Below are 144179 nucleotides of genomic sequence, written 5' to 3'. Positions count from 1 at the left end.
AGAAAAATAAGAAAAACGTTAATAAAAAGTAGACAAGACATGAAAAGAAATCTAAATTAATGGAAAGCTTATGAGTCAATCTAATGACCTCATTTATTCAACATTAGCACCCAGTGAAGAATCAACTATTTTAAGCCCCCTAATTGTCTTGGAGACTCGGAAACACAGGTTGGAGCGAAGCTGATTTTTGTCTGTAAGAATTACATGAACTCAGTGTAGCTGTTCTCTTTTCGCTCAGTGAACTTGAATGCCAGTTGTTTTAGCGCTTTTTAGGCTGATAACCAAGCTCCAGCAGTGCGTGAAAAGACCAGCGGACATAACGTTAAGTTTTCGACGCCGATAATTAAGTGATCGTATTTCTTTTTTTAAATGGATTCGTGATACGTATAGGCATCGCTGCAGCTTTCTCGGCAACTTTCAACTTGCGTGTTGAACATATCTACATAAAACTTGACTTCTGGAAACTAGATTCCAAAATCTGTTGTCCCGTTGTATCATTACCAGTTGTTGTTTATGTAAGTGCAAAAATTTTCCCATGCAGCGGTTGGAGATTGGGTTCGATCTCAACAGAAATTACTTACTAATTCGCAAAGAGGTCAAACTCGTTTAATTCTCGTGAATTAAATTTTGTATCAACACTTTTATGACAAAAAAAGGAAAGCGCCAGAGTACAATTGAGTTTTTGTTCTTTTGCTTGCACTTATTGATGCCATCTTTACTCGATCCCATCTATAACGAAGCGCAATGCCATTAATAAACTCGCTCTGCGTTAGGTGAAAAAGATTTTGCTTCATTGACATATTTTTCAACCAGATTGACGGTCATTTTTATCTAGATAAGTAAATTGAGTGGATCTTGTTCTTGTTCAGTTTGCTGTTTATTGTCTTCTTTGATTTGAGATAATTTTTTTTCTTTTTTATTTATATTGAAGTTGCTGTTGCTTTAGTGGTGCTGCAAAAATGGATAGGAACAAAAAAATGAGGAATTTCAAATGATCGTTCTTATCAGTTAATTCAGTCTTTAGGCTTAATGATGTCAACGAAAATTGGCATCAGAACTGCGTTTCGATTTTCTGTAGGTGGAATTTTTACTAGATTTGTTAAATGTTCATCTTTAATTGCTTTTTCACTTTCTTATTATTTATTTAACTTTTAATTTGAAATGATGCAGTGATTAATTTTTGAACATTTTGAGCTGAGACAATGGATTGAAAAACAGGATTTTTAAACATAGGATTGCTGTTTTAGGGTTTCTCCATTTATTTATTTTTCACACTGCTTTAAAATTTTTTGGCGGTCAAGTATTGTTATATCGTCTTGGCTAAAAAAATTTTATGCGTTTTAAAAGGATTTTCTTTCGTAATAAAATTGTTCTTTGGCACTTAGTAGGATGTTAAACAAAAGAAACAATGTCATTGCTAGTCAAAAATTTTCTTGGTTTATCATAGAGCTATCAGCGCTGCCATCCCTTGCATGCCACTGGTGGAGAAATCGTCAAGAAGTTCATTGAAGGGGAATAAGTAGTACAACAAAATTCAACAATTCCCTACAACAAAATTTCAAGAGCGTCACTTTGTGTTGTAAATTTCTGATATACTTTTGTTTCTTTTCTAGAAAACAGTTCTGAGCGTTCACAATATGAATTATGTTAGAAGATAGAGAGAAAGGCGTAAATTCGCGCCATTTTTTAAGGCAAAGAGTGGTAGGTAGGATTACAGCAATTTCTGAGTCAATCAGTTGAATTGCGTACACATCTCTTATTGAAACTAGGTCTCAACGAATGAATTTGATATTCTATTCCTCCCCTTTGAATCATACATTTTAGTTGATCACTATCTATTAATAAAGGATCGAGTTTCACCCACTTTACAAAACTTCTTCCAATCATTCGCCTTAGAAGTTTCTTAGTTAGTTTTGGTCGTTCACCAGGGCATTTCTTGAGAATTATGAGCCAAAACGAAGGAAAAAGGATCGTCCAGTGAGAAGTTTCTATGCGTGTAGCAGGTTACGCTATGGTTTTTGTTCGATTAGTTGAGGACGCCCTGAATAAGGTCAGAAGCTATTCGTTGGAATAACAGCCGGAAAAGCGACTGCCTCCATGCGTTTTCCTGACAAGTTTTCTAAATATTGTGGCATCTTAAAAAATTAATTGCAGGTTATCCAATGGTGTTGCATAGACCAGTCTAGGGTGCATTGTATGAAGTCAAAAACTTTTACCATTTGTTCGCATCACGGTCGGAAGAACGCTGATTTGCATGCGTTTTCAAAAATGAGTTGTAACTAGGTTGTTTATTGTTTATATAAACATTTTTTTGTTTACTTTTTAAGTTAGTTTCTAGAACTTTTTAACGTGTGGTCTCAAACCAATGTAAATATATCTTCATTCTACTCTTTAGCAATTTGTGCAACAGTTTTAACCTGACGGCGAACTTAATGTTTGAAAACGTTTGTTTTAATTATCAGAAATAATTTAGCAGATAAGTTTTTTTCTACATGTAGTACTATTTTGCCGTTCTATCGCAGAAAATTTTATTCGTTTTTGTAACTGGTTTGTCTTCTTTCCAGTGGCTAGTTTTGAGTGACTTCTTGTTTTTTGGGGGGCAGCTTGTTGGAATCAAACCTGCGGGTTGCATTTACAACCGACTCTCCGAAGAGTAGGTCCTAGAGTTCGAAATACATCGACTGGAAGAACATTCATCTTGATCAATCGAGTTTTGTAGTCGAGTTCTTTACAGCTTATTCCTTGAGTTTTTTCAATGAACGCTTGAAAAAAAATCGATCGCGTAAAAAAATTCTTATGGAAAGCCTTCAGACCGAGCAACGACACATAATAGAAATGGCTTCAAAAAAAGGATCCTCGAACTGGCTCACAGCTCTACCGCCTAAATGTTACGATTTCACACTAAGGAAGTCCGAGTTTAGAGACGGGTTCTGCATTGAATATTACTTCGGGGCCAAAAATACGCCCATTAATTGTCCCTGTCGCCGACTCTTCAAAGGTCTTAAGGCGAGTACTTCATACGCAAAACTACTAGCTTTGATGAAACCACGCGACATGACATTAGAAAGAATCGCCAAGGGCGGCCTAGGTTCAGTTGTTATTTCTCGGAAGTGAAGATCATTAACCCAATCTCCTAGTCATGCCCGAAAAACTTCGTAGAAGCGTACAAATATCATGATTCGTTAAAATGCCTCAAGTATGAGCAACGAAAACTTAACGTCGAGAAAAGTAACTTCGACCCGCTCGTGTTTTCATGCATGGGAGAGCGGGAACTTCCGCAACGCGCACTATAATACAAGTGGCTGGCAAAATTGCTGAAAAGAAAGACGAATCATATTCGGACGCAATAACGTACATACGCATGAGAATAAATGTTGCTCTTCTGCGCAGCGCTATCATATGCGTCAGAGGATGCAGTGATTCCAAACCGCCGACGGACATTGATCGATCTTGAAGTGCCATAGTGCGGTAGGGGCGACTAGATTCATAACAAATTATCTTATATAGATATTCAATTCGAATGAGTTATAGTGCTTTGTCTTTAAAATCATAAACGATGCAGTGAGGTCTAAGTTTACATAGAAACTTAATTCTCATGACGCAGCTCTAAAATACTTTTAATGCCTTGTCTTTAAAACTATATACGATACAGTGATGTCTCATAGTAGGGGATCACTACTCATCGATTGGATTGTCCTACGCGGTTTAAGATCAAGCCGCTTTATATTTTTGAAAGAAGAGAAAAAAATGCACTTGATGTCAGTTTTAGATGGGTACCAAACTGATTTCTAATCTAGTACAGGTACTACATACCCGATGTAACTATTAAGCTTAGATGAGAAACTGTCTTTGTGTGAAAAATTTCAAACAGGATGTACATTCATCTCCCAGCGATCGATATCCTGTGGGAGCAGTTTCCTTTTAATGATTGATTGGGGCTCACTATGACTCCAGTGTCTTTTTTGGCTTGTTTTGTAGTAGCCGCCCGTGCGCAATACTCAATGTCTTTGGCTAATTGAGCATGGTAGTTGGTTAATATGAAAAGTTAGAAGTTAAATTGGTAACTAAATTAAGCTGAAGAAAAGTTGGTTTAAATAGATTAACAATTAATAGAATGGTTAGCTCTGATGGAAAGTCTGGTGTTCAATGCATGAACATAATCCTCGCTATGGTTGGTACCCAATATCGGTTCTATCATTGCGGTAAATTACCCAAGTCAACAAAGATATGTCAGTTTCGTTGATTTCACTCGAAGCCCGAGCTTTGTCTAACCACAGGTCTATTTTCTTTTCTGACACCTATTAGCCTTGTGTCAGCCATAAATTAGGTAATAAATCAAGTTTTAAACTAAATCCTTCACCTTGAAACCCACGGTTTTTAGTACATCTCTTTTATATACGTGTGACACTCAAATTGCCCCCTCTTAACAAGAATAGAGTACACCACTCACTCAAACTCAAACAATATCTTCATTCACAGATCTTGTTATATGAACGTCTTACTATACAAAAAATTTATAGATTCATATGGACAGTTTTATTATCATTTTCGTTTGTTCATAACTTTTTCTGCCTAAGTCCAATCATGTTGTACGCTTCCTGTGCCTCATCGTTTGTCAAATATTGATACTCACGGTTGATGGTCTTGAAGAATTCTTCGTCTCCACCAGTATCATGGTGCGTCAACAGGCTCATTTTGTGGTAATGTTTCTTCATCTGATCTTTTGAGCAGAATCCTTTACCAACAAAATCTCGCATAGCGTTGCAGGCCGGTTAATAATGATTTGCTCCGAATCTCGGATAAACTTTTCTCCGTGATCTTTGTTTTGGCTCTTTCGTTTCTAAGAGTACTCTTTTGTCGATCAAAGAAAGAATCTTTTTTCGGCATTCGGTGGCCAAATACTTTGTGTAGTGTTCCAGCTGCTCAAGCTCTGACTTCAATTGGTCATTCATTTTCTCCATATTTTCGATGGCTTTGCCATTCTTAGCAGCTTTGACTTTCAAATAGGCCAACTATTGCTACAATACTTCAATGGATTGCGCCTGTACAGCATTTCCGGCTGCTGCTATCTTTAAATTATCTCGTAACGCCTCACACTTGGCACTCCATTTGCCCAAAACCTCTTTTAATGCCTCTTTGGTCCTGTTGCAATGGTTATCCAGCTCCTGTCGAAGTTCGACGAGGTCTTTTTGTAGTGAAGAGTTAGTACTATTCAAGTTCTCTAACTGCAAGCTTTGGTTTTTCAGTTGCTTTTCAGTCTGCAGAGCACGCAATCGAATATTGGCTGGCGCCACATGCTCTAGCGTAGATACTTTCCGAGTCCGCGACAGACAGGATTCCACTTGGTACTCTCCAGGTGAAATCTTGGAAATAACTTTGCACAATTCTGGCATGTAGTACACATAATCACCAATCTATGGATTCTCGTTACCCGCTATGTTGGATAAAAAAAACTTTTTTTTTGCGTCTAAAATTTCTCGCTATTTTCAATCTTGAACTCAAGATTTTTCCTTTTTTTCTTTATTTTTTTTGCTCTTGAACTCATGACAATTGTTTTTGGTCTCGAACTCGAGACGTTGCCCTTTCTTTTCTTTGGTCTTGAACTCAAGAAAACTTTTTTTGGTCTCAAACTAGAGACGTTCCTTCCTTTTTGGTATTGAACTCAAGACAACTTATTTTTCCTTTTCTTTCTTTTTTTCTTTCTTTTCTTTTTTCGTCTCGAACTTCAGAAGTTTCTTTTTTTTAAACAACTGACTTTTTTAAGGAATCTTTTTCTTCAATCATTTTCTTTTGTTCTCGGCGTTCATCTATTAATTTGAGTAATTGATTATACATACGTGTTCCTTTATGGAGTCAAGATTCCGCAATAGTTGCTGTTAAGACGCTCCATTAATAACTAAACTTAAATAGGTGAACAATTTGGGAAAATTTTTCACAATTTGAAAAAAGAGGTAGACTGTTGAGACTTACAAAGCAATGTCCTTCGCTTTTAACCAAATTTATGAGCTTTCGGTTCATAAATTCCGAAAAATTGTTATTTCATTTGTTAGAAAAATCTTGGAATGCTTCACTACTGATAGTTCCTTGACTATTATGGCGAATTGTTCAAGCAATTTGACTCTGTTTTACGTCTGATGTGGAGAAAAAACTGCGATGCAGGTTTTCATCACTTACAATTAAGTTACTTTTCATCGACCGCTGATATATCTGACGATAAAATTTCTTCAGCGTTTCTCCATATTGTTGAAAACTGCGGTCTTCTAATTTGACAACATTTGGGTACAGCAAGTTGCATGCAGCGATTGTATAATTATGATACAAAATTTTTGTAATTGGGTCCATATATCTAACAGAAGAAAAGTTCTGACCTTCACTAACTCAGGAACTGCTTCTGTGCAAAAAGGAAGATTAGTTATTGTTGTTATTATCTTGGGACATTTATGAACATATAACACAGATCCTGCTCTATCAAAGTGAGTTCCTATCTTGAAGAGCGTTACTGATGGACTAACAATGTTTTTTGATATTTCAATCATTGTTTGAATTTTCAGTCGTTAAATCTCTCATTGGAGCGTTCTTATTTTAATTAAAAAAGTTTTCCTCTCTTTTAAAAGTTCGAAATTAAAGGTGTCAACCCACGCTTGACAAAAAAAAATTTTCTATGGTTATTTTAAGATTACCAATTTTCAGTTCTAAACTTTCCTCGGACTAAAAAACACCTGGTACTCCAGTTGTTTTCACTTGCTGTCCACACAAATTAAGTGCTTCTCCTCTAAGATTTCTAATGCAAAATCTTCATATTTGTTTTTGTGTAAAATTTTTCCGCTGATAAAAGTGGTCTTGTTGTTACCAAAAATTTTTTGCAGGGTCCTCCTTATTAAAGTGTTTGATCGTTTGACATGTTTGCTCACCTTGATTTTCGAAAAAAACAGTTTTCTAAGTTGTCTTCAAATTATGTGATTTTGGTGAAAACAGTTTTCGAGAAACCTAGGGGATCCTTAAAAATTGACAGAATTATTTGAAGCACTTTCCCCCAAATTGTTCCGATGTAATTTTTGAATTGAGTACCACATTTCCAATAATTTTTTCTCCTGTAGGTGAAACCCACTCTACAGGCTCAGCATACGTAACGCCTTTGCCCACATTTTTTTTTACCATGAAGCTTTGACTATGCTCTGCGACAGAAGTGGTTTCGCTGGCCTGTCGTAAGAAGGTTTCGGTTAACGACGTGTTGACTTTAAAGGTCCTATCTCCAAAACCTGGTTTGGCAAAAATTTTATTCTGCCAATTGTTCCTACAAACTCCCTTATTTAAGGTGTATATTGATTTTAGTAGTCTTGAGTCGTCTGTGAGAAAAACGACATCGTCATATACGTTGCTTTTTTTAAGTGCCGACACTGTATACGCCGTTTCATACATGCAAAATTTTAGTTTTATCTCAGACTGAACCTCGACATATATCAAATTACCTTCTTCTTTTGTTTTCAATACTCAAAATTTGTTATCGCAGTTTGTGCTGTGATCTAGAGAAGAGATCTTTGCTGATACGATTTTGTCAAAATTATAACCGTATATTTTGATAGAAGGTGATGGAGAAGCAAAAATGGCTAGTAATGCTAACATAGTGATACTCCACCACGAGATGCTCTGGACGAACTCGCCTTCCTTTTGGATTCTATTATTTCCTTCCGGTTTTTCCTGAACCAAAATATCATCAGTTTTCTGACTGCTAAAGTACTCTTCATCCTGCTCAGTAAAGTAATTCTTTAATTTCTCAGGCACCGATTTTAATCTGTTGCTAGATCTTATAGCCGTTTTTGGTTCCTTGGGATTACGAAATCTTTATTTCAGAACTTTCTGCTTTTCTTCTAGAATCTTGTGGTTTTTTTTGTTTTGGATTTTTTGTTTCTGTTGTTTTTTTCCAGTGTAATCTGTAGGTTTTGAAGAAGTTGCACCTCCTTCTCGGCAACATTTTTGGCATCCTCTTGCCGTTTAGAGGTTTATTGCTCTGATTCTTTATATTCATTCTCAAACGTGTCATTTGTAACTTTTAGTTTATTGTTAGAATCTTCAGCTTCGGAATGATTTTCTGTGCAGACTGCTTTCACTGTCTGTAGATGAATCTATTTCAAATATATCATTATCCTCTGAGCTGTTCAAATCGGTTTTCTTCTGCTCCTTAACTGTTGTTTTTCGTTTTGCGTGAGGCTCAGGCGTGAATGGCTTTTACTGTGTTTTATATTTTTTCAGTCGTTCATATTGGACCTTAATAGCTTTCCTAGTGTTTTCTTTCTTCTACCTTGAAATTCAAATTGTTTATAATTTCAACTATTATGTATGGTCCTCTATAAAAAGAAGTAAATTTTCTTGTTTCTTCTTTTTTAACCGTTGGGTTGAAAACAAACAGTTCTTCTCCAAATTTATAGCTCGGTCCAAACCTACTGTGGTCATATTAGGTCTTCTGGCGTTTTTGTTCGACATCCTTGTATTCTCGCATCAACTGATGCGTTTCTTGTTGTTTCTGTTTTATTGTGAAAACATAGTCCCTTGGTTTTGCATATATTGCGGTCTGTGGTGTGCTATAGATGCAGTCTATAGGAAGTGACAGTGGAAAACCCGGTACCACATACGATGGGCTATATTTTGTTACACTATGGATTGATGATCCATAGCACATCATCGCTAAAGGTAGAAATTTGGTCCACTCATGTTGATATTGGCCTACGTAATTGGAGAGACATTCTTCTATTGTCCGATTTGTTCTTTAAATCATCGTGTGCCCTTGTGGGTGTAGGACGTTGCTGATGTCCTCTGAGTTCCTAGTTCACTGCAAAGACTACAAAATCATTTTGACATAAATTTCGACCCTTAGTCACTGTGTAGGTTGACTGGACAGCCGAATCTCACTATCCAGTGTTCAACAAACGCTCCTGACACGGTTTTTGCCTCTCGATTGGGTAAAGCTACGGCTTCTTACCACTTACTGAATTGATCACCGATAAGCAAAATGTACTTGTTTCTCTGAAACTCTGGAAGTGGACCCACGATATCAAGAGATAATTGCCAAAATGGATAACTATGTTTCCATTTTGTGAGTGAATGCCGATGTTTCTGCTTAGTGCCTTTCCCTTTTAAGCACACGTAACAGCTTTCTATCCAGTTTCTTTCGTCTCGTCTCATGCACGGCCGATAAAATCTTTCACAAGCCATTTGGTATGTTTTCTCAATCCCAAAGTGACCTGCGCTAGAAGAGTCATGCAACAGATCAATCACGTTGGGCAGTCCCTCCCATGGTACAAGCATTTGGTAAACAGTCTCAAAGTTTGGTTCTATTTGTTGTTTACGATACAAAATCCCGTCTATGAGACAGATTTGTATACAGAAACCAGTATTTCCATAACTCTTTTGATGCTCCATTTTTCATTTGCCGAGGTTCCGGTCTCTTTTTTGTTTAGTACCCAGTAGTATACTTCTTTGAGGAGTTTGTCACTTTGCTTCGAATCATGCAGTTTTACTCTCTGCTGTTTGTCTATCTGCCAACTTTGACTACCATAATTGCCATTGTCTTAGCATTGTTCTTTAAAACTATAGGTCCAGAAAAGCGCCCGGTGGTCCGTGATAATTAAAAAGTGTTGACCAAGTAAATAGTCTTTAATATGTTGATTAAAATGAACGATTGCAAATAATTCCCGCTTGGTGGCTGAATAATTTCGCTAATTTTTACTCAGGGTTTTGCTAGCATATGCAATAACTCTATCCTCTGTTCCTTGCGCTTGGGTACGAATTGCTCCAATTCCTGTCAACGAAGCATCCGTACTTAATGTATACGGATCCCTATCGTTTGGATAATCTAAAACTGGGGCGCCCAAAGGCCAATTTTTTAACTCGGTTACCGCATTTTTGCGCTCTGTACTCCATTCAACTTTATTTGGCTTATTCAGTAAACTGTAAAGAGGTTCTGCTGTTTTTCCGTGCACCGGACTAAATTTTTGATAATGGCTCACAAGGCCTAGAAAGGCCCTGACGTCATTCAAAGATGATAGTTCTCTCATTCTTTCTACCGCTCCTACTTTCTCGACCTCGACTCCACTCTCGGATATAATGTGCCCCGAGACACTGACCCCTTTTTTTGAAAAAAAATTGCATTTTGATCCCTTAATCTTTAATCTATTCTCCGCTGAACGTTGGAAAACCAGTTCTAATTGTTTCAGATGTTCGTCGAAATTTCTTCCAAAAATGAAAACGTCATCTAGATACACTAGAGCCAGTTCGTAAGAGAGGCCAGCAAAAACTAACTCAATTAAGTTTTGAAATGCACCCGGAGCAGACGCTGGTCCCATAGGGAGTCTTTTTCACCTATACAAGCCTAGTGACGTTATAAAAGCTGTTAAATTCTGACTCTCTTCTTCGATGGCATCTGATAGTATTCCGACAAGAGATATATGTTCTAGAAGTACATACTTCTCTCCAGTGAGTCAATAACCTCATTAATTTGTTGTAAAGGCGACTTTACTTTTTCTATTTGTTTGTTCAGACCTTGATAGTCTACAACCAAGCGATAGCTTCCATCCTTTTTTGGTACAGGTAATGATGGTGCTGCCCAGTCAGAATGCTTTGGTTCGACTAAGTTGTCTCGTTCCACGTCTTCAACAATTTTTTTTCGTGGCTTTAGTATTCTCAAAGCTCATGCTGCTGTATGTACGTCTGAACGGCACAGCATCCTTTTTTAATTTTATGTTATTATATATTCGGTCACAAAATCCCATATCATTTGAGATGTTTCGCGAAAATATTACTTCATATTTTGTGCAAAGTGACCTCACTTTTGTTTTTTCCTCTCAAGACAAACTCATTGAATTTGCGTTCACCTGCTTCTCAAAATCAAATCAATCTCTGTGTTTTGTTTCATTGTCGGGGTTATTTTGTTGTAATCTTGAATGTTTTTCAATGTTTTCCGCACATGCGATTCTTGCCTTTTTGTAAACTTTTTTTGGTTTTAATTTAGGGTTCAAAACTCAAACCCATACGACATCACCAACCATGTCATTCAGCAATCTCGCTATTATTAAATTTGATTTGTCTTTGAAATTATTTAATTGGTTTGACTGTAATTTCTGTTTTCTGTGTTATGTTACCTTGTTCATCGAAAATTCTGCATTTAATGAAACCTTCGCTGCGTCGAAGTAAATCTTGATCCTCAGCAGCAATTAAAAACGGATTCTTTATGCTTCCTTGTGATGGGGACAATAGTTATATTTTCCCAATTGTTCCGCAAAAGAGTTCGTTTTTTCTGGGGTTTAAATTATAGTCAAAATTTTTTAAGGATTCAATGCCCAATAAATAAGGCGTTATCTCGATTTTGGTCACTAGAAACTCAACTGTTATCTCAGATGTAAATTTTTGAAGTTGGGCCTGAATAGCTGTTGACCCCTTTACAGGCATTTTTCCATTGTTGGCAGCTATTATATTTTAATGCACACTCTGATCTGGCCCGGTTCTCCCAGTTGCTGGAAAAAGAGTGTGTCGTTTAAAAGATTAGTACTACTTCCACTATCAATTAAGGCAACTATCAGTTTGTCTTTCATCATTATTTTGGCAAGCAAGGCCTCCACTGGGCTGTTTCCTCCACCCAAACTTTTTACGTATTTAGCTGAAAATGAAGACCTGCCATCTTTAGCTAGTTCTCGTTTAAAAACGGGCAATTTTGTTCGAAAGGATTTGGACTTCCACATTCAAAACTGCATTCTTGCATTCCTTAGATGCATGATTTCGCCGACCGCAACGGCGATATTTTTCTCTCTCAAAACTCATCGCTGTCTTTGACTGCTCAACACAACTCTCGTGCGACCGATCTCGGCTTCTGTTCTCGCCTCCTAGTGTTGGTGGTTGTTCTCTATTGTCGTAATTGGTTCGTCTTTTATCAGCGCTGCTTCTGTTATAGCTATTATAGTCTCTATTTCTATCTCCGGTTTCACTTGAACTACGTTAACTTCCCCACAAAAATTTTTGGCCTCGCTCCTTGCGGTGAAAATTTTTCATCATCTTGCCTGTTAGATAGGTTAGTCTGCAGTGTTCGCACTAAATCGTTAATCGATTTAACTAATTGGGTTTTTTCATTCGATTGGATGGCAGAAACCCGCGGCTCATTATCCTCTTCAATTCTCTGGCTGCTTCAATATGTAGTGCTCTTTCTAAAGCTTTGTCTAAAGGTCATATCCGCGTCAGCCAAGTCCTTCCTCGGATTGAGTCGCACCTGACTATTTTTATGCCTTCGAGGAATCCCCTCAAAATGAGATGTTCTCTTATCTCAATAGACACTTGAGGGTGCGCTTTCAAGGCTGAAGTTTGCAAATCGGCGCGAAAATCTATTGATTTTCCCCCCGGCTGCTCGACTCTCCTAGCTAGCATCCTTCGGAAAACTACAGTCTTCTCTTTATATTGTTGTCTGAAAGCTTTTACGGTCTCATCATAGCTCTTCCTAGTGTCCTCCAAAAGTGTACCTTAGAAATTTGTAGTCTGAACGCCAAAAACTTGCTGCTGTTCATCAATTTGGTTTCGGCGCTGTTTACTGTTTCTTCTCTTTGCCATTTCTGATGTTGTGACAAGAGCTCAAAGTGTGTAACATATCTTCCAAAATTGTTCGAATCCGTAAAAGGCCCCAGTAACAGCGTTTTTGAGGAGTGCCGCGACATCAGTGTTTTATATAAAAGCTGCTGTTTTTCAAGTTATTCCAATAATTTTGCTTGAGACTAAATCAGCAGCTTTTGAATCTTTTTGACACCCTATATTTTGCGTGAAAAAAATTCAAAAAAACTCGAGGTTCAATAGTGTATTTTTGTATTGTCAAATTTGTGTAAATCAAATTTTGTCGAATTCAAATACGCTTAATTTTGAATGCTAATTTATCGAAAAAACTTTTACGAACCGATTTACGATATTCGAAATTTTAAGGAGTACTCACTTGAACGTTCGAAGATGGCAGTGTTCCTTGTCGAATCCTGACACCAGTTCGAAATTCCTCTTTCGGGTCGTGATGTTAAGACGTCAGACTTGTGTCGAAAGTTGATTTTCAAACAAAAAAAAACAGATTTTTTTAGAAATCAGCACAACGCTCAATATTGTAGGGTGATGGTTTTCTATTTACTCTAAATCTCTGTCACCACTATAGTAGCCGCCCGTGCGCAATACTCTATGTCTTTGGCTAATTGAGCGTGGTACTTGGTTAATATGCAAAGTTAAGTTAAATTGTTAAGTAGGTTAAGGTGAAGAAAAGTTGGTTTAAATAGATTAAGATTCAATAGAGTGGTTAGCCCTGATGGTAAGTTTGGTGTTCAATGCATGAATTAAATCCCCGCTTTGGTCGCTACCCAATATCGGTCCTATCATCGTGGTTTAGTTTTTATCGGGTTCAACTTTCACACAGTATTTTGCCGATATAAAGTGACATTTGGTTGCTTTCGCTCCAAGTTTACTGAGAGGCAACATCGAAAAAAATCGGATCTTTTGCGTTTCTGCCCCCAGCTTAGTGGTAGCATATTATTTGCACCCCCAGACGCACGTGCCAAATTTTTACATAATGATTTACTATGTAATGGCACGTGCTGTGTAACTTGGGGGGGGGCACAAACTGAAACGATCCAAAAAATTATTTCCCGATAGCACTCCTATATTCTTTGTTCCTAGTCTCGATGAAGATGATACAATGCGTTGTCCTATACCACTGCAATCTTTTGAGAATTTGGGTTTCTCTAGTCCTAATTTTGAAGCAAAAGAGTATAATGGTGCTTTTTTTGAAATGTTGGCTCTATTCGCCTTCACCCACCTTTGTGGGTATATAAATATTATGTCCCCAGGCGCTCGTGCTATTCTGATTTCTTGTTGTGATTTTACCTCGAATTGTGATCTGCAATAGATGCAATTTTCGTTGCAATTTTTATATTAAAGTAGCACAATTAAATGTTCCGTTCGTAAATTTGTGCACCAAGCCAGAATGATGCTTAAGTTTGTTTGCGTAGACGAAGAAGAATCGTTTATGAAGTTTGTCGGCCGAGACAAAGAAAGTATTTCTGTGTTAGTTTCAAAGTACAGATCGAAGATCAACGAAAAAATAAAGAGGAACGCTAAATTTGAGAAGTTTGACAAAGACTCAAAACAATTCATATCGTGGAGCAGCTTAAGGCACCAAAAACTATTGCCGGAGAAATATAGAGACTGTCCGTTTGTCGATTTGAAACCTTATCAACGTGAAAAGTTAAGCAAAATTGGTCACGTGGACTACAAAAAAGAAATAGAGCGTTTAGAACCCAGCGAATTTCATCCGATTTCCAAGATCGTGAAAGAGTTTGAATTGCTTGTATCTGAAACTATGTCCACATTTTTGAAGAAGGATAAGGACTTAATTTTCAGTTTCAAGAGCAGAGCCAGAGCCCTTGGATCTAGAATTAGCGAAGGACTCAGAGATGAATTTCTATCACGTCACATCCTGTGTCATTTCAACTCGTGTCTTGCTAGCCGACAGTGTGCTGCAACCGAAGGCATCTGCGAAATTCTCAACTCAGGCACCGAACATAATTTTGAGGCACGCTTCAGAAAGTTTCACAGCAACGATCTGCAGCTAAATTATGAGGTCTCCCTGCATCCATGGCCGGAGAAATCCCTGGAGACAAGCTCAGAGAGTGATTTACCAAATATTGGAGATTCTAATGCGAACCATGCTGGAAATTTTGTGTTGAAAGACGGCGAAAGTGTTGAGGCTTTTTATCCGATTGATGATGTAACTGTTTTGATTGTTGTAAATCTCCAGATTGGATCGAAAACCGTAATCTATAACCTGCTATCGCAAAAAGAGAAACTTTGCATTCCCATTGGAAAAACTATTTCTGCGTCAGCGTTCGATCCTGCTGCGCGCGTAGTTGCTCTACATTCGGACGGAGACTTCGGTTCCGTGCAAGTTTACAAAATGGACGAAGATTATCAAACCCGACATACGTATCCTATGATTGACACCTATGCCAGTGATTTCGACAGTGGAACAGACGTCGGGAGTTTTTCATTTTGCTTGCAACCGAGAAGCGATTGCCTCTGGGTCGCCATGGGAACGCGAGTGCAGAAAATTGATTACTCGGATCGAAAATTTCTATTGAATCCCGTAATAGTCGAAAGCGATGTCGAAAGACTATTATGTACGAGTGATGGAAAGTGCGTAGTCGCTTGCACCGTCGACCAGACTCTTTATCCTATAATGACAGAAACTGGGCGCGTACTGACCAGCCTACCTGTAGAAGGAAATTCAGCAGAGATAAAAACTTTTGTACAGGGTAACAGATCACTTATTTTTTTACCCGCAGAATCGAAACTCTTTGTGCATCAGGTGTTGGTGTCCGGAGCCCCCAGTGTTAAGAAGGTAGGCAAGGGTAGCGACAATCTGGAACAGGAAGCTGAATCGAAAGAAAAGCAAAGAGAGCACTGGATCAACTGCTTGTACTGGATGTATTCAAAGTTCCCCTGTGACGATTTGTTAAACCATGATCAGGAGATGTTAGATATTTGGATGCTCGATTGCTGCTGTTCGACAGAGTTGCAGACTAAAATGCGAAAAGAAATGAAAAACATTCTAAAAAAACTGTCTAATTCTAATAAACCAATGAATTTTGTCACCGTACATTTCGAAGAAATGTTCAGCAAAATTGATCAGGTTTCTGGATCCCATAAAACAGAGGTTTTGGGAAGAATGTTGCTCAAATTAATGACGTTCGTGCCGCTGCAGATTGTTAGATGTCAGTCTAACTCTTTTAACATTTTGGCTGCCAATGAGGGATCTCCAAGGGGTCAAGCTGTCAAAAATACGTTTGATCTTGCTAGCACAGTACGCTTTGGTTATTACGACATCGTGTTCAGCTCCTGGACCGGAGACATCAAGGTAATCTCTTCGATGGGAAAACAGAGCTCTGGGAAGAGTTATTTGCTCAATCACCTAGTTGGGACGTCATTCAACATTGCAGGGACCAGATGCACTGACGGTTGTTGGATGACAGTGAAGGTGACCGAAGATTGTCTGTATGTCATATTGGACTTCGAAGGTCTGGGGAGTTTTGAGCGGACAGACCAGGAAGACATGTTACTCTCGTTATTCAACAGCGCCATTTCGACTGCCACCATTTTTAAAACTGAGAAACGATTTGAGCGAGATGTTGACAAACTATTTGACAAAATCAATTTGGGAAGTGATCAACTGAAGGGAACGGACAAAGTGTTCCAAGGAATGTTCATGATTTTCGTCAATGACGTCGCCGAGTCGGATGTTGTCGATGCTCCTGGAGAATTCGAAGAGAAACTGGAGCGGATCATACAAAGAAGTGACAGAAACTTTATCAGAAATCTTTACAGAAGAGGTTTCTCAATTTTGTGTTTTCCAATGTTCGAAACGGAGGCTTATTTCGAGAGTACCGAGGAACTTTTTTTGAACATTCGAGATAACATGCATGCTGTATTTTCGGGTGGTCGGGTGTTTGCGGATACGATGAAGCTGCTGATGGCGAAGTTAGCTATTAACGATTTCACACCTTTAGGTCGTCAACAAATCGAAGAGAGAATCAAGAAATTGAACTTGCACATGACTGATATAATTCGTTTCGGACAACTTGCTGCTGATCAAGCAAATGGAGAAACTGGGAGCGCACTGCTAAGTTACGATGATCCATCTTTCTCTGTTCCAATCAAGAAGAGCATTTCTTTGGGAGCCATAGGAGATGTTAAGCTAGATGACCACAAAACGATCTTGCAAGAATCAGGATTCGACGAAGTTGTCACCCGGTTCGTCGAAATGTCAAAACTGACTTGCGATAATGTTGAAAGTTGGCGTTCTGATTTAGAACTGTACATTGATCAGTGTATGTTGTTTCGATTTGACCGTATTCGAGAATGGATCAAGGAAAATTTCCGTAAATGGAGACATTTGGAGGATTCAGAGTCTAGGGACCTCATTGGTATGCAATTCGAAAAGCTAGATGTCCAGAATTTGAAGTATGCACAGTGGTTTTGCCTATGCAGTGAGAAGTGTTCAAGTTGTTTCCTGAAGTGTACTCATATTGCTAACCATGACTTGGAGCACGAATGTTCAACCAATCATATTTGCAGCGGAGTTTGTTCCTACTGCGCTGACAGCAAAAACAACTGCGCGTTGTCGTTTGGTCACGAAGGTAACCACAATTGTCTACACGCAGATCACCTCTGTACTGAATCGTGTCGCTTTAAAGTGGTCAACGGTTGCTCAGGTCAATGTAATAAAACTATAGATCACTCTGGGGATCATGAATGCGCTCAAAAAAGTCACCCATGCAACCAAATATGTAGCTTGGAGATCTGCACTGGGCGATGCATCATTGACAGCGAGGTCCAACACACGGTTCACAAATGCTCCAAGGATCAATGCATTGCTGCGTGCTGCATTGAAAACTGCTCCAACAAATGCACGTCAACCGACCACTTCCACGGAACCGAACTGAGTGAAAAGTACAGGAAAGAGAACAACTTGAATTGGGAACCGGCGTTTTTCCTACCCGATGGGGTCTCGGTGCTTGATACCAATGATCACTTCTGCGGAAAAGCGCATACCTGTGATAACTACTGTGAACATGAAGGGTTCTGTCAAGTCATCACAGAGAAACACGTTAAAGACGAAGTTTTTGTTGGGAAAAAAGAGACGTTCAACTACAGTCTGAAGTTTGTCGAAACTGGCAAGAAGCATCATTGTAGACAGAAAATTGCCCCATTCTTAAAGGCCCACGACGGATCTCACCTTTGCTCAGTTGGGGCACATATATGCACTGAAAAATGCCCAACGTGTTTAAATATCTGCAACAAACCTGTCGATCACCAAGCTCAGGGCGACAAGTTGCACCACACTAATCATGGAAACATGCGTAATTGCAGTTTCGTTGCAAATGCAGACGAAATAAACATCGGCGAGCACGTATACCAGGTCGGAGAACCGGCTGTCGCTGAGATGTGTCATATTTTCTGTAAAACTCTTGGCCGGGGTCACATTCATGTAGCCAATTGCAGAGCAATCGAGTCGAAACAGTGTACCGGAGACAAGAATCGCAGACATGCCACCGTTAAGTACCAACCGAATGAGGACGAACCCAAAGACGAACTTACCCACAAAGCGTACTGGAATTTCATTGGGTTCGAAGATCCCTGTAGCCATGAACTTGCGAGTGAAGATTTCGAAAAGTGTCCGGCCTATTGTGATGCTAGTTGTCATGATGAAAAGGATAAAAAGTATTGCGCGCTTCCTTTGTGGCATAAAAAGATAACGTCTCTTGAGCAGGTGAAGTCAAAGAAAACGGGAATAATTTCCAAGGACGGACATTTATTTCCGTGCGACCATACAGTCTCGGCTTTTCATTTCGTTCTGTGTCTGGATGATTCTGGCTCTATGTTTGGTAAACCGTGGGAGGAGCTGAAAGCTGCGGTCAATTCCTTCATCAACAAGCGACTGGCACTAAACCCAAATGCCCCTGATAGGGTATCGATTGCTATACACAACGCACAGACCCGCATTGTTGCTAATTTCATTTCTCTGCAAGATTACAAGTCCGATCTTCTGAAATTCGAAGGTGGCGAAAATGATTTTGCTCTGGCGTTGATGAACGCAAGTGTTCTGATCGAAAAAAATCTGCAGAAGAATATGACCCCTGTTCTTGTTTTCATGTCAGATGGAATATGGAATAACGGAGATGAAGAAATGAAAAAGCTGAACGAAAAGTTTTCAATTCAAAACGGTCTGAAAGTGTACACAATTGGTTTCGGGAAAATTAATTTCGATAAGTTGAAAATGTTGGCCGAGATAGGGAAAGGTGAGTATATTGAGGCGATAGACGGAGTTCAGCTTAAGAACTCGTTCCTGGAAATCTCGTCTAAGCATCCTCCTTCTATCGGAATATCAGTTCAACAAGCCAAAGCTAGAGGACAGATTTCTTTCTAAGGAGTTAATAAATTCGCTTTTTAGTTGCTTGACAAAAAAAACGCGCTTAGTATTTTGTAAATTGCTTGATCCAATCAATTTAGTATCGTTACTATTAATGCTATGGTATCTTTCCAATAAAGCTTGATTTGTATGGATATTTTGAAGAAGTATTCAGGTATGTTTCGATTTTAGGAATGCTAATAATACACACGAAGAGTCTGCTAGCGATTGCAGTAATGAGTATACTTTGGAAATCTCCCTTTATCTGCCAAATTATGATCGAATTTTTTAAATCCAGGCGACTTGACATAGTAAAAAATGAATTTACTTAGGATATATTTTATGAACAGTTCTCATCAGTATGTAGATACAACCATTAGCGCCCGAATAAATCTAATAAGTTTTGCATGCGCCAATATAGAGAATTGAGTGAAAATTTATTCGTGCTTGGAAGTCTCGAGGCAGCTTCATTGTTATTATTAGCCTAATTGTTGTGATAAACTGAATAAATAGCAAACTGATTGAAAGTCCGGATTACATTAGATTACCTCTTATTCAGTACAGAGTTTTAGAGGCCGGCACTGTATGTGATGGTATTCGTTATTGGAGCCAGTTCGCTAAGAAATACATTGAACGGACTGTCCTACCACGAAAAGAAACCTTTATTGGGGAGTCATTACCACTGGGTTGTCTGAGTTTCAACGTGAGAACTGAGGAGAGATCAAAGTTACTTCAAAATCGTCTAAACGTTGGTGGTTGTCTTTGCAAGAAAAGTAATTTGGCACGACATAATTAATAACACAATTACACCATTTAAGCAAACAAAAGCCTGTCCTGTTCCCGAGCTAATTGACATTCTTTTTCAATATAAAGACCGCATTGCTGCTATTGTATATATAAAACGATTTGGTGCTCCGCTCTGTCTCGAATACCTTCGACCGACTGGAATTGTTGTCATTGACGCCTTTAAACAGCTTATTTCTCATCGTAACAGGAAAAATCACAATCTGATCAACGAATTTTCAAAACTGCATCCTTGCGTTGTTGCGGAAGCGAGAAGTTTGTTTGCCCTTTGCAGAAAAAGACACAAACTACAGCTTTTAGGTCCACGGAAATTCTTTGCTAAAAGGCTCATCAAGAACAGAAAGCCATCTCAGAAGAAGCGAAAGAAAAAGCAGCAGCAGAAAGCTTAAATGAGTACTTTGGTTTTTCCGAGAGACTTCTAGATCCTTTGTTGGTGGGGAGACTCGAAGTTGTGCCAACTTACTCATTAGTTAGGCTAACTGCGATACTGTTTGAATTTTTTTAAAAAAAAATTATCCGGGACTGAGTATGGACATTGAATTGTCGAGACAGAGACTCTGATCTAGGATGCTTTGAAGTTGACTCTATTGTAAGTAGAGGAAGTGGAAGCCATAGAAGGCGATGATACTGCCTCGACCAAAGATCTACCGAAAAGATGATTGAGCTGATTATAAAACATGGTGAAATTAAACCCTGAAACATCAGCGTAAATTGCAAGACATGGTGGCAGTAAATACAAATGCAATTCATAAACTCGACGAACGGACTGTGGAGCTCGAAAAATACTCGCGGAAATTATGCCTCATATTCCACTACATAGAAAACAAAGATGATGCTTTAACAAGTATACTATACCTTCTCAAAGTCGTGCTATAGATTAATCTAAATCCATCAAGCATTGCAGCATGTCATCCACTCAATCAAAATCTGAATGCTCCGAATATCGTCAAATTCATTTATCATCAAGACAGGGATTTAGTTTGGAGACGAAGATCATGGTTGAAGGGAATATCTAATTCAATGGGACGGGCGGTTCAAATTGAGGAATGATTAGCCCCGAGAGACGGGAGATTAAGAGTGAGGCAAAGCAAATGGGACTACTTGCAAATGCGAGACGGCAAGATGTGTTTTTGTTCAACCAGAATCATCGTAGTGCAGATGCTATACAAGTAAAGAAAAACGCGGAGTTGAAAGGTTATGTTGCGCACAAAAATCCTCTGCATTCCAACGAAGCCTACTCGAGCGCAGTTGACTAACCACATCGAAACGCCGAAACAGCCGCCAGCACTGACAAGAAAACCACCAACCTTGTTGCCTCACAGTGCTAAGCGAAAACGACTTCCAATTTTTGCCAGCTCTTGAATCAGAGGATACAGCGTCCCTAGCGAATGATATTGTTCAATCGCTAGTTCCTGCATTAGTTAGGGCAATAAAAGAAGCGAATAAACCAATTGATAAAAGTTTAACGGAGGTGCTCACTAATGCCAATGGTACAAATTGTAGTTTTCGGAGCTCCCGAAGTGTTTAATTTCTCTGTGATGCATTTAAATGTGAGGTCCTTAAGAAAGAATCTGGACAAATTCAAAGCACTAATACTAGGTCTTAGTTCTCCTCCGTCTGTTCTATGCTAAAGTGAAACATGGTTATCTGAAAATGTTTTTTATTACACAGTAACTCTCAGTCTCTAACAAAATATAGACCTTCAAGGGAGGGAGGTGTGATGATTCAAGTGAGAAACGAATTAAACATAATCAAAGAAACTGAAACCTCATTTGAGGAAGCTCTATTTATTCTCTATCTATAATAAAATTTCTATAATAAACCTCGTAACAACAAAAAACTTTTTGTAGAGCTGCTAGATAAGTTCTTGGAAAAGCATACATCAGTCGAAACTCCTTTTGTCATCTGCGGAGATTTTAACATCGGTATTATGAAAGATAACCAGCTGATTAAGGATTACAAAAATGTGATCCAGTCTAATGGTTTTGAACTCTTTGAAACATTGCCCACTCGAGTAACAATTTCTTCCATGTCATGCATTGATCATATCATACAGAAAAATTGTGTACCGCCGAAATTTTTTGTTCTTGAATATCAAAGTTTTTCTGATCATTACCACCTGACAAATAAATGGAAGACCACACAAAATTGTTCAGAAGTAAATACATTCCGTGATACATCTTTCCTAAAAAGCCCTGCGAAAGTTAAGCATTATATGGTCACATTACATGAACATCTTAAATCTTTCAGAAGTTATATTGTTGAAGCAGTTGATGCTGACTAAGCTTTCAATAACTTCAACTGTTTGTTCTTGGAAATCACTGATGAGTTTGCCCCTCTTAGGATTTTCCCGTCTAAATTAGGAAAAAATCCCAAATGGATATCGAATGAACTTAGAAATTCAAGAAACGGCAAAAAACTCGCTTACTGTAAATGGAAGAAAAGGAAAAATACTCATCTCGAAAAAATTTGCGCTACAAGTTTGAAAACCTAGTGAGAATAAATAAGAAAATGTATTACTCAAATGTTTTCGAATCCTGCATGGAGACTCACGACAAGTCTATAAACTTTTAATTGATATAAGTGGTTAAAGCATGGAAATTAAAAACGTACTCTTTTTACGTAACTGTGGGTTTGATTGTCCTAATGACAGTGAGATTGCAAATGCATTCAATGATTTTTTGCTGATTCTGGGATAAATGTTTCAAGTAAGTTGCCTTATGTTCCTCTCCACACTATACCTTCTCATGACAAGTCAATGTTCCTATATCCAACATCAGATAATGAAGTACAAAAAACTGTTGATGAATTAGACAGTAAGTCTTCTTCCGGGCTTGACAATATCAGCAACGTTCTGGTGAAAATTAGCTCAGAGGTTATTATTCCATACGTAACATATCTTATTAATCTATCCTTCATTAAGGGAAATTTTCCCGGAGCTTTAGCAAAAGTTATTCCTTTGCATAAGGATGGTGATAAGACCGATGAAAACAATTATAGGCCAATATCACTGCTTTTTACTTGGAGTAGTTTTTGAAAGAATTATGAATATTCCATTGTGTATTTTTTTCGACGTAACCTATTGTTTACGATTAAACGATTTGGATTCCGCCGGAAACAGAGTACAATTAATGCGATGGTCGAAATTATTGAAAGGATTCGAACTTGCACAAATAAGTTAATAATAAGTTTTTTCTTGATCTAAAGAATGTTTTTGATACGATTGATCATCAAATTTTGCTGCTTAAGTTAGAATGCTATGGTATTCGCGGTAACTGTCACAAGTGGTTAGCTTCATTTTTATCTAATAGGTACCAAAGAGTTCAAGTCAATGGTTGCTTATCAAACTGGAGAAAGTTAAATTCTGGCGTACCACAAGGATCAATCTTCGGACCTCTTTTATTCATTATTTATATTAATGATATTACCACATGCTGCAAATTCACAAACATGATTGTGTTTGCAGATGACACTAATATATCATTGATTGGATGTAAACCTGAGGATATTGAAAGGGATCTCAATGAAATTGGCAGTTGACTATTAGCAATCAAATTGTCCCTTAATTTGGATAAAACAGCTCAGTTAAATCTAAGTGCTAGTGCTTCCAATCATCAGTCTAGTATGAATAATTGTCCGGTTATTATAAAACAAAGTTGTAAATACCTTGGCTTAAATTTAGATTCTAAACTGACGTTCAAGTTTCATAGTGATTATGTTTAAAAGGAGACTCGGTAAACAGTGTGGTATTATTTGTAAGACATTACGTTCCAAGGCAGTTGCTAATTCGCTACTACAAAAGCAATATAAATCCAATAATACAATACGGTATTTTTTATATGGTTGCACAAAATGTTCAAATTTAGAAAAAAAATTTATCTACAGAAAAAATATTGAAGTTTATTTATTTTCGTAACCGCCGTGATCATTGTGAAGATATATTTTCAAACTATTGTCAGTATTTGAACTACATATCTACGAAATGCTCAAGTTTGTCCTTGGATCTATATACCAATTGCATTCTGAAAAATACCTTAATCATTTATTTAGTTTTGAGAACAAAAGATCTACTAGAAATGATTCTTATAATCTTTTGCATGAACCTCTTTGTAGAAAAAAGCTAGAAAAATGTAAGTGCGATTTCGCGCCGCAAAACTTTATAATCTGTTCGGAAAACAGAATCTTTTTACTACATTTGACAATTGCTTTGTGAATGACATAAGTAATCTTTATCACGAATTGAAAGACTCTTACATACCTAACAACAGAGAGCTTGTAAAACACATATGTTTACTCTGTAAGGTTTAATTTTTTAATTTCATTTACGTGCATGCTCCAGCACTCTCAGAATAAGCCTGGCTTCTTTCGAAGGAAAAAGAAACTTTGAGTCCCTTGATTAAATTTCTCGCACATTTTTTCTTAATGGAACTGGAAATTGGGAAAATGTTTCCTCTTAGTGTATTTTTTCAACGTATGCATTCATTTAAGTTTTTTGTAATCTCATAATTGAAGTTATGAAGAGCAGAGTGTTGAGGACAATTTGTCCCGTTGTCTTTCCCCTCCGAGTCTCTTTATAGATTGATGTTTGTTAAAGTTTGTTTATATTGAGTACTCGGAGAAATTAATTCTTTCTATTGAGTCATAAAAAGCATGCAGAAAAGAACCTACTCAATAAAATTTTGTTTTTACCGCGCATTTGTCCAGATTTTTAGCCCTTCGTGGTTAAACTGCTTCGTCTCAGCGACTTGCCCTACTTAAACAATTTTTCTTGCCCTACCTAATCGCCCTCTGGCACTAACGAAATCTCCAAGACACTTTATCGTAAGCCTTAATTAAAACACCTCTTTTGTCGGGCCTCGTACCCAGCATTGAGACATAGTGCGCACGTGACAGGCCCTAAGTACCTTAGGCGACTAAGATTCCGTTTAATTGTTACATAGCTGTACCACGAAAGAACTTCAATTGATACTAGAGTTTACGTCTACTGCCTAATAAAATTAGATATTATTTATTACTCTTAAATGAAAATTGTAACGAAAATTGTAGCAATCATATTAGTGCGGCGGTCGTTTTTATGCGATTTTTCAACTGACCGATTTGTCATCTGACCATTTTGAATTCGTGATATGAAGGGTGGCTCTTAGAGTTTGACCCCTCCCTTTTAACCCCCAATTCCCCCCACTCAACCTCATTCCACCTGCAACCCCAAGAACTCGCCAACACCTGCACTCACAAATTTTGAGCAATGAATAGAGGCGCAACATCTGTTATGCGAGAAATTATAACTGCAATATGTAACTATGGGCACCATTATCTCTTAAATAATGCTTAAGAGAACTGTTGGCTTTTTTTATTTTAACGACGATTGCGAGGTCTTCTTTCATGTTTGTTTTGTGTCAGTTATCATGAGAGATGGAGGTTTTTGTGAAGACAACTTAGTAAAATTGTTGGAAAAGGTGTTGAAAATTTTGTTGAGCATCACGTTTTAAGAGATAGTTGTTCCGGCATTTACTAATATGACAACATAAACACATCAGGGACAGCTTGACATAGAGGAAATGTTCCTCCAGGTAAAATTTGTACTGTATAACTTGTCGGTCCTCTTTGCGCTTTCTTTGGCGCAAATACGGCACATCAAACGTCGTGGTACATCAATATGCACGTCCCGCTTTTGGGGTCAAACACTCGCCCACATATACGCATTATGCACTGGAGATGATAATGCAAAGAATTACAGCATAAGTTGTCCTTGAGAACCTCTGCTGGACGATTAATTAGATTCAATGGAATCTTCCAAGAGGAACCTATAATAGAGCGAAGGAATGGGTTTGCCGTCATCTGGGTGGTTTCCCACTAACTCTATTCGGGAGCAATGCGCCAGATATTGATGACCAAAATTTTGGGTCTCCTCACTCTACTGCGCCATAGCCCATCTCCTCATCCTACAGCGAATAAAACATGTGCTTGGACCTAAGAGAATTTACAGTACACTCGAACTATACGCTGGGTTACTAAGACTATAAGAACCCTGAAAGTTTAACACAGCGACCGGTACATGTCGGACTCAATTGTTCCTGTGGCTCAATTTACTGCAGGTGCTCATTTTAAAAAAACATTTGCCGATTTTAGTTGACGAGTTACCCAAAGAAACAGTTGATAATAATAAGTTTTTTCTTGATCTAAAGAAGGTTTTTGATACGATTGATCATCAAATTTTGCTGCTTATGTTAGAATGCTATCGTATTCGCGGTAACTGTCACAAGTGGTTAGCTTCATATTTATCTAACAGGTGCCAAAGAGTTCAAGTCAATGGTTGCTTATCAAACTGGAGAAAGTTAAATTCTGGCGTACCACAAGGATCAATCCTCGGACCTCTTTTATTCATTATTTATATTAATGATATTACCACATGCTGCAAATTCACAAACATGATTGTGTTTGCAGATGTCACTAATATATCATTGATTGGATGTAAACCTGAGGATATTGAAAGGGATCTCAATGAAATTGGCAGTTGACTATTAGGAATCAAATTGTCCCTTAATTTGGATAAAGCAGCTCAGTTAAATCTAAGCGCTAGTGCTTCCAATCATCAATATAGTATGAATAATTGTCCGGTTATTATAAAACAAAGGTGTAAATACCTTGGCTTAAATTTAGATTCTAAACTGACGTTCAAGTTTCATAGTGATTGTTTAAAAGGAGACTCGGTAAACAGTGTGGTATTATTTGTAAGTTAAGACAATACGTTCCAAGGCAGTTGCTAATTCGCTACTACAAAAGCAATATAAATCCAATAATACAATACGGTATTTTGTATATGCTTGCACAAAATGTTCAAATTTAGAAAAAAAATTTATCTACAGAAAAAAATATTGAAGTTTATTTTCGTAACCGCCGTGATCATTGTGAAGATATATTTTCAAACTATTGTCAGTATTTGAACTACATATCTACGAAATGCTCAAGTTTGTCCCTGGATCTATATACCAATTGCATTCTGAAAAATACCTTAATCATTTATTTAGTTTTGAGAACAAAAGATCTACTAGAAATGATTCTTATAATCTTTTGCATGGACCTCTTTGTAGAAAAAAAAGCTAGAAAAATGTCAGTGCGATTTCGCGCCGCAAAACTTTATAATCTGTTCGGAAAACAGAATCTTTTTACTACATTTGACAATTGCTTTGTGAATGACATAAGTAATCTTTATCACGAATTGAAAGACTCTTACATACCTAACAACAGAGCTTGTAAAACACATATGTTTACTCTGTAAGGTTTAATTTTTTAATTTCATTTACGTGCATGCTCCAGCACTCTCAGAATAAGCCTGGCTTCTTTCGAAGGAAAAAGAAATTTTGAGTCCCTTAATTAAATTTCTCGCACACATTTTCTTAATGGAACTGGAAATTGGGATAATTTTTCGTCTTAGTGTATTTTTTTTAACGTATGCATTCATTGAAGTTTTTTTTGTAATCTCATAATTGAAGTTCTGAAGAGCAGTGTTGAGGACAATTTGTCCCGTTGTCTTCCCCTCCGAGTCTCTTTATAGATTGATGTTTGTTAAAGTTTGTTTATATTGAGTACTTGGAGAAATTAATTCTTTCTATTGAGTCATAGAAAGCATGCAGAAAAGAACCTACTCAATAAAATTTTGTTTTTACCGCGCATTTGTCCAGATTTTTAGCCCTCCGTGGTTAAACTGCTTCGTCTCAGCGACTTGCCCTACTCAAACAATTTTTCTTGCCCTACCTAATCGCCCTCTGGCACTAACGAAATCTCCAAGACACTTTATCGTAAGCCTTAATTAAAACACCTCTTTTGTCGGGCCTCGTACCCAGCATTGAGACATAGTGCGCACGTGACAGGCCCTAAGTACCTTAGGCGAATAAGATTCCGTTTAATTGTTACATAGCTGTACCACGAAAGAACTTCAATTGATACTAGAGTTTACGTCTACTGCCTAATAAAATTAGATATTCTTTATTACTCTTAAATGAAAATTGTAACGAAAATTGTAGCAATCATATTAGTGCGGCGGTCGTTTTTATGCGATTTTTCAACTGACCGATTTGTCATCTGACCATTTTGAATTCGTGATATGAAGGGTGGCTCTTAGAGTTTGACCCCTTCCTTTTAACCCCCAATTCCCCCCACTCAACCTCATTCCACCTGCAACCCCAAGAACTCGCCAACACCTGCACTCACAAATTTTGAGCAATGAATAGAGGCGCAACATCTGTTATGCGAGAAATTATAACTGCAATATGTAACTATGGGCACCATTATCTCTTAAATAATGCTTAAGAGAACTGTTGGCTTTTTTTATTTTAACGACGATTGCGAGGTCTTCTCTCATGTTTGTTTTGTGTAAGTTATCATGAGAGATGAAGGTTTTTGTGAAGACAACTTAGTAAAATTGTTGGAAAAGGTGTTGAAAATTTTGTTGAGCATCACTTTTTAAGAGATAGTTGTTCCGGCATTTACTAATATGACAACATAAACACATCAGGGACAGCTTGACATAGAGGAAATGTTCCTCCAGGTAAAATTTGTACTGTATAACTTGTCGGTCCTCTTTGCGCTTTCTTTGGCGCAAATACGGCACATCAAACGTCGTGGTACATCAATATGCACGTCCCGCTTTTGGGGTCAAACACTCGCCCACATATACGCATTATGCACTGGAGATGATAATGCAAAGAATTACAGCATAAGTTGTCCTTGAGAACCTCTGCTGGACGATTAATTAGATTCAATGGAATCTTCCAAGAGGAACCTATAATAGAGCGAAGGAATGGGTTTGCCGTCATCTGGGTGGTTTCCCACTAACTCTATTCGGGAGCAATGCGCCAGATATTGATGACCAAAATTTTGGGTCTCCTCACTCTACTGCGCCATAGCCCATCTCCTCATCCTACAGCGAATAAAACATGTGCTTGGACCTAAGAGAATTTACAGTACACTCGAACTATACGCTGGGTTACTAAGACTATAAGAACCCTGAAAGTTTAACACAGCGACCGGTACATGTCGGACTCAATTGTTCCTGTGGCTCAATTTACTGCAGGTGCTCATTTTAAAAAAACATTTGCCGATTTTAGTTGACGAGTTACCCAAAGAAACAGTTGATAATAATAAGTTTTTTCTTGATCTAAAGAAGGTTTTTGATACGATTGATCATCAAATTTTGCTGCTTATGTTAGAATGCTATCGTATTCGCGGTAACTGTCACAAGTGGTTAGCTTCATATTTATCTAACAGGTGCCAAAGAGTTCAAGTCAATGGTTGCTTATCAAACTGGAGAAAGTTAAATTCTGGCGTACCACAAGGATCAATCCTCGGACCTCTTTTATTCATTATTTATATTAATGATATTACCACATGCTGCAAATTCACAAACATGATTGTGTTTGCAGATGTCACTAATATATCATTGATTGGATGTAAACCTGAGGATATTGAAAGGGATCTCAATGAAATTGGCAGTTGACTATTAGGAATCAAATTGTCCCTTAATTTGGATAAAGCAGCTCAGTTAAATCTAAGCGCTAGTGCTTCCAATCATCAATATAGTATGAATAATTGTCCGGTTATTATAAAACAAAGGTGTAAATACCTTGGCTTAAATTTAGATTCTAAACTGACGTTCAAGTTTCATAGTGATTGTTTAAAAGGAGACTCGGTAAACAGTGTGGTATTATTTGTAAGTTAAGACAATACGTTCCAAGGCAGTTGCTAATTCGCTACTACAAAAGCAATATAAATCCAATAATACAATACGGTATTTTGTATATGCTTGCACAAAATGTTCAAATTTAGAAAAAAAATTTATCTACAGAAAAAAATATTGAAGTTTATTTTCGTAACCGCCGTGATCATTGTGAAGATATATTTTCAAACTATTGTCAGTATTTGAACTACATATCTACGAAATGCTCAAGTTTGTCCCTGGATCTATATACCAATTGCATTCTGAAAAATACCTTAATCATTTATTTAGTTTTGAGAACAAAAGATCTACTAGAAATGATTCTTATAATCTTTTGCATGGACCTCTTTGTAGAAAAAAAAGCTAGAAAAATGTCAGTGCGATTTCGCGCCGCAAAACTTTATAATCTGTTCGGAAAACAGAATCTTTTTACTACATTTGACAATTGCTTTGTGAATGACATAAGTAATCTTTATCACGAATTGAAAGACTCTTACATACCTAACAACAGAGCTTGTAAAACACATATGTTTACTCTGTAAGGTTTAATTTTTTAATTTCATTTACGTGCATGCTCCAGCACTCTCAGAATAAGCCTGGCTTCTTTCGAAGGAAAAAGAAATTTTGAGTCCCTTAATTAAATTTCTCGCACACATTTTCTTAATGGAACTGGAAATTGGGATAATTTTTCGTCTTAGTGTATTTTTTTTAACGTATGCATTCATTGAAGTTTTTTTTGTAATCTCATAATTGAAGTTCTGAAGAGCAGTGTTGAGGACAATTTGTCCCGTTGTCTTCCCCTCCGAGTCTCTTTATAGATTGATGTTTGTTAAAGTTTGTTTATATTGAGTACTTGGAGAAATTAATTCTTTCTATTGAGTCATAGAAAGCATGCAGAAAAGAACCTACTCAATAAAATTTTGTTTTTACCGCGCATTTGTCCAGATTTTTAGCCCTCCGTGGTTAAACTGCTTCGTCTCAGCGACTTGCCCTACTCAAACAATTTTTCTTGCCCTACCTAATCGCCCTCTGGCACTAACGAAATCTCCAAGACACTTTATCGTAAGCCTTAATTAAAACACCTCTTTTGTCGGGCCTCGTACCCAGCATTGAGACATAGTGCGCACGTGACAGGCCCTAAGTACCTTAGGCGAATAAGATTCCGTTTAATTGTTACATAGCTGTACCACGAAAGAACTTCAATTGATACTAGAGTTTACGTCTACTGCCTAATAAAATTAGATATTCTTTATTACTCTTAAATGAAAATTGTAACGAAAATTGTAGCAATCATATTAGTGCGGCGGTCGTTTTTATGCGATTTTTCAACTGACCGATTTGTCATCTGACCATTTTGAATTCGTGATATGAAGGGTGGCTCTTAGAGTTTGACCCCTTCCTTTTAACCCCCAATTCCCCCCACTCAACCTCATTCCACCTGCAACCCCAAGAACTCGCCAACACCTGCACTCACAAATTTTGAGCAATGAATAGAGGCGCAACATCTGTTATGCGAGAAATTATAACTGCAATATGTAACTATGGGCACCATTATCTCTTAAATAATGCTTAAGAGAACTGTTGGCTTTTTTTATTTTAACGACGATTGCGAGGTCTTCTCTCATGTTTGTTTTGTGTAAGTTATCATGAGAGATGAAGGTTTTTGTGAAGACAACTTAGTAAAATTGTTGGAAAAGGTGTTGAAAATTTTGTTGAGCATCACTTTTTAAGAGATAGTTGTTCCGGCATTTACTAATATGACAACATAAACACATCAGGGACAGCTTGACATAGAGGAAATGTTCCTCCAGGTAAAATTTGTACTGTATAACTTGTCGGTCCTCTTTGCGCTTTCTTTGGCGCAAATACGGCACATCAAACGTCGTGGTACATCAATATGCACGTCCCGCTTTTGGGGTCAAACACTCGCCCACATATACGCATTATGCACTGGAGATGATAATGCAAAGAATTACAGCATAAGTTGTCCTTGAGAACCTCTGCTGGACGATTAATTAGATTCAATGGAATCTTCCAAGAGGAACCTATAATAGAGCGAAGGAATGGGTTTGCCGTCATCTGGGTGGTTTCCCACTAACTCTATTCGGGAGCAATGCGCCAGATATTGATGACCAAAATTTTGGGTCTCCTCACTCTACTGCGCCATAGCCCATCTCCTCATCCTACAGCGAATAAAACATGTGCTTGGACCTAAGAGAATTTACAGTACACTCGAACTATACGCTGGGTTACTAAGACTATAAGAACCCTGAAAGTTTAACACAGCGACCGGTACATGTCGGACTCAATTGTTCCTGTGGCTCAATTTACTGCAGGTGCTCATTTTAAAAAAACATTTGCCGATTTTAGTTGACGAGTTACCCAAAGAAACAGTTGATAATAATAAGTTTTTTCTTGATCTAAAGAAGGTTTTTGATACGATTGATCATCAAATTTTGCTGCTTAAGTTAGAATGCTATCGTATTCGCGGTAACTGTCACAAGTGGTTAGCTTCATATTTATCTAATAGGTGCCAAAGAGTTCAAGTCAATGGTTGCTTATCAAACTGGAGAAAGTTAAATTCTGGCGTACCACAAGGATCAATCCTCGGACCTCTTTTATTCATTATTTATATTAATGATATTACCACATGCTGCAAATTCACAAACATGATTCTGTTTGCAGATGACACTAATATATCATTGATTGGATGTAAACCTGAGGATATTGAAAGGGATCTCAATGAAATTGGCAGTTGACTATTAGCAATCAAATTGTCCCTTAATTTGGATAAAACAGCTCAATTAAAACTAAGTGCTGGTGCTTCCAATCATCAGTATAGTATGAATAATTGTCCGGTTATTATAAAACAAAGGTGTAAATACCTTGGCTTAAATTTAGATTCTAAACTGACGTTCAAGTTTCATATTGATTACGTTTAAAAGGAGACTCGGTAAACAGTGTGGTATTATTTGTAAGTTAAGACATTACGTTCCAAGGCAGTTGCTAATTCGCTACTACAAGTCAATATAAATCCAATAATACAATACGGTTTTTTTTTATATGGTTGCACAAAATGTTCAAATTTAGAAAAAAATTTATCTACAGAAAAAATTTTTGAAGTTTATTTATTTTCGTAACCTCCGTGATCATTGTGAAGATATATTTTCAAAATATTGTCAGTATTTGAACTACATATCTACAAAATGCTCAAGTTTGTCTTTGTATCTATATACCAATTGCATTCTGAAAAATTCCTTAATCATTTATTTAGTTTTGAGAACAAAAGATCTACTAGAAATGATTCTTATAATCTTTTGCATGAACCTCTTTGTAGAAAAGAAGCTAGAAGAATGTGACAAAGCAGAAAAGCTAGATAAATTTGACAATTGCTTTGTGAATGACATAAGTAATCTTTATCACGAATTGAAAGACTCTTACATACCTAACAACAGAGCTTGTAAAACACATATGTTTACTCTGTAAGGTTTAATTTTTTAATTTCATTTACGTGCATGCTCCAGCACTCTCAGAATAAGCCTGGCTTCTTTCGAAGGAAAAAGAAATTTTGAGTCCCTTAATTAAATTTCTCGCACACATTTTCTTAATGGAACTGGAAATTGGGATAATTTTTCGTCTTAGTGTATTTTTTTTAACGTATGCATTCATTGAAGTTTTTTTTGTAATCTCATAATTGAAGTTCTGAAGAGCAGAGTGTTGAGGACAATTTGTCCCGTTGTCTTCCCCTCCGAGTCTCTTTATAGATTGATGTTTGTTAAAGTTTGTTTATATTGAGTACTTGGAGAAATTAATTCTTTCTATTGAGTCATAGAAAGCATGCAGAAAAGAACCTACTCAATAAAATTTTGTTTTTACCGCGCATTTGTCCAGATTTTTAGCCCTCCGTGGTTAAACTGCTTCGTCTCAGCGACTTGCCCTACTTAAACAATTTTTCTTGCCCTACCTAATCGCCCTCTGGCACTAACGAAATCTCCAAGACACTTTATCGTAAGCCTTAATTAAAACACCTCTTTTGTCGGGCCTCGTACCCAGCATTGAGACATAGTGCGCACGTGACAGGCCCTAAGTACCTCAGGCGACTAAGATTCCGTTTAATTGTTACATAGCTGTACCACGAAAGAACTTCAATTGATACTGGAGTTTACGTCTACTGCCTAATAAAATTAGATATTATTTATTACTCTTAAACGAAAATTGTAGCAATCATATTAGTGCGGCGGTCGTTTTTATGCGATTTTTCAACTGACCGATTTGTCATCTGACCATTTTGAATTCGTGATATGAAGGGTGGCTCTTAGAGTTTGACCCCTCCCTTTTAACCCCCAATTCCCCCCACTCCACCTCATTCCACCTGCAACCCCAAGAACTCGCCAACACCTGCACTCACAAATTTTGAGCAATGAATAGAGGCGCAACATCTATTATGCGAGAAATTATAACTGCAATATGTAATTATGGGCACTATTATCTCTTAAATAATGCTTGAGAGAACTGTTGGCTTTTTTATTTTAACGACGATTGCGAGGTCTTCTTTCATGTTTGTTTTGTGTCAGTTATCATGAGAGATGAAGGTTTTTGTGAAGAAAACTTAGTAAAATTGTTGGAAAAGGTGTTGAAAATTTTGTTGAGCATCACGTTTTAAGAGATAGTTGTTCCGGCATTTACTAATATGACAACATAAACACATCAGGGACAGCTTGACATAGAGGAAATGTTCCTCCAGGTAAAATTTGTACTGTATAACTTGTCGGTCCTCTTTGCGCTTTCTTTGGCGCAAATACGGCACATCAAACGTCGTGGTACATCAATATGCACGTCCCGCTTTTGGGGTCAAACACTCGCCCACATATACGCATTATGCACTGGAGATGATAATGCAAAGAATTACAGCATAAGTTGTCCTTGAGAACCTCTGCTGGACGATTAATTAGATTCAATGGAATCTTCCAAGAGGAACCTATAATAGAGCGAAGGAATGGGTTTGCCGTCATCTGGGTGGTTTCCCACTAACTCTATTCGGGAGCAATGCGCCAGATATTGATGACCAAAATTTTGGGTCTCCTCACTCTACTGCGCCATAGCCCATCTCCTCATCCTACAGCGAATAAAACATGTGCTTGGACCTAAGAGAATTTACAGTACACTCGAACTATACGCTGGGTTACTAGACTATAAGAACCCTGAAAGTTTAACACAGCGACCGGAACATGTCGGACTCAATTGTTCCTGTGGCTCAATTTACTGCAGGTGCTCATTTTAAAAAACATTTACCGAGCTTAGTTGACGAGTTACCCAAAGAAACAGTTGATAGTATTCTTGCATGGTGTGTTGAACTGACACAATTAGCTAAGATCGATATATCAGGAAGCAGTACGATGAACATCAGTTTTGGAAATCTTGGAAATGAACTCGTCGATTGCGTGCAAATTTTTCAGAACTGACTTTTTTGGCATTATCAAAGGGGTTGCCCGCGTCATACAGAACTGCTCTACGCTTTTTTGTGGACCTTGCTTATTGAGAGCTATCTTTACATAAAGAAGCCAATCAACGGGAGAAGGAAGTCAATCAAGGTCTTTCTAAGACAGCAAAAGACTGAATGCATGTTGGAGAAAAAAAGGAGATGCTACTAGAGATAAAAATAATGCCCCGTATTTTTCTTCTTATCTGCGATAGCAAAGCGGGATATTATTAGCCTTCTTGTTTTTGAAACGTAAATTGTTTTGCGGCTGATGATTTTACGCATAAACCTGACCTTTTATTATTCCAGCAATTCTTGGACAACATTACGTGTGTGACGCCATTTTTCATACGAATTGGAGCGAGTTATTTGTTTTATCCATTCTCTTGTATTATTTCGCCACACAATTGATCTCAAATTGACTTTCCTCCTCTCTCTCAATTTGGTTTTTGCTTAGTTTAATAGGATTATTTGAATACAGATTTCATGCCTACTTCTTGAAGTTGTGTTTTTATTCCAAGATATGATGTCTTTGGAACTATGGCAGCTTATACCTAGCAATCTACCAGCTTTTTACTGTTCAAAAATTTTAATGGTATTGGTGTGCTTTTTTTTCATATCGAATCACTCTTTTTTGACTTTTTGTTAACGAGAAGTCAAAACAGAGTGATAAGGTTAGTCAAGCCGGAAAAGAAAATAGAGCGAAAAGCGAGTAGTTGTGGGGCTTTATAGTTGTTAAAACTGATTTTCACATAGCGTGAGAAGAAAGCGTTTGTAGAAGTTTTTGGTTTTCGTTTTTTTTTTACAGGCGCGGCTATTTGAGTTGATTTTACTGTTCTCTCTTGATTTTTTTGGGAGGATTGTTTAGAAAAATGGACAGCCGTGTTCTAAAAGGGCATCTCTTTTCATAAAATAATGAATTTTTTGTTTGTTTTTACATAAAGTAGTGAATTTTTGAGGTCTTGTTTGTTTTCTAATGATGTGTATTCGGAGCTTTTAAGCGTTTTAATTTTTTATCTAACGATTTTAACAACTTAAAACTCTACTTGTTCACATAAACTATCCTTGATTTTTATTAGTTATGCCCGTTTTTGAAGTTCTTTTTGTTCTCATCGCATTTTGGTCATGACGTCTTTTGACTCTCTGATGGAATTCAATTAAATCGATTCAGGTTTTTGAATTCATATGGATCTATTTAAACAATTTTGTTCAAATATATTTAAAATGTCAGTGGTTCGAGTCGAGTTTTGCCTATTTGTGGATTTTTTTGCCTTGTTATTTACTTTCATTGACGGTGGCATAGATTTTCGGATTAAAGAAAGAATTATAGAATTGAAACTGTGTCTTGTTTTATGTTGTAGGTGATTTTTTCGAGAGCAGATGACTTTAAAAATTAATTAATTTCTTCAGTTTTGACCGTGCTTGTTGATCTTTTTGTTCGACAGTCTTTTGGTCACAGCTTTGACAGGTCTCATGGGCCTTGTATTGGCCACCAATTTGCACCTATTTAATTTTTTCAGCTTTTAGCGAATGGTTGTTTTGACAATCTCCTGTGCAAAAGCGAAGAATCATAAAAAAAGCCATACGAAATATTTATTACATAAAAGGTTAGGATTTTCAATACAGCATTGTTGCAAATGTCCAAATTGCTGCTGCTGAGTTAATTTAGCGTATCGTGGACAAAATTGACAATAATTCGGCATAATTGACAGAAAAGCATGAATTTTGCAACTGAAAAACGTTCATGTAAAAACGTAACCCATGTCCACCATTTTGAGCATTCAATTAGACTAAAATATTGCTCTATTTTAATTATTAGTTCCTTAAGACCAAATTCAGAGAATAAATTATTCTTCTGAGCAGTGTATGAGTAGTTACAAAACTGCTAATGGTATTCCTAAAGCACAATTATTTTGCGAGGTACATTCCTAAATTTAGTCACCAATCAGCCTTTTTTCATTTCGTTGTTATTTAACTATCGCGGTCAGAAATTGGAGAAAAAGGTTACGCGTGATTAATTGTGACTAGGAGCGCGGACAAAAGCAACAAAACATTGTCACTGTTGTCCACGCTCGCCCAAAATCAGGCATCGGAAAGAATAGTGACGGATATATCCATTTTCACATAGCGTGAGAAGAAAGCGTTTGAAGTTTTTGGTTTTCGTTTTTTTTTACAGGCGCGGCTATTTGAGTTGATTTTAGTGTTCTCTCTTGATTTTTTTGGGAGGATTGTTTAGAAAAATGGACAGCCGTGTTCTAAAAGGGCATCTCTTCATAAAATAATGAATTTTTTGTTTGTTTTTACATAAAGTAGTGAATTTTTGAGGTCTTGTTTGTTTTCTAATGACGTGTATTCGGAGCTTTTAAGCGTTTTAATTTTATCTAACGATTTTAACAACTTAAGACTCTACTTGTTCACATAAACTATCCTTGATTTTTATTAGTTATGCCCGTTTTTGAAGTTCTTTTTGTTCTCATCGCATTTTGGTCATGACGTCTTTTGACTCTCTGATGGAATTCAATTAAATCGATTCAGGTTTTTGAATTCATATGGATCTATTTAAACAATTTTGTTCAAATATATTTAAAATGTCAGTGGTTCGAGTCGAGTTTTGCCTATTTGTGGATTTTTTTGCCTTGTTATTTACTTTCATTGACGGTGGCATAGATTTTCGGATTAAAGAAAGAATTATAGAATTGAAACTGTGTCTTGTTTTATGTTGTAGGTGATTTTTTCGAGAGCAGATGACTTTAAAAATTAATTAATTTCTTCAGTTTTGACCGTGCTTGTTGATCTTTTTGTTCGACAGTCTTTTGGTCACAGCTTTGACAGGTCTCATGGGCCTTGTATTGGCCACCAATTTGCACCTATTTAATTTTTTCAGCTTTTAGCGAATGGTTGTTTTGACAATCTCCTGTGCAAAAGCGAAGAATCATAAAAAAAGCCATACGAAATATTTATTACATAAAAAGTTAGGATTTTCAATACAGCATTGTTGCAAATGTCCAAATTGCTGCTGCTGAGTTAATTTAGCGTATCGTGGACAAAATTGACAATAATTTGACATAATTGACAGAAAAGCATGAATTCTGCAATTGAAAAACGTTCATGGAAAAACGTAACCCATGTTCACCATTTTGAGCATTCAATTAGACTTAAATATTGCTCGATTTTAATTATTAGCTCCTTAAGACCAAATTCAGAGAATAATTTATTCTTCTGAGCACTGTATGAGTAGTTACAAAACTGCTAATGGTATTCCTAAAGCACAATTATTTTGCGAGGTACATTCCTAAATTTAGTCACCAATCAGCCTTTCCTTCATTTCGTTGTTATTTAACTATCGCGGTCAGAAATCTGAGAAAAAGGTTACGCGTGATTAATTGTGACAAGGAGCGCGGACAAAAGCAACAAAACATTGTCACTGTTGTCCACGCTCGCCCAAAATCAGGCATCGGGAAGAATAGTGACGGATATATCCAAACATGAGGCATATCTGAACTAAATTCGCTTATTACCACCAATTTCGACACACGCTTAAAATCGTACTCTAAAAACATTAAAAATTAGCGGAAAAATCGAGTAAATTTACTCGATAATTTGGACATTTGTGAAGTAATGTGAGTAGGAACATGATTTTAAAGTTAGTAGAATCGTGAGAAGAGTTTTCAAATTATTTTTTAAGAGGGGAAATATAGAGCAACTCCATCGGTGCTTGCCCACCTAAGTGATTATTCATTTAGGAAACAGAATCCCAATTTGCAGCTGATAGCGTCTAATATCATTCAAGAGAAAGTACCTCAAAGTTTCTGATATACGAATTAAACGATGGTACAAAATTGGTTCATTTTGTAATCCGGACCAGAATGGTGAACTTTTCACGATTTCGCAAGGGTAATAAAAACATTTTGAATCACTAGCTTAGGCAATAACTTTACGGCGTCCCTTTGGAAAATCTGCCATACCTGTTTGAGTTCATCGCACGATTAAAAAGGAACATTAATGGTGAAAACCGCATTTTTTTCTATTTAAATTTTCCGCATAGTTTCTCAAAACTGGTGTTCATGCAATGACATTGATTTTATAGCGAGACAAAACTAAGTCAGTGCAAACCATTATTTGTTATAAACTGTTGTTATAAATATGAGGATATCTTGCATTGTGAAAGGTCCTTCAAATGTGTTTAGGTGATCTCAAACTAAGTTTGTAGCAATTATATTAGTCCTGTTGGTCTTTTTAATGCAATTTTTTGCTTGACCAATTTTTTGCCTGACCCATTTGACGTTTCGTCCTCAAAAACGTAATAAACAGGTAGCGCCCAGAGGGCATTAAGTGCTCTTGAATCTCTTCCGCTCACTAGTCTCCAAGTATGTGATTCAAAGAAACTGTTTTGAAAATATTGCTATGCACCCTGACTTATAATTATGATGTGAAAGGGCGGTTCTTAGAGGTTGACCTCCCCCCCTCACACAATCCACACCCTGCACATTGTTCAGCCCGTAAGGGGCCCCGTGCAGCCAAAGAACTCCCCACCATTGACCTCCCCCGTAGTCCCCCCCCCCCCCGCCATCAGCCCAAATGCCCCCGCGGCGCTCACTAAAACGTAGCTAGCTGGTGACAAAGCCAACGGTCCACCGGTTGTTTAAGGGCAATTCACCCGACTGTAGTCTGTTAGGTTTAGTCAGAGCAAGAGCTATTAGAAGAGCGTGTTGCTAAATACAGGCAAACATAATAAATTGCTAGTGAACTTATTTGGACCGCAGATCGAAAGTTGTGATAAATGTTGTAAATTTTAATTGAGTTTTACCTGGAGGGGTTTAACTGGACTACAGTTGTTTGTATGTTTAACCACTTTAGCTGTAAAAATCGACTAGGAGTTAATTATTTTGAAGTATTCCAAGCTTTCAAAATTTGATTTTCACCAGAGGTAATTAAAAGTTTCAGAAATGACAAAACGTGCTTCGTAACTAGGGAAATTGTAATGCTCATTGTTCAAATTGTCACCAATGAGCATAACAATTTCCCTAGTTATGTAGAGAAGACGCAAAAAAATGTTTTTATAAAACGCAAGAGAAAAATATGATTAGCAAATATATATCGTAAATGATGATGAATTTTTTACCAGACTGCACGCATCAGATCTTACATTTACTCAGATGAAATTTAATTTTTCTGTCGATTAAATTGCTTTTAAACCGGTCGCTTTCCCCCTTTTTTTGCGCTAAGCGTCCATTTTATGAAATACATTCTGAATCAAAAATGGATTCTCCGACCCTTGGGATTTAAGATATTCGAAAGAACATGGGCCGCTAAACAAATTGCGTTGTTAAATTGCAAAAATTTGGATGTCTGTCTACCGCCTCTTTCTACATTCCACTTCTTAGTTTTAGTCTTTGGCTCGACGGAAAAGACATATATTTTTGTACTAATGGGGGTTTGTATGGCCTAAGATACGTGGAACTCATTACAAATCATACATACCATTATACAGGTGTGAAAATTTGCCGGAAGGAGGAGGAAACAGAACCAAGAGTTTTCTCGATTTTAAAATAATTCAAAGATTTTTGGAATTTGAACTCGACATGTAAAGTGGCTATCAATCTGTTTAAAGATTTGAAACACAATTTGATTGAATTTTTTCAGATGGTATGGATAAGATGACAGCAGCTGAGCTGCAGAAAGTTGCAGAGTGTATACAGGATGAATGTAGAAGTTTCGACCATGAAATATACACCTGGCTGCAAGAAGTCTCTAAAAATTGTGGTAAGAGTTAGGTTTTTCCTTGCACTCATCAACCTTAGATGGTCGAAACCTTGAACTCACCTCGCTGTTACTAAGCAGACGATTAAATTGTTCTGTGGTGGCGCTGAAAGTGTTGTCTAAAAAAACAAATATATTCCAATTGGTGCGAAAACGTTTTTGGGACATAATAGCATTTTGTTTTTGTCATCAACACTCTTCAATTTCTATCATTTTTTTATAGCAAGGCATCGTGTGTTCGATCTATAGCATGCACGAAGAGTTGAAAATGTAGGTTCTGAAACCTGGAAAATATAGGCCATTTGGAGAAATTGCTCAGCATTCTGAGTTGAAATTGCTCAGAGATTCATAACACCCCATGTTCAAATTTGTTACCGCCAAACAGTATATATTGTCTCTTTCTTGAGTCAAAGTTTTGATGTTGCGCATAAATCAATATTTTTGCATACAGCAAATGATTTTAGAGATTTCAACTCAAACTTTTTCAGGAAAATTATAATTTTTTTTGAGCTTTTGGCGCAGTTTATTGTTTTTGTTATTTTGTCTTTTGTTTACTTTATTGACGAATGGTAAATCTTTACTTTTGACGGATGTAGATTAATCTGCTAAATTGTTTCAGCATAGAGCTATTTGTTTTCGTCAATGAAATATACAAAATGCTGTCAAAAATGTTTGACAACATTTTTGTCCAATTATATCAGTGAAATTGTGAGTTTTTCCCACAGTTTTGTTTTTCAATTGTTCTTATTGGTCTTCATTTACTTTTATTTGTTTCATTGGTTGTTTGACATGCAGTTTTTGATTTTGATTATTTGGCAACACTAGGTCTCAAGTAATGTTTTTCTTTTAAGTGTTGTCTTTATTAAACTTCGATCAATTTAAGTTCATAGCAGTTTTTAATTGCTCTTAAACGAAGTTTGTTGCAATTATATATATTAGTCCTCAGGTCTCTTTCTTCGATTTTTCGCTTGAGGGTTTTTTCGGCTCACCCATTTGACTTTTTTTCCTCAAAAAAGGGATAAACAGGTAGCGCTCGGAGGGCCTTAATTGGCTGATCAGCTCTCTAAGAGCCTCACGCCTTACTAGTCTCGAAAGTATGCGATTCACCGAAACTGGTTTGAGACAATGAAAAGTTTGACCCCCGACTGTCATCCGCCACCCCAACTCCGTCCACCCTCCCGCAACCCAACGATTTGAACCCCCTATCGCCTAGCTCTCGCATAACCCTACAGCCATTAATTAACCCCCCCCCCCCCCCAATCGCTCGACCCACTTCTGTCCGTTCACACCATCCGTAAGCCCCAGCTGGAAACTACCGAAGCCCACCGCTCTCTTGTCGGTCGCTTGAGAGCAATTCGCTCGACGTTATTCGCTTATATTTGTAAATTTTGAAGCTCAAAATTGTTTGGGTTCGTTAGGCCAAATTGAAGACCCGATTATGTGAGTCCAATTGTAACTATGCTACTGTCTTGGTTAATGAATTGTTTTGAGAGACCTACTGCTGATTTAGTTAGTAACCATGAGTTTAAAAACCATGTAATTTGCCAATTTCAAGTTTCAGTAAAACAAGATCAAAAAGGATGTAATATGTGAACATAGGAGATGCGTCTAATTTGCGATTTGTGATCAAAGAGCAGCAAAATTTCTTTGATATCAGGTTGCTAACCAATGGAGGTCTCGTTATTTGACAAAAATTGGAAAGCTAAATTGTATAAATTTCAACGGGTGAAGGGCGGTTCTTGGTCTTAAAATTTTGACCCCCTCAGTAACTAATCCCCCCCCCCCCCCCCCCCACATATAGACCCCCTCTCATCCAGCTCTCCCACTACCCTAACCCCCAACGCTTGACCCTTAATCGCATTAAGTCATAATGAATAAGGTTATGAAAATTCGTTAGAGCGATTGCTAGCTGGCATTAGTATTATGCTTAATAGCCTTCAGTTTAGAAGCTGAAATAAGTGTAATTTTAGAATCTAACCGAATGTGCAGAATTTGAACACCAAATAAAAATTTGACTTCGATAAACTCAGTCAATTTCTAACTCTTTTTTCTCTTTTTCTGTTCCATTCCCATTGTGCGTCAAGAGGGTAAACGGCGGCTATTTTCCGTCAATTTGCCGGTCAAGTTTTAAATAATTATCCATTGATATTTTAGTTTTACCAGTACCTGTGATTTTTGCTCTATTGTCTCTTCCTCTATATAATGACAGGCTTAATCTGTTGAACTGAAAGCATTGCCTAGAAACTGTGTCTTCATCAGCTGTTGCTGCAAATTTGAGTTGATACGGTCATTCAAAAGTAATAATAATATACAATATCAAAAAGGTAGCTGAAAAAGAAGTCGATTCTAATTTCGGTGTTTAAAGAACCAACGAGTAAAATTTTTGAATTTTTAATATTGGCTATCAAAAAAGGATAAATATGTCGAAGACGTGCGTTTGTGGAGAATTCCAATGAATTGATGGAATTTTTTGTCAGATGATCTGAAAATTTTTTGTAATTACTATCGAACGACGTTTGAAGCAATTATTATAATTGTGTTGGTCTTTTTATGCAAAATTGTAGCTTGACGGTGTTTGTGTATTTGTTCTAGAACATTCTGTCACTCCTCTAGTGACTTCAATCTTCACTTCTTCATTTTGAGTGATTTTAATTGCTCTCATTCCGAAATGAAATTTGTTGCTATTATGAAAGCGATTGTTAACGGTACTTTCTCCAAGCCGTTGTAGCTTTGGTTAAGATGTCTGATTGCTTTCCTGTAAGTCTCGCGTTCGAACCCCTATGAGGTACGAGTTTTTGTACCCAACTTTTGTAGAACATTTAAAAGATTTAGCATAATTGAGAGTTTTTTGGTTTCACAATTTTTGTGGTTTTGCAAATTTATATTATTTTATATCAAAATTATTTTAGAATGAGATGATACAAAGAAGCTTCAAAGTTGGTGAGAAACTACAAATTAAAAAGAGACTAAAACTAAAGACTGCCGTCAAATGTTTTGTTCTGTGCCAAATCAACAGTTTCTGGGCAGCGCAATAACTCGTATTGATCCACTACGATTCTTCGCTTAAAATTGAACCAAAGTATCTAAAATTAGTGTTTCGGTGCCAAACGATTTAAGTTTTGGCTAAGTTAGTGAAAGATTCCCCGAAACTTATAAAAATAGAGCTGTACAATATTCGCTAGTAACTATTACAAATAAATTATTAAAAATTACGTATTAGAACTTAATTCTAAACCATTTTTGTTGCTAAAATAAGACATAAAGGAGCGAAAGATCTTTAAAATGATCGGAATAAGCGTAAAAATGAGCACATAGTTCCCCCGCGCCATGTGACCAGGCTCATGTGACCTAATGGCGAGGCTGTTTTGAAAACATAAAATTTGGGTACAGCTGAAATATATTTTTTGCCTTTAAAAAATTAACCTGGCTCTGCAGCAGATTTCGATCTTAACTTAAATGTCCGTTTCTGTTTTTTTAAATCAAGCAATTTTTTAGCAATATTTTTTTATTGCTTGTTCTGAGGCTTAATTTTGTGTGACAACTTTTCTATGTCTTTATTTTTGTTACTCATATCGCCTTCATTCAGGATGTTTTGCAACTGAACACAATTCTGCGAACTGAATAGCGACAATTTACTTAGTTTTTATTACTCTCCAACGAAGACTGTAGCAATTATATCGGATCGGATGGCATTTTTGTGCGATTTTTCATACTGCCAGGTTTTCGTCTGATCTTTTTCTCGTCTGAGCATTTGACTTATTGACCTCAAACGATGGATAAAAAGATAAAAGCCATCGGGCAGCAAAATTCTCTGACGGCTCATTAGTCTCTAAATATGTGATTGAACGAAATTGTTAAAAAGGCATAAATTCATGATGTGAAGGGCCGTTTTAAGGGTTTGACAACCCTCCCACTTGCCCCCTTCCTCCTCATCCTTTTCCACCGCCGTACTACTTCACCCCCATTCCACATCCTCAGTTTCATCAAGGATGCTCAATGTTTCGTTCGAAGAAAACTGAAGTTAATCTTTCGAAGCAAAAGAAGAATTATGCCAGTTTGAAAATTACAGTCCAAATGATTTGTATTGTGCTGTCACTGTCTTTTTACATGATCTCTTCATACTTTTTTCGACTTTGATGTCACTGAGAAGACAATCTGTGGTGGTTGTTCAGTAATGTGGAGGTTAGAAATGGCAACGATTGAGCTTGTAATTTGAAAGCCTTACTGCTAAAGCGATGTGAAGATTTCTTGAATACATTTTGTGTCCGGCAATTGGACTCTTTGCCGCTTTCTGTTGTTTTTGCCGTTTTTATCGCTTTTACTACCAAATGTGATACATATGTTCTAACAAAGCATAGATGCAATTGTTTGAGTTAGTCAGGGGCAGCTAAGGGTTTTATGACTTTATTACAGTGGCTTTTGAAAATTTAAGAGATTTTTTTAGTTTTGTTTTTTGTTCTTCTTGTCTTATTGTTGTGTCATTAAGTAAGGACAGGTCCCATGGCCTATCAAATGTGGCTTTAGAAAATCTGTTTAATGTTTTCCGTTTCATAGTTTACGGATTTTATATACTTTGTATAAAATTGTTGTTTGAGGTTTGCCCCTAAATGTTATGCTCTGTAGTCACTTAAGCTCAGGAATCAATCTCTCAAGAAGTTTTTTGCTCAAGCATTTAAAAATCTTAACATTTGAGGGTTTGTTCGTATTTTTCTTTTGTTGTGTAACTTAGTGTCAAAATTGACACCCCACTGACTATCTGTGGAGGTATAAGAGATCAATCACTTTTTTCAGTTGAGAGCTAATGGTTTTTATTACTGGTTTTTGGTTTCATTTACAAAATTTTCAATGCTACTTTCATGTGTTATCACTTTGTTGTTTTTGTTGCTTTTTCACGTAATCTTATTCATGATTTATCACGTAGGTTTTTTGCTGTAACAAAAAAACCTACGTGATAAGTTTTGTCCGTATTTATTATTTTAAATTGTCTTTAATCTCGATATTCAGCTTCGAAAATTTGGACACTAGTTGCTCTTGCTTTCATCCCCCCCCCCCCTACCCACAGACCCCTGAAAAAATTAGTCACCAAGAGGTTCTGGAACGAAGCTGTTCATGACATCCATTAGATTCTCGGGTTCCGTTTGCATTAGGATTTTGATGTTTGCAATAGTGTTGTCTTTAATCTCACGTAGGTTTTTTTGCTGTAACAAAAAAACCTACGTGATAAGTTTTGTCCGTATTTAAAACCTACGTGATTATTTTAAATTGTCGTTAATCTCGATAATAAGGGGTGACATTGTTTAAATATAATTACCTTCCTGAATAATTTAGCTCGTTTTAACGGCCTAATTTTCAAATACTAAAAATAAAGAAAACACTGTAAAACGAAAATATTTGTTAGAGAAGAAATTTCGGGAAAATTATTTGAGAAAGATTTTATGCATTTTAATAGAATGATTCTGTGCGCTAAATTATCATTTTTGATGTTTTGGTTTAAGCTGATGCGGTGCTGGAAGTGGACGCAGAACTAGATAGAACGACGGAGATCATCGCATTTCTCGAGCGCAGAGCCAAATTGTGCGATGAAATGGACAGCAACGTTCCTGGGTAATTCGAGCTCAGTATGATTTTTGCAATAAACATTTCTTGTTTGAGAAGTTAAATATTTGACTCTTTTTCATTAAATCAAGTCGGTTAGTTACAGGAGAATATTCTTGAATGTTTTTGCGCTTTTGAAGCTATTCAAAAGCTTTGAAATTCACTCTGCTGTTTCCACAACTTCTTCGTGCTATATAAATATACAGTAGAAAATTCAAATGTTTTTTGTTAGTGTTTTTTGACGGTGCAAATTGCTGCCTTGTCGGTCAATTTGACTGCTGTTGTTAAATGCATTCTAAAGCCTCTAAGGCGACGGGGTTTATGGAATTAATGATGATGGATGTATGTATGAGTTTCCTGTGGGTCTTTTGTGCTTTTGAAAAGGTATTTTTGATCACAGTTTTCTAGTCTATATTGTCGCGTATCGTAAAGATTTAGAACACTCTTTGCTGCATAAAGTAACAGAATTTCTCTGAACAGTTCTTTTTATTTGTTGATAAATTGTAACCCAATTAATCTGATTTTCTGATATTTGTATTAACGGTGAACTTTGTTTTATAATTTAGCGCGCGTGAGTATCAAGACTTGGTGACGAATTCGCTCAGCCATCTGTACGGTGAGAAAATCAAGCTGGTGAAAATGAGGAGCAGAATGCAATCAAGTGTGAAAGAAATTGGCTCGTACGACAGACTGATTGCCCGCAAACTCACTATTGCAAACATCAAAATCCTAATGCAAACGGAACCCGAGAATCTAATGGATGTCATGAACAGCTTCGTTCCAGAACCTCTTGGTGACTAATTTTTTCAGGGGTCTGTGGGTAGGGGGGGGGGGGATGAAAACGAGAGCAACTAGTGTCCAAATTTTCGAAGCTGAATATATAGGTCATGTTTAGATCATGCTTTCTGCAAGACTTTTGATTTAGATATGACCTCTGTAAAAGTCCTAGTGCATGAAAATTAAAGTGATAATTTCTCTGTTCTCTTCCAAGAGAACCTCAAATCAAAAAATGATTTTAACGGAAAATCTAATACTTTTACACTAAATATCTAAAATCAAATGAAAGCATCAATGCTTTTGGCGAATGCGTTGTTTTTGTTCTTTATGCCAAAGAAACAACTAATATTGGAACTTTTCTCTCAACTTTCTTCAACGTTTAAAACAATTTTGCTCCCAATAAGACGCGTAGCTCCATTAAAAAATTTCTCTCGACCAAAATACTCAACTAACAGGATAATCAATTTAATAGCAATTGAAACCAAGTGCACCGAAAATGGAAAAGTAGAGACACACAGTATTTTTTTTTAAAGAACTAAGAGTGTAAAAAGAACTTAAAAAATCGAAGAAAAAGTTTTTGAAATTCAACAAATATGTTGGGGATACAAAACAAATCTATAAACTCTTGAAAGACTTGACCGGTATAGTAATGATGCTCATCATCGAAGTGATCATCTATGCTTAGACACAGGCAGTTTAATAAGTCCACAGATCTTGGAAAAATTTAATGAGCAATTTGCTATTATTGCAGATTCGTTGCATGCAACTATCAAAGAACGAAATGTCAGTCCTAAACAGCTTTTAGAAATAGAACAATTTTTGGTTTCGCTTAGACCTACAACTGTTTCGGAAATGAAAAACATTATTGACCATATCACTATCATGTAAGCAACGTTATTGTTAAAAGCGGTTGTCAGCAAATAGCACCTGTTTCGTTTCGTTTCATCAACAATTCTTTCAAAACGGGTATTTTCTCATCAGATTTGAAGCAATCAGTATAATACCTCATCAATCAGAAAGGAAAGTAAATCGGATAATTTTCGTAATTGTCGTCCTATTTTTTGATCATGTTCTCCAGCAAAGTTTATGAAAGCGCAATGTATAACACGTTACTCATTTGTTGAAAGTTTTGGTCTTAAACATTATAGCTGTTTAGGTTTCGAAAAAAGCATTTGACAATCGGCGCTTTTGCAGAACTCAAGGAAAATTCTAGAGAAATTTTTAAATCGCATCACATGACCAACTAAATCTTGAAGTTATCAAAATCCCTTATTGCCTCAATCATGCATTTTCTACGAATGTTAGATTTCATTGCTATAATAGGACGGAGGATCGTGCAAATAATGGTTAACCAGTTACTTAAACGATAGGATTCAATGTGTTCACTGCAACTACGTTTTCTTCAACCAGGAACCGGTAAATTGTGTGGAACCGCATGGCTAAGTGCAAGATCTTCTCCTTTTGTATTTTGTTTGTAAAGGATCTGAAGCTCGCATGCGAGAATAGCAAAATTTGCTGATGGCAAAAGTTACTGCCATCAAGTGCTCTCCTCAAGAACTAATAACAGACATGGAATCGATGTCCAATTGGATCAATAGAAACAAACTTAAACAAACTATCAACAAATAAACAACACAGCTCAACATATTTCTAGGAAGTTTCTCTTGTTCAGCAGTTGTTTTAACGGGTGTTGTAGCGAAAGTGAAAAGCTCGTGTCCTTAGGAGCAATCATTGATTATAAATTAGCAGTCAACCAGCATTTAATTGCATTTTCACGATTCAGACAATGTGGAATGATATCCAGGTTAAAACATTGTTCTGCGAAAACTATTTCTACTACACTATGAAATGAATATAAACCCAATAATTCAATATATATGGATGTACACCTTCAGCCCTTGTTCCTATTGAAGGTATGCAAAGATAATTTATGCATATAGTTTAGTTTATATCGTTCAAAGAGAGCGTTATTAAAGTAGTGATTGAAACAAACACCTGGACAGTCCACTTTATGATTTTGAGTTGGTTGATTTTTTCCGATTTATCCTTAAGATGCACTCAGAAAGTTTTAAAGTTCTACTTATTATTTGTTTGAAAATACAAGCACCTATTCAAACAGAAAAAGTATATCGTTTTTCAATAACGAGAGGTAAATTTCAAAGGTGCTCAATAAAGTATCATGAAATTAAACTGTACAATGTTTTCCACGAGAATTCCGTGACGTTGAAGTCTTGACGTTGAGCAATCAGCATTTTTCGTCGACTGTTCATAAGATTAGAGATAACTATATTCTAGTCAATCAAGAGCTGTGAAAGAAGTAATCGACCTGTAGACATATAAATATGTTTAGGGTTAGGCAAATCTGTTTAGAACATTTTTTTATTTTGAAATGTTAATAACATTCTGAGAGTTTCATCGTCTTTTGGAGTATGCGTGATCTTGTTGTTCCTCATGCGTGCCGTTCAAAATATCAAGTCTCAGCAGGAATTGTTGAGGTACCTTTGGTGTAGGCATCGCTACTCGATTTCTGTCAGATATTGATTTTTATTTCAAGAGTTTTTAAACATTTCTCTTCAAGTTTGCCTTTTTATTAAGAACTGTTTTTCTCTTTCTATTTGTTAACGAAGTCTGGATCATCGCTGAAGTAAGCTTTAATAAGCCGAATAATTGGGAAAACAGCAGTTAATTGTTAAAATTTAGAATTTTAGTTTTGCTGAATGCTTTGAATCGAATTTGAATCGAATGAAAAACCACAAAAAAATTGTAAAACGTAAAAAAATCTAATTATTGTTTGCGGATTTTTCTGGGAATGGTGTGAAGTAGGTTGAGTGATCTCGTTGGGTGTCCTTTCATAGCTTAAAGTACAATATACTTTGCTGATTGTGCCATCCTATATTAATTTTTATTTTTTTAATTCTATACTTACAGTTTGCAAGCTAGGATATATTAACTCTTTCTTTCTTAGATTTAAGTTCCCGCTCCGCTGTCTCGTTTTTGTGAATCTCTCATTTTTTTCTTGTTCTGTTTTTTTTCCTGGCAATTCAAGGCAACAGCTAACTTCAGGCACCTAAAACATCTATTACAAACTATGTCAGATTTTTATTGTAACAATGTAATGAATTAATTTTTGATTGAAAATAAAGCTTGAGTTGACTTAATAACGTCTCCTGTTACTCCCAAAATTTGCATTACTCCTGGGACTTCTCACGCTGATCTAGTTTTTAGGTGCTGACGTCATTTGACGTCTGAAATATTTTGAGAAATCGGCGATTTAGCAGAATAGTTTAGACATGTGCCGGATAAAGTTAGTATTACAAAATGGACAAAACTGATACAACTAAGCCACCGATTATGCAAAGACAAACACAAAGCATTAGCTTAGCATAAGTGCCAAGCAAGCTGTTAGCCATCAAAAGAGCTGAAAAGCGCTTAAATTGAGGTTGAGAACTATAAGGATGATTTCATCATGGATCATTTAAAGACTTTTAGCTTTAAAAAAAAACTTTTAGCTGGCGGTAAACAAAAAATGTGTTTGTTTTCATTTTCAGGCCCACCGGTTCGCCCGGCATCCGAACGAATATCAGAACCAATACCAGAAGTTCCGACTAGTGGAAATGAAAACACTCCTTTAACTTCAGCACAACAAGTGCAATGTTCCAGTAGTGCAAACTCAACTTCAAATCACGTTCACGATTCCTCCAATGCAAACATGTTTCCTATGGAGTCCCTCCAGTCCACCTTTCACCAGCATTTGCTCACTCAAGGTGGCAATCTGTATAATAGCAGTAGTAGTAACTCATCACAGGCTTCTGCTTCTGGCCGATCTCAGCCTGGTATCAACTCATCAACCCATCAAATAGGTATACATACCTTTCAAAGTTTACTCGAACATTTTGAGTTCTTTTCCATTGTGCTCGTATAATATGTCATAACTTAGTCATAAAGTACGCATCTTCATTCTTGCAGTTCTGAAGAACCACTAATGAATCAAAAATCTGCGTGATTTTAAAATAGTACAAAATTTTGGGAGAACTGACTGAAAATTTTCATATCTTATGGAAGAAGGCGACCACTAATATTAAGCTGGCTATTTTGTTCAATCAGATTATCGGATCTTTTCCCTTTGTGCCTCCCAGCTTAGTGGGTGCATATTATTTGCACCCCCAGATGCCATATTTTTAGACGCACGTGCCATATTTTTAGATAATGATTAATTGCTCTTGAACGCAGTTCATAGCAATTATTGTAAACGTGTGTGTCTTTTTTTAATGCAAATGTTTCGCTTGACAATTTTGCGCTTTTCTTCTAGAACATTCTTTGACTTCTCAATTGACTTTTTCACGCTTTCGTTCATCATTTTTGAGTGATCTCTAGTGCTCCGAAGTTGCTAATATAAAATCGGTTGCGGCGTAGCAGAAGTAACTGACTTGTAGCGCAGTGGTTAGTGAGGGTGGGGTCAATCGAATCCCGGTGGGGTCAAAGTTTTTTGCACCCATAAAGAAAAATTGATCTAGGCTAGCGCCCTTGATGAATTAAATTGCCTCGCCTGTCGTTCACATTTGTCGGTTTATGTTTTACTACGTAATGACACTTGCTCAATTAGAATCAATTAGAAATCGCTATATGGTTGACATGGAAACGGAAACAGAAAATAGCTCGATTGACTGATTTAGGTGCAATATCATCAGAACAGCCCACTATAATTCCTACTTCACCTGAACCCGAATGCACAGAAGTGACTGTGCCTGTTTGTGCTGGTGCCGAATCTGCGTCGGAGAAACGCCAGTTAGTAGACGAAACTCCAAGTGTGGCTTCTGGCAGCAGAACAACCAACGAATTGGACTCTGTCTTCTCGTCCGTTGCGGTACTTAGAATTTAAGACAAAATACTAGAATTCTGACAAAATACTAGGCATTGAGCGAGTGAGGCTAAAAGTGTAAATTTTTTAAGCGTGTGAGGTTTTTATGGTTTTAAAAGTATTGAAATTTAGCGTTACTTTTCCAGCCGTGAGATTTTTTGCCGACCCTGCAGGATTTTAAATTCTGAATAAAAGTGATTTTAAATTCTGAATAAGCACATGTTTCCCAATTTTTTAATCCGTTTTTGGCTTTTTAATAGCCGCCCTCATCTTCTCAGCCGGCTATTATAGCGCTCCTATTTTTTTACAATTCAAAGAATTTGAATTGTATTGGGGCGCTTTTTTTTAAAGATCTGTTCACACATTTTCATGATTTTAGAAGTCAAATTGGAGTGGTGATTTCGGTCACGCCGAAAAAGGAAGTGGAGCGAAAAAGCGAGTGGTTTTGTGGCGTGAATTTTTTTGCTCTAATTTTAAAGTAGAGTGAGAAAACGGCGTTTGAACAAAAATTCGCTTTCTCGTTAGTGGTTTTTTGTTCACATGCGGCAATTTCACTTCGGTTTTTACTATTTTTTCGATTTCTTGGATCGGATTTTTTTCTAAATGGTTTTCCCCGATCCATTCATAATTCATTGATCTTCAAGCGGATTTTTTTCAAAATTGTAATCATTGCATATGGCAATTTACCTTTTGATATTGCATTCAGTGCTTCTTTATAAGGTGAGGTATTTTTGTTTTTATAGAATTGTACACATGCTTGCCCAATTTTGGCTGTTTTTTTTGTCTAATTTCTCTATTTTTTGTTTGTTTTTGTTCTTTAATTACTAGAAAGTCTTCTTGTGCACTGTCAGGGATCCTAGTTTGTTTTACTAATAACTGAATGATTTTGTGGCGTTCATTATTTGAAATTCTGCAATTTTGAAAAAAAAATTACATTTTTATGTCAAAATTTTGTATTATTCAATCTTTGAACTATGTTTCTACGTTTTAATCTATACAGGGGATAGCAATATAATTTTACGCCAAATAACGAAATGTAATTGTTTTTCTACTTCTTTTTTAAATTTGATTTTTAGCTCTAAAACATCAGGAACTTTTCTTTGTTTTGTGTTTTTGTTTCTCTCCTTATCCTCTGCATTCTAGCTTGGATGTCTATCATTTCCCTGAGAGCTATAGTTTCAATCAGCTCTGCTTTTATCAGTTGTTCTAAAATAATGATTTTCGCCTTTTTCTTAGATTTTTATATGCAATTGATTTCATTTGTCGGCGCGGCACTGAGAATTTGCTTGAAATGCCGTTTATGCATTTTGACTGATAATTACTTGCTTCGAATATTATTGGGGTTTTAGTTTGGTTTCAAATGTTTTTTTTCTGATTTATGTTAATGCTCTCAAACGAGGTTTGTTGCAATGATACTAGTCCTGTCGGTCTTTTCATTTGATTTTTTGACTGACCAATTTAACTTTTTGTCCTCAAAAACGGGATAAACAGGTAGCGCCGAGCAGGCGTCAAGTTTCTTAGAGGCTTGGTTTTCAGCTTACTAGTATCCAAGTATGCGGTTCACGGAAACTGTTTTAGAAACTTATACTTTGGGCCTGAAGGGCGGTTCTTAGAGGTTGACACCCCCCCCCCCCCCATATCGGCCCCCCCCCCAATCCGCACACCTGCAGAGCATTCAGGCCGTAAGAGCCCCGTGCACATCTAACTATTTTGCTGATTTTGTCTTTTTTAAATTATTGGCCCATTTTAAGTTTTATGATTTTATTGGTACTTGAATAAAGGCCTCATGCTTGTAGGCTCTGTTTACTATAAAGAATGCGAGTTTTTTTTTGCTACAAAGTTGTCTCTTTCTATGCAATTTTACAAAATGAGATATTTTACTCAATTTTTTCTCAATTGTTCAAGGCTGGTTTTTTAATGGTTGGATACTGATTACATGAAACAACGGTTTTGGTTTTAATATATTTTAATAAGTACTTGTACTGCATGGAAAATTCATTGAATTTTCCTTTTTTTTCCTTGTTTCTGATTGTATTCAATGCTCTTTGGTTACAATTCTGTTCTTTGATTTAAGACTGTTGTTTTCGCTGCATTGATGCCCTCTGCATGGAGATACTAGATATTTGAAAAGGCATTTTTTTGGAGGATATGACTTCGAATCGTTTACGGAATTTTTTCGGCTTTTTGTTTCGTCGTCTGACACTCTTTTGTTTTACATCTCTTCACGCATCAAAGCTGAAAAAGTCAAATTTTCGTAATGGCTTGTTCCACTCACTAACAGAATTTGCGCCGACGTTATTTCTCACTCTCTTTGGCCAACTTTTTTTGGCTCTTCTGAATGATTAGATTTTGATCATACGTGACTTACCTCGCGCAATAAAATGAGTTCTGCACTTTAGAACAAGTTCAATATAAGTGATTTGAAGGTCAAGGGAACTCATATGTGTAAAAAAGGTCCCTAATGAAAAGGTTGTTGCGCCATCGATTTTAACAAGCTTTATTAATTTACCCCCTGAAGGTTTTTACATAGCTTTTTGAGCGGCGTCAGGAACTTTTTCAACTTATAACTGTATATGTCTCTATCTCTATTATATGGCACGCAAGTCTATTCTTACGCAGCTATTCCGTTCTTCCTGAAAAAGCCCTCTTAATTGCTCTTTTAATGGCACCTTTTCGTCTTCAAATACGGGATAAACAGCTACTGCCTGGAAGGCAATAAGTTTTCTTTGAGCCTTACGGCTCACTAGTCTAAGTATGCAATTTAAGGAAACTGTAGAAGCGGTTTAAATTCGTGGTATGAATGGCAGTTCTTAGAGTTTGCCCATTTCCCACTCTGCCCGCCCGTTTATTGCAAAATTTCAGTGCTAAAATTCAGTTTCAATAGTGTTGATCCATTTATGTCTCCGCACTTTCCAACCTTTCTTACCAAGAGTTTAGTCTGCCTCAGCTTAAGCTGGTTTGACCAAAGCCAGTTGGACGTGAGTCGTTTAAGAACAAATCATCCCACGCTGGTTTTTAATTTATTTAAATGACTGTTTTGAATAATGTTGTTTTAGAACTATTTGCACGATCTCTTACAAAATTGTGGCTCTAAGGTTTTCAATTTATTGTCAGAATTTGATCAATTTTGTAACACTAATGAAGGAATTCGTGCATTTTTGTGGCTTAATTGCTTATTCTTTACCAACAATTTTTTAATTGCTCTCTAGCGAAGTTTGGAGCAATGATTGTAAATGTGTGAGTCTTTTCTAAAGGGAAATATTTGCTTGACCGTTTTAGAACATTTTTTCGATTTCATTTCTGGGGTTTTTTATCTTCACTTTTAGACGTGAGTCGTTTGACAGCAAATCATCCGACGCTTTTTGACAGCAAATCATCCGACAAAATTTTGGCTTTGATGTTTTCAATTTATTGTCAAAATTTTATCAATTTCGTTACACTGAAACAGGAATTTGTTCATTTCTTGTTGCCTAATAGCCTGGTTCTGTACTTTTAAGTTTCTGATTGCTCTCGAACGAAGTTTGGAGCAAGTCTTGTAAACGTGTGTGTCTTTAATGCAAAATTTTTGCTTGACCATTTTTATCTCGAAAATTTTTTCGATGTAATTTCTCGAAGGACTTTTTTATCTTGACTTTTTGATTTTCTTAGAAGTATTTGAATTGTTTGTATCCAGAAATTAAATCTGTATCTAAAATAAAACTAATTGTAAGCGTAAACAGTAGATAGCATGTGTTGCTCAGTGGTTAATTTCAGCGTCTCTCATCCGAGATGTCGCTGGCTCGAACTTTCACATAAAGTATCTCTGGCTTCTTCAGTCCGAGAGTAATTCGTCCGACGTTAGTTATTCGTCCCTGTTTCTGTTTGTAAGTGACCTATATTTTGTTTCATATCTTCGTGGCTTTAGATTATTTAAGGAATCTGTCAGATTTTCAGGGCAAGTTTTCTGTGCTCTGTTTGGTTACTTTCTGACATTTTTTGGCTGAGATTTTATTGATTGCTCTCAAACAAACTTTGCAGCAGTTATATTAGTCGTGCAATCTTCTGCGTGCGATTTTGCGCTTGACCGATATTTCGTCTGGCCATTTGAATGTTCGTTCGTCCACAACAACTGGATAAAAAAGTTAGATCTCAGAGGGCACTACGTTCTCATAAATTCATGGTATGAAGGGCGGTTCTTAATCTGAATAGTTTGAAACCCATCGTCCCACCCCCTCTTTCCATCCCTAACTCCAGACACTTGACCACATTTTAGATCCTTAGATGCTTTTGGTCAGATTTTGGTGACCGCATGGTGACTGACCGACCGACTATCATAGCTTTGCTCATCAAACGAAATATTGGCAATCGTATCCTTTATCGTTCTTTCGTGTGATGGTTCGGTTAACTGACTGAGAAAGTATCCAGTTGGAGGAAAAATTACCGGATAATCGGATGTTGTGGGGGGTGATTTTGAATTATGGATGGGATTTGTTCTTTGATAGTAAACATTTTTTTATTTAGCCGAGCAACCCGGAGCAACAGGATGACGAGGTTGCGTCTTCTGTGGCAGTTGTCGAGCCAATTGGGAGTGAAGTCAGTCAACAGCACTCCGACAACGAAGTGGAATTAATCACCGTGACGTCATCAGCTGCCAACGACAAAACAAGTGCGGACTTTCTTAAACTCCATAGGTGTGTGGGTTTATATGCCTTGGTTGCAACACAGAAATAGAATTCAAATTAGCCAACTCGGTTTTTTAACATCGTTTTAGCTGATTGTGTCTTTTGCAAGCTTCTCATTCTTAAATCGCAAAATTTGTATTCAATTTGATTGAAAGTCGCATAATTGATTTTTATGATAAAGCATGCACTTAAGTCATCTTGTGCAGTTGCTGTTTGAGACAATATTTCTGCAATTCAGTGGGAAAAAATTAGCTAAAATGTGATCCATGAATTTGTGGAAATTTCCTGCCGAAAAATTTGTCAACGTCTTTTGAATCGCAAAAAGCTTACTCATACAAAAGGCGATGTTACTTAATTTTTGAAGCAACGGCACATATATTACAAAAATTTCGTTCAAGAAACATACGTACCACAGTTCCTGCGTTTAATTCTTGATATATTGAACGATACTGTATCGCCTTAAAGAATAGAGAAGTGTGGACAACAGTTTTAGGCAGTTTAATTAGTGGTTCATTCAAATGCAAAAAATTAAAAAACGATTTTTAATTGCTCTCGAGCGAAGTTTGAACCAATTATTTTAAACGTGTTGGTCTTTTTTATGCAAACGTTTTGCTTGACCGTTTTGACTTTTCGAGTGACTTTTGCGCCCTTGACTTTTTCGTTTTGCGTCATCTAAATTTCTCTCTCAATCACAAAAGTCAACAGCTGAACTCAGCAGCGACAAAAATGTTTTACAGTGAGGAAACCTGCTTGATTTTAAATTGTTGACTAAAGTAGTGAGAGACTGTATTTCAGTCGGACGAATACAGAAATCTGTCGGGGAACTCCCGTGTTCGGTTTCAAACGACAGAGTCGCAAATGGATGAAAGGTGAGGTAGTAAGCCGGACTCCCGGGCCAGAGGGTGAAGATTTGTACCGTGTCAAGTATCGGGGATCCATGTTTGACCAGACCTTCAACCAGGCCAAGCAGATTGCCTTTGCAACCGCCTCTGCCAGACACACGTTCAAAGTGCAGACAAGGGTTTTGGCACGGTTCAGCTATGATGCACACGAGGGAATGGGGCGCTTGGACGATTGTCCTAACAAGAAAACCCAATTGGCTACTGGCGTTATTGGTGAACTGCCAATGATAGGACAACAAGGCCAGAATAAAAAGAGTTCTGATAATAAAAACAGGTGACAATAATAATTACCAAAAGACGATATTAGACTGAAATGGGTGCGGCTTTTACGTTATGAACTGCCTTATTATAGAGATGCGAAGTTCAGAGATCGATATTGGGAATAAACGTGTACGGATATATTCTGTCTCCCCACGTCAGCTTAGTGGGCATATTTTTAACAGTAACGTGTTTTATAACGACACATAATTTTTTTATAAGGGCATAAAAACATTTGTCGGGGGGGGGGGGGGGGACAGATCCGACTGTAAAATAAAAAAATGGCTTCGTGACCATAAATCTTTTGTGACCCCCCAGGCGCACGTGCTATTTTCTTACATAGTAACGTGCTATATAACAACATATAATTTGTAACTGAGGGTCATGAAAAACACAAGGGGGGGGGGGGAACAGAATAGATCCGAAAAATGAATAAACAATTTTCTAATATGTAATTAATAGCCGCCCTCATCTTCTCAGCCGGCTATTATAGCGCTCCTATTTTTTTTACAATTCAAAGAATTTGAATTGTATTGGGGCGCTGTCTTTTTTTTTAAGGTCTGATCACACATTTTCATGATTTTTGAAGTCAAATTGGAGTAGTGATTTTGGTCACGCCGAAACAGGAAATGGAGGGAAAAATCGAGTGGTTTTGCGGCGTGAAATTTTTTCGCTCTAATTTTAAAGTAGAGTGAGAATACGGTGTTTGAACAATTCGCTTTATCGGTAGTGGTTTTTTGTTCATATGCGGCAATTTCACTTTGATTCTTACTGTTTTTTCGATTTTTTGGATCGGATTTTTTTCTAAATGGTTTTTCCAAACCATTCATAGTCCGTTCTAGGTCTAGTTTTCTGTTTAGTCAATGAAAATTCTTTAAATTGTACGTCAGGACTTGTCCTGCTATGTTTTTTTCAACTTCGTCGAATAAAAAAATGTTTCGCTTTACCTCATTTTGCCGCTTTTTCAACATTTTGCGTGATATCTTTTTGACTTCTCTAGGCTAGTTTCTCTCTTCTCATTCTGTTAAAAATGATTTTGAACATCAGTTGCTCAGCAAAGCAATTCAAAATGAACAGAGTCAGATAAAAAAAATTGAAGTCAGAAGTAGAAACGGGATAAAGCCATAAAGCCCAATTTTAGATGCCCGCTATTTGAACGTCGTTCCTATAAGTCTTATTACCATCTCTAATGCTTATTGGTATTGATAGTAGCCTCTGTAGCCTCTCTCTAAGAAACAGAAGTACGTTATGTTCAACTACGAAATGCCATCAAAATAAATCGGACTTAAAAATGTTTTTGTACAAAAATCTTTTTTTTTCAATATATTCTATTCTTTCAATCCCAATCATGCTTATTGGAATCAACGGCGGCTATTTTCCGGCAATCTGCCGGGTATGTCATTTAATGTCGTCAGGTTTTTACTTCGACTCGTATCCGGATTTCTTCTATGATTTTCTTGATCGTTTTTATCAACTAACCGATTTGACTTTTCGAGTGACTTCTTCAGGCATGATTCTTGATTTCAAATGACTGGCTTTTCTGTCCATAATTGCATCGGTTTTTGTACTTAACTTTTATTATCGCAGGTATTTGATCTTCTTCGACTCTGGTGAAGTGCAGTACGTTCCACATGGATCTGTTTGGCACCTGTTTGTGGACACTGAACCAGGAGATGTCTGGACAGAATTTGTAGACGGAGAGATGGGCTCATTTTTGGAGGTCTACTTCCATTTCTACCCAAAGAGATTTCTCTTGCAAGACACAGTGCAGGGAAAAGTGATCAAAGTCAAGGACTATGGTAGATGGTATGTCTTAGCATCATCTTATCATCAATGTCATAAAACACTGCAAGAAATGTCATGGAAGATTGAAAAGTTACTGAAAAAAAATTTGTTTCAGTAACTTTTCAGGAAATGAGTTTGTTTACCAAGTGAATACAAGTAAACAACATGCAATCAAAACAAGAAGTTGAAAATGTTGAATGAATAATCAAATTTGCTTCTGCAGGTTTTCCTCGACATTTTATTTAAACCAGCATTATTCAAATCGGAGATGTGGTTTTTATTACAGAAGTTAAGCTTCAGACATAAATCAGTCTCTAGTTATTAAATTGTGTTTCGTTGGCAATCATGACTGGCGCGGGCCAATACTTTTGATTTTCCGAAAAGTCTATGTAAACGAACTGAGTTATAACTCTCTTCTGTTCTGAATTTTCTTTTGGTATTGGCAAGTAAATTATTATTTAAGGAGCAATGCGTTAATAGCCGCGGTGGACTGCAATATCATCAAGGTGGTCTTCGATGACCTGGATGGTCTGGGAATGAAGTACGAGTGGATTTTCAGAGGCTCCGATCGAATTGAAACTGTTCGCCATCATCTGCAAAAGATGCTTAAAGCCAATCCTTTGAAACGTACATTGGAAGCCGAGTCTTGTGTGTCAGTAACTAACTTGAGTACATCAACTAAAACCAGTGGCAAGGCATCATCAATTAGGTATCTAAATTTAATATTTTTCATTGTAGCAGAGCGCAGCTATATCGCCGTGTTCTTGTTTTTTACGACTTGAAGATGAGTATTGGTTCTCTTGAGATCTTTTTTTTTCGGAAGTACTATTTGTTCGAACGCCGTTTTGACCTAAAAGCAAAAGTGAGTAAAATTGCCGTGAGAATTAACAATTTCAGAGGGAGAGAAATTTTGTGTTTATGCGCTGTGTGGGGTGAATTACTTTTCGACTTTGAAAAGTGTTTTTGTGAGTATAGCTCATATAGATAACCGTTTTTAGCTGTTTTGTTGTTCATTTTAGCTCAATTTTTGCTTATTTGTTTGTTTGTAGTATTTTTTTATTTACTTAACAGCACTATGTAACCCTCTTATTGATAACACAATAATTTTGGCAGCTTATTATAGAGTTTCAAGTGCAAAATCGACCCAAGTTTTTTGATTTTATTGAATTTTGGTTTTTTGCAGTATATTCTTTATTGTTGGATCTTTGAGCGGACTTTGTAATGAGTAAATATGACAGAGGTTCTGCTAATTCTTGCAATGAATTTTTCTATTTTACTTTTGCTATAGTTTGAAGGCATTCAACAAAGATATCCCAACAAGAGAGAAGTATTTGTTAAATTTTTCAAAATTTTGTTACGCCCAAACTAAACATTTTTAATTTCAAGTTTTTAGTTCGGTTCAGTTTCTAAAAAATACCTGACTTACGCTTTTCCAATGTGTTTTCGGGTAGCAAATTTCTGATTTTTTATGACGGGTTATTTTTTGAATATTAACCCGGTCAGTTTTTAAGCTAAACGGTGTTTATGCTAGAAGTTTAGGATATTTTTCAACGTTACCAGTCGTTAATAAAACAAAAATTTTCCGGTATCACAATTTTAGGGTGAGTTTTCTATCAAAATTTTCTGTAAGTGTCAAGTTGGCTGTATGCTTTCTTATTGGATCCTGCATTTTTTCTTGCTGCAATGTTGTTTATGCTGAAATTTCTCTTCTACAGCGGTTTTAAGTTAAAGTCTACCAAATGTTTTATTAGACTCTGTTGAGGCAAGAAATAATAGTTTCCAGACAAAAGATAATGCTTTCGGCTGCTATTAGAGTTTTGTTTGATAAAACCCAACGCTTCGAGGCGCTTCCGGATTTCGTCCGGCTATGTTTTTTTTGTGTTTGTCGTCTGACGCTTTATTTTATTTCATTTGTTTACACAGCAAAGCTGAAAAGATCAAATTTTCTGAGTGGCCTCTTCTTCACTAACGTCTTCTTTGCGCGTGGAGTCATTTACCACTCTATCTTAGAAACAAGAAAAACCTTTTGTCATTCGGTCATTTGCGTGATCAGATTTTGATCATACGTGACTTACCTAACCAAGGAAAATAATGTTCCTAATTAAAAAGGAGGCTATTCCGGCAATCTGTCGCCTATTTATTTTTAGGTCGATTCCCACTCCCCTTATAAACCGCAGGGCGATATAATGAAGGTTAGTATAACCTGAACAGAGGCACGTGCAATTAAATTTTTATGCACTCTGAGATGGACACTTTCTGGTCTCAATTGCGTGTTCCAAAATTTTAAGTGAAGTGTGTTAGTAAGAATCAATTGATGTATTTCTCTCGTCTATTTAACTTTAATACCGTGACATCATACATAAGACGAGATATTGGTGGAGTTAGTTAACTGAGATTCTATATTAGGTCCCGGAGTCGAGCTACTGCTGGACAACGTATTATCACAATCTCCAGTTCTTCAGAAGACGAGAGCGAGAGTTTGAACAGTGGAAATGATACAGCAACTATAGCTTCTACGGCATTAATTACTGCTCCTCCTTATCGAACTCAAGTGGAAGGAAGTGCAGTAATATCCATGCGGAACTCCAAAAGTGGAACTGCTGGCGATTGTATACAACCTGTAGAAGAGAGCAAGGCGCAACAAATGGGTGCGAGGGGCTATGAACCTTCGAAGACTGCAATCGTATCGGAAACCGGAAAAGCCTCGACAGCGCAAAATACAGGTTAGTTTTTCTCCATATTAACTGCCCGGTCGTGTTTAAAAAATGAAGTCACATGGTTATAATCGGCCAATTGTAGTAACTTGATAATTTGCAGATGTGAAGCAGACCATTAGTTAGTATCCGTGAGATTTTTTTAGCCGAAAAACTCGGATTTTTGTTTCTCTGATTAATGGTCGCGAAGCGATAGCGGCTATTATTGGGGACATCGTGGTTTTTACTATCCAAAGGATTTGGATTGTATTTGTGTGCTGTCTTTTTTAAAAGATCTGTTCACGCTTTTTTTGGCTTTTTCACGTCAGTAAGAAGTCAAATTAGAGTAGAGATTTTTGTCACGCTGAAGTACTAAAAAGAGCAAAAAATAGAGTAGGTTGAAGGCGTGCTTTTTTCAAGTTACCTTTGAAGTGGAAACACAAATTATTGTTTGAACAAATTTTTCAGAGGGAGTTTTTAATTGCTCTTGAACGAAGTTCATAGCAATTATTGTAATCTTGTGTCTTGTTTTATGCAAAATTTTCGCTTGACAGTTTTGACTTTTCGAGTGACTTTTACGGCTTTGACTTTTTGCGTTTCGCGTGGTCTAAAATTCTCTCTTAATCACAATTTCAAGCAGCTGAACTCAATTGGCGGCAATTTAATACCAAAAGTCAAATGAAAAGTGCGCCAAAGAAATTGGTGCCATGTTTTACTTTTAATCTTAAAAGTTGTATATGTTAACCTCTAATGTGGTTATTTGAAGCCCACTATTGAACTTCTTAGTCCCATTCAGGCTCCCCCTCCCCCCCCCCCCAACTGAAGCAGGCTGCAATTGTTGATTAGAGCTCCCACTAGTCGTTCGAGAGTAATTCTTCCGACGTTTAGTCGGTTATGTTTTTTCATGTGTGTCAATTTGACTTCTGTTTTCAGAGTTTCTTTCCCTTGAGTGCTCTTAGTATAATACATCTGTGTTCTTATTGCGCCTAGTTGAAATTGCTAGAAATCATCAAGGGGCGGCTGAAACTTTTTATGACCTGTACACTACAAGAAACATTAAAGAATATTTGATTTCGCCCACTTTCAAAAATTATTTCTGTTGTCTTATCACTTAGTATCATCAATTACAGGTCTCATTGGTTGATAACGAGGTGCAAAATAACCTAATAATAGCTGAATTGAAAGCTTATTAGTTCTCATGACTTTGACACTACTTAAAAATTTACTTTGTTGTACTTTTAATTTTCGTTCTCATCGTTTATTCTCATTAATAACAGGCCTCATAGGTTGCTAATAGGGGTTATTATTGTCGATTAAATTGTTTCAAAGCTGATGCCTTCTATGACTTTGACATCAATTGTTTGCATGAAATATGATAGATTTTTTTAGTTTTGCGAGTTTTGTTTTTAACTTAATTATCTTTTATCTTTGTCTCATTATTGACCGTTTTTGTTGGTTTCTGACAGCTTTTTTTGTTTCAAATCCTTTCATTGCAAAGATAGTGCTTTCTTTGTCTCATTGCTGTCTTATCACTTAACCTCATTTATGACAGGTTTCATCGGTTGATAATGGGAAACACGGGAATTTGATCAGTTGCATGAGATCCTAGATTTTTTTTTATTTTGACCATGTCTTTAAAAAATAGATCTGATTTTTTTTGTCTGGCTTGTTTTTTGTTCGTGTGGTAAAATTGCTTATTCTCAATGGTGTCAAACGAATTGCTCTCATTGGACATCTAACACGGCTAACTTTTTGTAAGGTCAAAGCTAATTCAATTCTTTGGATTGTAATTTAGGACTTCTGCTATGTTTTTTTAGTTCGTCTCCATCGAGGATTCTTGCGACCATTGACTTTTTCAATTTGTGACTTCTACTGCTTTGCAGTTAAAATTTGTGTGCTTGACGTCATTTGTTCTGTTTTTAGTTCCTCACATGACTTACCTCACTCAAAAAATGACTTCTGAATTCACTCAATAAACTTGAAGTTTTGTGAACATCTACTAGTTAAAGATCAATAGCGTGCATCTAAGTAGTGCCAAATGTATGTGCCCTAATTCTTGAGTATTAGAGTTTTGAATTTTTGATTTCGAATATTGAAAAAGCTGCATTAGAGTTTTTTCCTTATAGAGCTTATGTGTCTCTTAAAAATGACAATCCAAATCTAACCAAAAAGTCTAGCGGTCTATTAAAGGACCGGCGGTCATTCTGTCTATCTTATTTTTTAGTTGTTTCAATTCCATGGAAGGACACAAGCGGCTATTTTCCGGCAATCTGACGGTTGTGATTAAAAGTTAACACTAAAAGGTATATTATGTTTGTAAACTTCAGACTTTGAGAACGTTTCTCTGAAGCATCAATTAATGTAAATCTGGGGTTTGTTCCAATTCAATGTTTTTACGGCGCTGATATTTTACGACCCGTTAAAATTTTAGCGGTGTGAGTGCTGAATAGTTGAGCAAAAATAGGTTTTTTGCTCTTACCGCTGTTTTCAAGAGAGCGGGAAATAGAATTGTAAAAATTTTTTTGTCTGAGGTCAAATCTTTTAATCAAGTGCGGCTTTTCATAAGTGTGAGAAGCTGAACACAATTGGTGGAAGTTCACTACTGAAATTAACATAAACAGTACGCTAAAATTGGAGCTATTTTTTACTTATTTTTTGGTTTTTGGTGTATATAGTAACCTCTAATGACGTCATCTGAAGCCCTCATTAGTGAATTTAATTATCCCCCCGGACTGAAGCAGGCTGAAATAGATTTGATCTCCCATTAATTTTGCAATATAAATCTAGGTTTTGTTGTGTCCATCAAATTTCTTTGAATTGTTGGTCGAATAACGTTGAATAAAAATTGGTTTCGTTTTTTTTTCATTTCATAGCTTGTTCAGCATTGTGTGAAAATTTTTTCGGCTTCATTCATTCTTCCTTCTCATGGTGTTTAAACAGCGATTCCTCAGCACAGCGATCTTAAAATGAACAGAGTCTATACCAAAAGAGGGAAATTAAGGAAAAAAACGACATACCCTTTAAAGCTCAATTTTGGATGCCCTTTACTTCAACTGTTTTTTAAAAATTTTTGTTACCATCTCTAATGCTTTTTGTAATTGATACTACCCCCTGTATTTTCTCATTGTGAAACAAGAGTTTGTATAACTGCAAAATGAAATAAAAAAGTTCACGCTGGAAAAATTGTTTTTGTGCAACAATCAATCTTCCATTTTTTCGGTTCTTTGAATGGCAATTGGTGGTTATGATTATCAATGTCGGCTACTTCCGGCAATCTACCGGTTGTGTTTCTAAATCTGTGAAATTTATGTGAATTGGTTTATGCGGACTTTAATGGGCTGACGCTCTTGACGTCAAATGCTTAAATTTTATTTGGTCTTGTAACCTGTCCATATTTTACCTGGAATTTAATTTCCGCTCTTTTTAAGGACTCTCAAACTAAGTTTGAAGCAATTATTGTAAACGTGTCGGTCTTTCTTTATGCAAAATATTTGCGAGACAGGTCTGACTTAGTGAATTTTACACCCTTGAATTATTTTTGCGTGATCAAAATTTCTGTCTCCTGCGCAAGTGTGAGCAGCTAAATAAAAGTCAAATGAAAAGTGTGCAAAAATTAGTGTAATTTTTTTGCCCTTCAAATTTTAGTTTTATTGATTATAGTGGAAAATAATGACCTCCAATGACGTCATTTGAAGCCCTCCTGAGTGATTTTATCTATGCAACCCCGTCCCAACCGACTGAAGCAGGCTGTAATAGATTTGAGCTCCCTGTAGTCGTTGGAGAGCAAATCTTCCGACATTAGTCGTTTGCCTTTCTTAATGAGACTAATCCTGCATCCTCTCATTGAGAAAAAGGAGTACGTCTCAATACAAAATTCGAGCAAAATAGCTCCAGTTTCGAAAAAGTTTTGTACAGCCATCATTTTTTTTGTTTCTGTTCTTTCATTCCCAATGGGGGTTATGAGAATCCATGGCGGCTATTTTTGGCAATCGGCCGGGTATGTTTAATCGCTCTTGAACGAAGTTCATAGCAATTATTGTAAACGTGTGTGTCTTTTTTATGCAAATTTTTCGCTTGATAATTTTGCGCTTCTATATATTAATTCTAACTCGAATGCTATACCACCATGTTTAAGCGCCTATCTTCACATGTTTTAGCGTCCCTTAAACATGCAGCCTAGCGTAATGCATGCATCCTATACCACCATGTTTAAGCGCCAATCTTCACATGTTTTAACGGTCCTTAAACATGCAGCGTGTTCTGTGACTTGGTTTTATGTGTGTGCGTGCGTGTGTCCGTGAGCATGCATGCGTATGTGTGCGCACGCGTGTGTGTGTGTGTGCACGTAGGCATTCAAATGATCATTTTGCTCTTTTCGGTTTTGGGACGTTCAATTCGTTTTCGAACGTTTGCTTGCTTTTCAAACGTTCGATTTGTTTTCGAACGTTCTTTTAACTTGACCGCTTACGTCTATGTGACTGTGTTTGTGTGTGTGTGTGTTTGTGACCTTCAACTGATAAAATTTAACTGACGTTAACCATGGCTTGGAGTACAACCACTGAATTTTATCCTTGTGCGTTTGTGTATGTATGTGTGTTTGCGTGCACGCGTGTGAAACCTTGAACTGTTGACATTTAACTGAGGTTAACCGTTACATTGAATTGTTTTAATGCAATACTGATTGTTCTTTTTACATATTATCATTCCTTTTTGCATATCCCAGATGGCCAACGATTTGGTAAGCATCCATTGGTGATCAAAATTAATTAGGGCGGGCAGGTCTGAACTGGTCTAAAGGTTTGTGAGGTTTTGCTCAGTTTTTTTTCATTTTCTCAGACTCTTATCCTGCAATTCAGTTATCCTCCTGACTTTTCTTCGCTATAACTTTTCTTCGCTTCTCTTGGCTAAAACGTTTTTCGCTTTTCTTCGTTAAAGATAACTTTCAGAATTGACTGCTTTACCAATAAAAGGACTATAAAACGAAAAGCCAAGAGTCTGACAGAAAGAAACTCAAAAAGTTGAGCAGAGCCTTCAGAAAGCGCCCCGAAATAGATAAATTGAGAGCAACTATCAAAAAGACCTTCTTTTGCTCACTTTCCCACTTTCTTTTCTCGCTTTCTTTTTCTTTTCTCACTTTCTTTTCTCACTTTCTTTTCTCACTTTCTTTTCTCACTTTCTTTTCTCACTTTCTTTTCTCACTTTCTTTTCTCACTTTCTTTTCTCACTTTCTTTTCTCTCTTTCTTTTCTCACTTTCTTTTACTTTCCTCACTTTCTTTTCTCACTTTTTTTCACACTTTCCTCACTTTCTTTTCTCACTTTCTTTTCTCACTTTTTTTCTCACTTTTTTTCTCACTTTTTTTCTCACTTTCTTTTCTCACTTTTTTCTCACTTTCTTTTCTCACTTTTTTTCTCACTTTTTTCGCACTTTTCTCTCTTTCTCTTCTCACTTTCTTTTCTCACTTTCTTTTCTCATTTTCTTTTCTCACTTTCTTTTCTCACTTTCTTTTCTCACTTTCTTTTCTCACTTTCTTTTCTCACTTTCTTCTATCACTTTCTCTTCTCACTTTCTTTTATCACTTTCTTTTCTCACTTTCTTTTCTCACTTTCTTTTCTCACTTTCTTTTCTCACTTTCTTTTCTCACTTTGTTTTCTAACTTTCTTTTCTCACTTTCTTTTCTCACTTTCTTTTCTCTCTTTTTCACTTTCTTTTCTTTTCTCATTTTCTTTTCTCACTTTCTTTTCTCACTTTCTTTTACTTTCCTCACTTTCTTTTCTCACTTTTTTTCTCACTTTCCTCACTTTCTTTTCTCACTTTCTTTTCTCACTTTTTTTCTCTCTTTTTTTCTCACTTTTTTCTCACTTTCTTTTCTCACTTTTTTTCTCACTTTCTTTTCTCACTTTTTTTCTCACTTTTTTCGCACTTTTCTCTCTTTTTCTCACTTTCTTTTCTCACTTTCTTTTCTCATTTTCTTTTCTCACTTTCTTTTCTCACTTTCTTCTATCACTTTCTCTCTTCTTTTCTCTCTTTCTTTTCTCACTTTCTCTTCTCACTTTCTTTTATCACTTTCTTTTCTCACTTTCTTTTCTCACTTTCTTTTGTCACTTTGTTTTCTAACTTTCTTTTCTCACTTTCTTTTCTCACTTTCTTTTCTCTCTTTTCTCACTTTCTTTTCTCATTTTCTTTTCTCACTTTTTTTCTCACTTTCTTTTCTCACTTTCTTTTCTCACTTTCTTTTCTCACTTTCTTTTCTCACTTTCTTTTCTCACTTTCTTTTCTCACTTTCTTTTCTCACTTTCTTTTCTCACTTTTTTTTCTCACTTTTTTTCTCACTTACTTTTCTCACTTTCTTTTCTCACTTTTTTTCGCACTTTTCTCACTTTCTTTTCTCACTTTCTTTTCTCACTTTTTTTCTCACTTTTTTTTCTCACTTTTTTTCTCACTTTTTCTCACTTTTTTTCTCACTTTCTTTTCTCACTTTTTTTCTCACTTTTTTCGCACTTTTCTCTCTTTCTTTTCTCACTTTCCTCATTTTCTTTTCTTACTTTCTTTTCTCACTTTCTTTTCTCACTTTCTATCACTTTCTCTCTTCTTTTCTCTCTTTCTTCTCACTTTCTCTTCTCACTTTCTCTTCTCACTTTCTTTTATCACTTTCTTTTCTAACTTTCTTTTCTCACTTTCTTTTTCACTTTGTTTTCTAATTTTCTTTTCTCACTTTCTTTTCTCACTTTCTTTTCTCTCTTTTCTCACATTCTTTTCTCATTTTCTTTTCTCACTTTTTTTCTCACTTTCTTTTCTCACTTTCTTTTCTCACTTTCTTTTCTCACTTTCTTTTCTCACTTTCTTTTCTCACTTTTTTTCTCATTTTTTTTCTCACTTACTTTTCTCACTTTCTTTTCTCACTTTCTTTTCTCACTTTTTTTCGCACTTTTCTCACTTTCTTTTCTCACTTTCTTTTCTCACTTTCTTCTCTCACTTTCTTCTCTCACTTTCTTTCTTTCTTTTCTCACTTTCTTTTCTCACTAACTTTTATCACTTTCTTTTCTCACTTTCTTTTCTCTCTTTTCTCACTTTCTTTTCTCACTTTCTTTTCTCATTTTTTCCTCCCTTTTTTCTCACTTTCTTTTCTCAGTTTCTTTTCCCACTTTCTTTTCTCACTTTCTCTTTTTCACTTTCTTTTCTCACTTTCTTTTCTCACTTTCTTTTATCACTTTCTTTTCTCACTTTCTTTTCTGACTTTTTTTCTCACTTTTTTTTCTCACTTTTTTCTCACTTTCTTTTCTCACTTTTTTTCTCACTTTCTTTTCTCACTTTTTTTCTCACTTTTTTCGCACTTTTCTCTTTCTTTTCTCACTTTTTTTTCTCACTTTCTTTTCTCATTTTATTTTCTCACTTTCTTTTCTCACTTTCTTTTCTCACTTTCTTTTCTCACTTTCTTCTATCACTTTCTCTCTTCTTTTCTCTCTTTCTTTTCTCACTTTCTCTTCTCACTTTCTTTTATCACTTTCTTTTCTCACTTTCTTTTCTCACTTTCTTTTCTCACTTTGTTTTCTAACTTTCTTTTCTCACTTTCTTTTCTCTCTTTTCTCACTTTCTTTTCTCATTTTCTTTTCTCACTTTTTTTCTCACTTTCTTTTCTCACTTTCTTTTCTCACTTTCTTTTCTCACTTTCTTTTCTCACTTTCTTTTCTCACTTTTTTTTCTCACTTTTTTTCTCACTTACTTTTCTCACTTTCTTTTCTCACTTTTTTCGCACTTTTCTCACTTTCTTTTCTCACTTTCTTTTCTCACTTTCTTTTCTCACTTTGTTTTCTAACTTTCTTTTCTCACTTTCTTTTCTCTCTTTTCTCACTTTCTTTTCTCATTTTCTTTTCTCACATTTTTTCTCACTTTCTTTTCTCACTTTCTTTTCTCACTTTCTTTTCTCACTTTCTTTTCTCACTTTCTTTTCTCACTTTTTTTTCTCACTTTTTTTCTCACTTACTTTTCTCACTTTCTTTTCTCACTTTCTTTTCTCACTTTTTTCGCACTTTTCTCACTTTCTTTTCTCACTTTCTTTTCTCACTTTCTTTTCTCACTTTCTTCTCTCACTTTCTTTCTTTCTTTTCTCACTTTCTTTTCTCACTCACTTTTATCACTTTCTTTTCTCACTTTCTTTTCTCTCTTTTCTCACTTTCTTTTCTCATTTTTTCCTCCCTTTTTTCTCACTTTCTTTTCTCAGTTTCTTTTCCCACTTTCTTTTCTCACTTTCTCTTTTTCACTTTCTTTTCGCACTTTCTTTTCTCACTTTCTTTTCTCACTTTTTTTTCTCACTTTCTTTTCTCTTTTTCTTTTCTTTTTTTCTTTTCTCACTTTGTTTTCTCACTTTTCTCGTTTTTTTTCTAACTTTCTTTTCTCACTTTCTTTTTTCTCACTTTCTTTTCTCACTTTCTTTTTTCACTTTCTTTTCTGACTTTCTTTTCTCACTTTCTTTTCTCACTTTCTTTGCTCACTTTCTTTTCTCATTTTCTTTTCTCATTTTCTTTTCTCATTTTTTCCTCCCTTTTTCTCACTTTCTTTTCTCACTTTCTTTTCTCACTTTCTTCTATCACTTTCTCTCTTCTTTTCTCTCTTTCTTTTCTTACTTTCTCTTCTCACTTTCTTATCTCACTTTCTTTTCACACTTTCTGTTCTCACTTTCTTTTCTCACTTTCTTTTCTCACTTTCTTTTCTTTATTTTTTTTTTATAGCTGCGAAGCTGTAAGCTGAGCGAAGCTATATTGCGGTGCTCTTGGTTTTTTTGTTTCGTCGTCTGACGCTCTTTTTTCGTTTTACATTTGTTCACACAGCAAAGCTGAAAAAGTCAAATTTTCTGAATGACTTCTTCCTCTCACTAACGGCATTTGCGCGCGTGACGTCATTTCTCACTCGCTTTAGTAAAAGTTTTTAGGTTATTTGCGTGATTAGATTTTGATCATACGTGACTTACCTCACTCAATAAAATGACTTTTGCACTTTAAAACTTAAGTTTAGTTTGAATTTGTTTAAGGTCAAAGGAACTCATATGTGCAGTAATGGTCCCTGATAAGAGGCTTCTGTGGAATGAATTTTAACAAGCGTTATTAATTTATTGCTGAATGTTTTTTACCTAGTTTTTTGAGCGACGTCGATTTTTGTTTTCAATTTAGATCTGTATCTGTTTCTATCTCTATTATATGGCACGCAGGTCTATTCATTCGCAGCTATTCCGGCAATCTGCCGGTTATGTTCTCACTTTCTTTTCTCGTTTTTTCAGTTTCGTTTCTCAATTTCTTTTCTCACTTTCTTTTCCCACTTTCTTTTCTCACTTTCTTTTCTCACTTTCTTTTTTCACTTTCTTTTTCCCACTTTCTTTTCTCACTTTCTTGTCTCACTTTCTTTCCCACTTTCTTTTCTCTTTTTCTTTTCTCTTTTTCTTTTCTCTTTTTCTTTTCTCACTTTCTTTTCTCGTTTTTTTCTCACTTTCATATCTCACTTTATTTTCTCACTTTTTTTCTCACTTTCTTTTCACTCACTTTTATCACTTTTTTTTCTCACTTTCTTTTCTCACTTTCTTTTTTCACTTTCTTTTCTGACTTTCTTTTATCACTTTCTTTTCTCACTTTCTTTTCTCACTTTCTTTTCTCATTTTCTTTTCTCATTTTTTCCTCCCTTTTTTCTCACTTTCTTTTCTCACTTTCTTTTCTCTCTTTCTTTTCTCACTTTCTTTTCTCACTTTCTTTTCTCCTTTTCTTTTCTCACTTTCTTTTCTCACCTTCTTTTTTTTGTTTTCTCACTTTCTTTTCTCACTTTCTTGTCTCACTTTCTTTTCTAACTTTCTTTTCTCACTTTCTTTTCTCATTTTCTTTTCTCATTTACTTTTCTCACTTTCTTTTCAATCTTTCTTTTCTCCCTTTTTTCTCCCTTTTCTCACTTTCTTTTCTCACTTACTTTTCTCACTCACTTTTATCACTTTCTTCTCACTTTCTTTTCTCACTTTCTTTTTTCATTTTCTTTTCTTGACTTTCTTTTCTCACTTTCTTTTCTCCTTTTCTTTTCTCACTTTCTTTTCTCACCTTCTTTTTTTTGTTTTCTCACTTTCTTTTCTCACTTTCTTGTCTCACTTTCTTTTCTAACTTTCTTTTCTCACTTTCTTTTCTCATTTTCTTTTCTCATTTACTTTTCTCACTTTCTTTTCAATCTTTCTTTTCTCCCTTTTTTCTCCCTTTTCTCACTTTCTTTTCTCACTTACTTTTCTCACTCACTTTTATCACTTTCTTCTCACTTTCTTTTCTCACTTTCTTTTTTCATTTTCTTTTCTTGACTTTCTTTTCTCACTTTTTTTTCTCACTTTCTTTTCTCACTTTCTTTTCTCATTTTCTTTTCTCTTTTTCTTTTCTCATTTTTTCCTCCCTTTTTTCTCACTTTCTTTTCTCACTTTCTTTTCTCTCTTTCTTTTCTCACCTTCTTTTCTCACTTTCTTTTCTCCTTTTCTTTTCTCACTTTCTTTTCTCACCTTCTTTTCTCTTTTTCTGTTCTCACTTTCTTTTCTCACTTTCTTGTCTCACTTTCTTTTCTCACTTTCTTTTCTCACTTTCTTTTCTCATTTTCTTTTCTCACTTTCTTTTCTCACTTTCTTTTCTCACTTTCCTTTCTCACTTTCTTTTCTCATTTTCTTTTCTCATTTTTTCCTCCCTTTTTTCTCACTTTCTTTTCTCACTTTCTTTTCTCTCTTTCTTTTCTCACTTTCTTTTCTCACTTTCTTTTCTCACTTTCTTTTCTCACTTTCTTTTCTCACTTTCTTTTCTCACTTTCTTTTCTCATTTTCTTTTCTCATTTTTTCCTCCCTTTTTTCTCACTTTCTTTTCTCACTTTCTTTTCTCACTTTCTTTTCTCACTTTCTTTTCTCACCTTCTTTTCTCTTTTTCTTTTCTCACTTTCTTTTCTCACTTTCTTTTCTCACTTTCTTTTCTCACTTTCTTTTCTCGTTTTCTTTTCTCACTTACTTTTCTCACTTTCTTTTCTCACTTTCTTTTCTCAAGTTCTTTTCTCACTTTCTTTTCTCGCTTTCTTTTCTCACTTTCTTATCTCACTTTCTTATCTCACTTTCTTATCTCACTTTCTTTTCACGCTTTCTGTTCTCACTTTCTTTTCTCACTTTCTTTTCTCACTTTCTTTTCTCACTTTCTTTTCTTTATTTCTTTTCTCACTTTCTTTTCTCGTTTTTTCATTTTCTTGTCTCACTTTCCCACTTTCTTTTCTCTTTTTCTTTTCTCTTTTTCTTTTCTCACTTTCTTTTCTCGTTTTTTCTCACTTTCATATCTCACTTTATTTTCTCACTTTTTTTCTCACTTTCTTTTCTCACTCACTTTTATCACTTTCTTTTTTCTCACTTTCTTTTCTCACTTTCTTTTTTCACTTTCTTTTCTGACTTTCTTTTCTCACTTTCTTTTCTCACTTTCTTTTCTCATTTTTTCCTCCCTTTTTTTCTCACTTTCTTTTCTCACTTTCTTTTCTCTCTTTCTTTTCTCACTTTATTTTCTCACTTTCTTTTCTCCTTTCCTTTTCTCACTTTCTTTTCTCTCCTTCTTTTCTCTTTCTTTTCTCACTTTCTTTTCTCACTTTGTTGTCTCACTTTCTTGTCTCACTTTCTTGTCTCACTTTCTTTTCTCACTTTCTTTTCTCATTTTCTTTTCTCACTTACTTTTCTCACTTTCTTTTCAATCTTTCTTTTCTCCCTTTTTTCTCCCTTTTCTCACTTTCTTTTCTCACTTTCTTTTCACTCACTTTTATCACTTTCTTTTTTCTCACTTTCTTTTTTATTTCTTTTCTGACTTTCTTTTCTCACTTTCTTTTCTCACTTTCTTTTCTCACTTTCTTTTCTCATTTTCTTTTCTCATTTTTTCCTCCCTTTTTTCTCACTTTCTTTTCCACTTTCTTTTCTCTCTTTCTTTTCTCACTTTCTTTTCTCACTTTCTTTTCTCCTTTTCTTTTCTCACTTTCTTTTCTCACTTTCTTTTCTCACCTTCTTTTGTCTTTTTCTTTTCTCACTTGCTTGTCTCACTTTCTTTTCTCACTTTCTTTTCTCACTTTCTTTTCTGATTTTCTTTTCTCACTTATTTTTCTCACTTTCTTTTCTCACTTACTTTTCTCACTTTCTTTTCTCACTTTCTTTTCTCAAGTTCTTTTCTAACTTTCTTTTCTCATTTTCTTTTCTCGCTTTCTTTTCTCACTTTCTTTTCTCACTTTCTTATCTCACTTTTTTTCACACTTTCTGTTCTCACTTTCTTTTCTCACTTTCTTTTCTCACTTTCTTTTCTTTATTTCTTTTCTCACTTTCTTTTCTCGTTTTTTCATTTTCTTTTCTCAATTTCTTTTCTCACTTTCTTTTCCCACTTTCTTTTCTCACTTTCTTTTCTCACTTTCTTTTCTCACTTCCTTTTCTCACTTTCTTTTCACACTCTCTTTTCTCACTTTCTTTTCTCACTTTCTTTTCTCACTTTCTTTTCTCACTTTCTTTTCTCTTTTTCTTTTCTCCTTTTCTTTTCTCACTTTCTTTTCTCGTTTTTTTCACACTTTCTTTTCTCACTTTCATTTCTCACTTTCTTGTCTCACTTTCTTTTCTCACTTTCTTTCTCACTTCCTTTTCTCGCTTTCTTTTCTCATTTTTTCCTCCCTTTTTTCTATCTTTCTTTTCTCACTTTCTTTTCTCACTTTCTTATCTCACTTTCTTTTCACACTTTCTGTTCTCACTTTCTTTTCTCACTTTCTTTTCTTTATTTCTTTTCTCACTTTCTTTTCTCGTTTTTTCATTTTCTTTTCTCAATTTTTTTTCTCACTTTCTTTTCCCACTTTCTTTTCTCACTTTCTTTTCTCACTTCCTTTTCTCACTTTCTTTTCACACTTTCTTTTCTCACTTTCTTTTCTCACTTTCTTTTCTCACTTTCTTTTCTCACTTTCTTTTCTCACTTTCTTTTCTCTTTTTCTTTTCTCCTTTTCTTTTCTCACTTTCTTTTCTCGTTTTTTTCACACTTTCTTTTCTCACTTTCATTTCTCACTTTCTTGTCTCACTTTCTTTTCTCACTTTCTTTCTCACTTCCTTTTCTCGCTTTCTTTTCTCATTTTTTTCTCCCTTTTTTCTATCTTTCTTTTCTCACTTTCTTTTCTCACTTTCTTTTATCACTTTCTCTTCTCACTTTCTTTTCTCACTTTCTTTTTTCACTTTTTTTTCTCACTTTCGTTTCCACTCTCTTTTCTCATTTTTTCCTCCCTTTTTTCTATCTTTCTTTTCTCACTTTCTTTTCTCACTTTCTTTTATCACTTTCTCTTCTCACTTTCTTTTCTCACTTTCTTTTCTCTCTTTCTTTTCTCACTTTCTTTTCTCACTTACTTTTCTCACTTTCTTTTCTCACTTTCTTTTCTCACTTTCTTTTCTCACTTTCGTTTCTCACTTTCTTTTCTCACTTTCTTTTCTCACTTTCTTATCTCACTTTCTTATCTCACTTTCTTATCTCACTTTCTTATCTCACTTTCTTTTCTCACTTTCTTTTCTCACTTTCTTTTCTCACTTTCTTTCTCACTTTCTTTTCTCACTTTCTTATCTCACTTTCTTATCTTACTTTCTTATCTCACTTTCTTATCTCACTTTCTCTTCTCACTTTCTTTTCTCACTTTCTTTTTTCACTTTTTTTCTCACTTTCGTTTCCACTCTCTTTTCTCATTTTCTTTTCTCATTTTGTCCTCCTTTTTTCTCACTTTCTTTTCTCACTTTCTTTTTCTCTCTTTCTTTTCTCACTTTCTTTTCTCTCTTACTTTCTCACTTTCTTTTCTCACTTTCTTTTCTCACTTTCTTTTCTCACTTTCTTTTCTCACTTTCGTTTCTCACTTTCTTTTCTCACTTTCTTTTCTCACTTTCTTATCTCAATTTCTTATCTCACTTTCTTTTCCAACTTTCTTTTCTCACTTTCTTCTCTCACTTTTTTTTCACTTTCTTTTCCCACTTTCTTCGCTCACTTTGTTTTCTCACTTTCTTTTCTCTTTTTCTTTTCTCACTTTCTTTTCTCCCGTTCTTTTCTCACTTTCTTTTCTCTTTTTCTTTTCTCTTTTTCTTTTCTCACTTACTTTCTAATCTTTCTTTTCTCACTTTCTTTTCTCACTTTCTTTTCTCACTTTCTTTTCTCACTTTTTTATCTCACTTTTTTTTATCTCACTTTCTTATCTCACTTTCTTATCTCACTTATCTCACTTTCTTATCTCACTTTCTTATCTCACTTTCTTTTCTCACTTTCTTTTCTCACTTTCTTTTCTCACTTTCTTTTCTCACTTTCTTTTCTCACTTTCTTTTCTCACTTTCTTTTCTCACGTTCTTATTTCTCTTATCTCACTTTCTTATCTCTCTTTCTTTTCTCACTTTCTTTTCTGACTTTCTTTTCCAACTTTCTTTTCTCACTTTCTTCTCTCACTTTTTTTTTCACTTTCTTTTCCCACTTTCTTTGCTCACTTTGTTTTCTCACTTTCTTTTCTCTTTTTCTTTTCTCACTTTCTTTTCTCACTTTCTTTTCTCCCGTTCTTTTCTCACTTTCTTTTCTCTTTTTCTTTTCTCTTTTTCTTTTCTCACTTACTTTCTTAGCTTTCTTTTCTCACTTTCTTTTCTCACTTTCTTTTCTCACTTTCTTTTCTCACTTTCTTTTCTCACTTTTTTATCTCACTTTTTTATCTCACTTTCTTATCTCACTTTCTTATCTCACTTTCTTATCTCACTTTCTTATCTCACTTTCTTTCTCACTTCCTTTTCTCACTTTCTTTTCTCACTTTCTTTTCTCACTTTCTTTTCTCACTTTCTTTTCTCACTTTCTTTTCTCACTTTCTTTTCTCACGTTCTTATTTCTCTTATCTCACTTTCTTATCTCTCTTTCTTTTCTCACTTTCTTTTCCAACTTTCTTTTCTCACTTTCTTTTCTCACTTTCTTTTCTCACTTTTTTTTCACTTTCTTTTTCACACTTTCTTTGCTCACTTTCTTTTCTCATTTTCTTTTCTCACTTTCTTTTCTCTTTTTCTTTTCTCTTTTTCTTTTCTCTTTTTCTTTTCTCACTTTCTTTTCTCGTTTTTTCTCACTTTCTTTTCTCACTTCCATTTCTCACTTGCTTTTCCCACTTTCTTTCTCACTTCCTTTTCTCGCTTTCTTTTCTCATTTTTTCCTCCCTTTTTTCTAACTTTCTTTTCTCACTTTCCTCACTTTCTTTTCTCACTTTCTTTTCACACTTTCTTTTCTCACTTTCTTTTCTCACTTTCTTTTCTCACTTTCTCTTCTCACTTTCTTTTCTCACTTTCTGTTCTCACTTTCCGTTCTCACTTTCTTTTCTCGCTTTTTTCCCTCACTTTCTTTTCCCACTTTCTTCTCCCACTTTCTTTTCTCACTATCTTTTCTCACTTTTCTTCACTTTCTCTTCTCACTTTCTTTTCTCACTTTCTTTTCTCACTTTTTTAAGCACGAATTTAAGATTACGTCGTATGTGACGACCTCATCTACTGTAATAGATTGTTAATGTTCACCTCCAATTATGATGGAGGTAGATTGGCCAAGTCCTTCACTTGGACACGTTTGGACTTTTCATCTCCAGCTTTCGCGCTCCCAGTTGGTCGGCACTTGCAGCACATGTAATCCCCTCGGGGCTTTCAGCTGTAAGTGCCGCAGCTCTTTTGAGTATGGGGGATTTGAATCGTTCATTCGTGTTTGGGTGTTGGACTTGGAATTTATAGGTAATTTGGGAGTATAAAATGTGATCTCGAAAGATGCGATTTTTTTCTAAAAATTAGGATTCAATTCTCATCCGCTCTTTGCCTGTTTGACCGCACCTTAAACATATAAATTAATGTTTTATATGATTTGCGCTCAGCTAACATGTAGAAGTTCGTTATCTGTACAAGTCTTAGCGGTACTTAAATTTGCAATATATCTCAGCCAATTAAGTCTTTAATAAAAAAATTGGTGTTACTCGGGGTAATATACTAAACCAAATACATCGGTAACGTAACGTAATACGTCTGGCTGTTGAAGGATGGGCGTGGCTTACAGCCCGAGCTGGTACGAAAAAATCTCAATTTTAAACCTATTCTTTTAAATGATTTTTTTGCGATGCTTTTGCGGGCCTGCTAGTTTCTTCTAAAACATTCTTTGACTTCTCAAGTGACTTTTTCTCACTTTCGTTCTTCATTTTTGAGTGATCTCTATTGCTACGAAGTAAAGCATATATAAAATCGGTTGTAGAATATCAGAGGTAAGTGCTTCGTAGCACAGTGGTTAGTGCTGCAGGCGGTGGATCGAGAGGTCAGTGGTTGGAATCCCGGCGGGGGACAGGTTTTTTGCACCCGTAAAGAAAAATTGATCTGAATTAAATTGCCTCGCCTGTCGTTCAAGAGCAGTTCTTCCGACATTTGTCGGTTTATGTTTTAAATTGCCGATCGATAGATGACTTTTTAGGTGAAACTAAGAAGAGTTCGCGTTTCTTCGGCGGAAAAAAGTGGGCTAATGATTTTGTACCCCAGAAACGCTCCAATCTCAGGAACCACAAAAAGTGCACGCCTCATTGTCTGGACATTCCGTCTTCATCTAAATGCAGTGATAGAAAGATGAAATGTATTTTACAGAAACCAGTTTTTGCTGGCTTTGAACGGGAGTTAATTCACACAAAGCTGCCGGTATTCAAAAACGATAACAGAAAAGTTGCAGTTGTGTACAAAACACCTTGTGGAAAGCGGCTGAGAGATTTAAACGAGTTAGATGCTTATTTATCATCGACTAGGTGTGATCTGCCGATTGATACCTTCAGTTTTGACCCAGAGATCCTCAATATCTACGATTCAGTTGAATTAGAATCAGATCCAATCAAAAACGATGTCTCGAATGGCGTTGAACAAATTCCTATCCGAGTTGTAAACAACGTAGACGATTCCGAGCCTGTATTTTTGAATTATATTCTGGAGCGGCAACCGAGTCGAGAGGTTGAAGCTATGATGAATACAGATCCGGGTTTTATGGTTTGTTGTGATTGCACTGATAACTGCTGGGATAAGAAGAAATGTCGCTGTTGCCAGTTGACAATTGAAACAACTCGAGAGGGTCGTAACAAGAAATCGAAGAAAAAAGCGTCTCATTCTAATGCAGGATACGATCACAGACGCTTAACATCTCGCCTAGAGTTTGGGTAAGGTTATTTTGGTTCTTTACCATTATAGCGAGACGCAAAAATGCATGTTTAAGGGGCACGTCTGAAGAGCTTGTCTAAGTGCTACCAAAGAGCATTGTTATGAGCCATCGGAGAGCATGTATAATGTCTCTCGAACAATGTTTGCAGCCTTTATGTAATCTTGGGGTCTTTTTGATGCAATTTTTTGGCTTGACATATTTTTTGTCTGACTCTTTCGACTTTTCGTCCGCAAAACGCGATAACAGGTAACGCTCAGAGGGCAATAAGTTCTCTTAGAGCCTTACAATTTACTAGTGTCTAATTATGCGATCCACCGATTCTGTTTAGAAGACATAATTTCATGGATGAAGGGCGGTTCTTAAGAGTATGACCCCACGTTTCACGCGACCCGTAGCGCTCAACTTCCTCTCCCATGCGTTGTCTTTTTAATCAAAGAAGCGATGGGTGGAGGCTATTATTATCTTTTCAATTGCTTCTTTGTTGAAAAGCTGACATAAACCTTTCCAAGGGCTATTATTATTTAGTTGCTCTCCGTTAATTCGCTTCACCTTTTCGATCATATTTTACGTTTTAAATAGGTCACGACTTTCAGATTTGTTTCCTGGCTTACCTCGCTCACTGTTTCAACTAAATGGCTTCAAAAATGTTCATTGTAATGATTGATAGCTGTCATTAGTAATAAGCTTAACAGCCTTCAATTTAGAAGCTAAGTTGAGTAAAGTTTGGTAATCTAACTGAAATACCACACCAAATTGGAAAGCTTCGAATTTAGGAGCAAATTCGTCAATTTCAACGTCCTCTTTTTTTCTGTTTTTATCCCAATGTGCATCATTATTTGGAAATTTGCCACCTATGTTTCACAGTATGTGTAACAGCCTTCTTACTCTGGTTATGTTAAGATTTAATCATAAATCAGAATAGTGATTTCTAAAGATCATTGTTGACTTGACTTGCCAAAAAATTCTGCAATTCCGCCTTTTCAAATGTTTCAACTCCAATATTCTTCTGAAAATAAATTCAAGCCGACGGTCAGTTGAGTACTATAATGTAATTGATGCATTTTAGAGACTTAAATACCAAGCCAATTGTGACAAAAATAGGCAAAGCTATAGACTGTCCCTTAGCTGTTCGTTTTTTGCTTTTTCTTGAACATTTTTCTATTTTATTCTATGCTTTTTCACCAATCAGTTGCTTTTCTTTTGATTCGTTTTTGCTTTCTCTGTACTCGCTAAAGTTTTTTCCTCAATGTTTTCATTCGTCTGTCTTGTTTGTTTTCTGCTACCTCTCTCTCTCTCTCTCTCTCTCTCTCTCTCTCTCTCTCTCTCTCTGTGTGTGTGTGTGTGTGTGTGTGTGTGTGTGTGTGTGTCTGTGTGTGTGTGTGTCTGTGTGTGTGTGTGTGCGTGCGTGCGCATGAGTGTTTGTGTGCGTGTGTGTGTGTGTGTGTGTGTGTGTGTGCATGTGTGTTTGTGTGTGTGTGTGCGCGTGTGTGTGTGTGTTCGCGCGCGTTTGTGTGTGTATTTGCGTGTGCGTGTGTGTGTGTCTTCAATTTTTCATTCTAATTGTTTTTTTTTCGATTATCTTCTTTTGCCTATCTTTTTCTGATCAGTTTTTTTGTGCTCCTCTCGCAAATTCTGGTGATTTATTCTTCCCTCAACTCCGTCCTTGAGACATTGCTTGCCTTATTTCTACTAAATGCTTTTTGTTTTTTTTTCTCGTTGCTGAGTAAAATTCTTTCTCTTTCTCTGCAAAGGTGTTTCCTTTTTACTCATTTACAGCACCTCCAATACCACGCTGTCCTGCTCTTCAATTGTTCGTTTTCTGGCCACGCTCTTTGTTTTCTCTCTGAAACTTTTCCCTGTTCGTTTTCTTTCATGGCATCTATCGTGAAATCTTCATATCTGCAGATCTTTTTCTCGTTCCCGCTTCTCGTCGCGTAATTCAGCATCACTCACTTGGTTGTCAGCTGATTTTGCACAGCTTTTGATGTCAAGTATCAATTGTTTATTAAAACCTACTCTACATGGCCCAGTGTTCAAAAATTTGTAGGAAAAAATTATTACTAAAAATAAGTGGACTACTGGTTTTTAACATAGCTTTTTTAGTCCACCTGTCGTGGACCAGTCTTGTTTCCGCGAGTCTTTTACTGCGGATACTCGGGAAGAGGAAATTAAAATCTAAAATTATGCTAATATTTGCTCCTTTTTGCTTCTTGTTTTTTTAGGCCAAAAGGGCAGCTTTATTATCTTTTGTACCTACTTGCGAGTTTAATTCTGCACACTGGTCAACAAATGGTTGTCATCACTTCCAAAGTGAAAGTTGCCAAAATTTTTGCATTTTTAAAATATTGAAATTCGTAATCGTTCCTCAAGTTCTTTTTTTCAATTGCTCAAATTTTCTGTGGACCGTTATGGGGATATTTAGCCATTTTTAACGCTTTCATGGAACTGCTAGTTTTTTAGTATCCAAAAGTAGGTTTCAAATCTATTTATGGTTGTATTTGAAACGTGCGATGATACTACAAACCTTACACGGAGTAATGAGTTTAATGGTTTTATTGTTAGATTAAGTTGGCTCGGGGAAAGCAAAAAATGTGAGGTAAAATTGCGCCTGAATTAACTGGATATTATTACTTGAATAATACTTGAAAATTGAACCCTATCTGTTGCAAAATGCTTGGCATTTAGGATGGGGCGGTTTGTCTGTCGGCCAAGGTTACGAGCTGTCCTTTGTAGCTAAATTATAGGAGTTCAAAAATTGGATAATAATATAAATTGGTTTTTCTGCTATTCCAGTTGTTTATTGATTGAAACGAGATCGGTATATGAGTGAAACCGTTGGTGTGAAAAGATTAACAATGACTGTGAAGAAGCAAGTGCCCAAATGTTCTAAATATACAAGGTCACAAGATTTTTGTTTGCTACCTCTAAATGCATTATAATAGGCAGTTGACTGTGAAGGCTATATCAACTGATTTGATCACGTAGGTTTGAAAATCAAATCATTCCTTGAATTTTGTAATATTTCAGACTGTTCGAGTGCAACTCGCGGTGTGCGTGCAGTAAGTATACGTGTTACAACCGAGTGGTCCAGCAAGGTGTCCAGGTGAGGCTGGAGTTGTTCATGACTGACAAGAAGGGGTGGGGAGTGAGGGCTCTGGACTACATCCCAGGTGGAACTTTCATCTGCAATTACTCTGGAGAGCTCATGACTAAGAAAGCGGCCGAGATTGTGAGTGTTACCTTTAACCAGCATTTTTTTTTCAAAATTATTAGGGAATTTTTGAGTGGTTGCTAATGAGGCATGCGTTAATCTAACTAATGCCTTGAGATCATAGCGTTGGCTTTTCTACTTATTTATTATAGCTATGAAGCTGTAAGCTGAGCGAAGCTATATTGCGGTGCTCTTGGTTTTTTTACGACCTGAAGAGGAGTATTGGTTTTCTCTCGGTTTTTTTTTACAGGAAGTAGATTTGTTCACGCGGCATTTTGACCTAAAAGCGAAAGTGAGAAAAGCTGTCTTGGTGAACAGATTTTCGCTAAGCGAGAGAAGTTTTTTGATCATGCGCTGCGTTTAGTGAATGACTTTTCATTTTGAAAAGTAGTTTTGACTGAATGGCACATATAGATAACCGTTTTTAGCCGTTTTTTCGTCTAAGTGGCCCAGTTTTTTTGCTTGTAATTTGGTTTTTTGTTGAATTAATTTTTATTCGATGCTATATTGAAATGTAAACCTCGGAAATTGATACCACAGTGTTTTGCAGAGCCTGAAAATGCGTTTCAATTTCAAAATTGGCACATATATCTTAGTTATTTTTTGGCTTTTTTTCTATTAATATCTTCATTTTTGGATCTTTCAGCCTTCTTTTTGTCAAAAATCAGTTGATATGGCAACTCCCTTTTATAATTAATTTACTCAACGCCTCTTACTACCTCGATGTAATTTTGTTTTATAAAATTGTATATATTCTAATCCAATTTTGGTAGTATTTTTTACCAATTTTTTTCAGTGTTTTGTTTAGATTTTGTTTTTAATTACTAGAAATAGTATTTTTATTCAATATAAGGAACTTTAATTTCGTTTCGATAAAAATTAATTCATTTTTCGGCGTTAAGTTCTTGAAAATCAGTTAAGATTATTTTCATAAATGCAGTCTTAAAAGTTTTTTGACCTTTTTTTTACAAAATGTTCCAATTTTTCTTATGTTTAAATTCGCTTTTTTTCTGCTTTAATTCTGTTCAGGAGGATGGATTTTTTCTCGGATGACTCGTTGTCTTTTCGATGTCTCGAATGCTGAACAATGAAATGTATTCCTTTTTCTTGACTTTTTAATTTCATTTTTAACTTTCAAAAATCAAGAGTCTTTTTGTTACGGTGTTTCTTACATTGTGTCCTAGTATCATGCTAGCTTTGTCCTGGAACCTACATTTATTTTCGGTATATTAATTTTTTCAGTTGTAAAAAATGAATGATTTCAGCTTTTTCTTAGATTTTCGTCATTTTTTTGGTTTGCAATTGATTTCATTCAACATATGGCAGTACTGTGAGTTTGATGGCAAGCTTTTTCCAAAATTTTCACTTATGACTATTTACTGCAGCTTTCTTCCGGCCTTGGTACTAATTTCAACGATTTTTTTCCTTTGAATATTCTGCTGCTTATGTCTTTTCTATGATCAATTTTATTTTTGATTTAGTATGAAATCATGTTTTCTATCATATGTACAACAGATGTGAGTTGTTTTTTGTCTTAATCTCAGTGATTAGAAATGTAATTATAGGTGTTTTTTGAGTCTTAAATTTGAGCTTTCTTTTTTGAAAAGATTTAACTTAGTTTGCTTTCGCGATCTTTTTCAGATTAGAATCATGATTTATTTGAGGGCTATTGATAACCTTGTCAGCTTTTTCAGACTATCAGGTTTTTGACTACATTAATTATTTTGGATTTTTTAACGTTACCAAACGTTTTCAATAATATAAATTTTTGCTGCAATTTGTTTCCTGTCGACAGTGGTTTAAGTTTCACCAATTTTTAAAAGCAGACCTGGAGAAGTAGTTAATGGTTTAATACAAAAGGTAGTGGCTTCCGCTGCAATTACGGTTTTGTTAGTGAAGTTTTGACGCTTCGAGTCGCTTCCGGAATTCTTCCGGCTATGTTTTTTGTTTCGTCGTCTGACGCTCTTTTTTCGTTTTACATTTGTTCACACAGCAAAGCTGAAAAAGTCAAATTTTCTGAATGACTTCTTCCTCTCACTAACGGCCTTTGCGCGCGTGACGTCATTTCTCACTCGCTTTAGCAAAAGTTTTTAGGTTATTTGCGTGATTAGATTTTGATCATACGTGACTTACCTCACTCAATAAAATGACTTTTGCACTTTAAAACTTAAGTTTAATTTGAATTTGTTTAAGGTCAAAGGAACTCATTTGTGCAGTAAAGCTCCCTAATAAAAGGCTTCTGCGGAATGAATGTTAACAAGCTTTATTAATTTATCGCTAAATGTTTTTTACCTAGTTTTTTGAGCGGCGTCGATTTTTCTTCAATTTAGATCTATCTGTTTATCTCTATTTTATGGCACGCAGGTCTTTTTTTCGCAGCTATTCCGGCAATCTGCCGGCTATGTTAATTTCTTTTCAAATTTGCGGAATTTTGAGTATTCTGTTTTTGTTCATCGGCTTTTTTGATGCTGCTGTATTGCCGTAAATTTATAGCTGTCAGCTTTTAGCTATCGCTTTTTTTGACTTAAATATCATTTGTTTTTGAAAATTTTCGGTGAATTTTTAAGCCGCCGTAAGCGTCTCAAACGGCTATTTTTGAGGCCCTCTCCTTTTTACGATTCAAAGAATTTGAATTGTATTGAGGCGCTGTCTTTTTTAAGATCTGTTAACACATTTTCATGATTTTTGAAGTACAATTGGAGCAGTGATTTTGGTCACGCCGAAACAGGAAGTGAAGCGAAAAAACTAGCGGTTTTGCGGCGTGATTTTTTGCTCTAATTTTAGAGTAGAGTGAGAAAACGGTGTTTTAACAAAAATTCGCTTTCTCGCTAGTGGTTTTTTTGTTCACTTGCGGCAATTTCACTATATTTTTACTGTTTTTTTTCGATTTTTCGGATCTGATTTTTTGCTAAATGAATTTTTTCAATGCATGCATATTCATTCTAGGTCTAGTTTTTTTGTTTGAACCAAATTTTCTTTTCTTGCTAGTGTTTGTTCACATGCGCAGTTTTGACATTGATTTTCTTTTTTTTTTATGTTTTTTTTTTAAAATGGTTTTCCCAATTCACCCATAGTTCGTTCTAGGTCTAGTTTTATGCTTAGTGAATCAAAATTCTTTGAATTGTGTTTCAGGACTTCTCCTGCTTTTTTTAAATTTCGCTTTACGTTTTGATCACGTTTTTCGTTACATAAGTCACATTTTTTACATTTGACTTACTATTTGTTACTTCTGACTTACTTCACTCAGTGTTCCAACTGAATAGATTTTAAATTCTTTCAAGCATTGAATTACGTAATTTAGTGAATACGGTCAATGTCAAAAGATCAAAATCAAAAGAAACGGGAGAAACCGATAAAGCGCGGTCCTTAAGTTTTTTGAATTAGGTTATGAAAGTTAATTAGAGCAATCGCCAGCTGACGATAGTATTAGATTAACAGCTTTTAGTTTAGAAGCTTGAGTAAAGATAGGTTTAGAATCTACCTGAGACTGCACACTGAATTTAAACAATTTTTCAAACTTAGGAAAAATTTTTGTCGATTTCTATTTTTATTTTGTGGCAATCCCGATGTGCGTCAACGGTGGCTATTTTCCAGCAATCGGCCAGCTATGTTTTAGTCTTGCTCTCATTTTTTGTTCTTTGCCCCCTTTTCACCTAACGGAGTTGTTAATAGTTGTTTTTATCACTTCTAGAGTTTAATTTTTGCTCTGAATAAGTTCAGTATGGAGTTTTATTTCTTTCCGGCCTTGGCTCTTTTCCTACCTCTAATTTTCGAAATAATCAATTGCTCTCAAACAAATTTTGTGGCGATTAGAATAATCCTGTGGTTTAATGCGATTTTTCACTTGAACAATTTTTCTGACCTAATTGACTTTCTGTATTCAGAAACGGGACAAGCAGGTAGCGCTCGGGGGGCGTTAAGTTCTCCTAGAGCCCTAAGCCTTACTGTACTCCAAGAATGCGATTTAACAAAACTGTATCCAGGAAAAATTTTCATGGTGTGATGGGCGGTTCTTAACTTTAAGTTCAGTCGCCTTCTGTCCAAATCTAACCTTCATCTCCTCTAGCCTTCGCAACCCTACCCCAAACGCTGGCCAACCCCTCCCCCCTCCACACGCGCCACCCGGTCTCCCTCTCCCGAATGGTAGCTTCCCTAAGCACCAGCTGGCTACTATTTATTTTTCAATAATTTTATTTATGAAACTGTTATTTGCAGATCCAATAGTTTTTAGGACCAAGATATCACAGGGATGAATTTTATTAATTGTTATTTGCTCTCAAACAAAGTTTGTAGCAATTATTTTACTCCTTTGGTTTTTTTGTGCGATTTTCCTACCTATGTTACCTATACTGTGTACACAATGCAAGCTGTTGGGAATCAAAAAGGACAAAGCAATCTTTCGGCATAAATCAAACATGACCGACTAACGTAAGGCGAACTGCTATCGAACGATCGGCGAGCAGTTGTCGTCAGAAGTTGCCAGTTGGGGCTCAGGAATGCTATAGCATTAGGAGGGTTGAGCGGAGTGGGTGCGGTTGGGAGTGGTTTCAAGCGGTGGAGTGGGGAGGGGAGGGTGTTGAAGAGATGCTTGGGTAGGGTTACGAAGGCTAAATGAGGGGGGTTTAAATCGTCATGTTTGGGGAGGGGGTTGGACAATGGGAGCGTTGAGAGGGGGGCGATGGCCTGGGGCGGGTGACTTAGGTGGTCAAACTAGAAAATTAAGAACCGCCCTTCGCATCATGAAATTTTTTACTCAAAACAAGATTGCATTCTAAGAGTCTAGTAAGGCTTAGGGCGCTAAGAGAACTTAATGCCCTCCGTATTCAATTTTTGTGGACCAAAAGCTGAAAGGGTCAGACGAAAAGTTGGTTCAGAGAAAAATTGCACAGAAACTTTTCGTCTGACCCCTTCAACTTTTGGTCCTCAAAAATCGGATACATGTAGCGCTCGGAGGCCATTAATTTCACTTAGCGCCCTAAGCCATACTATATTCTTAGAATGCGATCCTGTTTTGAGGAGACAATTTCATGATGCGAAGGGCTGTTCTTAATCTTATAGTTTGACCCCCTATGTCACGCGCCCCAGGCCATCGCCCCCTCCCTCTCAACGCTCCCATTGTCCAATTCGCCCACTTGACGATCTGAAGCCGCTCTCATTTAGCCTTCGTAACCCTACCGCCGCACCGCTTTACCACCCCCACCGCTTGAACCCAACCCCACCCACTCCGCTCAACCCCCCTAATGCTAGCATTTCCCAGCCCCAACAGGCAACTTCCGACGCCAACCGCTCACCGTTTGTTTGATAGCAGTTCGCTTTACGTTACTCGGTTATGTTTGATTTGTGCCACAAATTTGCCTTGTCTTTTTGATTCCCACAAGTTTGTTGTATTGTGTACACAGTATAGGTAGCATCAACTCTTATATAAAATGTTCATCCCAGTGACTGATTTAAATTAGTCATTTCTCGAGAAAGAAAGTTTATAATTGTGCTCAAGATTTTTGTTTTTGCTCATAACAATCATGTTCCTTGTTGACTCATACTTTGATGTTGCTGTAATTTTGAATTTCAGGTTCATGCTTTTAGGTTATTCATATTTTTGAATTGTTTTTTATGTTGCCTGGACTTTTGATTCGACCATATCACGTCACGTTCACTTCAAATCTTGTTGTTTTTTTTCATACAATTTCAATTAAATTGTGTGCTTGAAGGCGTTTTTAACTTTAAGTGGAGTGCGTTTTTTGCTCATTCACTTGATTTGTCAATTCTAGCTCTCCGCGCTCTCAAAAATGACTACTCTTTTTTTAAATTTTTTTTATTGAAAGAGATGAGGTGATTTCAGGATGCCACTCTTTAAAGGTGGTTTTAGAAGGCAGAAACAACAGTTTTGTTGGGCTTTGACGCCTCAATTAGTTTAAAAATAAACTGTTTTCTTCAGTCTTATTTTTTCTTTTCTGTTTGAGACTGCAGGTCTCTAAGCCATGCCGGTTTTTTTGACGATCTGCTATCTATATTCTTGATTGCTTTCAGACAAAAATTGTTGCTATTATATTAGTTCTGTTGTTTTTTATGCGATTTTTGCTTGACCGATTTTCGAATGACCTTTCTAACTGTACGTCATTAAATAGGATGAACAGGTAAAGAACGGAGGGCCTTAAGTGTCTGGGCAGCTCTCCTAGAGCCTTGCGCGTTACTAGTCATAATTTAACAATTCACCGAAACTGTTTTGAGGAGAAAATTTTATGGTGAAGGGCTGGTACGACCCACAAATCTTTCTGTAATCACCTACCTCATTTTTTACTTTTCTTGGTCAGTTTAACTCTTCTCCTATTCTGCTCCAGGTGCTCTTAAATACAAATTGCTCAGCAAGGCTGTCTATTTTTAGCGGCGTCATAAAAACAAAATCAAAAATAGAAATGAGATAAACCCATAAAGTTCAATTTTAGATAACCTCTACTTAAACTTGTTGTAATTGTTAGCCACCATATTTATTGCTTACTGGTTTTGATACTACTCCCCCATCCCCGTGTCCACTCATTAAGGAACCGTGCTTTGCATCACTATGAAATAGATAGTATGGCACTTTAAAACCCAATGTCTTCTCAATCCCAATGTGGGTTCTAAAACTCAACGGTGGCTTTTTTTCGGCAATCTGTGAGGTATGCTTCAGTCTTCCTAAATATAGTCTTTCATGCGTATGGATAGCTTTATGGGCACAAATGGGTTACCTACTTTAGAGTTTTCTCACTCACAAAACAGCTTTAGTTTAATTGTAGAATTTGAGGTCAAGTGAGGTTGTCTCAATTCAATTGAAGGCTATTTGAGGACCGTTTCTGAAATCAAAACTCGCAGATTTTTGACATGAGTTTGTTTTTAGAAATTATTACCTTCCTTTTGTGTTTTGAGACAAAAAGTTTGCAAAGCTATCGCAGCTATTTTCTGGCAATCTGCCATTCGTGTGTTCTCTTCGTCGGATGCTTTTTCGTCTTGAATTATGTTCTTTCGATTTTGCAATTATTGAAACTTTGCTATCATAGAGCGCTTCCAGATTTTCAGCTCTTAAGGCAGGTTTTTTCCCCGGAACATCATGATAGGTCCTTAGCAGTCATGCAAACCATATGTTTCCTGGTTACGGTGTCAAGTGATATCGTTCGTGTCTTTGTTGTAGTCAAACAACTTATATATGTACAGTATTTTCAAACGGGTCGGAAATTCTTCAATCTTTTTTTGCGTGTTTTGTGAAGTCAATTTAATAAATTGTGTGCGTGAAGTTGTTATTTATTTTTTTTGAGTGATTTTTTTGCTCATTCGCTTGATTGGCCACTTGTAGCTTACCTCGCTCTCATAAATGACCACTCTTTTTTGCTTTTTCTTGCAATAGATGAGGTGAGAGGTGAATTTAGTATGCCACCCTAATTAAAGGTGCTATCAGAAGGCAGAAAAAGTACATTGTTGAGTTTTGTTGGGTTCTGGCGTCTCAATTAGTTTGAGAAACAAATATTTTTCTTCTTCGGTCTTATTTTTCTGTTTGAGACCGCAGCTCTAGAAACCATGCCAGCTTTTTTGGTGATCTGTTAGCTGTGATCTTACTCTCAAACGAAGTTTTTGAAGTTATTTTTGTATTGTTTTATGCATTTTATTGATTGACTGATTTTTCGAATGACCCTTCTAGCTGTTCGTCATTAAATAGAATGAACTCGTAAGGCACCGAGGGCCTTAAGTGACTGAGCAGCTCTCCTAGAGCCTTTGGCGTTACTAGCCATAATTTAACAATTCACCGAAACTGTTTTGAGGAGAAAATTTTATGGTGAAGGGCTGGTACAACCCACAAATCTTTGTAATCACCTACCTCATTTTTTTTTACTTTTCTTGGTCAGTTTAACTCTTCTCCTATTCTGCTCCAGGTGCTCTTAAATACAAATTGCTCAGCAAGGCGGTCTATTTTTAGCGGCGTCATAAAAACAAAATCAAAAATAGAAATGAGATAAACCCATAAAGTTCAATTTTAGATAACCTCTACTTAAACTTGTTGTAATTGTTAGCCACCATATTTATTGCTTACTGGTTTTGATACTACTCCCTCATCCCCGTGTCCACTCATTAAGGAACCGTGCTTTGCATCACTATGAAATAAATAGTTTGGCACTTTGAAACCCAATGTCTTCTCAATCCCAATGTGGGTTCTAAAACTCAACGGTGGCTATTTTTCGGCAATCTCTGAGGTATGCTTCACTCTTCCTTAATATAGTCTTTTTCATGCGTATGGATAGCTTTATGGGCACAAATGGGTTACCTCCTTTAGAGTTTTCTCACTCACAAAACAGATTTTGTTTAATTGTAGAATTTGAGGTCAAGTGAGACTGTCTCCATTCAATTGAAGGCTATTTGAGAACCGTTTCTGAAATCAAAACTCGCATATTTTTGACATGAGTTTATTTTTAGAAATTATTACCTTCCTTTTGTGTTTTGAGACAAAAAGTTTGCAAAGCTATCGCAGCTATTTTCTGGCAATCTGCCATTTGTGTTTTCTCTTCGTCGGATGCTTTTTCGTCTTGAATTATGTTCTTTCGATTTTGCAATTATTGAAACTTTTTGCTATCATAGAGCGCTTCAAGATTTTCAGCTCTTAATGCAGGTTTTTTCTCCGGAACATCATGATAGGTCCTTAGCAGTCATGCAAACCATATGTTTCCTGGTTACGGTGTCAAGTGATATCGTTCGTGTCTTTGTTGTAGTCAAACAACTTATATATGTACAGTATTTTCAAACAGGTCGGAAATTCTTCAATCTTTTTTGAGTGTGCTTCGTGAAGTTAATTTAGTAAATTGTGTGCGTGAAGTTCTTATTTATTTTATTTGAGTGATTTTTTGCTCATTCGCTTGATTGGCCACTTGTAGCTTACCTCGCTCTCATAAATGACCACTCCTTTTTGCTTTTTCTTTGCAATAGATGAGGTGAGAGGTGGATTTAGTATGCCACCCTAATTGAAGGTGTTATTAGGAGGCAGAAAAAACACATTGTTGAGTTTTGTTGGGTTCTGGCGTCTCAATTAGTTTGAGAAATAAACATTTTTTTTCTTTTGTCTTATTTATCTGTTTGAGACTGCAGCTCTATAAACCATGCCAGCTTTTTTGGTGATCTGTTAGCTATGATCTTAATTACTCTCAAACGAAGTTTTTGAAGTTATTTTCGTATTGTTTTATGCAATTTATTGCTTGACTGATTTTTCGAATGACCCTTCTAACTGTTCGTCACTAAATAGAATGAACTCGTAAGGCACGGAGGGCCTTAAGTGACCGAGTAGCTCTCCTAGAGCCTTGCGCGTTACTAGTCATAATTTAACAATTCACCGAAACTGTTTTGAGGAGAAAATTTTATAGTGAAGGGCTGGTACAACCCACAAATCTTTCTGTAATCACCTACCTCATTTTTTACTTTTCTTGGTCAGTTTAACTCTTCTCCTATTCTGCTTAAGGTGCTCTTAAATACAAATTGCTCAGCAAGGCTGTCTATTAGCGGCGTCATAAAAACGAAATCAAAAATAGAAATGAGATAAACCCATAAAGTTCAATTTTAGATAACCTCTACTTAAACTTGTTTTAATTGTTAGCCACCATCTTTATTGCCTACTGGTTTTGATACTACTCCCCCATCCCCGTGTCCACTCATTAAGGATCCTTGCTTTGCATCACTATGAAATAAATAGTTTGGCACTTTAAAACCCAATGTCTTCTCAATCCCAATGTGGGTTCTAAAACTCAACGGTGGCAATTTTTCGGCAATCTGTCAGGTATGCTTCACTCTTCCTAAATATAGTCTTTTTCATGCGTATGGATAGCTTTATGGGCACAAATGGGTTACCTCTCCTTAAGAGTTTTCTCACTCACAAAACAGCTTTAGTTTAATTGTAGAATTTGAGGTCAAGTGAGAATGTCTCCATTCAGTTGAAGGCTATTTGAGGACCGTTTCTGAAATCAAAACTCGAAGATTTTTGACATGAGTTTCTGTTTAGAAATTATTACCTTCCTTTTTTGTTTTGAGACAAAAAGTTTGCAAAGCTATCGCAGCTATTTTCTGGCAATCTGCCATTTGTGTGTTCTCTTCGTCGGATGCTTTTTCGTCTTGACTTGTTCTTTCGATTTTGCAATTATTGAAACTTTTTGCTATCATAGAGCGCTTCAAGGTTTTCAGCTCTTAAGGCAGGTTTTTTTCCCCGGAACTTCATGATAGGTCCTTAGCAGTCATGCAAACCATATGATTCCTGGTTACGGTGTCAAGTGATATCGTTCGTGTCTTTGTTGTAGACAAACATATTATATATGTACAGTATTTTCAAACAGGTCGGAAATTCTTCAATCTTTTTTGAGTGTGTTTTGTGAAGTCAATTTAGTAAATTGTGTGCGTGAAGTTGTTATTTATTTTATTTGAGTGATTTTTTGCTCATTCGCTTGATTGGCCATTTGTAGCTTACCTCGCTGTCATAAATGACCACTCTTTTTTGCTTTTTCTTTGCAATAGATGAGGTGAGAGGTGAATTAAGAATGCCACCCTAATTGAAGGTGCTATTGGAAAGCAGAAAAAAACACATTGTTGAGCTTTGTTGTGTTCTGGCGTCTCAATTAGTTTCAGAAATAAACATTTTTCTTCTTCGGTCTTATTTTTCTGTTTGAGACCGCAGCTCTAGAAACCATGCCAGCTTTTTTGGTGATCTGTTAGCTATGATCTTAATTACTCTCAAACGTAGTGTTTGAAGTTATTTTATTGTTTTATGCAATTTATTGCTTGACTGATTTTTCGAATGACCCTTCTAACTGTTCGTCACTAAATAGAATGAACTCGTAAGGCACGGAGGGCCTTAAGTGGCTGAGCAGCTCTTTTATAGCCTTGCGCATTTTTAGTCTCTAAGTATGCAATTCACCGAAACTGTTTCGAGGAGACAATTTCATGGTGTAGAGGGCTGGTCTAAATCTTTAAAGTTTGAACCCCTCACTTCACTCTCCCAACACTCCCGCATGCGCTCTCTTCATCTGGCGATTTGAACCTAATGTCCAGCTGTCGCAACCTTACCCCTATGGCTTGTACACGCGAATCCCCCACTGATCGCTTGATCCCGCCTCTCAGCTAAATCCTTCCCTTTGCGCTCCTATTGTTTCGGTCGTCGAATAAAACTTTTTCTTACCTCATTTTGCCGCTTTTTCGACATTTCGCGTGAATTTGTGGCTTTTCTGGGCCATTTTATCTCTTCTATTCCGCTTAAAGTGTTCTTAAATAGCAGTTTCTCAGCAGGGTGATTATAAGTGAACAGAGTCATGAAAGCGAAATGAAAAATAGAAATGGGTTAAACCCATAAAGTCCAATTTTAGATAAACCCATAAAGTCAAATTTAGATAACTTCTACCTAAACTTTGTTCTCCCTAATTGTTAGCCACCATCTTTAATGCTTATTGGTTTTGATACTAATCCCCCGCCGTGTCCACTCGTTAATGAACAGTGGTATGCCTAAATATGAAATAAATAAGTTGGCACTTTCAAACCCAATGTTTTCTCAATCCAATGTGGGTTCCAAAAATTGACGGTGGCTATTTTCCGACAAACTGCCAAGTATGTTTAACTGTTAATAGATTAAGTCTTTTTTCATGCGAGTGGATAACTTTGTGGGCACAAATGAGTTAACTCTCCTTAAGAGTTTTCTCACTCACAAAACAGCTTTAATTTAATTGTAGAATTTGAGGTTGTCTCCATTCAATTGAAGGCTATTTGAGGGTCGTTTCTGAAATCAAAACTCGCAGATTTTTGACATGAGTTTGTTTTTAGAAATTGTCACCTTCCATTTGTGTTTTGAGACAAAAAGTTTGCAAAGCTATCGCAGCTATTTTCTGGCAATCTGCCATTTGTGTATAATTTTTGTCGAAAAACTTTTTCGTCTTAAAACATATTTTTTCGATTTCTCAATTATTGAAACTTTTTGCTATCATAGAGCGCATCAAGATTTTCAGCTCTTAAATTTTGGTTTTACTATGGTCTGATTTACCTTAAGGCAGGTTATTTTTTCCGGCACATCATGATCGGTCCTTATCAGTCATGCTAACCATATGATTCCTGGTTATCGTGTAAAGTGATATCGTTTGTGTCTTTTCGTTGTAGTCAAGCAACGAATATTCGTACAGTATTTTAAAATGGGTCGGAAATGCTTCAATCGTTTTTGTTTTTTTTTGTGTGGAGTGAATTTAGTAATTCGTGTTAATTTAAATTTTCAAATAGTCTTAGTTGCTGTATGATTTCTGTAGGTTTGATTTTTGCGTACAGTTTGCAGCAGCAGCTTGTAGTACCATTACTCTTTTTCTGTACTCTTTTTTCTTCCCAGTTTTCTGTATCTTTTTTTTTCTGTACTCTTTTTTTCCCAGTTTGGGTGTTCGTTGACAGATTGAACTCACTTCTGTTGTCATAAAACTGGTGTCCGAGAGACTGTTAGCTTTGTTCTATAGACAAGTATAACTATATTTCAAAACACTTTCTAAGCAACAGATGAGTTTTTCAAAATCATGTGAAGCTAATGAACATAAATAATTTAATTTTGATTGAAAAAGTTGGTAATGCTCATAATTTGAAAGAGGGATGTTTATTTAAGGGTGCAATGGCGACTGGTGACACATATCTGATGAATTTGGACTTTATGGAACAAGTGGATGAGCAGAAGAATGTGGATGACAATGACAATGGAGATGACGAGGGATTCAGTGATGATGAGGATGCCTATGAACACGATGACGAAGACGATGAGGACTTCATTCGGAGGAATCGAGCCAATATTGATGAGTCATCTTCTGGTGCTAATAAACGGTATCCAGAATTAACTCGATTAAATTAACTTAACTGAATTTCACTTCAGTTGAAATTAACGTTAATAGCTGTGTAACACATTAGTAGGAGTTAAAAAAAAGAATCATGTATGTTCTAACGAAATTTATGGTGTGGAATTTTGTATCCAATTATTGTAGTGCCCGAGAATGTATCCATAAATATTATTCAGTAAGTCAATAGTCCACTGGTAGAAATTATCAATGGACAGTTGACGTAAAAGGCAGTTGTATTCATGAACAGTTGGCAATATTGAGTATAAATGGACCGTTCGCATCATACTCAGTATTAGTAAACAGTTTTGCTCGTACTGCCAAACCAACTAATCGGAAAAAATCAGCGGGTCTGTGATTTCATTATCAGAAAATGGAAACCAATTTCAGAAGAGTTCGGAAGACCTCATCCTGCAGACTTTTAAGAGATGCATCATTTAAAACTCGCAGTTGCTAATTTCGAAGTACGAGATTTTCTTATATACAGTGCCAGGTTGTAAGTTTCTGTTCGAAGCAGGGTTACGTAACTCTTATGAAGTCATTTCGAAAATGTGACTAAAATCTCGAACGGCTTCGCGGTTCTCGACTAATGCGAGATTTTCTCAGTACCTTCATCAGAGTCACGTAACCTATACTTCATGTGCCATTCCATTTATTTATTAGTCCATATAAATAAGAATGTAATGCTCTGGATACTCCAGCTTCCCAACAGTTAGACTTAAGTTAAAATTGACCCTGTCCTTTGTTTCAGTAAATCTTCGCCTGGAAGACAACAGCAAGAGCGCTCTACAGTGGAAAACAGACTCAATGTAGTAAACTTGGCATCTTCAACTGAGGATTTAGGTTTGATTGACGAAGAAGACATCAGACCTGCGAGTGACGATGACGAAGATGATGACAATGGTCTGATGGCCGAGGCTATGATTGATGACGATGATGAATCAGCTTCTGGTGTTCAAAGGACGTGGTCTAACGATGACATCTCTGGCGGACAACCTGGTCGGGTCATCATTAAAGGAGCGGGGGGTCGATTTCCCAGAAGAAGCAACGAGCTCAGTGAATCAGATCAATGTAAGTTTTAGGTGGCAGCTGTTGTTCTTTGACTGGCTTGTTTTTTTGACGACCGTATGAAACAAACTGGTGCATTGTAGCGTTCACTAGCAGCTGGTACTCATTATCGAATTTAGGCGGGAAAGCACAGACTACAAGTTGCCGTATTTGTGGATGGGGTCTGGGTTCAAATCACTCCGTGGTTTGATGTTTTGCACTCAAAAAAAATTTTATCTAGGCTGCGGCCCCTGAATTAATTACCCCCCCCCCCCCCCCACCTGTCGTTTGACACCAATTTGTCCGACGTCAGTCGGTTTGTGCTTAAATAATGCAAATTAGTTCTCAAAATAGTGCGAAAGGAAGCTTCATTGCTTGCCTTCATCGACATGAACCCAGGCCACTGATTATTCTAATGCATTGACGCATTGCATGCAACGGTCATTTAATGTTATAGTACTTATTAGTTTAGTAGCTGTTTTTAAACAATCCAATTTGTCAACGTATTTTGAACATCTTTTTCCCTGACATTGATAACTTGATCGGTTTCAGCGCAAACGAGAAAGGCAATTTTCAACGAGGATTCGCCTCTTGTGCTGGATTCTATGAGAGCTGGAAATATTGGTCGCTTCATCAACGTAAGTGGAATCTTCTGTGCTCAATATCACACAATATATGATAGCCAAAAGAATAGCATCCTTAAAACTGAATCTAATTAATCGAGTTAAGTTCAGAATTTGGTTTCTCTTCCTGTTTTTGGTGTACTGAATTGATGGAGTTGACTATATGTAAATATTGCATCTCTGAGTTGTCGCGCAAAACTATTTACTTTGATAGCAAACGTCATCATCGAGAGCTACTGTTAAAACTGAAGTCTTCAGTTGTTTAGTAACTCCGCTTTACTGATAGTTATAGAACAACCGCATCAAACAGGCGTTTTTTAAATCGTGAGTTATAAGACGCTTTCTTTGTTTCAGCACTCCTGTGAGCCAAACCTCTTTGTTCAGAATGTATTTGTTGACAATCATGACCCACGCTTCCCTTACGTTGGATTTTTCGTCGGCGAAAAGTAAGTTTTCGAATTGTTTTCGAGTTATATGTGTTTAGTCTTCAATCAATCTTTTATGTCAATTATTGCAGTGGCCAAGAAACAATTTATTGTTACAACTGAAAAAATGTGCTAGTGTGTATGGTTACGCTAATTTGATACCAAAAACGTTTTTTTTATAGCTTTCCGTACTGTAGTTCATATAAATCTTTCATATATACCCTTTGAAGCTCCAATAATTTTAAATAGTAAACTGCGTGTTTTTCAAGAATTTTTTTAAAACACGAACTTCCGTTTGTTCGAATTCTTGTATAACCGATAAAACGTTACTCAAATAAATTTGAGAAAATAAATTCACTCAAATAAATTAATTTGTCGATCGACTATTTCGGCCTCATTTTACCTCTAAAAATTATTTGTTTTGTATTTCAGGTGTATTGCTCCAGGAACGGAGCTTGGCTGGGACTACGGCTATGAGGTAAAGTTTCCAATTAGTGGGCCCCCATTGTATCCTTACATTGGGTTTTTTGCCTTATCGGTTTTCATCTGACCGTTAAATTGTTCTCAACGACGTTTATACCAATTATATTAGTCCCCAGCCCAACCCCTCAATACCTACTCCCTTCCGATACCTCACCCCACCCCGGCTCCCACCAATAGCATTTTCTACCCCCAAAAACCACTGCCTACCACCCCCACCACTAACTTCTCTTAAAAAAAATGTGTCTCAAATTCAATAGTTCTATAGTTTTATTAGGCCCTAATTATTTATTAATAACCGCACAGCGATAGCTGGGGCTATTATTGGCCTTCTCTTGGTTTTTTACAATTCAAAGAATTTGAATTGTATTGGGGCGCTGTCTTTTTTTTTAAGATCTGTTCACACATTTTCATGATTTTTGAAGTCAAATTGGAGTAGTGATTTTGGTCACGCCGAAACAGGAAATGGAGCGAAAAAGCGAGTGGTTTTGCGGCGTGAAATTTTTTCGCTCTAAATTTAAAGAAGAGTGAGAAAACGGTGTTTGAACAAAAATTCGCTTTCTCGCTAGTGGTTTTTTGTTCACATGCGGCAATTTCGCTTTGATTTTTTCTGTTTTTTTTCGATTTTTTGGATCGAATTTTTTTCTAAATGGTTTTCCCAATCCATTCATAGTCCTTTCTAGGTCTAGTTTTTTGTTTAGTTAAAGAAAATTCTTTGAATTGTACGTCAGGACTTGTCCTGCTATGTTTTTTATTTCGTCGTCATGATTTTTGTTACGACCATATGACGTCACAGCCACTTTTTGTTAATTCGTTCATGCAATTTCAACTGAATTGCATGTGTGACGTCATTTTTCGCTCTTAGTGGAGCGAGTTTTTTTTGTTCATGCGCGTGATTAAATTTTTGGTCACACTTGACTTACCTCACTCTCAAAAATGACTTCCTCACTTTGAAATTGACTTTTGTTTACTTTAATTCAAAGAGATAAGGTCAAATGGGTGTGTGTCACTCTAAATGAAGGTTATTTGAGATCAGCTAATAGAGGCAGCAATAACTTATACAGATTTTTAATCAAAGTATAACAGATCAGCCTTCACTGAAAAGACGAATTTTTTTGGTCTGTCTTTTTACTGTTTTTTTTAGACTGCCGATCTACAATTCTATTGCGGCTGTTTTCTGGCAATCTGCCAGCTATGTTTTCTCTTCTTATTTCGGATTAAGAAAAGGTTAGTTTTGGAGTATATTAAGTGACTCTCTGAATCTTTGCCGTTTTTCTACCGGCTATGTTTTTTATTCAAATTTTTGCTTGACGGAATCACCTCTTTCGCCTTTCGCCATAATGAGGTAAACAGGTCTGGAGGGCTTAAAAGTTCTCTTAAGAGCTTTTGGACTCACTAGACGCTACTTGTACGATTCACGTAAACTGTTTTGGAAACATGAATTGATGGTCACCAAACCCAATCCCCTCCCCCACACACATCAGCCCCCTTAAACACAATTAACGCCCCCCCTCATCCCACCCCCCTGCAAATTTTTCCACCCGTAACCCAGTGCGATCCTCCTCTCACTGTCCCTTCAGACCGTGACGCCCACGGCGCATGCCACCATGCCCCTTCAATTAAGCTAATACTAGCCTCCCTTAGCTGTAGCTGGGTACTGACGAAGCCAGCTGCTCGCCAGTCGTTTAGGAATAATTCACTTGACCTTCTTCAGTTATGCTTATAATGTTAAAGTAACAATTTCACACGTTTGACCTCTAAGGTACTCCCCTCGCTGTTTCAATTGAATGGATTTTAGAATTCATTATCAATTTTGCACAAAGAAGTAAATTTGGTTACGTTTAAGTAAATTTAAAATCCAGAGAAAAGTTTAGTTTAGTTAAGTTAGTAATCCAGAGAAGCGTTAAATTTATAAACACCTAACCAGGTCATTATGCATCAGGTTTTCAAAATTATCGAGAGCGAATGCACATTTTTATTAAATTTAGCTCAATGGCCTTCTTCACGGAAACTGAATTCCGTATAATTGTTTAATTCAACTAAAACTGCACACCAATTAGCCTTCAGTTTAGAAGCTGAATCTCGTATAGTTTAATTAATTTAACGAAAACGGCTTCGCAAATTTTAACGCTTTTTGAAATAAAGGTTGTCATTTTTTGTATGTAACCTTATTGCAAGGTTCGCTGATGCAAACTGTTACACAAAGCTGCTTAGTATTAAATTGATATATTAAAATTTTGGCCGATTTTGTTGCTATGCCACAAATTGACAATTGAAAAGAGGTTAAAAGTGACCCATAATGTTATTTAATTAGGTTAAAAAAATTAGCTGTCGGATCGAACTATGATTCGATACAGAAAATGACTATGGTTCGATACAGAATATTCAGATTTGACCACGCCTTCAGTCGTAAAGACGATTAGGTTTTTTAATAGCCGCGTCAGCAATTTCAAGCGGCTATTTTAGCGCTCCTAATTTTTTTTACTTCGTCTAAAAGATTTTTGTTTCGTATTACCCTGACTTCTTGGAATTTACTTTTTCAATGACGTCAGTGACTTCTAGTGCTTTGCTGTTAAAAGTCGTGTTCGTGACGTCATTTCTGCTTTTAGGTGAATTGTTTGACTTATCTCACGAAAAAATGGAACTCACTGGAACTTTAAATTTTATGAACATTTACTAATTAAAGGTCAATAGTGTGCATCTAAGTAGTGCCAAACTTATATGCCCTTGTTCCTGAGTGATAAAGTCTTGAGTTTTAATATCGAATATTAATTTTGAAAAAGTTCCATTAGGGCTTTTTCCTTGTAGAGCAAATGTGTCTCATAAAAATGACAGTCCAAATCTAACCCAAATGTCTTAGGGTCTATTAAAAAGCTGATGGATCTATCAATTATTTCTCTGGTTGTTTCAATTCATGGTAGGCCACAAGCGTCTATCGCGGCTATTTTCCGGCAATCTGCGGGCTATGTTTTCCTTTACATAGCTTTTTTAAGAGCTTTTTTTACTGAAGTTTGAGATTATGAGCTTTTGGCTAGTTGATAATGGTTGTGAAAAGTGACGAATTATTTTTTTAGTTCTAATTTTTCCTTCAATTAAAAATATTTTATCCATTTCCAAGTCATGTAAAACGCTGTTATGTTTGAATTTCACGGCAATCTTGTGAAGGAATTAATTTGATTCTTGTTCTTTGTGGTTTTTATGCTGGAGAAGCTTCTCTTTTCTCATCTGTAGTTTTTCTTCAAACGTTGGTAATCAGCAAAATAGATTGTGCATATCTGATAATTGTGCTTTATCTGTGATAGTTGATGTGATAAGGTTTCTAATTGTTGTTTTCTAAAATTACACTGAAAGCACTGATTGTGGAAAAATAAATGCTGATGAAATGAAATTCATAAACTGTTGATCTGTTGTATTGATAACCCCCCTTATGTTAACCAAGGTAATTGTTAAAGTAACTAATAAAGAAACACGATTGAAAAAAAATAGTGATTTTAGCAGCTTCTACTGTCTTCGACTTAATTTATGTTCCAAATTTCAGTTCTTTATTTTGTAGCCCCCCTAGCTCATGTAAACACCATAGCTATGACACCGCCCTGGGCAAAACTCAATTTTATAAGTACTTAATGATTTCGGAAAGACAGAGACAAGTGAAGTTGAGGGATCGCTTTATAAATTCGGCGGGAAATTTTGGAACCGAGATTCTGCTGTCATTCATTGTGATTCTGGCGTGGAATTGAATGGAATTTGAAGTTGATTAAATGTTTTTTTTTCAGCAAAAGAAAACCATTTTGCCAGTTTTTGTTTGAGTTATTTTTTTTACCGTTATTAATGTACGTTTGGAAGCGTTTTGAACTTCAGAAGCCAATAATTGACTTTTGAGTTTTCAGGAAAAGTTTTCCCGTTCTTTTAAATAAAATTGAATTTCAATTTCAAATAAAATTGAAATAAAATTTTAAATAAAATTGAGTTTTCAGGAAGAGTTTTCTCGTTTTTTTTAAATAATCAGATAATTGCAATTTTCAGTGTTTTATTTTTAAAAAATGCAAAAATTTTGGTTCATTTTATAAATTTGAATCGCATTTTTGAAGCAACTGATAAGCATCTATATTTAATACCCGGCCTCATCTTAGCCGGTTATTATAGTGGCCCTATTTTTACTATTCAAAGAGTCGTAACGATGATCTTTCATTTTTTAAATTTGTCGAGTTGTCGTGAAACAGGATAAAAAGTAAAAGCCGCTTGTGAAAACAGCTGTTTAGGTCAATCTGTTGAACAAAAGTCAAAATAAGAGATGATGTGATGTGGTGTTTTTGTTCATACCGGTTTTCTAAAGATAGACAAGAAAAGTAGGTAAGTAAGCAAGTTTGCTCTAACTGAGCAATTTTTTTGATCCCTTGGGTACTTTTCAAATACTTTTAACTCTACCATTTTTTTTCTACCAAAATGTTTTTTATGAGCTAAATTAACTCCTACTATAATTCTTATTATTATCAATATATTAAATCTATTTTATGATTTTATGAACTTCGGAAGCTAACGTTAGAGTTTTGAGTTTTCAGCAAGAGTATTCTCGTTCTTTTCAATTTCAATTATTAATTGCTCTCAAACGAAGTTTGTAGCAATTATATTAGTCCTGTCGGTCTTTTTTTATGCGATTTTTCGCTTGACCAATTTTTCCTGTGACGCTTTTGACTTTTCGTCGGGCATTTAGTGCTCTTTTCGTTTTAAAGACTTGTACTTATTGTGTGAAGGGCGGTTCATAGATGTTGAATACATTCGCACTTTTGACTCCCTCCTATTTCAACCCCCCCCCCCTTAGTGGCAGTGGAATGGTTTCAAATTTTAACAGCACTAATATAAGTAGTTTTTGACAAAACGTGCAATTTTATTTTTTTTGCATTTATTTATCGTTATTCACGTCTTCCCAGACGCAGGGGCCAGAAAACTTCTTTAAAGGTTTTATAAAAATTTACTGAAAAGTTTTTATTTGCCATGGAGTAGTTTTCAACTTTATTATCACATTTTAGCAATTTTTTTTGATAAAACTTGCTTTTTTTTCAGCAAGTTCTTTAAAAAAAAGTTTTTATCGTTTTTTAAGTTTCTGCAGCCTCAAGAGCCATGGAACCTCCTGTAGGTTTTTACACTAAAAGAGTTTTGACCCAAAAGCAAAAGTGAGTAAAATTTTCGTGAGAATTAACAATTTCAGAGCGAGAGAAATTTTGTGTTCATGCGCTGTGTGGGGTGAATTACTTTTCGACTTTGAAAAGTGTTTTTTGTGAATATAGTTAGACTTTTGAGTTTTCAGCAAGAGTATTCTCGTTCTTTTCAATTTCAATTATTAATTGCTCTCAAACGAAGTTTGTAGCAATTATATTAGTTCTGTCGGTCTTTTTTATGCGATTTTTCGCTTGACCAGTTTTTCGTGTGACGCTTTTGACTTTTCGTCCTCAAAAACGGGATAAACAGGTAGCGCGCACCGGTCATTAAGTGCTGTTAGAGCCTTTCGGGTGTTTCAGCTCAAACTGTTTTTGAGACATACTTATACTTATGGTGTGAAGGGCTGTTCTTAGAGGTTGAGACACCCCCCCCCCCCTTGTTGACCCCCCACCCCCACTATTGCCTCCACCACCCCCCCCCCCCACCGCGCTGTTGCCCCCCCCCCCAACCCAGTGCTGCCCCCATCAGCCCCCGGTGCACCCCCGTGGCTAGCTACTGACCAAGCCAGCCGGTTGTTTGAGAGCAATTCGCCCGACGTTAGTCGGTTATGTTAATTGAATTGAAATTTCAAAATTTTGAGTTTTCTCGTTCTTTTAAATATAATTGAATAGTAAAAAGGATCAGTTAAAATCAGAAAAACTATTTTTTTTCCAATTAGTGATTGACATGTAGTTCAGACATGTGCGAATTTTATTTGGGAATCGATTCCGGAGTCTTCAGCTATGTTTTTTTTGCAATGGAAAGAATTTTAATTGTATTGGTGCGCTGTGTTTCTTTAAGATCTGTTCACACTTTTTTGGCTTCTTCTAGACAATGAAGTCATATTGCGGTCATTAATATTAGTGAATGTATGATTTCTGTCCGTTTTCTGGTGTCTTATCCTTTAGTATCATTATTGACAAATCTCTTTGGTTAGTAAGAAGGCATCAAAAAATGTAATTAGCTGTTCGAGTTCAGGCTAGTGGTTTTCATGACTTTGAAATCATTTGTTTTCAAAAAGAATTATTCGTTATTATTTGCTTGTGTTGGTCGTATTTTTTGTTGTCTTCTAGTTTAATCTCATAAAGGACAGGTATCATTGGTTGATAATGAGGATTTTATTAATTGTTTTTTAAAGCTTGTTTTAATGGGTTTGACACTTGTTCTTTTTCAGAATTTATCTAATTTTTTAGTGTTGCGAGTTTTGTTGTGCATTTTATTGACTTCTTTTAATCTCATCAATGCACGGTCTCGTCGGTTGCTTAATGAGCCTTAGTTGGTCAAAATACTTTCAATTTAAAGCGAATGCTTTTGCGAGTATTGCTCGTATTTTTTTTTTGCATTCTTTACTGTCTTATCGCATAATATCATATCTCATCGGTTGGGTATAAGGTTTTATTTGATGGCAGTAATTGCTTCAGTTCGTATCAAACGCTTTTTATAACTTCAACTCTATTGGTTTCAAAAATTATTAGTGAACTTGATTTTTGGCGAGATTTGATTGTAATTTTTGTTGTCTTATCACATGACTGTTTTAATCGGTTTGTAATGAGACGTAGGTAAATCTTTTGTTGCTTGCGATGAATTTTTATTTTGATACTACTTGTTTTCTAAGAGTAATTGGTTGGTTTTTTGAGTCGTGCATGTTTTGTGGTGTTTTTGTGTGGTCATGTTGCGCAATATCAAAAATAACCGTTTTAATTTTTTGGCAACAATCTTATTTGCTTACTTGTATGGCGTATTTTTTGTCAATTGGTTTCCTCAACTTTTCGCTAATGTTTCTACTGAGGGAGATACCTTTTTGTTCTCGAAAATTTTGTCCATTTGTGAATGTTGCTTTTTTGCAGTTCTATTGTGCCTTTTTAGCCATTAGATTTGCGAGAGTATAGATTATGCCTTTTTAGTTTTTGTTGTAAGCTGTTGCTAAGGATTTTGGCATGTATTTGCGTGGTTTTATTCACGTCGACGCCAATGACTCGAAAAATTTTTTGCCAATTTCTTCAGTCCTTTCCTCTTTTTTGGTTTGCTGTCATTGTTTCGCACAAGGTTGTTCAAAGTAAGGTTGCTCATTGATGCTCAACAGTTGCTCAACAATGTTCTTCAGTTGAACTGCTGCACAACCTTTCAGATCTTGATTCATGATCTTACCACCAACTGTAAAACTGCAAGAAAAATTTCTTTCAAAATTTAATCCATTATCATGAGTTTTGCGTGATGAGACTTCTCTATCAAGTCAATTTAAGTACTGTGGTTTATCGTTCATTATCAATCAAGAATTCTATAGATACATTTTTGCAAAATCAGTAATTGCATAGATTTTTAAGCTGTTATCAAATTTTCATCGCTATATGGTTGTTTTCAAAAAAAATATTTGAAGACTCATGAGCAGTAAAAGAAGTTCATACGCTCTGTAATTGGTCTCGCACAAAGTTTGAGGCAATTTTTGAAGTGTCTATAAAAATTTTTGCTGCGCTTTTTGAATCGTTGAGTGACTTGTCGAGTTTTTGAATTTTAAATCACTCTTTGCTCTCAGTCACTACTTTAGGCTGCTAAACTCGAGTGGTAGCATTTTTTTTTCGCTAAAAGTCAGATGAAAATTGTGGCAAAATTGGTTACTTTTTTGCCCTTATAATTTTGCGGTTACAAACAATAATGCCTACGCTATAATATTTTTTGAAAGCCTGCCTGCGATTGCCCTGCTTCTACTACCATCCTCCTGACGAGGATGGTTGAAATAGAACCTAGATGACGTCAGTTTGTCCAATATTGGTCGCTTATGTTTGGCTACATTTTTACGAACGAGTTTCGGCAAAAGTTTATTGATTTTTTCTGTCTTACCGAATTTGATCAACTTATTAATAGCCGCCCTCATCTTCTCAGCCGGCTATTTTAGCGCTTCTGTTTTTTACAATTCAAAGAATTTGAAGTGTATTGGGGCGCTGTCTTTTTTAAATCTGTTCACACATTTTCATGATTTTTGACATTGGAGTAGTGATTTTGGTCACGCCGAGACATGAAGTGGAGCGATAAAGCGAGTGGTTCTGCGGCGTGAAATTTCATCGCTCTAATTCTGAAGTAGAGTGAGAAATCGGTGTTCGAACAAAAATTTGCTTTCTCGCTGGTGGTTTTGTGTTCACATGCGGCAATTTCACTTTGGTTTTTACTTTTTTTTTTAAATTTTTTGGATCAGATTTTTTTGTTAATTGTTTTCCCAATTCACTCACAGTCCGTTCTGTGTCTAGTTTTTTGTTTAGTCAATGAAAATTCTTTGAATTGTACGTCAGGACTTGTCCTGCTATGTTTTTTTACTTCGTCGAATAAAAAAATGTTTCGCTTTACCTCATTTTGCCGCTTTTTCAACATTTTACGTGATATCTTTTTGACTTCTCTGGGCTAGTTTCTCTCTTCTCTCATTCTGCTAAAAGTGATTTTGAACATCAGTTGCTCAGCAAAACAATTCAAAATGAACAGAGTCAGTATAAAAAAAATCAAACTCAGAAATAGAAACGGGATAAACCCATAAAGCCCAATTTTAGATGCCCGCTATTTGAACGTCGTTCCTATATGTCTTAGTTGCCATATCTAATGCCTATTGGTATTGATAGTAGCCCCTGTAGCATCTCTCTAAGAAACAGAAGTATGTTCAACTACGAAATGCCATCAAAATAAATCGGACTTACAAAATGTTTTTGTACAAAATTCTTTTTTCAATATCTTCTGTGCTTTCAATCCCAATCGTGCTTATTGGAATCAACGGCGGCTATTTTCCGGCAATCTGCCGGGTATGTTAATTGTTGAACTAGTGGACTACTATTGATGAACATTAAGTGAAAAAACTCTGTGATAGAACGCAGAAAATTTGATACTTCGACAAACTTCAACCTCAATTTTAATTTTTTGTCAAAAACGACAATTCTCGCCCTCCGCTGCATCCAGTGAGAATTATAATTCTAAATCGGATTAGATCAGTTGAATAGTTGATTCCACTTCCTTTCCGTCTGATAATATTAAAATTTGTTTGGGTGTCCCTCCAAATTTTATTTGAACTGATCAGCAATATATAACCAATTAAATGTCAGTTGCAGAAACGTTTTGATCTGACCTTTAACTTAAACTCTTTAGACGAAAAAGGCTATTTTGGAGTTAATATTTATAAACGTGTTACTGTGAGAAATTTTGGAAACCCTGTGAATTTTTTTTTTCATCCTGTTAGATTAAATGAGCATTGAATTGAATATCTGTTCATGGGTCAGATATTCTTTTTTTGGCTCTTAAAGTCCTTAGCGTGTTTGAATCTGATTTTTTTTTGCAAATTTCGAGCTTTTCCCCCGAAAACAAAAAATAAAAACGTTGCTTCTAGGATTGATTCAGTTTTCATGAACTATTGTGTATTTCTTAATCTGTGTAACTACGTAAAACTATTGTGTATTTTTAAAATCTTTGTAAATTATACGACTCCGTCAAAATTGATTTTACTAGCTCTAGCCGCCAAATTATTAAATAATATTTGGTCTTTTAACCTGTCCATATTTAACTGTAATTCAATTTTCTTGACGTTTTAGGTGGATTCAGTGGAAGGAAAAGTGATCTATTGTCACTGTGGAGCACCGTCGTGCCAAAAACGGATTCTATAATCGCCTTCACTTGTCAACAGTAGCAACGGTTTGAAGCCTATAAGCGGAGCAAATATGTCCAACCGAACTCGGTCATGCTTTGCCTATTTCATTTTTTGTCTATTTCAGATGAAAATTATTATCGTCCTCTGAAAGTATTTAATTTTCAACTGTGACTGCCCATACCCCTACACGTGACTTGAAATTTGAAGTTGACTGCAATAATTTATGATGTTGCTCATCTTGTTGCTTTTTTTATCAATTTGAATTCCTTGAATTTATTTTTGTTGAACACTCGTCTTATAATGACTCATGGGTCTGAGAGAGAATTTCAACATTTTTCTAAGCTGAGTTTAACATTTTTTAATGGATAACTTTTTGACTATGATTTTGAATGGAAATTTTAACAGCCTTTTCAAATTATTAATTCATTTCATTTTTAGGAAACGTTGAGTTTTTGAAAACCAAAAGTTCTATCTTTTATTGGTGTTTGTTTGGCTTAGTGGGTAGGTTTTTGTGCTGTAAACTTGTTTGCGAGGACATAGGCTTCACGAACTTAAGCAATTTCATGTAATTTTTGTCTGATGTATTCATTTTTTGTTGTTCCTGCCTCTTATGCACAATTTATGGCCTTTTTTTCTAAATTTGTGATATTATTTTTGTCTTTCGGATTCAAATTGATTATATGGTCTGTTTGTCAGATAGCTGAAATCGTGAGCACAATAGAGTGACCATGAATTTAGACGCAACGTTCATTTGCTAATTTTGCATTAATGAAAATGTTTTTCTGTTTTTCCTTTAATCAATTTCAGCTTTCTTCATAAATTGATCGTTTTTTCTTTGAAATTGTGTGCTGATCTTTGCGTGACATACAGTTGCTGTCTCATGTCCAAACTGCAAAACAATCATCTTTCCTTTTTTATTGAAACCATTGACATGCAGTATGAAAACTAGGGGGTTCCAGAAGAGTTTTTTGACGAATACCTTGATCGATGTCCAGTTTGACAGTATCGGTTTTTTAGCACACTGTCGCTTTTTACAACAAAATTCAGATGCTAAGGATGCCTCAATCTAATTGAAGGTCATTCGAGGGCAGTTTTACAGTACATGAAAAAAAAGGGATATCTTCGGAGAATTCGTGATTATCTCAATCTAAATGAAGGTCATTTGAGGGCAGCTTTATAATGCGTAAGTGTAACTCAGTTGCAGACATCACAATAAGTAGTAGCTATTTTTTATAGTTTTTTTGGATCTCATTCTTTTCAGAAGCGTTTTAAGTTTGTTGATCTACAAATCTTTGCCAGCGGTTTTCTGACAATAGTATCTAATATAACTCATTAAATCTGTTTGCGCTTCACAAAAATGATTGAACAGGGTATTCAACTTCAAATTTCCGTCTTTAGAGCAATTTGCCCCGTTTACCTGTTCAATGTAAAGTTCCGCTCTCTGATGAAGGCGAAGTTCTTGTGGTCATTCTATAGAGCAATGACCTAAAAATTTATTGTTTAGTAGCGGCTGTTGGCCTTTCAACTGCTATTATTTAGGCGCTCTCCTTTTTTTAAATTCGCTTTACCTTTTGATCACGTTTTCCTTTTTATATAAGTCACGATTTTCACGCTTAAGTTCTGACTTACTTCACTCAGGGTTTCCACTGAATGGATTTTAAATTCTTTCACGCATTCAATTACGCAATGTGAATGCTGTCAAAGTAAAAAAAGTCAAAATCAAAGGAAACGGTATAAACCGATAAAGCCATTAAGTCATAGTGCATTAGGTTATCAAAGTTCATTAGAGCGATTGCTAGCTGACATTAGTATTAAGCTTAATAGCCTTCAGTTTAGCAGCTGAATTAAAAATAGCTTACGAATCTAAGTGTAACTGCACCCCAAATTAAAACACTTTTTACAAAAATTTTCGGTCAATTTCTCTTTTTTTTCCGTTTCAATCCCAATGTACATCAAGCGCGTCAACGGTGGCTGTTTTCCGGCGTTTAGCCGGCTATGTTTTGCTGGAGATGCGTTCACGTTTGGTTTTTCTCATTTTTTAGGTTTCTGAATAATTTTAATTGCACGCAAATGAAGTTCGTAATGAGTGTTCCGTTCTACTGGTGTTTTTAGTGGAATCTTTTGCTTGATCTGTTTCCGATAAATAAAACAAATTTGTAATGTGCGAAGTCATTACGCTGCAGTGCAGATGCGATAATTTATCTTGTGTCACGGCAATTTTTTCTTTGGAAATGTAGACATTAATAATAACCCCCCGCAATGCTACTTATTTAAGCCTAACCAGTGTGACGTGTTCTAAACAATAAAGGATCATTCTGAACATTTCGTTGGTTTTTCTCCAAAAAACTGGTTAAGGACGCATTGCTCTTGTCTCATTAAAGCAAACATTGAACCTCACCACTACTTGAGAAAAGTAACTGTTTTTGAAATGTTTGCTTAAACCCAGTTGTTTCATTAAAGCTACTATTCGGAATAATATTCTAAACTATAGAAATAAATCATTTAAGTTAATAATTTATAAATTCACTTGGAGCAGCTGTTCTCGATCCACCATCTATAGCTGCTGAACACAATAACACGTGCAACAATTGCAGGCAATAGATGCCCACAAAACACTACAAATACTCCACACATCTATTGGAACCCACACGGTGACAGTAGTGGGTTTCGAACCCACGCATTGGTAGGTGCTGAGACAATTGAGGATCTTTGTCTGCTAGCTAGGAAGCAGTTCGCCATAAATAAGTTTTGTAGGATTGATGAATATGGTGACTCAGATTTCAATGAAGTCAGCTCAAGCTCTATTAACAAAAACTTAGTATTTGCACTGTCACAATTTTAAGAGTCTATGCAAAATGAAGTTAGTGATTTAAGCAGAGAGTTTGTGGGACAGGTAGTTAGTTCAAAAAACCATCAGGACAGAGGTCAAGGATGAACTTTTAATGATAACTGACGAAATAATTTCAGAGGAAACAATTATCGAAGAAATAGTAATAGAAGAAATATATTAAAAACGAGTAAATTACCGAGGTAGAGGAAATAAAATTTCTAACCGTTGAAGAGGACAGTACACTAATCACGAGTATCGAGGAACAATTAATTATGAGAACTTTGAATAACCAGGCTTTACCCACCGCGTTCATCAGACACTTATGGTTCAGTTAAAGTCACCCTGGCACAAATCCCACCTTCACTGACCAAAGTGGTGTGATAGGCTATGCTAAAATTGTTTAAGTTCAATGATTAGAGAACTTAGGGCTACAAAGTGGACCTCCAGGCAATTTGTTCGCCGCCTTGGGCCGCTTTTTACGCTGTTTTGTCTATTTCAAGAATTGTTGCAATGCTTCATTTTTGTGATTACCTATTATCGGATATTTTCTGTGATCAATTGTTATCGCCTTCTTTTTTTGAGGCACAATACCTTGATCGATGTCTGGTTTGACAGTATCGGTTTTTTAGCACACTGTCGCTTTTTAGAAAGAAATTCAGATGTTGAGGATGCCTCAATCTAATTGAGGGTCATTCGAGGGCAGTTTTACAGTACATGGAAGAATGGGGATATCTTCGGAGAATCTTTCGCTTTACCTTTTGATCACGTTTTCCCTTTTATATAAGTCACGATTTTCACGCTTAAGTTCTGACTTACTTCACTCAGGGTTTCCACTGAATGGATTTTAAATTCTTTCACGCATTCAATTACGCAATGTGAATGCTGTCAAAGTAAAAAAAGTCAAAATCAAAAGAAACGGTATAAACCGATAAAGCCATTAAGTCATAGTGCATTAGGTTATCAAAGTTCATTAGAGCGATTGCTAGCTCATATTAGTATTAAGCTTAATAGCCTTCATTTTAGCAGCTGAATTAAAAATAGCTTACGAATCTAAGTGAAACTGCACCCCAAATTAAAACACTTTTTGATACAAAAATTTTCGGTCAATTTCTCTTTTTTTCCGTTTCAATCCCAATATACATCAAGCGCGTCAACGGTGGTTGTTTTCCGGCGATTAGCCGGCTATGTTTTGCTTGAGATGAGCTCACGTCTGGTTTTTCTCATTTTTTAGGTTTCTAAAAGTTTTTAATTGCACTCAAATAAAGTTCGTAATGAGTGTTCCGTTCTACTGGTGTTTTTAGTGCAATCTTTTGCTTGATCTGTTTCCGATAAATGAAACAAACTTGTAATGTGCGAAGGCATTACGCTGCAGTGCAGATGCGATAATTTATCTTGTCTCATGGCAAATTTATCTTTGAAAATGTGTACGTTAATGATAACCCCCCGCAATGCTACTTATCTAAGCCTACCCAGTGTTACGTTGTCTAAACAATAAAGGATCATTCTGAACATTTCGTTTATTTTTCTCCGAAAAACTAGTTAAAGACGCATTGCACTTGTCTGATTAAAGCAAACATTGAACGTCACCACTACTTGAACAAACTAATTGTTGTTGAAATGTTTGCTTAAATTCATGTTTCATTAACGCTACTATTCGGAATATTATTGTAAACTATAGAAAAAAATCATTTAAGTTAATAATTTATCAGTCCACTTGGAGCAGCTGTTCTCGATCCACCATCTATAGCTGCTGAACACAATAACACGTGCAACAATTGCAGGCAATAGATGCCCACAAAACACTACAAATACTCCACACATCTATTGGAACCCACACGGTGACAGTAGTGAGTTTCGAACCCACGCATTGGTAGGTGCTGAGACAATTGAGGATCTTTGTCTGCTAGCTAGGAAGCAGTTCGCCATAAATAAGTTTTGTAGGATTGATGAATATGGTGACTCAGATTTCAATGAAGTCAGCTCAAGCTCTATTAACAAAAACTTAGTATTTGCACTGTCACAATTTTAAGAGTCTATGCAAAATGAAGTTAGTGATTTAAGCAGAGAGTTTGAGGGACAGGGAGTTAGTTCAGAAAACCATCAGGACAGAGGTCGAGGAAGAACTTTTAATGATAACTGACGAAATAATTTTAGAGGAAACAACTATCGAGCAAATAATAATAGAAATATATTGAAAACGAGTAATTTACCGAGGTAGAGGAAATAAAAATTCTAACCGTTGAAGAGGACAGTACACTAATCATGAGTATCGAGAACCAAGTAATTATGAGTATTTCAATAACCAGGCTTTGCCCACCGCGTTCATCAGACACTTATGGTTCAGTTAAAGTCACCCTGTTACAAAACCCACCTTCACTGACCAAAGTGGTGTGATAGGCTATGCTAAAATTGTTTAAGTTCAACGATTAAAGAACTCAGGGCTACAAAGTGGACCTCCAGGCAATTTTTTCGCCGCCTTGAATCTCGTTTTTTTTACGCTGTTTTTGTCTGTTTCAAGAATTGTTGCAATGCTTCAGCTCTGTGATTACCTAATTATCGGATATTTTCTGAGATCATTTGTGATTGCGTTCATTTCGAATTGCGTCTGAAGTCAAGCTGAAGGTTCGTGTGCTTTATGGGTTTATTTATTTTTGAGGGGCAAATAGCGCTAGGAACTAACAGCTGTTTTGTGCGTTAGTGGCTCTATACTTCCTCAGCTCCATTAAATGACTGTCATTCTCTCGTATTTTGTCCTAAACAGCATCTCTTTTTCATTCATGCCTGATGCTCATTGAAATGATTTTGCCCATGACGTCATTTGGTGCTAGTTGTTTGTCCTTGTGTTTCACTGACTTGTTAATGCCTTACCACATTGAAAATTGAATTTATAAATTTGAATTGAGGACATCAGCAGTTATTGAAAATCAATGCAAATTAACTAACTGAAAGCTCTAATGTTTAGTAGTGCAATTATTTGGGTTCTGGTAGTCATTTTATTCGATTTTTAGCTTGATTATTGTTTTGTCTCGCCATTAGATTTTTTGTCTTACCCATTACAACTGCCCCTGACCCACGATATTATAGCCCCGTCTCTCAAGCAAGGTATACATCATACGGAAATGTGGAGTTCTATGCATAACGTGCCCACTAAGCTTCAGAGACTAACGGGAAGGACCCGACATCGTGTCCTAGGAAGCTAGGGTATTGAGCTGATTATATAACGTACATGAATTTCAGATGAGAGATGCCGAAAAAGAAGACAGGTGCCAGAAAGAAGGCAGAGAAGCAGAAGGAGAGGCAAAAAGAGCTGAGATGTGTCGAACGACCCCTAGCTGATGAGCCATGCAATGCTCTGTTCGAATGCCACGAGTGTAGTAACAAGCAGAAAAACAGAGCATTCTGCTATTTCTGCAGTGCCATCAATAAACTCCCAATGTGTGCTCATTGTGGGAAGACTAAATGTATGATGAAAACAGGCGATTGTGTGATCAAACATGCTGGAAGTTACACCACCGGAATGCAAATGGTACTTGCCTTACTTTATTAAAGAAGGATAGATAGAATATATTTTTCTGATAAATTATGTTACAAAATTATTCTCTAAGTATAATTTGTTTTGCAAATCACAATCGTAACATGAATGGTCATCGGAGAGGACAGTAGACAAGGTCCTAAGACCTAATTAACACTGCCCAGGCTCAATAACAAATAGGTTCTTGAGAACTGACGAATAAAAAAATTCGAGTAATACTTAAACTTTATTAAAGATGGAAAGAATTTATTTATCCGAAATGTCGTCATGCATGAACATAACACAAAAGATTTACATAGTACAGATTTACATTGCATGATAATAGATAACAGTTCAAATATAAGTCTATTTTTTTCAGTATTTGAGTCTCCCCAGCAACTAAATTTTGAATTAAAAAAATTATCTCCTAGTTTAATACGCATTTAAGCGGAAGTTATTATTTAACCGGGAGGGGACAGATAAACGAGTCAAAAGACCCCACGTATTATTTACCCCATTGCGAAAGGAAAAGTATTCAAAGAAGAAAAAATAAAATAGAAGAAAAAATTTTTCCCTTCTCCCTCTATCATGAAGATAGTATAAGTTATATTTAAAGCTAAGAAAACAGTTGCGTTCAACAGCTGTGACGCAAACATACCATTAATGTTTAGATCGGAGCCATTTGTGACTTTTGTGAGGCTTTCGTGTGCCACGGAAGGAAGTGTCTACAAACACATGCGTGTGCCTGTCCTCTTCTGGATGCAATCTGTGTGGAGTGTGATAGGGGAGTTTGGTCACACGGGGGCAGACTTTTCAAGTGCTCATTCTGTTCAAACTTCATCTGCGAAGACGACCAGTTTGAACATCAGGTTACACCACTGCAGTGCACCATTAAAATATTAATTTGCTTAAATTACTCTTAAAATTCAGCTCAAAATATTGAATATGATAATGTTTGAAATTATGATTTCAAGCATGCTGTATTACCGATATGCCAAAGTCCCCAAGAAAACTCAATAATTTCTTCAAGTTTTGAACTTTGAATTATTCCGAAAAAAGTTGGATGTTTGACCCTGAAACTTGGACGACAGCTCAAAAACATTAATCCGAATCGTCTACTTTTCCCTAATGAACAATGATTGCATATAGCCTCAACTATCAAGTAATGAGCTTGAACAAAAATCACCTAAATCAAGCCCGAACAAAATTGATTTTGAGTCCAAACTGCGTCTGTTACTACCTCCACAGTTGACCTACACAACATCCGGGTTTTACTCTGGAATTCTTGATTCAATATCACAATAGAGTACAAAGTTAAACTTCCTTAAAAGAAAGTGAACTCGGGCGTACTCTCATTTAGCGAAACTGGAATCGTGTATGAAAATTTATTCGACTTCTTTCTTTTTAGGCCTCTTGTCAGAAAGTAGAAGCAGAAAACCTCAAGTGCATGTCTTGTAACAAACTGGGTCAGTACTCCTGTCTCAGATGCAAGATCTGTTTTTGTGACGAACATGTCAAACGAAAAGGCGTCAAGTACGAGAAGAACCAACCAATTCCATGTCCAAAATGCGGGTTCCAAACTAAGGAAACGAAGGATCTCTCAATGTCGACCAGGAATTACGACTACGGTCGCAAAGGGGCAGATGTTGATAGCGACGATGATGAGTATCAAAGCAGTTCTTATGCTAATTTTGCCTCTTGGAGAGGTCAAAATGGTGCTACAGGAGACAATTATGATGACGATGACGATTCGGATTATGATCCCGATGGTGGTTACTCGGATGAATCGGACGAATGTTCGGATTAGGGTTCGACCGTTTATTTATTTTGGTGAAATAAATTGTATTATCAATTGTTTTTGGAATTAATTTTTTTCATATGCCGCTCGAAGCCAGGCAAAGTGATTGAGATTTGTGTCCGACTAAATATATCAAATATAGTATGTCCCATAAAGTTGGAATAATCGAACGTTCGAAAAACGCCAAAACACGCAATCTAGCATGCAAATGAGCAATGTGGATAGTTTTTCTAAAACTTTTGATTGTTAATAGCCGCCCTCAGCTTCTCAGCCGGCTATTATTGCGCTCCTATTTTTTTTTACTCCGTCGAATAGAAAATTTTTTGCTTTACCTTAGTAACAGCTTGTTCAACATTTTGTGTGAAATCTTTTTGACTTCTCTAGGATAGTTTTACTCTTTTCTCACTCTGCTAAAAGCGTTTTTAGACAGCAGTTGCTCAGCAAAGCAATCCAAAATAAACAGAGTCGGTATCAAAAAGCGAAAGAGAAACGGGATAAACCCATAAAGACCAATTTTAGATGCCCGTTACTCGAACTTTTTTCTTAGTTATCATCTCTAATGCTTATTGGTATTGATATTAGCCCCTGTGTTGTCTCACTACGAAACAGGAGTATGTCCAGCCCCAAAATGACATCAAAATAGTTCGCATTTAAAAATTGTTTGTGTAAAAAAATCCTTGTTTTCAGTTGTTTTTTCTCTTCTTTCATTTCCATTCTTGATTATGGGAATCAACGGCGGCTATTTTCCGGCAATCTGCCGGGTATGTTGAATAGTCACGAGGCGATAGAGGCTATTAATAAGGACATCCTGGTTTTTAAAATTTGAAGAATTTGAATTGTTTTGGGGCGCTAACTTTTTTAAGACTCGAAGAGGAGGAGTTGGAGAAGTCCTTTTTTAATCACTTTCGTTGGAGTGAATTTTGAAGCAGGACATGAAACGCGTGAAAATTTTTGGAGTGGTTTGGATGCTGAGCAAAATTGAAGAGTGCAGCGAAAAAGGAGTGGTTCTTTGTTCATTCCGCTATTCTCGAGAGAGCGAGAAATTGAGAAGTGAAAAAATTTTCTGTAATCGAGCAAAATTTTGTGTTCACGTACGGCTTTTTACAACTGTTTTTTATTTTTCGGTTTAGAAGTTTGATTATGATATTATATTTTTTTAAGGATTGTTTTGATGTTGGTGTGTGTTGGTCTCTGGTCTTTAATATGAATTTTATATAATTTTGCAGGTTTTTCAGCTGTTTTGCTGAATTTTAGTCGAATTTTGGCAATTTTTCGCTTTTCTTTTGTTTTATTGTTTTGTAGGGGCTTTGAATAGACGCACGTTAGTTATGGAGTTTTTATATACCAAGTGATAAGAGTTTTATCGGTAATAAACGATTTTTTTTGTTCAGAAAAATTACAAGAAGTTGAGAAATTTTGTTTTTCTTAATTTTTTGCTGTTTCCGTTTTTTGTAATCTAAGAAAAGTTTCTTAGCCTATTTTACTTGCTTATTGTTTTATAAGCTTTGCAATACTTTATTTGCTGCAGTGAGCGTTTTTTGGCTTTATGTGCTCTTGAAATAAAAAATTGAAATAAAAAATTTTTAATTTTATTTTAGATTTTGTTCCAAGTTGTTTTTGAATGCTTTTTGTATTCTTAAGTTTTTCTGCATTTGGGATGCCTATAGTACAAATTAGTTGTTTTTTTCCAGCATGTTCATGGTTTTGATTTTATTTTGAGTGGTTTTGGTAGAGATAATTGAGTTTTTTCTATGCAGGTTCCAGCGAAATTTCGTTTTTTTTTTTTGATAATTTTCGATGAAATGTTCTGATTGTGTGATTTTTGCTACTTTTTACTATTGTAGTTTTTAATAGGAACTTATCTAGAGATGTTTTGGAATTTATTTAACGCGCTTCTCAATAACAGATTTTACAAATTTCTAACTTTCTTTTTTTCGTTCTTCGTTTTTTTTACTTTGCTATATCGACGCTTTTTTTGGATTGGTGGACGCTTGAGCAGAAGTATTAAAAGTTTATGTTAAAATAATGATTTGGTTTCAGCATAACGGCAGTTGATCCATACTTTGTGGCCTAATTTTGTTTCAATCTTACATAGAAGATTTTTGGTTTTGTTCATTTCCTATCTCTTATCTCCATTTTCTCTCGTTTTTTTCTCTGTTTGCAGTGGGTTAACGAATAAAAACTAAAGGTATCACATTTGTTCTTGTCAAAAGTTGTTTTTTTTTAAACTTGCAACTCAGTGAAATTTTTATCACATGCTTTATCGTCTTTTCTGGTCCGATATTTCATTGTTCTTTTTCATGTTCTTGTTTTATAGTAATTAATATTATTCAAGATAAGCAGTGTTAGGTATTGTGGTCATTCAGTAGGGTAAGCTTTATGTTAGTTAGGGGCGTTAGTTTTCTCTGTCGTGTCATTTCCGAAATTCTTCCGGATTAGTGTTAGATTGTTCACACATTTTCATGATTTTTGAAGTCGAATTGGAGTAGTGATTTTGGTCACGTCGAAACAGGAAGTGGAGCGGAGCCAAAAATTAAGGCGTTTTGTGGCGTGAAATATTTGTGCTCTGATTTTTAAGTAGTGAGAAAACGGTGTTTGAACAAAAATTCGGTTTCTCCCTAGTGATTTTGTTCACGTGCGGCAATTTCATTTTGATTTTTACTGTTTTCGATTTTTTTGAATCGGATTTTCTTAAATGGTTCTCCCAATCCATTCATAATTCATTCTAGGCGTAGTTTTTCGTTTGGACCAAATTTCTCGTTCTCTCTAGTGGTTTGTGGTTTTTTAATCACATGCGCTATTTTGAAATTGTTTTTTTTTTTAATTTTTCGTATCTGATTTTTTTTGGAAATGGTCTTCCCAATTCATTCATAGTCTATTCTAGGTCTGGTTTTTGTTTAGTCCATTCTAGGTCTAGAAATGTGACCTAACTTCTTGGAAGTTATTTTCGGTAATTTCTACTGATTTGCAGTTAAAATTTCTTTACGTCATTTTTTTAAGGTCAAATGCGTGATCTACATCACTCAATAAATGACTTCTAAACTCGCTTAAATGAACTTAATTTTTATGAACATTTACTAGATAAAGATCAATAGTGTGCATCTAAGTAGTGTCAAACGTATATACCCTAATTCTTAGCATTAGGGTCTTGAGTTTTTGATTTCAAATATTAATTTTGAAAAAGCTCTTTTTGGGATTTTTTCATATAGAGCGTATGTGTCTCATAAAAATGACAGTCCGAATCTAACCAAAAAGTCTAGTGATCTTTTAAAGGGCTAGTGGTTAATCTGTCTATCTTAGTTCTTTAGTTGTTGCAATGCATCGAAGGCCACAAGCGTCTGTCGCGGCTATTATCCGGCAATCTGCCGGCTATGTTTTGAAATTTATGTCACACGCTTCGTAACTGGGGATTGTTTTAGTTGAATGGTATTAGGGTATAAATAATAAGACGATTATTTTCGCCGATTGCACTGCTTTTTGCATTTCATTGGGACTTTCTCAATTAGAGAGGAGTTATTGAATTCGGATAATATGCAGAGAATTTTCAACAGTTTCCTTAAGTAATGGTTGCCAAAAATAACTTCTTGGTTACAATAACTCATCTAAAATTTAGCCGCTGTTGTCCAAACTTTGAATTGTGCAAATCTGAGTATGTAATCAGCGAAAGTTTGTATCTAATGAAACGATTAGATTTTGTATCTTTTAGACAAAAATGATGTCCTAAAGATAAGTGAAATTTTGCGTACTCGACTAGAAAGCCAGACGTTTGTGTTTGTGCGAGTTAAGTATGTCGGTGGCATTCCCGACCTGGCTTCAGAACAGCAAAGCGGAAATAGTGGACTCAGAGGAATGGGCCAATGTTACTCAGGATCTATACGATGCCATCCAGCAACAGCTGGCACAGAGTCACGTGACCTACTTCACTGACTTGACAGACGCTGAGAAGTCACTTTTCATGGACAGAGCCGCAAAGTCTATACAACACTGTGAGTCTGTTTTTTAGTCGCATATGTTTCTGTGACATCAATTCATATGCGCCTTTGTGTTACGGAGCTAATAGATTGTATATACGAAATCAAATTGGCACAGCTCACATTCAAACATGTGTGAAATCCCCGTTTACGAAATGCGAATTCACAAAATAGATGTCTTTTAGTATATCTCAAAAATTAAACCAAGACAATTTGACCTGAACGCATGTTTCTACTCTATATACGTTTTTAATGGTCGCCCTCATCTCAGCCGGTATTATAGCGGTCCTCTTTTTTGCATATTACAATGCATATATGATAGTTTTTTCTTGAGTTTGTGTAAGAGTTGACTTCATCAACCAAATGTTTTGCTGATTTCAGTTTTCGTCCATTTTGGTAGAATAAGAAAAAGACTTCACTAGTGCGCACGTCCGTTCGTATTTGGAATTCATCAAATTTTAAATTATCAACCACTATTTCCAATTTTAAACTAAACCTAATCCTAACTAAGTCTCCTATCTGTGCTTCATTTCGTAGACATTTTAGCCAAGAATATGGATGAGCCTCCTGGTTACAAATAGAATCATAACGAGGCAAAATTTGGTGAGATTATCTAAGGCAGACCCGATGTGGGCTCCATTTACAGCCTTGAAGTATAAAAAGCTGGGACTACTTATTTCTGCACGCGAAGTAGGCTTACCTATATCTCTCAGACTAACTGACTCTATAAAACAAGGAAGATAAATTTCTATTAATATTTTGGTAGGGTAATACAACACCGGAGTCAAAGGTATACACATTGTGCAACTATCTAATAGACTGACTATGGATAGTAGAGTTAGCGCTATATAAAAGAGAATAGTGTCTTCTCAGTCTCGGATTGGTTGGAGGTGTACATTCAGTATTTCTACTGCTACATATCCTAAATTTGTGATATGCTCAGGTGAGAGAATTCTGGCTGTGTTTTAGCGGACCATTATAAACAAATGATGCAGAAAGTGTCTTATACATTGGACAGACACCTGAGCAATGAAGTTGCCCGAGAGTTACTGGAAGAGGATCCGGTGGAGACTAAACCAGAGCTAGTGATTGAGCACGTGAGGGAGGGTGCAGTCTGTCTCCTGAAAAGGTGGCCAGAGATGAAGGGAAAAGTGTACAGGTGTTTGAACCAGAGATTTCCAGAGAACCTCCGATACATTACATGGAAGCTGTTTCTGCAAAATACGCTGGGTAAGAAATTTTTTGTTTTGAATAATATTAAGTATTGAGAATGCTTTGAAAGTACCGTCACATAGAAAGGCTGCAAGCTCTGCATTTAACAGAAAATCCTGTGGAATTAAGAGAAGAAAAAACCTAATTGCCTCGTTTAAGATACATCACGTGATGAAGATAGCTTACAAAATGTATTGAGACTTGTGTAGATCTTCGGAAGATCCGGGCATGCTAGGATCACCGAGATCAAGATCGGGATTTTTTAAACACCTTTTTTTGATGTTCAGTCATATTTGTTCTGTCCGAGTTGTTGCTGTCTCTATCCAATTATTCGAGTATACTTTGCAAATAACTCGAATTCCTTAGCCTAATAATCGAATAGGTAGAAGATAGCATTCCACATATTCATTGGCCATTTCACATGAATGGTTTACACCAAATTGTTACCAGAAACTATCGGCACTATGATAACACTGTGATCAGGGTGACATTCTGCAGATCATACTGCAACATTGAAAACCCGATTGTGTGGGTTACAATTTCAAGATGTGTCCAAATGAAAAACTTATCTGATAAGGATTTAAATTGATGCGATTTTTAACCAAGGAATTAAAAAAGGCTAGTCTCTCGTATTATTAGACTGTACTATCTATGACCTAAGCGAAAACACGCATTATTTTGTCATTGCATGCTAATATGAAAACAAAACTTGATTTAGTTTGGGTGCAGTTGTATCACTTTTTCCAACAAGTTGTTTGCCGTGTTTAGCCCGTAAAGTGTACTGCGACTTGCTGGTTGAGGACCCCGAATCAGTTCACAGTGCGCACGAGAGGGATATTGTTCACAAGTGTGAGGCCCTCCTGACTGCAGTGCCCATATTCGCACGAGCATTCCCACAGGCGAAGGCGTCCCCAGGTTGATTGGCTGATGGCCTCTAGTCCTCATTATTTCACATAACCTCTTTATCTACCCAACGATGAAGTACGTAACCTGATTGAAGTTAACGAGAACATTGTTTATCGAGAAACGCGTTGGAGTTCGAGAATTGAAGGCAGAATTAGGAAGGGACTTTCAGCAGAGTCAAGTAACCTTGCTTAAAACCTTGCTCTTTATAAAATGTCGAAAGTTACAGTGCCAGAAATTAATATGGCAGAGGTTCCCGATATATAGCCAGAAGTTGACATCCACGATTCTTCGTCATTTTATGACACGAAAGTTTCGTTTTAAGCAAGGTAACATGACTGCAGAAGTAACGTCGAAATTTTTGCTCAACATCTCGAGCCGTTACGCAGTTTTCGATTAGTGCCAGAAGTTATCAGTGACTTCAAGCAGAGTCATGTAACCTATACGTCGGATTCTGGCTCTGTAGAAAAGATTTTCTGACAGTGCAGCAAACTTTCGACAGTTTAAAGCTGTTCGGACTGTAACCTTTAGACGTTAATTTATCCACATATTGGTCTATTTACCCTCAGTCAAATTTAAGGAGAACCAGCTAGAGAAACAGTAAATGAAAAAACAGATCAAATTCTTTTTGTAGGTTTTTCATCTGTTCTTGTCAATTCTTTTATGAATCACTTATGTCGTGCCAGCTGCAAAGATGTGATTTTGCGTTTCGGTTCCATTTTGCTGGATACTTTCAGCGAGTTACATGACATTTTACTCAAGGCCAAACGTCGCCAAATCATGGTCCCCAATTTCCATTAAGACAACGAGAGCAATCACAAATAAACGAGTATCATTACGCATTATATGCTCGCATGTGTGTTATAATATTGTAAGGTTCGGTTGCTGAAAACAATAACTATAAGTTGAACTATTGGTTTAAATATTTTGGCACATACGTTAATTTGTCCTGATACTTTTCAGTGATCTCGACTACAATGTCAAAAGTGCTCTCGTACTATCACTCCAAACTGAGGACAGCTAACAGATTGATAGATGTGCAGTATCTACTCCTTATCCCTCTCTTGCAAGCCAGTCTAGAGGTCCAGCACATTGACAAGATAGCCAGTCCTGGCTCTGTTGCCAACTTGGTGGAACAGTACATCACTCTGTTGGAGGCTAGACCATCCTTCGTCAGAGACGCCTGGGGAGAGGTAAAAATTTCGCTTGTTTTAAGTGAATAAACAACTTTTTGATGGTGCGAACTGTTGAGCTATTTTGTTGTGATAGAGCAACAAATGTTGTTTTAACGCGTGTGTCGGTTTTTGCTTTTTTTCTTGGACATATTTAATTGATATTTTGCTATTTTCAAGTGTAGACTTTAATTTCAAGGATTGTTCACACCTCCCGTCCGCTAAACAAGCAGTGATCTGTACAATGACGTGCATGAGTTGTTTCACTCTAGACTAATTGTAATTAGAGTTATATCTATGCAGGAAGGGGAAATTAATTCAGCGTATTTTTAGACAACTACGGGCGGTACAAAACTGCACGAGTTCTGTCGCAGTGTGGGAACAGAACTGACCAGGATAGACTCCAGCCTGACTGACTACATATCATCGCTCTACTCGAGAGAAAAAGTCACTGACACCACCAACGCCAACTCTGCAAACGAAGTTCTCACTGCAGGACTGAAGGCTATGCTCAAGCCCATGATTAGATCTATGTTTGTTGGTGAGTCGCTACACTTTGAGCAAATTGCTGCCCTCAAAAAATTTTGTGTGTAATGTACGAAAAATAACTGTTAGCTTAGAAAAAATTTTGGCTATTATTTTGTTCTCAATTGAGGAAAAATGAAGAATCTTTTGTTTGTGTCAAGTTTTTCCGTAAAATCTGCAATGATGAACTTAACAGTTCAGCTTGAAGTGAAATCATTCAAATGCTGTATAAAAAATCATATCATTGTGATTAATGATAAATCTCCTATTAAACGTTCGTATCAGTAAACAATTAGATGCAGTTTAGAAGACTGGAAAATGGCAATTTTGCTGATTTTTTTTTCAATTTCCTTGGCAATAGTACTTGAATGAATGAATTAATTAATTCCTTATAGGGATAATAAGTTCCATATTATCTACATAAATGCAGAAACAATTAAATTAAAAACCATGGGAAAGACAAAATTACAAGAGGACTTCATACGAGCTTCATACAAGAATTTTGTATTGTAAATTAAGAGATCAGATTGCAACCGGCTCATGCTTTTGAACATATCAAGTTTTGGTAAAAGTTTGTCCTCCTGTTTATGTTTTGTGATTTTCTTCTGTCTTTTTAGGATTTGTAGAATGTGAGGTAGTGTTGTACATGTGGGACCAGTGGCTGATGGGTCTGGACACTCCTGAGTATGATGTCTGGCTCCCTCTTGCCACTCTCACAATCTTACTCATGAAAGAACCACTTATGCGAGCAACAAATGTTAGTTCATCTGAAACACAGTAGCAGTTATATGGATTATGTTGGCCTTCTCAATGCGGTCTGATGTCTGACCGATTTGAATTTCGAAAACGATCTTGTTTCCGTGAGGTCTGAATAATTGTTGACGCAATTTTTATTTTCTAACACTCAGATGCGTTTATTTTATCGTTGATCCCGAAGTTATGATTACTGCTATCGGTCTGATCAATAGAAGCTAGGGTGATATTATTAAAACTTCTTCATTATCTCGTGTAAATTTCATGGCTGTTGCGAGATTATTTGGTCTATCGTTGTTTATTTCAGGCTCAGCAATTAGAAGAAGTGACGCAGAGACAAGCCATTTTGCTGACCGTCGATAACTACCAATATGAGGTAACATGGATTGTTATTTTAACATAACTATGATTCATGCAAAAAGTCAACTTACTGTATCTTGCAATTGTTGATTGTTTCAGTTTCACAAGCACTTCTACAAACAACTGTTTGCCAAATTGAACGAGAAATATAGCCACGAAGCACCTGTTGTCGACCCTATATCAAGTCAGTTGAGTAATTAATGGCCGCCCCGAGACATCGAGGCTATTATTGGTCTCATGGTTTTTAATAGCCGCACAGCGATTGCTGGGGCTATTATTGGCCTTCTCTTGGTTTTTTACAATTCAAAGAATTTGAATTGTATTGGGGCGCTGTCTTTTTTTTAAGATCTGTTCACACATTTTCATGATATTTGAAGTCAAATTGGAGTAGTGATTTTGGTCACGCCGAAACAGGAAGTGGAGCGAAAAAGCGAGTAGTTTTGCGGCGTGAAATTTTTTCGCTCCAAATTTAAAGTAGAGTGAGAAAACGGTGTTTGAACAAAAATTCGCTTTCTCGCTAGTGGTTTTTTGTTCACATGCGGCAATTTCACTTTGATTTTTACTGTTTTTTCGATTTTTTAGATCGGATTTTTTTCTAAATGGTTTTTCCAATCCATTCATAGTCCGTTCTAGGTCTAGTTTTCTGTTTAGTCAATGAAAATTCTTTGAATTGTACGTCAGGACTTGTCCTGCTATGTTTTTTTTATTTCGTCGTCATGATTTTTGTTACGACCATATGACGTCACAGCCACTTTTTGTTCATTCGTTCATGCAATTTCAACTGAATTGCATGTGTGACGTCATTTTTCGCTCTTAGTGGAGCGAGTTTTTTGTTCATGCGTGTGATTAAATTTTTGGTCACACTTGACTTACCTCACTCTCAAAAATGACTTCCTCTCGTTGAAATTGACTTTCATTTACTTTAATTCAAAGAGATAATGTCAAATGGGTGTCTGTCACTCTAAATGAAGGTTATTTGAGACCAGCTAATAGAGGCAGGAAAAACTCGTACAGATTTTAAATCAAAATATAACATATCAGCCTTCAATGAAAAGACGAATTTTTTTGGTCTGTCTGTTTTACTGTTTTAGACTGCCGATCTACGAATCTATTGCGGCTATTTTCTGGCAATCTGCCAGCTATGTTTTTTCATGGCGAGTCTTACTCTTTTCACTGATGTTTGATTGACTTGATTTGGAGTCATCCGTCTTTGAAGTCGCTAATAAAGTTTTCGGTAGTTCTGATTTTAAAAAATCTGATTTTCAGTCAGATATAAATTACAATACAATTATCATTGTTTTATGGCCAACGTACCATTTTTTATTTTCAATCCTTTTTGAATTCAGAAACTAGTCTTTCCAATAGATTATCCTAAGTGATTTAGTCCATGCATATTAAGAATTAATTTGAAGTTAATATTTTAAGTAGAACCTCCCAATTTATCACTATAGAAATCAATATAAAATGAAAAAAGAAGCCTTGTGTGATCTCACGCGTGCCAGTTTCTGTAGGTTGCCGGAAAATTGCATCCTGTGTTTGATTTTCACTTTCGAAAGATTTAAAAAAATTGGACGGGTTCCAAGATTTTTATGTCTCCTTAATAGCCGTCGTCAGCCTCTCAATGCCAATTATTTAGGCGCTCTAATTTTTTTAAATTTGCTTTACCTTTTGATCACGTCTTTCGTTTTACATAAGCCATGATTTTCACGTTTGACTTCTCACTTACTTCACTCATTGTTTCAACTGAATGGATTACAAATTCTCACGTATTCAATTACGCAATATGGTGAATATTGTCAATGTCAAGAGAGCAAAATCAAAGGAGACCTCAAGTCATACTACATTAGGTTATTAAAGTTCATTAGAGTGCTTGCCAGCTGACATTGATATGAAGCTTTTTAGCTTTCAGTTTAGAAGCTGAATTAAGTATAGTTTTAGAATCTAACTGAAACTGCACGCCAAATTAGAACATTTTTTGACGCTGAAAAAAAAAGAATAAAATGGTCAATCTGTTGCTTCTTTTTTTTCTGTTTCAATCACGCTGTGCGTCAAGCGCGTCAACGGCGGATGTTTTCCCTCAATCTGCCGGCTATCTTAATAAACGCGTACTCTTCTAAATGCTAAAAATAGTAGTTGACAGGCGTGGTTTATCATCTCAAAAGAACTCAAGTAAACTGTTTGAGTCCTCCGTTGTAAAACACAAATTTTTGCCAACATTTTTCGATTTTTCATGTATTCTAATATAATTATAAACCAAATAAATGTTTTTTAAACGCTTTAATGGTCATCAATTAGACCTCGTTCGAGAGAAAAGCCGATTGATTTATGAAAAGTTTCTGTTTTCTTGAGCAAGTCACTGTGACCGAGAGCTTTATAAAAAGTTAATTTTGTAAAGAGAAAAAATGGTAACTTATCCATTTTCATAAAGTAGTTGGAAATTGAATACCCACAATTGCTTAAATTCGGAACTTCGCTTGTAAATTTTTAATTTGCTTTTTAGACTATGGAGTTTCACCAGCCAAAAGTTGAGTTAAAAATATAGCAACAGATTGCTCAAGAGGTTGTTTTCAGTAGTCCTTTTGAGCCTACAAGGATTGAAACTGAAGATTGGAAATTTAGATACGGATTTACTAAGTTGTTTGTAGCACTAGTCTTTTTGAGAGAAAAGTTTGATTAATTGCTGTCGAATGAGAAGCAATTATTGTGTCTTTTTATGCACATTTTTGGCTTGACCGTTTTTGCGCTTTTCTCCTAGAGTAATCTTTGACTTCTCAAGTGACTTTTCAACGCACTTCTTGATTTTTGAGTGATTTAATTGCTTTCACTACGAAGTAATGTTGGTTGTACCAACAAAACCGATTGTTAGTGCTACGATGACAAGTCCCTGACAGCCGAGTGGTTAATGCCTCTGTCGAGGTTACGGAAGCTGACTCAGGAGGTCGAGGTTCGAATCCGACTTCCGTGTGTTGTTCTTGCACTAATAAATAAAAATTTATGTAGGCTACAGCCCCTGAATTAAATTGCCCCGCCACTCATTCGAGAGCAACTTTTCCGACATTAGTCGGTTTATGTTTTATTTTATGACATTTAAAATTGGTCAATTTCTAATGTAATGCAAATTCATTTAGCGCAGGGGTTTCATATTTTTATCCCGTCTCTTGATTGCCACCCTATTCAAAAATTGCCTGATATTGGGGACTTAAATCTAAACTCAATTCAGTTGAAAAAATGAGTGAAATCTAACGTTTTTGTGTGCTTAACGCTAGCAATAGAAAATATGACCAATCAATTTTGAGCCAAGTCAGAAAGACTTTGATAATCAAAGCGCTGTTTAATAACAGATATACAAAATAATAATTCAGTTGAATGTATTAGAAAACCATTGTGTTTGTTAAGAAAAATAATCTTTCATAGTATTTTGCCCATTCTCAGACAGGTCTATCCCACATGCATCTACTTGAAGTGGCGTCCGCTTGTCAAAAACGAAACGCTCTTTCCGATTCTATACCAGAAAAATTTACAGAATTTCGGGCGAAGCTTCGGATTTGAGACTATGTCTAATCACAATCTTTTGGCACTTTAAACCATTGCCTACAAATTGAGAGGAATAGATTAAATCTTTAAGACAGAAGAAGCGACTATAATTTATCTGGTTGGCGAAGACTATTTTGCTATTTTGATATAGCGTGTTCTCAAAGTTATCTCTACTTGAGCACAGCTGACGTTAAAGACGGCAGTTTAATGAAAATTGAGGTGCATTTCTTCTTAATAGTGTCCCAATAATAATTTTGGGCTACAGATGCGTATAGACAGATAATTGTCAATAAAAAGCTTGGTGAATACAAAAAATTGAAACATAAGACTCGTCATATTCTCAACATTAGTTTTAGAACACAGCTGCCTGTTTTAAAAATAAACTCATTATTGGTCTGCAAAGAACTTTGGGTGCAGTTCAACGCTGCTCAACTTTTGAAAAAAAATCTTTACAAAATCATTAACGTGTTTTAGCACTGGGACTTCCGGCACCCTGGATTCACTGGACTAAAGAGGTGCTGCCGGAGAGGAAGAGGGCCGAGGACAGACGACTGGCACGGGAACAGAGAGCGGCGTTCAAATTGAGACAGCTGCGCAATGAGAGGGAACAGCAGCTGGCCAATCAGAGACACGAATTGCCTCCTGCCGGTGCACAAGGACCCAACAACGCAAACAATGTCGACCCAAAGTATTATGCTCGGATTTGTACTTAGGAAAATTGTGTTGAAAATTAAATAGTGCAGCACTGATTAATTACTCCTGGTCTGGAAATAGAAACTGATCGTTTCAAACAATGCTGCACTGAAGTATAAAGCCAATTCTTGTAACTCAGCAAGACTATTTTGATGTAGTATTTGGCGAACAATTCTATTTTTGTATCTGATTCGGATAATTTGTGACTTAGCCTTGCGAAGAACAACCTGTTGAAAGCGGAGAATGAGAAACAGGCACTGAGTGAAGACAGACTGTATCTAGAGCAGAGATTGGAAGAAGAGAGGAAAAAAAGGGAGGATGTTGAGAGGAAAGCACAGACTGAGATATCACAACTGCAGGCGGAGTTGCAAAGACTCAGACGCGTCAACCAGGTTGGTACTACAAAATAGCACCCCCTGCACGTTATTAATATTTTTATTTTTATAAAAGACACATCTACTCATAAGATGTGCAAAATGTAAGAATTAACCATTTACAGAGAAATGATGTGAAGTAATGGTACTAAGCATAAGTAAAGACTACTATAGAGTGAAATTCAATGAATAAGATTAACATTAAAAGCAAATAGATTTATTATAATTACAATATTAAGTGAATTATTTCCAAAATTATTTACTTAACAGTTCTCTAAGAGTCTTAAAAGTTTCTAAGATTCACCGAAACTATTGAGCAGACATAAATTCATGTGAAGGGCGGTTCTTAGAATCGACGCCTACTCAAACCCCTCCTCCCTGCAACCTCTAGACGCCCCTCCAAGCTGTTGGCGTAATTTCCGGATGTCAAGGGAAGTTTTATTTGGATTAGCTGATATTATGTGAAATATGATACTGGTTGGACGAAAATAGTGAAAAGTAGCGTCCAATTTTTTCACAAAATTAATTGCAGCTTTAACAAACTAACGTTCCGAGCACTATTTAGATAAGTTGCCAGAAATTTCAAACTAAGTCTCGGAGAATGCATTTGATCAGTTCGGCTGAACGTGGTAACATACTTTTTTAAAAAAAATTCTACATCAATATTTGCGAATAATGACTTCACTGATTTCTTGTTGGCATTTTTTATTTTAGTTATTTCTGGTATGTTTTTTAGTGTCTTATGTTACTTGAATCGAAATCCCAAGGGCAACAAGTCGTGGTGCAGTTTTCTTAGAGCTTTACTAGCCTGTAAGTGTACGCTTCGTTGAAACTTCTCAAGAGGCTGAAATTGATTCTGCAAAGAACAGTTTTTTGAAGTTTGGATACCCCATACCCCCTTTTTAACCCCACATTTTCTTATCTTTCTAGTCAAGTGAGGCGAGACTTCCTAAACTTAAGCTGGGAACATCTAATCAGTTTTCAAGCAATTCGAAATCTTCGGCATTAGTTAGTTATGTTTATCGTATTTGGGCACATCGATTGAAACTATTTAGGCAACAAACTAGAATATACTTGATTTTTTGCGTACTTTTTGCAATTTTTATTATCTGTTCTTGAATATAAAAAAAGGAGGAAGACGTAAATGATTGCATATTCTGGCCGTTAAATTTTGATCATTTGAAGGTTTTCAGCAACCACAAAACAATAAACGCTGGCGTTTGTCTGATATCTCTTATCAATCTGCAGTCATCGATTGTAGTTTTTTTTTAATTAATGGGGGTTGCTTTAAGTTCTCGCTTATCTAAACCGATGCATTCCTAAACTAATGTGTCGAAAAGTGCCAAAATTGAATGGCTGAAGGTAGCCTTGATTAATTGCTCTCACACAGGGTTTGTAGCAATTATATTAGTCCTGTGGTCTTTTTAATGCTATTTTTCGCTTGACCGATGTTTGGTCTGACCCTTTTGACTTTCCGTCTTCATGAACAGGAAACGCTCGGAGGGCATTAAGAGCTCTTAGAGCCTTTCGGCTTACTGGGCTCTAAGTATGCAATTCACCGAAACTGTTTTGGAGACATAAATTCTTAGCGTGAAGGGTGGTTCTTAGTCTGACACCCTTCAACACCCCCCCTCCACTTCATCCAACCCTAACGGTACCGTAACCCAGCACGATCGAAGCTCCTCCCCCCCGCTAAGCTCACCCCACGCCTATTAAGCTAAAGCTAGCGTCCGTAAACCATAGCTAGCTACTGACGAAACCAATTGTTCGCCAGTCGTTTGAAAGCAATTCGTGCGACGTTAAGCGGTTATGTTTATCAATTTTTATTGAGAAAAGTGATTGTTGTTCTTTGGCCAGCCATTTGATCCTAATGAGCTGAAGAGCTCTGCTCCCAAAATGCCGACTAATGATCCAATGGGAGAGGGAGGTAGAGCCGCTAGTGTGGCCACCCTGAATGGATCCCAACCAGAGGGAAACCAAACGCTGATTGGGAAATGTATCGGTGGCGATGAAAAAGCAGGGGATAAACACGTATGTGGTGCGATGACTTTCTTGTGGAGTGAACATCATCAAAATATAAAATCATTACCACCGTTTTTTTCACTTAATTAGACAAAATACCATTTTTGGGTGAAACATAGAGGTGATTCAAAAGATGCTAAACTCAGGCGGGAATATTTCTTGAGGGGTTAATATCCTGTTGTCCAATTTCGATTTTAAAAAATGAAAACTACAAATTGGAAATCATAGCCAACTAGTTTAACGTTAATTATATTAAATCAGTTATAAATGCTATTCGATTAATTTTGTTTCAGAATTTTTCAAACGGTTATTCTGACTGTCGGTGTATTATTATTTCATTACCATTATCAACTGCCGTTACCGAAAGTTTACAAAGGTCAGTTAATTTTTTCGCCAATCTTAAGTTGAGGCCTCAAATTTCAAATTAAAATCTCTGGTAGTTGAAAATGTGTTCAATTTTCAGCAATTGTTTACTTTTGCATTTGTATCATCTGAATCTATTTATTTTTTCATTACCGTTATCAATTGCAATTACCAATCGTAGACAAATGTATATTAGTTTTTTCTGCCAATCTTTAGTCGAGTTGATCAATTTATTGGAAAGTATTTAACTATCTGGTTATATTTTCCGAATTTACATGTTTGCAATTTTTAAAAAATCAATTCAAGCTCTCCGTTAGTTGTTATTGTGTAATTTTCAGCAATCGCCAGTCGAAAGAGGCGAGGGTAACGTATTCCCTCAAGACAACGAGTCACAGAACTCGCCCTCTCGTACTAGGTCAGTATTGCGATAAACACCTAACAATGGAATCCATTATTTGAAAACCAATATTTACTAATAAATGGCTGTTTGTCTTCCTTTTAGCCTGGGATTTCCACCGCCATCGCCGAAAAATAACAACACAAACAAAAACTGACCGCTTGAATATATGAAAACTTGAGTGGGCTGAAACTGTTTTGTCTCTATCATGACCTTTGTTACTGAGTAGAATAGAATCTCACATTGAGGAGTTATTGTGCAATTTTCAAGTTTTCTGGATGATTATGAATCTGTGTGATAGAGGTCTTACAAATTTATTCTCATTTACCTATTTAGTGTGTTGATTGGATTTGAATTTCTATATAAGTTGATACGTAATTAATGCGTACGTCATCCACTCCAACGATTTCTAATTAGGCACTACCTTTTTGCTGGAGGATTATTTTGAGGATCATTTCGTCTAATGATACGAAGGAGATCTATGGTATCACCCACTTTTCTAACTTCTCTCGACAAAAAGATATAGCAATTATTTGAGTCATGGTGGTTTTCTCAATGCGGTGTTTAACGGAATGTTTGTTTAATTTGAATCTTCGAATGATTTTTTCACACTTCAAAATAATTATTAATTGCTCACTAGCAAAGTATTAGTCACAAACAATTAAATTAGTCAGAAACAGAACCAAACAATTATATTAGTCATGTGGTCTTTTTATGTGATTTTTCGCTTGAACAATTTTTTGTCTGACCCTTTTGACTTCCTCCTCAAAAACGGAGTCAAACTTAGAGTTTGACCCCCTGCCCACACCCGCACATCAACTTCTTCCCTGCGCCCCAACTTCACCCCTGTCCCCACCCCTTGCAAAGCGTTCCATACGTAAACCAGCGCGATGACCCCCCCCCCCCCCCCCCCGAACCGTGCTCCCCCACGCGCCTTCAATTAAGTTAAAGCTAGCCTCCCTAAACCGTAGTTAGCTATTGTCGAAGCCAAACGCTCGCCAGTCGTTTGAGAGCAATTCAATTATGCTGGGAAATGACGTATTCAAATTGCGTTGATTACTTGCATCGATCAGTATCACAATAACTGAAATTCCATCCGTTTACTTTGACGCGCATTTTGGTTTTCCGGCTGTAGGTAAAATTTTATTGTAAAATTTTACTGCTATAGGTGAAGTGATAGTAATACAGAGCAACCAAAGTGCACCGGATAACTGCTAAGCAGTTAACTCGCAAATCAGGCAAAGAGATTTATACTGATCTCTAGTACCCTAAGTAGAAATTTCTCTAATTAAGCTGTATTGTTTATCCTTTCTTTCATCTTTTGAATAATTACCCTCAAATAAAGTATGTAGCAATCATTGATGCTCGATTGCTTTTTGATGCAATTTTTTGCCTTATTGTTTTTCGACTGAAAAAGTTGTCCCTTCGTTCTTAGAAACAGGATAGGTTGGTCCGAGAGCATAAATTTCTGTGTAGTACGTTGAGAACTGTACTCATTCTAAAGTGTACGTTTCTCCGAAACTGTCGAAGAGTTTAAAATTAATGCTACGTAAGATAGTTTTAGACGTGAGACTTAATAGACGCTAGTGGGTTATGTTCAATTGCTCTCGTAGAGAAGCAATTATTGTAAACGTGTGTGTCTTTTTTATGCAAAATTTTTGCTTGACCGTTTTGACTTTTCGAGTGACTTTTACGCCCTTGACTTTTTGCGTTTCGCGTCATCTAAAATTTTCTCTCAATCACAATTTCAAGCAGCTGAATTCAATTGGCGGCAATTTAATACTAAAAGTCAAATGAAAAGTGCGCAGAAACTGGTGCCATTTTTCACTTTAAATCTTAATAGGGGTATATGTTAACCTCTAATAGTCCACTATTAAACTTCTTAGTCCCATTTAAGCCCCCCTCCCCCCCCCCCCCCCCCCGACTGAAGGAGGCTGCAATTCATTAGAGCTCCCACTAGTCGTTCGAGAGCAATTCTTCCGACGTTTAGTCGGTTATGTTTATTATAAGCCAGAAAATTATTTCACTCTGATGACTTAATCGTCAACAGTTGGAGGATACCAATTTCTCAAACAGTTGGATCGTTTTTTATTTGTTTTAGTGAGGCGACTCTGCTGACTGGCTTCCATGCCCCAATGAACTCTGCCCGGGTGACGGACCAGCCCAAATCACCTTTAGAGGTCATGTCTCTCTTCCTGCAGAACATCACCCGCGACATCTCACAGGGTCAGTCCACAGGGCAAAGCTTACTATCTGCATACGTAAATTTAAAAAAAGGGACGCGGTTTTTAAAATTTTAAAAAGGAACGCGGTTTAATTTGTCTTAAAAAGTTTATTCATTTACCGGGGCAAGACACAGTTATCAATATCAAAAATTAAGTAAATAGTCAACAAAGATAAGCAATATAACTTCAATTAAAACAAGAAAATAATGCGCAATTGTAAAAATATGAAGCTAACCTGAATGGTTGCTATGACCCAAGTCTTTAACACTCTCCAACAATAAACTTTTTTAAGCGGTGAAACAAATAAATCGATAAATAGCAGGTTATCGATAAATTTATCAGGTTACAGCGACTATCATCGATTCCGTAGTTTGATCATAGAATCGATTGAAAACAGAAATGGCGGATTTTCTGTATACTTCAGTCTTTTTTGATCAATTTAACTCGAAGACATGATTTTCTCTGTATGTTGATATAAAGTTAATCTTTCCTTATTTTTTAAGAGCAATTTGCTCTTTTTGTGTCCTAATTGGATTCTATTTGGATATGATTGATTGAAATGTTGTCCAATACTGTACAATTGAATTAACTATTCTATAGTTTAAGCACATAAGTACAAGTTTAATTCTGCTTTTCATAATTTTAATTGAATTTTATTAATAATGTCCTGTTCATTTGTGTAGTGACGGGTGGAAACGTTGGAGACCTGGACGTGAGTACAAACCTCTACTTGAGTAACTACGAAGAGTTGAGAAGGGAGGCGGAGAGGGAGACTATGGGTCACGTGATGCAGGACTACGACTGGGCACTCTACACTGAGTCAGACCAGAAGAGGTACAAGGATCAGATTGGAAGGTTGATAGACACCAAATTCCAGAAGAAATATCTGGAAGCCGTACAGTAACCATGGCAAGAATCAAACTATAAAAGAACAAAAGACATATCAGAACAAAATTTTATTTTCTCTGCTGAAATTTAATTATGGGCCGGTGGAAAAGTTACCCAACTTTGTAAATTTCTTGATAATTGGAATTCTTTTAATGCATTGTTTTTGGCTGAATGAGTTATCAGCTAAAATTCTGTGTTCCGGAGAAAAAGATCCAGAGAATGATAAACCTATAAACTCCTGGAGCCGCATTTTGTAGTCGTCACAGAATAATTAAATGACAAATTAAATAGAGACATCAATTAAGACAAAAATCCAGGAATACTGATTTCGTCTTTCGAATTCTATTTCTTCTGTCTTTCGGATTCTGATTTTGTCTTTCTTCCTTAATACGTATTTTGTCTCCAATTCATTATCTTAACGAAATTAATTAGGTCAAGCCTGAACCGTAAGTTAATGTGCCGTCTTTACATCTATTTCTTATTTGACCTAAGTCCGCGGTGTCATCGTTGTGGATTTCATGCACCTAATGTGAGGGAAAATGTTTATTAATAGCCGCACAGCGATAGCTGGGGCTATTACTGGCCTTCTCTTGGTTTTTACGACTCGAAGACGAGTATTGGTTTTCTTAAGGTTTTTTTTACCGGAAGTACTTTTAGTTCGGACGCTGTTTTGACCTAAAAGCGAAAGAGCAAAATTGCGGCGTGAACTGAATGTTTCAGAGCAAGAAAAGTTTTTGATCATGCGCTGCGTTTAGGACTTTTTGACTTCGAAAAGTAGTTTTTGACTGAATGGCGGATACTGATAACTGTTTTTAGCCGTTTTTTTCGTCTAAGTGTCCCAGTTTTTTTGCTTGAAATTTATTTTTTTTGTAGAAATAAATTTTATTCGATGCTATATTGAAATGAAAACCTCGGAAATTGATACCACAGTGTTCTGCGGAGCCTAAAAATCGTTTCAATTTCAAAATCGGCAAATGTTTTATGATTTTTTTTGTTAATTTTTGGCTTTTCTATTAATTTCATTTTTGGATTTTTCAGTCGTCTTTTTATCAAAAAACAGTTAGTATGACAACTTCCCATTAATAATTCATATATTCATATACGTATCTATGTTTCGTTTGTTTAACTTCTGCTCTTTCTTTTTTTTGTTCTGGTCAAGAGGATGGATCTTCGTCTCGGTGGACTCGTTGTCTTTTCTGTGTCTCGAATGCTGAACAATGAAATGTATTCGTTTTTCTTGATTGCTTTATATTGATTTTTAACCTTCAAGAATCCAAAAATAGTCTTTTTATTACGGTGTATCTTATACTGTGTCCATATTCTTCGCATTCTATTTGTATCATTCTAGCTTTATTCTGGCACCTAAATTTATAGTCGTTATATTGATTCTATATTTATTAAAAAATTGAATTTCAGCTTTTTCTTAGATTTTCGTCATTTTTTTTTGGTTTGCCATTAATTCCATTAAACATTCAGAATTTTCCAAAAAGTTTACTGATATTTAGTTATTGCAATTGTTGGCCGGCCTTGGTTTTGTTTTTTAAGAAATTTTTTTGTTTTGAATTTTATGCTTGCTTGTCTTTCCTATGGTTAATTTATTTTTTGAATTAATATGAATCATGTCTAACATAAATACAGCAAGTCAGAGGTATCTGTTGTTTTTGTCTTAAATGGAGTGATTAGAAACCTAATTGCAGTGGTTTTCTAATTCTTAAATTTGAGCATTCTTTGTTTATAGTTTTAACTTAGTTCCAAGATTATTATCTGCCGTTTGCTTTCGCGATCTTTTTGAGATTTGAATCATGATTTATTTGAGGGCAATTGATCAGTATTCGGACCATTCTAATTATTTCCAACTTTTTTTATCGTTACCAAACGTTTTCAATAAAATAAAATTTTTCTGCGTTTTGTTTTTGGTGACAGTGGTTCAATTTTCAACATTTTTCAGATCAGACTTGGGGAGGTAAAAAGTTAATGGTTTAATACAAAAGGTAATGGCTTTTGCTGCAACTACGGTACGGTTTTGTGAAGTTTTTACGCTTCGATTCGCTTCCGGAATTCATCCGGCTATGTTTTTTTTTCTTCGTCGGCAAGATTTTTGTTAAGACTATATGACGTGTCAACCAAATCTGCTTTTTGTTCAATCATTCATGCAATTTCAACTAAATAGCGTGCATGACGTCATTTTTTGCTCTTAGTGGAGCAAGTTTTTTACAATTCAAAGAATTTGAATTGTATTGGTGCGCTTTTTTTTTAGATGTGTGCACACATTTTTCAATGGCTTTGAGCTTTCAAAACGGGATAAAGAGGTAGAGCCGAGCGGCTATTAGGTTTCATTAGAGTCCCAAAGTGGGCTTTAGTAGTCCTTCAAGTGCATAGAGTGGTGCAGGTGCTGGGATGGCCTTAATTTAAGGTTAAAAGGTCATTTTTATGAGTTTTTCGGCTCAAAATGGTGAAAGTTTTCGTGTTTTTTGTGATTTTTCTGAGATTTTTGTTTGATTAGTCTTAGGTTGAAGTTTTTAAAAGTTGTTGAAGGCCTTTTGCAAGACAAAATTGCTGGTTATGACCATTTATGAGCTATATGTTGTGGTACTACAAACACAAACACACAATGTGATACTAATTTATAGCATTTTTTTCAGGTTTTTTGAAAATTTTTGTCAGTTTTTTTTTATTTTTTGGCCCTAGGTGTCACGAAACGTTCTCTAGGGTTTGATAAAGGGTTTGATGATAGATTACTGCACTGTTTCTAGTGGCAATGGATTGGTTTTCGACTTTTTGACATCATGAATCTTAGCTTTTTTTGACAAAAGTTTCAATTTTTTCATGTTTTTTGACAATTATTTTCATCAGTCCAGTTTTTTGAGTTCCAGGGGCACGAAAACCTCATTAGGGGTTGGATAATGAGTTTTCTAGTATCAATGGAATGCTTTTTAACTTAATGTCTAGAATTTTAGCATTTTTTTGATAAGATCTGCAATTTTTTTTAATGTTTCTTAAAATTTTTGTCGGCTTTTGATATTCATCCATTCTCAAGTGCTAGAAAACCTATTCCAAACTCTGATAAAAAATTACTGCATGGTTTTTAGTTCAATCGATTTGTTTTCAACTATTTAACGTTTCGACCTTCCGAAGTTTTTTTGAAAGAAATTGCAATTTTTTCGAGTTTTTTTTTAAATATTTGTTTTTTATTTATGTTATCTTGCGTCAGTAGCCAGGTAACCGCATCCAGGGTTTGACATAATGTTTTTAAATAGCTGCTTGGGGCAATGGAATGACTTTCAACATTTTAATAGAACGAATTTCTATTTTTTGAAGTTTGAAGTTTTTTCTAAAAGTTATTGCCTATCGCTCTATGAGCCAATGAGTTTTTTTAAGCTTGGAATTGGGTTACTGGATAGCCTTGAGAGACGCCGAAAAGATTTTGAGGATATTTATATCACGATTTTTAGCAACATTTCATTATAATTTGCAGTTTATTTTTTTTTAATTTTTTGGTCATTTTCGAGTTAATCGATCTTCAAGGGCCAATGAATATTTTTCAGGTCTTGCAGATGTAATACTGGACCGATTTCAGAAGCAAAAATTGGTTTTGAACATATTTTTTGTAATAGGTGTTTTTAAAGGGAAAAATTTTTGCCTTAGGTTTAAAAGTTTCAAGAGTTTTATCAATGAGTTTGTTCTTGTTTAGTTTTGATTCTTTTAATTTCAAATCTTGGACGATTTTTGTGTGCTGGCTGTCATTGTTCAATTGATCTGCTGGTCAGGTAGAGTACTTCCGAGTTTTTCATTCAGTCCTTTGAATTGTATTTCAGGACTTGTCCTGCTATGTTTTGTTCATTGGCGTGACTACATTTTTGATCATACTTGACTGACCTCACTTTAAAAAATGACTTTCTCTCTTTGAAATTGACTTTTATTCACTTTAGTTCAAAGAGATAAAGTCAAGTTGGTGTGTTTTGCTCTATATGAAAGTTATTTGAGAGCAGCTAATACAGGCAGCAAAAACTTATACAGATTTTTAATCGAGATATAACATATCAGCTTTCAATAAAAAGACAAATTTTTTGGCCTGTTTTCTTTCACTGTTTTTTTTTCAGACAGCAGATCTACAAAGCTATTGCGTCTATTTTCTGACAATCTACCAGGTAAGTTTAGTACCAGCTAATACTGTTTGGACATAGACAGTATTTACAACTTTGCCATCAAAGTTTGTCTACTTTCCGAAAAATAGTAAAACCACTAACTCTGACTGTTTTGAGTAAACTTCGAAAAAAATCTTCACCAAACAGTCAAATTTGCCGATGCGTTGAAACATGGAATTGGGAACAATAATCTAATTGAAAAAGCTTGCTTGGTACTGTGCGTTGCACAGAAGGCTAAATAAAATTATACTTGGATGACGCAGTTCCGATATCAGCTCAGGAGCCAGAGAAACAGACAAGCTACACATTGCAATAAATTCCTAACGCATCGAAAACAAAAATAGTTTGAGGAGACGTTAAAGTCAGTTTTTTTTTAAAAAAATGCTTTTCAATGGGTTTTAAAACAAGAATAAATTATTTACTGAATCGATATTAAAATAGGTTTTGTCTAAATTTTTATTTTCGAGCAACTGGAAGAAATAATTGATAGGTGGTTTTCCCCTTTTTTTGCGATTCAAAATTCGTTTATTGTAGCCATTTGCCGAGTAATTGATGTTTAAAGCCCTTTGCCGAATAATTGATGCTTAAAGCACTAGAGTAGAATGAGCAAACACTGTTACCAGCCTCGAAAAGACCAAAGATTTTGAACAAAAAACCGAAAAGGGACAAAAAATGGTCAAATTTAAAGTCTTTTGTTTAAGAAAGTGAAAAAGAAAACAGCAGGACATCTTGAGGGGCAATTTTTGATGGCAAATTAATCAGATACGAACTCAAACAAACGAACAAAATAAAAATAATCTCTAAATTTTCTTACTGCAAAAAAATGAAACCTATAAGCTTGAAACTTAGCCTAAGAATTTTAACAATATATCAACTTTAGACTACAAATGAGAACTTTATCTTTGAAATTGAACCTTGAGAACATAAGCGAATTCATTAATCATCAATTACTAGAAATTGTATGTCAGTTTCTACGAGAACAATTAACGGACCGTTATAGTGAAAAAAATAGCAATAAATTCAGGCAACAATCAGAAACGAAATTCGCTGAAATCAAATGAAAACCAGTTCAACAAAAACTGGATATATTGAGCAAAATAATTTTGCTTCACTAGTTAGGGACAAATTGAAACCTACAAAATTTAGACGGTTACAGAATTTTTCAGATTTTTTGAAAATTTTTGTCATTTTTTGAGTTTTTTGGCCCTAGGTGTCACGAAACGTTCTCTAGGTTTTGATAAAGGGTTTGATGATAAAATATGCACTGTTTCTAGTGGTAATGGATTGGTTTTCGACTGTTTGACATCATGAATCTTGGCATTTTTGACAAAAGTTGCAATTTTTTCATGTTTTTTGACATATTTCTTTTCATCAGTCCAGTTGTTTGAGTCCCAGGGGCAAGAAAACCTCATTAGGGGTTGAATAATAAGGTTTCTAGTAACAATGGAATGCTTTTTAACTTTTTAATGTCTAGAATTTTAGCATTTTTTTGTAAGATCTGCAATTTTTTTAATGTTTCCTAAAATTTTTGTCAGCTTTTGATTTTCATCCATTCTCAAGTGCTAGAAAACCTATTCCAAACTCTGATAAAAAATTACTGCATGGTTTTTAGTTCAATGGATTTGTTTTCAACTATTTAACGTTTCGACTTTCCGAAGTTTTTTTGAAAGAAATTGCAATTTTTTCGAGTTTTTTTAAAAATTTGTATTTTATTTATATTTTCTTGCGTCAGTAGCCAGGTAACCCTATCCAGGGTTTGACATAATGTTATTAAATAGCTGCTTGGGGCAATGGAATGACTTTCAACATTTTAATTGAACGAATTTCTATTTGAAGTTTGAAGTTTTTTCTAAAAGTTATTGCCTATCGATCTATGAGCCAATGAGTTTTTTAAAGCTTGAAATTGGGTTACTGGATAGCCTTGAGACACACAGAAAAGATTCTGAAGATATTTATATCACGATTTTTTGCAACATTTCCTTATAATTTGCAATTGATTTCTTTTTTAAATTTTTTGGTCATTTTCGAGTTAATCGATCTTCAAGAGCCAATGAATGTTTTTCAGGTCTTGCAGATGTAATACTGGACCGATTTCAGAATTAAAAATTGGTTTTGAACATATTTTTGTTATAGGTGTTTTTGAAGGGAGAAATTTTTGCCTTAGGTTTAAAAGCTTCAAGAGTTTTAGCAATGAGTTCGTTCTTGTTTAGTTTTGATTCTTTTAGTTTCTCAATTCTTTGATGATTTTTGTGTGCTGGCTGTCATTGTTCAATTGATCTGCTGGTCAGGTAGAGTACTTCCGAGTTTTTCATTCAGTCCTTTGAATTGTATTTCAGGACTTGTCCTGCTATGTTTTGTTCATTCGCGTGACTACATTTTTGATCATACTTGACTGACCTCACTTTAAAAAATGACTTTCTCTCTTTGAAATTGACTTTTATTCACTTTAGTTCAAAGAGATAAAGTCAAGTTGGTGTGTTTTGCTCTATATGAAAGTTATTTGAGAGCAGCTAATACAGGCAGCAAAAACTTATACAGATTTTTAATCGAGATATAACATATCAGCTTTCAATAAAAAGACAAATTTTTTGGCCTGTTTTCTTTCACTGTTTTTTTTCAGACAGCAGATCTACAAAGCTATTGCGGCTATTTTCTGACAATCTACCAGGTAAGTTTAGTACCAGCTAATACTGTTTGGACATAGACAGTATTTACAACTTTGCCATCAAAGTTTGTCTACTTTCCGAAAAATAGTAAAACCACTAACTCTGACTGTTTTGAGTAAACTTCGAAAAAAATCTTCACCAAACAGTCAAATTTGCGGATGCGTTGAAACATGGAATCGGGAACAATATTCTAATTGAAGAAGCTCGCTTGGTACTGTGCGTTGCACAGAAAGTTAAAAAATTATACTTGGTTGACGCAGTTCCGATATCAGCTCAGGAGCCAGAGAAACACAAGCTACACATTGCAATAAATTCCTAACGCATCGAAGACAAAAATAGTTTGAGGAGACGTTAAAGTCAGTTTTTTTTTAAAAAAAATGCTTTTCAATGGGTTTTAAAACAAGAACAAATTATTTACTGAATCGATATTAAAATAGGTTTTGTCTAAATTTTTTTTTCGAGCAACTGGAAGAAATAATTGATATGTGGTTTCCCCTTTTTTTGCGATTCAAAATTCGTTTATTGTAGTCATTTGCCGAGTAATTGATGCTTAAAGCACTTTGCCGAATAATTGATGCTTAAAGCACTAGAGTAGAATGAGCAAACACTGTTACAGCCTCGAAAAGACCAAAGATTTTGAACAAAAAGTCGAAAAGGGGCGAAAAATGGTCAAATTTAAAGTCTTTTGTTTAAGAAAGTGAAAAAGAAAACAGCGGGACATCTTGAAGGGCAATTTTTGATGGCAAACTAATCAGATACGAACTCAAACAGACGAACAAAATAAAACAAATCTCTAAATTTTCTTACTGCAAAAAATATGAAACCTATCAGGTTGAAATTTAGCCTAAAAAGATTAACAATATATCAACTTAAGACTACAAACGAAAACTTTGAATAAATTAAAACCAGCGAAACAAAATACAGGACACTAGCCATTTGTTAAAATTTCATTTGCACTGATGTATTAAAAGTGCATGGCACTTCAGTCAATGTGAAATGAAATTGAACCTTGAGAACATAAGCGAATTCATTAATCATCAATTACTAGAAATTGTATGTCAACTTCTACGAGAACAATTAACGGACCGTTATAGTGAAAAAATAATAATAAATTCAGGCAACAATCAGAAACGAAAGTAGCTGAAATCAAATGAAAACCAGTTCAACAAAAACTGGAGATATTGAGCAAAATAAATTTGCGTCACTAATTAGGGACCAATTGACACCTACAAAAATTAGACGGTTACAAAACTTTTCAACCGCTGAAAACTTTTCAAAAAGAATAATAGTAGTTTTTGGAAAAGACGGAGTAAATAACTGCTAAAGCAGTTAGATAAAGGCAGAAACAACCATATAAAATGACATATGAACTTTTAAAGTGTTAACAATGAATGTAATTAGCAACTAAATGGCAGCAGAAAAAGAAAAACTAAACTGAAGAAAAATCCAAAAAATTATTGATTGAAACGTAGTTGCCTCAGAATTGCTAAAACAAAAAATAAACCTAAATCATGAATCAATCTCAAATTTTCCCTGTTAAACAGCCAATCAGAACTGGCATTAATGAGAGTAAGACACAGAACAAGAGAACAAAAGCAAAAACACACCATACTTGAAAGGTCGCTAAAAATTTTTGAAGAGCAGTTGCGTCAATGTTGTTAAAAAGATACACATGAAGAAAAAAAAATATCATAAAATTAGTTTCACTCAAACAAAGTTTGTAGCAATTATCTTAGTCATGTGGTCTTTTTAATGTGGTTTTTCGCTTGAACATTTTTTTGTCTGACCAATTTGACTTTTCATCCTAAAAAACGGGATAGACAGGTAAAGCTCGGAGGATTTTAAGTTCTTTTAGAACCTTACGCATAAACAATCACTTAAGAATGCAATTCAAGCAAAACTGTTTTGAGGAGAAATTTTCATGGTGTG

General features: G+C 36.0%; 4 protein-coding genes across 7 annotated transcripts in view; all 4 read left to right on the top strand.

Moving 5' to 3' along the window:
• The window catches only part of LOC142356098 (uncharacterized), a 24995-nt gene extending 5874 nt beyond the window's left edge, over window positions 1-19121 (top strand). Inside the window, exon 2 of the mRNA XM_075408069.1 lies at window positions 14016-19121. Coding sequence (XP_075264184.1) covers window positions 14016-18988 — 4973 coding nt within the window. The 3' untranslated portion in view covers window positions 18989-19121. The remainder of the gene's footprint in view (window positions 1-14015) is intronic.
• A 21469-nt stretch (window positions 19122-40590) lies between these two features.
• Window positions 40591-108197, top strand: LOC142356079 (histone-lysine N-methyltransferase SETDB1-B-like). Of its 2 annotated transcripts, none has more exons than XM_075408060.1 (18): window positions 40591-40731; window positions 46224-46332; window positions 46890-47116; window positions 50649-50960; window positions 51774-51964; window positions 56459-56628; window positions 57415-57795; window positions 59367-59585; window positions 60028-60273; window positions 61971-62287; window positions 78735-79458; window positions 82488-82689; window positions 95297-95508; window positions 96271-96590; window positions 97119-97204; window positions 97544-97635; window positions 98047-98092; window positions 107853-108197. In XM_075408060.1, exons 1-18 carry the CDS (start codon window positions 40617-40619, stop codon window positions 107922-107924), a joined length of 4041 nt encoding a protein of 1346 aa, XP_075264175.1. In that variant the 5' UTR covers window positions 40591-40616; the 3' UTR covers window positions 107925-108197. The 2 variants fall into 2 exon arrangements, with proteins under 2 accessions (XP_075264175.1, XP_075264170.1); XM_075408055.1 differs by having other exon boundaries at window positions 78723-79458.
• A 5757-nt stretch (window positions 108198-113954) lies between these two features.
• Window positions 113955-116128, top strand: LOC142335097 (zinc finger protein 330 homolog). The gene is made up of 3 exons (XM_075383445.1): window positions 113955-114264; window positions 114921-115118; window positions 115658-116128. Exons 1-3 carry the CDS (start codon window positions 113983-113985, stop codon window positions 116054-116056), a joined length of 879 nt encoding a protein of 292 aa, XP_075239560.1. The 5' UTR covers window positions 113955-113982; the 3' UTR covers window positions 116057-116128.
• A 3594-nt stretch (window positions 116129-119722) lies between these two features.
• Window positions 119723-135596, top strand: LOC142356058 (uncharacterized). Of its 3 annotated transcripts, XM_075408041.1 has the most exons (13): window positions 119723-120033; window positions 120988-121248; window positions 121999-122145; window positions 123097-123326; window positions 123639-123846; window positions 124448-124587; window positions 124891-124959; window positions 125043-125127; window positions 128952-129165; window positions 129382-129562; window positions 132268-132344; window positions 134428-134552; window positions 135235-135596. In XM_075408041.1, the coding sequence occupies exons 1-13, from the start codon at window positions 119835-119837 to the stop codon at window positions 135453-135455; spliced, it is 2157 nt and encodes a 718-aa protein (XP_075264156.1). In that variant the 5' UTR covers window positions 119723-119834; the 3' UTR covers window positions 135456-135596. The 3 variants fall into 3 exon arrangements, with proteins under 3 accessions (XP_075264156.1, XP_075264165.1, XP_075264161.1); XM_075408050.1 differs by lacking the exons at window positions 132268-132344; window positions 135235-135596; XM_075408046.1 differs by lacking the exons at window positions 132268-132344; window positions 134428-134552; window positions 135235-135596 and adding an exon at window positions 131402-131681.
• Window positions 135597-144179: the final 8583 nt, after the last annotated feature.

Source organism: Convolutriloba macropyga, chromosome 2, assembly GCF_964194025.1.
Source record: "Convolutriloba macropyga chromosome 2, txConMacr16.3, whole genome shotgun sequence".
Classification (NCBI taxonomy): Eukaryota; Metazoa; Xenacoelomorpha; order Acoela; family Convolutidae; genus Convolutriloba; species Convolutriloba macropyga.
This window is presented reverse-complemented; position numbering and strand designations above follow the sequence as displayed.

Bases quoted from the DNA above. Each gene is read 5' to 3' on its own strand.
- LOC142356058 (XM_075408041.1), top strand. From the start codon at position 119,835: ATGTCGGTGGCATTCCCGACCTGGCTTCAGAACAGCAAAGCGGAAATA. The intron at 124,960-125,042 runs GTAACATGGATT...TGATTGTTTCAG, and splicing joins TCGATAACTACCAATATGAG to TTTCACAAGCACTTCTACAA. The intron at 132,345-134,427 runs GTCAGTATTGCG...TATTTGTTTTAG, and splicing joins AACTCGCCCTCTCGTACTAG to TGAGGCGACTCTGCTGACTG.
- LOC142335097 (XM_075383445.1), top strand. From the start codon at position 113,983: ATGCCGAAAAAGAAGACAGGTGCCAGAAAGAAGGCAGAGAAGCAGAAG. The intron at 114,265-114,920 runs GTACTTGCCTTA...ATTAATGTTTAG, and splicing joins ACACCACCGGAATGCAAATG to ATCGGAGCCATTTGTGACTT. The intron at 115,119-115,657 runs GTTACACCACTG...CTTTCTTTTTAG, and splicing joins ACGACCAGTTTGAACATCAG to GCCTCTTGTCAGAAAGTAGA.
- LOC142356079 (XM_075408055.1), top strand. From the start codon at position 40,617: ATGGATAAGATGACAGCAGCTGAGCTGCAGAAAGTTGCAGAGTGTATA. The intron at 51,965-56,458 runs GTACTTAGAATT...TTTTTTATTTAG, and splicing joins CTGTCTTCTCGTCCGTTGCG to CCGAGCAACCCGGAGCAACA. The intron at 82,690-95,296 runs GTGAGTGTTACC...TGTTTATTTAAG, and splicing joins CTAAGAAAGCGGCCGAGATT to GGTGCAATGGCGACTGGTGA.